Here is a 144,179-nt window from a genome sequence, read left to right as displayed (position 1 = left end):
TAATGCACAATCTATGTAAAGCGCCTTGGATAAAAGCGCTATATAAATGCACCATGTATTTACCATTCATTTTACCATTGTTATTGCACTAATAAAGAATAAAGCAATTTTTTTCCACGGCACACGGCACACCTCTGAGACACAGACCAAAAAGACCAAAATGGTTTATGACCATTACTGAGGATCAATTGTATGAAGCGAAGGTAGAGAATTGGTGAAGTGGTCCTTTAGGTATACTGCTCAAAATGTGAGTGTGATGCTCTGCCAACCGTGCGCTATCTACCCGGAAGTCCATATTTGGTCGCTTGGTGATGTCATGATGATTTGTTCTGATGCTCTTATCCTGCCTGCACTGTGAGGTGGTTCAGATTTCTATCACTGTGGTCGCTTCCTCCAAACAAGCACACTGCTTCCTGCGTTGTCATGGCAATACTGCATGCCCAGTGGTGGGAAAAAGTACTCACATTTTGTTTTGTACTTACTGTAAGTAAAAGCATCAATACTGCAATGCAGACATGCTTAGAAGTCCGGAATTCAAAATGTAGGCTACTTGAGTAAAAGTAAAAATGTATGGGCATCAAAATGTACATAAGCCATTTACACCTGAGGCTGATTAATAAAAAAAAGGTCTTCTAAATCCTAACAGTTTTCTGAAAAACCTACGTTTCTATGTCAGTGGTGCTCAACCTTTTCCATGTCAAGGACCCCTAGAATTATCTGTATTTTGCCGCTGACCCCCCCATCTGAAAATATATATATATATATTTCAAAGTATATATTCAAAGATTTGCGCCACATTTTCACGTTTTTTCAAAAATAGCTGATCTACAAGCTCGTAGCGCGCTTGGTTAAGTAAAAGCATCAATACTGCAATGCAGAAATACTTAGAAGTCCGGAATTCAAAATGTACTTGAGTAAAAGTACAAATGTATATAAGGCCATCAAAATGTACTTAAAGTACCAATAGTATAATGCCTACTCATTGTGCAGCATGCATGTCGATCCCATTTCAAGTTGTCAGATGTATAAAAGATCTTTTGAAAATAGCAGATCTACAAGCTCACAATGCGTCGCGTCGCGGCGGTATGTCAAGGTACAATGTGTGTTACTATGCCATGTCGAGAAGCAGTTGAGGAGCTAAGCCGTGCTGGCAGGCTGGCTCCTGGCTGGCTCCTGGCTGGCTCGCCATACAGCTGTAGCAGTAAATAGGTCACTCTGTTGAGATATTTCCCCAATCACATCATGGTGGATTACTACTGTACCACATGCGACCACACAGACCATCAGGACATTAGATATTTGAAAATTAACCCGAGGGATTTGTTAATAATAAAATGTCTGGCGATGGTGCATCTGATGATAACCACGTAATGAACCTCAGTTATTTATTTGACCAAAACGCTTCTGTTTGGCTCAATAAGCATTATAGTTGATGGTTGGAGTTTGCAAGAATATTCTTCCTTCGATTTTGTTGTCCCCCAATCTAGGGGATACATTTTCAAAAATGTTCAAAGATTAAACCTATAACCTACACTACAGTAACCATATAATCCATATATTCTCAAATCTCAAATCTTTGCTCCTGGGGGGTCCCTGGAACAACATATTTTCAGATGGGGGTCTGCAGCCAAATACAGATAATTCTGGGGCAGGTCCTTGACATGAAAAAGGTTGAGCACCACTGACATAGAAACATAGGTTTTTCAGAAAACTGTTGGGATTTAGAAGCCTTTTAAAAAAAAATCGGCCTCAGGTCTAAAATTTGCAAAGAATGTGAGTACGTTTCCCAGCACTGTTGTCCCATCATCAGATCGTCAAGGTTTTGCGTGCAAATGGTGTGTAAACAGGTCTGGTCCAGCCAGGTCTGAACAGTAGCATCCTGTCCATGATGGCCAGGTGTAGAAGGGAGTCACCGGAGTTGTCGGGTCCTATCTGCATGCTTCCCATGGGAGCCTATCTGGGCCAGATATGGCCGTGCAGGGAGCGCCTTGTTTTGGATTTGTGTTCCCATGATGAGGTACAAGGCTCCATTGTGCCACTTCCATATTCCAATGTACGCCGATTTTCAACTTGAGTCTTGAGCTTGCCTCTTAACGGCGTCCAAAATGCTGATGTCCTCGCAAGTATAGTAATACCGGTACGTACGTGTGTGTGTGTGTGTGTGTGTGTGTGTGCGCGTGTGTGTGCGTGTGTGTGTGTTTGCGTGTGCGTGCGTGTGCATGCTTATACGTGCATGTGCATGCCTCCATAGCTCCGTAGCAGGCTCCACGTGCCTGTGTGTTGAAGCGTACGCACGCACGCACACACACACACACACAGGCTGGACTCATTTAGGACACTGTGTGTGTGTGTGTGTGTGTGTGTGTGTACACTGCATGTTGGACCGCGTCACCGGCAGAAGTGTCGTGGTGACATTGTGTCCGCCGTGGTGTGAACAGCGTTTAAGCCATTTAGACCTGAGGACGATTTTTTACAAATGTCTTTTAAATCCTGACAGTTTATGTTTCTATATGTCAGTGGTTCTCTAACTATGTGATGTCAAGGAGCCCCAACATTGGCTGCCGACCTCCATCTGAATATAATATGTTGTTCCAGGGACCCCCTCAGAAGCAAAGATTTGAGTTATAAACGTTCGCTGTTGATTTGCAACACATTTTCACGATTATTCAAATATAGCAGATCTACAAACACAGAGTGCCGCGCTACGAGCTTGCTATTTTTCAATAGCTATAAAGTATAACATAATGCTTAAAACGCCAAAAGGGGTTCCCGTCCTGAACGGGTTAATCTAAAAAGCCGCCGTCCGCCGTAGGCCCAAGGGCAGCGCGCGGCTGATGATCATCGTCCATGATGAGTCATCAATCACTGTCTGCAGTTTAACGTCCAATCACGGGGACCTTGCCGGTGTCACGTCCAATCCAATTGATGGGAGGATGTGTCATCTTCCTGTTTGCTCACCCTGGCGGAGGGGTGTGGGGGATGTGGGGTTTAAACATTTTTCTCTGTTAACCACTTGAACGCTAGCGCAGTGGCCCTGAAACAGTTTCATTTCAAGGACCCCCATAAGTGTGCACATGGAACCAAATGGACCAGTAAGGGTCCATTTGGGACCCAGAGGGTCCCCAGACCCCCAAGTGATATTATTTTGTTAAAGTACTGTAAGTGTTCAACAGCTCTATTCTGGTACTACTCAATCATTGCTATAGAATGTTTGTTCAGTAACAGTGTTAACACCTTGGATGTCCAAGCCGGAGTTCTCTGTCCAAGTTCAAGGTCATGGTCGTGACCAACACGGAGATTGATAAAAAGTAGCATAGAAATACGGAGATACAATGTTTCTGCCCGCCAGTGACGATTTAGAAGGTACAGCAGATGCTTTTATCCAGAGCGACTGCAAGAATAGACAGCCTGAAAACCCTATTGCAATTAAACAGGGTGAAACAGACCCATGAGTGCAACCAATACAACGACAGCTATTGTTTTCACACACTTGCCGTGAGAAGCATTGTGTGAAGTGAAAACCTCGCCGTACTGTAGTTTGAAAGGTGATTTTCTCAGCTTGAAGGTGGTTTTCTCAGCTTGTTAATTGTATGTGTAATAACATCCAAATAAGCAGTTTAAGTATCAGAAGCTGTAATATCAGTCTCTCTCTCTCTCTCTCTGTCTCTCTCTCTCTCTCTCTCTCTCTCTCTCTCTCTCTCTGTCTCTCTCTCTCTCTCTCTCTCTGTCTCTCTCTCTCTCTCTTCTCTCTCTCTCTCTCTCTCTGTCTCTCTGTCTCTCTGTCTCTCTCTCTCTCTCTCTCTCTGTCTCTCTCAAACAGTTGACAAATGCTGAAATATGTGTGTATTTTACACAAGCAACATTTTGAATCAGGACTTTTACTTGTGACAGAGCATTTCTACACTGTGCCACTTTTACTGAAGTAACCTCGTATCTCAGACGGGCAGATCTGAAATGCTTCTGTGTGACCCTGTACTAGACCCTGTACTAGACCCTGTACTAGACCCTGTACTAGTGACCCTGTACTAGCGCGATCAAGTCGGCGCATTCATTTACGGGGGGAGAAAAAACACAAAAAGACAGCATTTTGTCGTGCCGTGAACGTGCCATGCCAGCCTCCTGGTCGGGCAGCTATGCCGGCCTCCTGGTCGGGCAGCCATGCCAGCCTCCTGGTCGGGCAGCTATGCCAGCGTCCTGGTCGGGCAGCCATGCCAGCCTCCTGGTCGGGCAGCTATGCCAGCCTCCTGGTCGGGCAGCCATGCCAGCCTCCTGGTCGGGCAGCCATGCCAGCCTCCTGGTCGGGCAGCTATGCCAGCGTCCTGGTCGGGCAGCCATGCCAGCCTCCTGGTCGGGCAGCTATGCCAGCCTCCTGGTCGGGCAGCTATGCCAGCCTCCTGGTCGGGCAGCTATGCCAGCGTCCTGGTCGGGCAGCTATGCCAGCCTCCTGGTCGGGCAGCTATGCCAGCCTCCTGGTCGGGCAGCTATGCCAGCCTCCTGGTCGGGCAGCCATGCCAGCCTCCTGGTCGGGCAGCCATGCCAGCCTCCTGGTCGGGCAGCTATGCCAGCCTCCTGGTCGGGCAGCCATGCCAGCCTCCTGGTCGGGCAGCTATGCCAGCCTCCTGGTCGGGCAGCCATGCCAGCCTCCTGGTCGGGCAGCCATGCCAGCCTCCTGGTCGGGCAGCCATGCCAGCCTCCTGGTCGGGCAGCCATGCCAGCCTCCCGGTGGCCCTGGTGGTTTGGCGTCTGGTCTTTTGACTGGCTGGATCTCTGTCTGTCTGGCGGTAAAGGGTGGAAAGTAACCAAGTACATTTACTCAAGTACAATTTTGAGGTATTTGTACTTTACTTTTACTTTACGAATTCCCCGTACTTACTTACTTCTACTCCACTACATCTCAGAGGCAAATATTGCACTTTTACTCCTCTAGAATGATTTGAAAACTTTAGTTACTAGTTACTTTATAGATTTTGATTATTATATACAAAACATACAGTAACCACTTCAGCCCTATATACATTTCGGCCATTTGAAAATAGCCGATCTACAAGCGATGCGATGCATTGTGAGCTTGTAGATCTGCTATTTTCAAAAGATTATTATACATTATTTATACATACATTTTGAAGCCAATGCTTTTGTACTTTTTACTCGAGCACATTTTGCAGTATTGATAGTATTTTTACTCAAAGTAAAAACCTTTTTCCACCACTGCGCCAGGCGGTGGCTCGGTGGCGTCCGGGGACGCGGTGATGGATGAGGACTCCACACGGCGCTGGCTGTCACCCCCCACACACCTTCCAGTAATGGATTTCTAGAAATCATTTTCTTGGCATGACGCTCGAATGTGCAATCTTGAGGGTGTCACGCGTCTGATTTTTCTTTTTTTTGTTACCATATTGCTATCAGTGTGGGAGCCAAGAGATTGAATGGTGTGTGTGTGTGTGTGTGTGTGTGTGTGTGTGTGTGTGTGTGTGTGTGTGTGTGTGTGTGTGTGTGTGTGTGTGTGTGTGTGTGTGTGTGTGTGTGTGTGTGTGTGTGTGTGTGTGGATAGGATATCAGGATATCTAATGGAACATAACCGCCTTAAAGGCTACTAATCACTGGGTGTATTCCTGCACTGCATCTGCATCGAGTGACCTCTGTACATAGAAATGATTGATATTCTGACTTTCAATTGTACATGCATACATTTTGTTTTGATTGTATTGTTCCACTTTTGCTTTGGCAATGTAAGCTTATGTTTTCTCGTGCCCTTTGAATTGTGCGTGGGTGCGTGCGTGCGTGCGTGCGTGCGTGCGTGCGTGCGTGCGTGCGTGCGTGCGTGGTCCTGGGGTGGATATTCTAGGAACATGCCATGAATCTTTACACACCCGCAACCTTATTAAACCTCACATTATTCTGTTGAGCTGAGTCCCCCAGGGCTCTATGCTAGTGTGTTTTCTGTTTTCACGCTACAATATTTTCTGGCGTTCGGTGCCACCTAGATGTCATGACTACCCAAACTAATTTGGCTACTGTGACGCGAGTACGGAATCTCCTTCGGGTTTGAGTAAATGGTCACGCCCCCCCTCGCAACTTTCCCTACTTGCCGGACTCTGGGGGACGAGGATTCACTATTCTGTTCATATCGGGTTGCAACTCGAACAGGGCTGAGTCGGCGGTGTCCCCCATTGCTCAAGATCGCTTGAGGGCCTCCGTTGCGGTACTTTATCGGCCAATACTAGTAGGAGCGGGGCTCCGCACTAGCTACTGTGACTGGTCAGGCGTCGGTTCACACATTGTTTCCGCATTCATTCAGCCCGGCTTCAAAGTTCATTCCGTCAGAAGTGAAGCAAGTTAAAAGTAGCGGCAGTCCGGAAGAGAGACAACACGAGCCAACTTCCAGGAGGTTCTACAAACATCTGAAATCTCCCTCTAATGACCCTTCATAAACACAACCTAGCTGTCGCTAGAAAGGGCAACTGCCTCCATAGCTCCGTCACGAATCCCCCAGAGCACGGGACGATATCCAGGTATTAATTTAGCCCTCTGTGCTACAGGCTTAGAGTGTGCACACTGCTGGGCTCGAGCAAGTCGCCTCCAAAATCACGAGCCGTGGTGGTGAGCGGGGTCAGGCTCACAGCAGGAATTGGCGTGCGTCTGTCTGTCTGTCTGTCTGTCTGTCTGTCTGTCTGTCTGTCTGTCTGTCTGTCTGTCTGTCTGTCTGTCTGTCTGTCTGTCTGTGTCTGTCTGTGTCTGTCTGTGTCTGTCTGTCTGTCGTCTGTGCACCTCTCTCCCTCTGTCTGTCTGTCTCGCTCTCTTGCGCGCTCGCTTTACTACGTAATCACACCAGGTATGATGTGTGACTCCACCTGTCTGCACTACTTGATGGACGGCCTCTTAGAAGGAAAGGAAATGCGATAAATGGAATGAGAGGAGAGGTGCGGGTTGTATGGGAATGAGTGTGTTCTTGGTTCCATCGCTGCATGGCTCTGAGGACACTGGATCCCAATGAGGATTGGATGAAAGTGCTACAGAAATGAGACCATGTATACATTATGCATATGATCATTAATACAAATGGAGAAACATTATGCAAATGCAGATCATGAACAAATTGATATCACCCCCAGGAACCAAAAAAAAGAAGAATAATCAGGTCTCCGCCAGGTCAGGTAGGTTATTGTGGACCAGCAATGTTGATGGAATATTAAAATCTATCGGATTCATCTTGAACACATGACTATAGAGATCATGTGTACTGATTTGCGTGATATTTGGATACAATCTGAAGGAAATATATATTTTTTCTTTTACGTAAGTCGGCCACCTGGTGGCGCTATAAAAGGTAGATGTGGAAAAATGCAGGGCAAAGGTCCAAAGATGGGACTCCCGACCCATTGTTTGGGAAACCCAGATTTATACAGTACCCTTTATACCATTTTGTACCAGACCACCAGCTGTGCTTCTGTGAGTCATTTACTGAAAAGAGGCAGTCACAGAATGCACGCACGCACACACACACGCACACACGCCATCAGGTGTGTGTGACTAACCACGGCTCCGCCAAAACTGATCGAGGATAGAGAGCTTAATAGATCCTCCCCCCCACACGCACACACACACACACACACACACACACACACACACACACACACTCAGGCCATTCCATCTCCCATCTGTCATCCTCCGCTCGGCGGAACAGCCGTGTCGCCTGTCAAACACGCTGCTCATTGATTGCTACTGTAAAGGCGGGTCTCCCACCCCCCGCCCCCCACAGTGTAGAGTTACAAACGCTCCGCGGCCCACCCATCCGTCGCAGCTGTGTTTCTTTTGGGTACAGTGCTCTTTTTGTATTACAGTCAGCTGACTGACCGACTGGCTGACGAACTGACTCCTACCCTATAGTCTCACCCACCCTGAAAGTACTTCAATGTCCAACACCCCAGGGGGTCCTTCAGGGAGGGAGGGTCCCTCGATCCCCCAGCAGAATGACTTAATGTAGCATCAGAATCAGTTTAAGCATGCACTTTAACCCTATAATAATGGACCGAACGGGTCCATTCGTTCCATTTGTAGGCCTACACTCTCAGAGTTAAATTAACAATAATCAATCATTTGGGGGTCCCTGAGATAGAAATGCCATTAAATGGGGGGTCCGTAGACTATGTCAAACTTGGGGTCCTTCCTCTTATGGGGGTCCCTGCAGGCATATCCGCGTACATTTACTTAAGTAGCCTACTGTACTCAAGTACACTTTGAGGTATTTGTACTTTACAATTGAGTATTTCCAATTTGAAATTTCCAATACCTTTTACTTCTACTCCACTACATCTCAGAGCCAAAAATTGTACATTCACACCACTACAATTATTTGAAAACTTTGGAGATTTAAATTTTGATTTGAAAACACATTAACCACTTCAGCCCTATATGCATTTCGGCCATTTGAAAATAGCAGATCTACAAGCTCACAATGCTATTTTCAAAAGATTTTGTACACATTTTGAACTTGTGAAATGGGACATTCTGCAATATGAGTACTTTTACTTTTAGTACTTTAGGTCCATTTTGATGCAGATACTTTTGTACTTTTACTTGAGTACTTTTTGAATACGGGACTTCTACTTGTATCGGAGTACATCTACATTGCAGTATTGATACTTTTATTAAGTACAACATATTTGAGTACCTTTTCCACCACTGGGAAGCTGTAGCAACTGTTTGTAACTTTGAGCGCTATGCTCTGTTGGATAACACTGTAGGGCTGATGGGCCATGGAGCAGTGCATGGTTCCACTGTAGGGCTGATGGGCCATGGAGCAGTGCATGGTTCCACTGTAGGGATGATGGGCCATGGAGCAGTGCATGGTTCCACTGTAGGGCTGATGGGCCATGGAGCAGTGCATGGTTCCACTGTAGGGCTGATGGGCCATGGAGCAGTGCATGGTTCCACTGTAGGGCTGATGGGCCATGGAGCAGTGCATGGTTCCACTGTAGGGATGATGGGCCATGGAGCAGTGCATGGTTCCACTGTAGGGCTGATGGGCCATGGAGCAGTGCATGGTTCCACTGTAGGGCTGATGGGCCATGGAGCAGTGCATGGTTCCACTGTAGGGCTGATGGGCCATGGAGCAGTGCATGGTTCCACTGTAGGGCTGATGGGCCATGGAGCAGTGCATGGTTCCCACATTTTTTCATGTCAAGGACCCCTAAATTCACACTAATTAGCCCCGCAGACCCCCATTTGATGAGATATGCCAGGGACCCCCCATGAGAGAAGACTTTTTACAGCTCTAGCAGTGATTCTCAACCCGTTTAATTTCAAGGACCCCCAGTTTGACGTGCATTAACTCTACGGACCACCATTTAATGGCATTTCTATCTATGGGACCCCCAATTTATAATTGTAAAATCATGAGAGTGTACAAATGGAACCAAATCCATTTGGTTCCAAACTATCATTTAGCTGGGGACCCCCTGGAACTCCCACAAGGACCAATGCCATAGAGACAACATAAAAAAATCACTATCATTTTGAGCTAATACATTGATAATAAATTGATGGGCATGCATCTCACAATAATAATCAATTTTCAATTATTTCTTCGTAAGATTAATACCCTATATTTATTACATATTACAGTGTTACATATTACAGTGTCAGACACAAGTATCACAAATAGCAGATCTGTAAGCTTGAAAAAAACGTGGTGCGAATAAACACGTTTCAAGCTTGCAATTTATTCAATTTGAATCCTGAAAAGTAAAACAGTTTTGGTATCCGCCTGACAGACAGACAGACAGACAGACAGACAGACACGATATCTGTGGCAAAACGATATAAAGTATGACTCATGGCTTTAATTTGAGCGGTCTGGTGCCTGTGTGTTGGTGGCTTAAGAAGCTGTACTGCTGGGCATGCATTGTGTTGTGTTGTTTCTTTCTCAGCCAGGCTTGCTGGCCGCTGAGTGGAGCGGAGGAGGACGAGGAGGAGGAGGAGGAGGAGGAGGAAGAGGAGGCTTGGGTCTGCATCCCGCCGTTGTCCTCGGGTTACCCAGCTGCCTCATGCATTATTGCTGCATGCTGCCTTCATCCATTATGGAGGACCAGCGGGTACAATGCCACACAGCACTCCACCTACTATACCACCACCCACCAGCAGTACAATAACACACTACTACCACCACCCACCACCACAGTACAATAACACACTACTGCACCACCCACCATGCAGTACAATGCCACACTACTGCACCACCCACCACCACAGTACAATAACACACTACTGCACCACCCACCACCACAGTACAATAACACACTACTGCACCACCCACCACCAGCAGTACAATAACACACTACTACCACCACCCACCACCAGCAGTACAATAACACACTACTGCACCACCCACCATGCAGTACAATGCCACACTACTGCACCACCCACCACCAGCAGTACAATAACACACTACTACCACCACCCACCACCAGCAGTACAATAACACACTACTACCACCACCCACCACCACAGTACAATGCCACACTACTGCACCACCCACCACCACAGTACAATGCCACACTACTGCACCACCCACCACCACAGTACAATGCCACACTACTGCACCACCCACCACCACAGTATAATAACACACTACTGCACCACCCACCATGCAGTACAATGCCACACTACTGCACCACCCACCACCAGCAGTACAATAACACACTACTGCACCACCCACCACCACAGTACAATGCCACACTACTGCACCACCCACCACCCACCACCACAGTACAATAACACACTACTGCACCACCCACCACCAGCAGTACAATAACACACTACTGCACCACCCACCACCAGCAGTACAATAACACACTACTACCACCACCCACCACCACAGTACAATGCCACACTACTGCACCACCCACCACCACAGTACAATGCCACACTACTGCACCACCCACCACCACAGTACAATAACACACTACTGCACCACCCACCATGCAGTACAATGCCACACTACTGCACCACCCACCACCACAGTACAATAACACACTACTACCACCACCCACCACCACAATACAATAACACACTACTACCACCACCCACCACCACAATACAATTACACACACTGCTTCCAGTGCCTGTTGTCCCAGCCAACACTACCACCAGCCAACACCAGGGGGTCATTTGGGGCATCGGGCCATGGCAATTGCCACCCCCTAATTCACATTGATTTAACCTTAAGTTTGTTTATTTTATTTGCATTTCGTCCACAACTCTGAGTTGTTTTTCGCAGATTAATCTGACTTTATTGTGGTTTTATTTTATGCTATGTATTAACCACTTTCAACGTGGCATCCCTATTTTGTAAATGATCATCATAGGCAAACCTTTAAAAACATTTTCTCTTTTTCCCCCAAACAAATGGTGACAATAGTTGATCTATAACGCTTGGCGACGTGTCGAGAGCTTCTAGATCCACTATTTTCTCTATTTTAGACTGGAGCTATGGTAAGTGAACTCTACCATGCAGCACCACTTCAATGCATTCCATCACTAATGGCTGCAGTTTCCCCCCCATAGTGCATAGAGTCCTAGACTGTAACATACATGTCTGACCTCTCCCCTGACCTCTCCCCCTTTCCGTAGCCTTACCAGAGATATGTACTACTCCATACTAGCGATGCACACTCTGATCTGATGCCTCTGGTCCTCAGTATGGTGGAGTGTAAACTGCATGTGCATTTGAGTGCAAACAGTAGAAAGTCCTGTTTGCAAAGGTTATAGAACCGAGGCTATGTTGTCCACGTCCGTCATTGTGCATAATGTAAGCCTGCATGTAAACAAAGGAGATAACCGTGCAAGGAGATAACGTCGCAAACACTACGACACAGCAGCCAAAATGTTTACCCACCATGTCCACACAGCAACGCAAAAAATGGCATTCTTAAATATCTTCTCCCTGGCTGGGGTAAATAAATAATAATAATCACACTCGTTTGAAGTGAGGGGCGCCCTGATTATATATATATATATATATATATATATATATATATATATACACACACACGTATAAGCCTACAGAGGCTATAGTACACATCCGAACATGTGCAAATGTTGGAGTGTACATATGAGGTGATCCTTTTGAAACTTCTCAGGGGGATTTTCAAAGGCAATTTGAGTCTGGTCTGTAGGTCGTTCCACGACCAGCAGGGACCAAAGAAAATGAGACAGATATAGAGGCAGACGTCACGGGCACACGCAGACAACAGCGATTCAGCACTGAAAAGCCCCTAACGAACATGATGACGGTGTTGATGACGTTACACCTTAATATTTTGAACCCATTTCTGTGTCATTTTAGATTTTGGCTATATTATAGCATATTGATTGGCTATTCAAAAATAGCAGATCTACAAGCTTGTACGTCGGTACTGTATATCTGCTATTTTTGCAAATGTTGTGCAAGAGGCGTATTATATACAACAGCATGTGGGCAGGTCAACATGGAACAAGCTCTGTTGCAATGAGGAAAATTAAGCAAGACATGCCCAACGCATCTGAAAGGATGAGGCTGCAATCAGCATAAAGGGCATGTCAAGCTAAGGACTCTACTTATATTGAGAATAGTGGCTCTAAGGCCAACTCTTTAGAGCCCAAAAGGAAAGTATAAAGGTGCAGACAAAATTAATAGTCAGCTGCAAACCAATAAAAACATTGCAAACTAGAAAAAGTGCCCTTCTGGGCACAGGTCTCCACCAGGAGGATAGGACTGTGTGAGATGTTTGGCAAAATGTTTAGGAGTAATATAAACATGTTTGCCTTTGATGGCAATTGGATGATTTGAGGCATTTTGTTCCAAAAATGTGTTTTGCAAAAATCAACCTGTTGGTGGCGCTATAACAGGCCAATGTGAAAAGGGTGGGACATATTCCTCAGCCTAGTAAGAAAATGTGTGAAAGATTTCACGTAAATTGCATGCTGCGTTCATGATTTGAGGCTTTTGTTCAAAACGGGGCAATCTTGCAAACTGTGAAAGCCAATTATAGCCAATTAGGATGGAATATGAAATATCGGACAGATCCGACTTGAGCACATGACCATAAGATACTGTGTAACGATTTGTGAGATTTTTGGACAGAATCTGGAGGAGTAATATCAAAAAATGTGTTTTACAAAAGTCGGCCTCCTGGTGGCGCTATAAAAGGCAGATGCGGAAAATGCAGGTCAAAGGTTTGTCCTTGGCCTCTAGGGAGTGTGCATGCAACGTTTCACGCAGATCTGTGCAGTTTTAGGTAAAGAATGTGAAAAGCTGCCTCATGGTGGCGCTATAACAGGCCGTTCTGGAAAATGCGGGGCAGAGGTTCATCGTTGGCATCCAGGGAGTGTGTGTGCAAAGTTTGGCATCGACCAGGTTAACGGTGCCGGAGATTAGCTGGTAACAGACGGACGGAAGGAAGGAAGGACGGACACACACACGGACGGAGTGCAAAACATACTCTCTCCCCATGCCTTCGGCCTGGTGGAGACAATGATAAAAGATACTGCCTATATGATGAGACCATAATATAATAGTAAAACATATATAGTAGGGTACTGCAATTACAGTACAAAATAATGAGGACATAGCATAAGGACAACAAAAATGTCAATAACAACAGTATACACAAAAGTTAAAAGGATAAAACATAAAAAGAAAGAATTAACCCAGAAATGGTTTGACATCAAATTCCTCATTCAGCCCTTGAGGAGCCATAGTGTTGAGTGTATGAATATAAAAAGCTTCACGTTGAAGTAGGAGTCGATTGTGGTCACCACCGCGAGGGGGTCTCAGTCTCTACCTTCTCAATACCCCAGTATTTTAAAGAGGAAATATTGTGCCCCTTTTTTTTTTAAATCCCTTCCTTTTCATTGTATGTATATTTTTGACCAGCACCTGTAGAATTTCTGGAGATGTGCGTGCTTCCTGTTGGATCCTATCTCTGAAGTTTGAGTCTTTTCAGAAAGAGAAAACTGATCCAGAAGACATTTTTAGAATCGGCTTCAGGTCTTAAAAGGATCCCTGGCTAATAAGACAAATATGCCTCAAAATATTATACTATTATACCTCTAAAACTAAAATAAAAACACCTTAAATATTTTATTTCTTTCATAAATAAAGAATCTTTCAGTCAATAGGGACTGCTCCTGTCGCAAGTTGATGATGTCATATGTGCATGTGTGGTCTAGCCCTATGGAATTATAGAATGCATATGCTAATACAAAACAACTTCCTAAAGTTAATATGAGCATCAAAGCAATGTTTAAAATATTTTTTATTAGCACGTGCATTCCATAATTCCATAGGGCTGGACCACACATGAACATATGACATCATCAGCTTGCGACAGGAGCAGTCCCTATTGAGTGAAAGATTCTCTATTTATGAAAGAAATAAAATATTTAAGGTGTTTTTATTTTATTTTTTTGAGTGGTGCAAACCACTCCAACAACTGGCTTTGTTAGTACCCGTGTGTGTTTGTGCCTGTACGGGTGAGCATGGTTGCTATGGTTAGTATGTGACGTCACTGACTACACAATAAATGTGTAGTTGCACCACTCAGTTCACACGGGTGTGATTCTTTTTAGTAATAGAGGGCAAGTATAATGTTTTAAGACATATTTTCTCATTAGCCAGGGATCATTTTAATGGGTTATGTCCTTTACTCCTTTTTTAGTCAATTCATCTTGTCTAAATGATTGTTTCTCCAACTCCCGGCGGTCAACCACATCCATCATAGATACAAGTTTATAACTCCAGCAACTTGTCTATTTTAAGGCAGCACCTCCTGGATATGGCATCGCTCCATCGACGACTCCCAGCATCATGAACCAGTGTTCTGCTCCTAATGATACTGCCGACAGTAACTAAGTACGTACTCAATTTACTCAATTACTGTACTTCAGTACAAACTTGAGGAATTCTTAATTTTACTCGATCATTTTCAAATTTCTATACTCTTAGTGCATTAACATCTCAGAGGCAAATATTGTCTTTTACTTCACTATAATTATTTCAAAACTTTAGTTACTTTGTAGATTATTATACAAAACATGCAATGACCACTTTATCCCTATATATACCGTATGCTTTGGCTATTTGAAAATAAACAATCTACAAGCTCATGAGCTTGTAGATCTAGTCTACAATTTTCAAAAGATTAATACATTTCGATCACATTCTGCATAATGAGTGTGTTTATTTTTGGTACTTAAAGGGACATTTTGATGCCAATACCTTTGTAAATAAATTTGGAATTTGAGACCTTTTCCTTGTATTTATGCATTGCAGTATTGATACCAGTACTTATAAACTAATATTGATGACTTCTTCCACCACTGACTGTGGATGACTTGCAGCCTCATACCAGGACATTCTCCAAAGCTTTTCTTCCTTCCCTTTTATAGGAAAGGAGTGAGTCGCGCGGCAGTGTTCTGGCGAGTGTAGTTTAGCGGCTGCCTCCCCGCGTTTGACAGCCAAGAGGCACTTGTTTGACACTGGGAAGTAAACTGGAAAGAAGCAATGCCTCAATTCCAGCCTGCAGCAAATCAAAAGCCTTGGCCGACGTTTGGACACTGGACCTTGGCTGGAGCGCCGCTGAGAAACACGAGGTCGGCCCGGCGCAGGGAACGTGATATGTTGTTTCACATAATCTGTGTTTATAGTTGAAGGCCCTATCAGTGATATAAACACCAGCAAAGTGGGTAACCGCTAGAGACCTCACCACCAAATATATAAAAATGAAAATAAATAGCTGTGGAGACAGTTTTTATTGTCTCTAGACTCTGTAGGTGATTAACTCAGGGGGGGATCAGGGGGTCACTTGGAGTCCCAAGGCGTGGCAATTGCTATCAGCATTCACATTTAAACGATTCATTTTTTTTACGCATAATATCTTCTCCGCAGTTTTTGGCAGATTAATCTGATTTTAGAGGGCATTGAGGGCATCTCAATCCATGGCATGATTTCTTCTCTGCAACTGTACATGAATCTACCACGTTCAACCTGGCATCACTCTTTACCTTTGCTTTTTTTAAACAAAATATATTTATAGTTTTCACGTCTGCAACGGACGGCTCTTGGTATAGAAGGACTAATGCTGCGTTTGCACTAGCAACCACAAAAAACAGCTACGGAAGCTGATCCCGTGTTTGAAACTGGGCTACTGTAGCCGAAACTAGGCTAGCAGACTTTATCTAGGCTATACAGTGAGTGCCCACTGCCCCAGCTGGGCTACAGTGCCCTGCTCTTTCTAATTAGGCTGACCTCAAAGTGCATCTGTCGGCTTATTTCTGGTAACTGACAGCAGAGGTTGCCAAACGTTTCAGCTCGAGACCCAGAAGAGGAATTCCATGTCTCCCCGCCGCGACCGGGCCCTGTAGATCTGCTATTTCCACCCCTGTAGATCTGCTATTTCCACCACTTCTTAAAGTAGTAGTCAATCCAGATTTGGATTCAGCTCCACAGATCCAAGTGGCCTGTACTGGTGGAAGTGGAAAAAGTGTGTGGTGTGTGGTGTATATATACCTTTTCTGTTTACATAAGACTGCAGGTGAGCCCTGCTGCTGCTGCACTGGCACTTGTGTTTACACCGTTTACACTGGCATGGCTGCTGTCTGCTGTCAAAAGAAACCTTTTATCTCCATAATTTAACTATTTGTGGGGTTTTTGTGTTTTTTTCATAAATGAATGCCCTACTGCCTACTTGAGCATACTACAGTAAAATATATATTCCATCCGTTCATGAGTTGTCCTGACTGAACTGCTAATAAGTACATTTTGATACCAATACTTTTGTACTTTTACTCAGGTACATTTTGAATTCCGGAGTATTTCTTCATTGCAGTATTGATACTTTTACTTAATTAAAAAATATGAGTAGGATACTTTTTCCACCACTGCCAGGTTGGGGAGAGTGATATTTGTCACTTGCACGTGCAGCAGTATCAGCTCACAGCCTCTTCCTGATGACCAAAAAGCCTAATATCTTCTCTGACCAAAGGGGAAATTCCCCATTTAGGCTAGTGGATAAGATATTGACTTTCAACACGGGAGACCTGGGTTCGATTCCCAGGCACTACATAGGTGCTGTGACCCTGTGGGGGGGGGGGGGGGGGGGGGGGGGGGGGGGGGGGGGGGGGGAGTGTAGCAGTAGTAGCTCAGAGCCTGTTGAACCAAAGGCTAACATCTCCACCAGCCATGAATTCCCATGTAGGCTAGTAGTGGTTAAGATGTTGGCGTTCCATTCTGAAGACTAGCTGGGTTCGAATAACGGGCGTTACAAGTAGGCTGGGGTTTGCACCTGTCACTGGGGAGTGTTGGGTGAGAGGAGAATATAGGATGAAGGTGCTACGTTCTCCTGGTGGGGGCTCCTTATTGGCATACAACAGCACTGACAACAACACACAGAAATATGTGTGGGGAGGAATCAATTGGCATAACGACTACAAGGGCTTGTAGATCGTCTATTTTCTCTATTTCTGACAATTGTTTTGACATGATGTGCCCAAAACAGGGATGCCACGTTCTGGTACGAAGTGGCCATGGCCGTTAAAATAGCAAAAGATGGAGTTTATTTGAAAACGGATCACTCTGATCAAGTCATTTATGTGGAAATAAATAAATCAACCTTCAAAATTCATATCTGTGGTGTCCCTTTGACGTGGTGATGACGTTAATCCTCTCTTCTGGGGGTGGTCCCTGGCACAAAATATGTTCAGATGGGGGTCCGCAGCCAAATATCGTTTGGGGTTTGGGTCCTTAATTGGCACAAAAAGGTGTGAGAACCCCTGATCTACCCCAGTTTGACATGTACTAGTCTGAGTGTACCGTACAAATGGAACCAAATGGACCCGGGACCCCACTTTGGGAACCACTGATCTACAGGGCCACCATGTCCTCAGTGTGGCAGTATTTCAGTGAGCTGTGTGTGTGTGTGCGTACGTACAGTACGTACAGTACGTGCGTACGCACGTATGCAGCTCAAAGGACACGTTTTCCCTTCCCCGGCTCGAGAAAACAAAGACCCGTCTGTTTCTATGGTTTCGCACTTACCGGAGATCTGAGTGGAATTTGTACATGGACGAGGCTAACGGACGGACTGCACCCTGGCCTGCACCACACTGCATTTACATGGACGAGGCTAACGGACGGACTGCACCCTGGCCTGCACCACACTGCATTTACATGGACGAGGCTAACGGACGGACTGCACCCTGGCCTGCACCACACTGCATTTACATGGACGAGGCTAACGGACGGACTGCACCCTGGCCTGCAGTGCACCACACTGCATTTACATGGACGAGGCTAACGGACGGACTGCACCCTGGCCTGCAGTGCACCACACTGCATTTACATGGATGAGGCTAACGGACGGACTGCACCCTGGCCTGCAGTGCACCACACTGCATTTACATGGACGAGGCTAACGGACGGACTGCACCCTGGCCTGCAGTGCACCACACTGCATTTACATGGACGAGGCTAACGGACGGACTGCACCCTAGCCTGCACCACACTGCATTTACATGGACGAGGCTAACGGACGGACTGCACCCTGGCCTGCAGTGCACCACACTGCATTTACATGGACGAGGCTAACGGACGGACTGCACCCTGGCCTGCAGTGCACCACACTGCATTTACATGGACGAGGCTAACGGACGGACTGCACCCTGGCCTGCACCACACTGCATTTACATGGACGAGGCTAACGGACGGACTGCACCCTGGCCTGCACCACACTGCATTTACATGGACGAGGCTAACGGACGGACTGCACCCTGGCCTGCAGTGCACCACACTGCATTTACATGGACGAGGCTAACGGACGGACTGCACCCTGGCCTGCAGTGCACCACACTGCATTTACATGGACGAGGCTAACGGACGGACTGCACCCTGGCCTGCAGTGCACCACACTGCATTTACATGGACGAGGCTAACGGACGGACTGCACCCTGGCCTGCAGTGCACCACACTGCATTTACATGGACGAGGCTAACGGACGGACTGCACCCTGGCCTGCACCACACTGCATTTACATGGACGAGGCTAACGGACGGACTGCACCCTGGCCTGCACCACACTGCATTTTAAGTAACCAAGGACAGTGAATAGCCAAACTTCATCGGCCCTGTTTCTCAATTGCACAGAGGCTGTTGTTTCACTTGGTTTTCACTGTTATGGGATCCCTGGGCGAAATGAACACACGTGCGTGCGCAACAAACAAAACAGGAAGTCCACCACCAAACCTCACATTGACCCTTCGGGTGACATTCTGACCCAGAAGAGTCCTTCATGTGAATTGTACATATTGTACTGTACTGTACATTCACGCAAAGGCAGACTGTAACATCAGCATGTTTTATTTTTAATTTTTTTTATGGCCAAAATAAATCGGTCAAAGGGAGGAGGCACCCCGAAATGTCCTCGTTCTTAACCACTTTCACACCTGGCGTCCCGTTTCGAGACAACATGGATGAAAACATGAGAAGAATGCTGAACACATTTTCAAGGGGGGGGGGGGGGGTGTCATGATCCAGCATTGTACGATTCATCTTACAACACAGTATATCGTCTCTGTCTCCTATCATGTTATCCTGTTACTTTTCAGGACTCAAATAAAATGCAAAAATAGCAGATCTACAGGCTCAAAAGAGCTTGTGGATCTGGTACTTTTGATGCATTTGTCACAAAAGCCACCGGATCAATATACTACAGCATTACACAAATGTTCTGTGTGACGCTGTAGTATTATTATGGTCCGGGCGATAATTTACGGGTGGGAAAAAAAAACCCACAAAAAATTTGAATAATAATATGGAGATAGGCGATAGGAGGTTTCTGCCCGACAGCAACGACATAAAGTGTAAGTGTTACAATAGACTTTTACATGTTTTCTTTAAGTTAGCATTAACTGTTTGACACGAGTGGAGAGGGAAGGAGGGGTGAGTCCAGTCCATGTACAGTATTGGCACTCTCCCATACCAAGACATCTTGGTTTTGTCAAAGAGGCTAATTGAAAAGCAGAGAGAGAGAGAGAGAGCGAGAGAGAAAACTCCCATATCTGTTGGGTGAAGTACAACAATGTGCAAATACAGCAGCGAGATTTGTGAGCTGCTGTGACAGGAGAAGGATGTCAAATGGAATACAAGCACCTTAAGGAATACAAATCATTGTGTATACACTTATACCCCACCCCCCTGAATTGAGAGAGAGAGACTTGTGCAGGGTAACTGTATCCATGAGAAGGTGAAACACACACCTCAGGTTTGTGTCACTGGGTTGGTTCAGTGCAGTGACCGCGGCCAGCAGGTCTTGTAGTTCCGTGGTTCCCAAAGTGGGGTCCGGGGACCCCCAGGGGTCCTTGCGGGAGTTCCAGGGGGTCCCCAGCTACATGATAGTTTGGAACCAAATTGACCCTTATGGGTCTGTAACTCTGAGAGTAACGGGTCCATTTGGTTCCATTCCATCAGAGTTAAATTAACTTGGTTAAAATGGTTGAAAATCACTGCTAGAACCGTAAAGATCTTCTCTTATGGGGGTCCTTGGCATATCTTTTCAAGTGGGGGTCCGCGGGCAAATAAGTGTACATTTAGGGGTCCTTGACATGAACAAAGTTTGGGAACCACTGTTGTAGTTTATCAACAGAACACAAGAGAAAAAAAGAAGGGCATGGAATGGATTGACGAAAATCAATCAATCAATCAATCCCAGAAATAGCCTCCTTAGTTATGAGTCAAATGATTTTCTATTAACCACTTTCAACCTGGTATCCATATTTTGTGCTTACCATAGGCGATTTTCTAGCTCACCCTAGCTCCTTTTTTCTTTTCATGTATTATTTATGTATATTGTATAATGTATATTAATATATATTACATATATATAATATATATTACATATATATTACGGTAGGATATCTCCATTATCGGATACACTCTAAAAAGCGTGGAAACATATTTTTTAATTTTAGCTGGCCTGGTTAAACCAACAAATCCATCCGAGCTCCCTTCTTTTCATTTCCCTGCTGTGTTTGAATTCATCCACGCTGGGCTGCTGAGCTAACACGCTCACCATGTCAACCTGTCACACTGACACTCACCTCAGTGGTGAGAAAAGTACTCACGTTTTTATTTTTTTACTTAAGTCAAAGTATCAATATTTTCATGTCAAGGACCCCCAAATTGACACTAATTAGCCCACGCACCCCCATTTGAAAACATATGCCAAGGACCCCCATAAGAGAAGATTTGTATGGCTCTAGCAGTGATTTTCAAGCATTTGATTGTAAAATCAAAGTTAATTTAACTCTTGTTGTACAAATGGATCCAAATAGACCCGTTGGACCACTGCTCAGCCTTGACGATTCAGACGGACACTTAACCTGCACCTTCAACCGGGCCTCCCTCTCCCTATGTTGAGTGTTGACATGTCATGTCATTATAGCCAATTATTTTCAACCATTCTTTTTAAATTCTCAATTTCTTTCTTTATTCTACTGTACAAAATAATACTCTATTGATTAAGGATGATTGGTTTACCCCCCCCCCCTCTCTCTCCCTCTGTCTCAATGAAGAGGATAGGTGTCAGCAGGGGGAGTGATGGGCGGGAGGAGTATAGGACGAAAGCTCTACGTCGTCCTTCTCACTGGCAGGCGAGTTAGTAGTAAGACAATGCACAGCAACAGCGGTGACAATACAGAAATGTGTGTGGGGAGGAATCAATTGGCATAATGGAGAAGTGATATCATATCTCCAATACATTGTAGACATGAGGTTTCTGTGTGGCATGCATGTGTCGGGGGAGGGGTGGCGTGCGGTGGTTTATTGGGCCGCTGAGCTCCATGGCTAAGTGCAGAACTAAACATGGGGAAAACCATGTGTAATTGCTCACCGTTAACCACTAATTTACCAAGAATCATCTTTGCCAACAATGCTTGGCAGCAACCTCTTTAAATACGTTACCCTTTGTATCTTTGATGTTTTCATTCGCCTAGCACTACATCAAGTCCACCCCAGCTTTGTTTTTCTCCTTTCTAGATTACCTAAATAGCAGGATCGTTACAAAACCTTCAGTGACCACTTTAGTCCTATAAGTTATACTATACCGCTAGTCAAAAATAGAGAAGTGCTTGACAAATTTCAGTACTTTTACTCTGGTATGTTATGTGCATGTCAATAACAATGCTTTTGCAAGGTTTTTTTTCCAAGTAAAATTTAGTATGCGGGTATTTTACTTAAGTAGGCCATAAGTAAAGATCAGAGTACTTCTTCCCCCACATGGCAGGTGGTTCTCTCCGCTGCTTTCCAAAATTGATTCAAGACTATTTATGTAGCCTACATTTTATGACATGTAAGTGTTCACTGGCCTGAATGAAGTACACTTTCCAGCTACGGCGCGAGCGAGCGAGCAGGCGGAGTCAAATGTAAACACGGAGGATATCGACGGAAAACAGAACCGTGGAAAACATGTACGGCCAGCACCCAACCACTGCTACACTGTAAAATCAACACTCAGTATTTTACAGTGCACTTCTGCCACCACCACCACCACGTGCGCACGCACGCACGCACGCACGCACGCACGCACGCACGCACGCACGCACGCACGCACGCACGCACGCACGCACGCACGCACGCACACACACACACACACACACACGTACGTTTGTATTACTATATATTATTGTGAGGACGTCAACATTTAAGGACGGTGATTTTTATGAGTGTCCTAAAGCTAAAAGAAAAACAGTAGAATTACAAGCTCACATCGCATCATGTTGTGACGCATTGTGAGCTTGTATATCGGCCATTTTTTAAGTATTTGTCAGTACAATGTTCAGAGGTTGTTGTTTTTTTACTTTAGCGGAATATTTCCAACTTTCAATACTGTTACTTCTACCAATCTACTCCACACTACATCTCTAAGGATTCAGGAACATATTGTACTTTCACTCCACTATTATTTGAAGACTTTAGTTACTAGTTATTATCATTTAGATTTAGATTTGTATTACTAAATATACATTAACCACTTAAGTTCTATATTTCGGCTATTTGAAAATAGCCACTCTACAAACTCTCACACACACACACACACACACACACACACACACACACACACACACACACACACACACACACACACACACACACACACACACACACACACACACACACACAAACACACACGGTTAAACATGTGTATATATATTCCACCCAGTCTGTTTTCCTCCTCACTCTCTCACACCCACACTTTGGGGCTGGGTGGGTCGCTAGCTGTCCTGACAGCGTCTAACCCACAGTGGGCACTTGAGGTGAATTATTGTTTGTGAGTGGAAACTTGGCCATGATAATCTCAGTGCTGCTGCTGCTGGCTCAGGACTGAAGAGAGACCACTGTCTGCTACACCTCCACACGCACGCACGCACGCACGCACGCACGCACGCAGGCACGCACGCACGCACACACGCACACACACATGCACACACATGCACACACGCGCGCACACACAGATACGCACACACATGCACACACACACACACACACACACATACGCACACACAGAGTCACACACGCACACGCGGAGTCACACACGCAGTCTTTGTCTCATCGTCTATTTCCAGTTCACACACTTTTGCTGACTCCTGACCAATTACAATAACTCCTTGTCTGCAACCCCCCCCCCCCCCCCCCCCCCTCTCTCTCCCTCTCTAGCTCTTTCCGCCTCTCCCTTCCCAACAACTCTGGCCTTCATCCTGTGGTGTGTTCAGCTCTCTGTGGCGTTGCATGCTCTCTCTCTCTCTCTCTGGTGTTACATGCTCTCTCTCTCTCTCATCAGTACCTGTAGTAAATTCCAGCAGGCGTTGGAAACACAAACAGTCTCACAGGACGGCGGTGGGCAACCCCTCCCCTCCACCTCTCTGTCTCTCTCTCTCTGTGTGTCTCTGTCTCTCTCTCTCTCTCTGTGTCTCTGTCTCTCTCTCTCATTCTCTCTCTGCCTTTCAACACTCTTTCGGGACGAAGGACCCCTTGGTACAAAATTCTCCACCAGGCCGAAGGCATGGGGAGAGAGTATGTTTTGCACTCCGTCCGTGTGTCTCCGGCACCGTTAACCCGGGCGATGCCAAACTTTGCACACACACTCCCTGGTTGCCAACGATGAACCTCTGCCCCACATTTTCCAGAACGGCCTGTTATAGCGCCACCATGAGGCAGCTTTTCACATTTTTTACCTAAAACTGCACCGATCTGCGTGAAACGCTGCACGCACACTCCCTAGAGGCCAAGGACAAACAGTTGACCTGCATTTTCCGCATCTGCCTTTTATAGCGCCACCAGGAGGCCGACTTTTGTAAAACACATTTTTTGACATTACTCCTCCAGATTCTGTCCAAAAATCTCACAAATCGTTACACACTATCTCTATGGTCATGTGCTCAAGTCGGATCTGTCCGATATTTCATATTCCATCCTAATTGGCTATAATTACCTTTCACAGTTTGCAAGATTGCCCCGTTTTGAACAAAAGCCTCAAATCATGAACGCAGCATGCAATTTACGTGAAATCTTTCACACATTTTCTTACTAGGCTGAGGAATATATCCCACCCTTTTCACATTGGCCTGTTATAGCGCAACCAACAGGTTGATTTTTGCAAAACACATTTTTGGAACAAAATGCCTCAAAAACATGTTTATATTAATCCTAAACATTTTGCCAAACATCTCACACAGTCCTATCCTCCTGGTGGAGACCTGTGCCCAGAAGGGCACTTTTTCTAGTTGATATGTATATTTTGCTATTGGGCCACGGACCCCATCTGAAAATGTTTCGTGCCAGGGAGGCAGAGAAGAATTTATGTCAAAACATTTGTTCCGTTCCAAGGCCAGTGAGTTGATGTGTTTCCTCCAACTGCGCCTTGGTCTCCTCCCAGTATAGGACGTGCCTCGAGGACCTCCCAAGGGAGACGCCCGAGAGGCATCCTAACCAGATGCCCGAACCTAACCAGATGGCTCCTTTCCAGGCGAAGATGCAGCGACTCTACTCCGAGTCTCTCTCGTGTGACTGAACTTCTCACCCTATCTCGTCCGCTTGTATTCGTGACCTTCTTCTTTCGGTCATGAGCCACACTTCATGACCATAGGTAGTAGGAACACACATGACCATAGGTAGTAGGAACACACATGACCATAGGTAGGAGTAGGAACACTTCATGACCATAGGTAGTAGGAACACTTCGTGACCATAGGTAGTAGGAACACTTCATGACCATAGGTAGGAGTAGGAACACTTCATGACCATAGGTAGGAGTAGGAACACTTCATGACCATAGGTAGGAGTAGGAACACTTCATGACCATAGGTAGGAGTAGGAACACTTCATGACCATAGGTAGGAGTATAGGAACACTTCATGACCATAGGTAGGAGTAGGAACACTTCATGACCATAGGTAGGAGTAGGAACACTTCATGACCATAGGTAGTAGGAACACTTCATGACCATAGGTAGGAGTAGGAACACTTCATGACCATAGGTAGGAGTAGGAACACTTCATGACCATAGGTAGTAGGAACACTTCATGACCATAGGTAGGAGTAGGAACACTTCATGAACATAGGTAGGAGTAGGAATACTTCATGACCATAGGTAGGAGTAGGAACACTTCATGACCATAGGTAGGAGTAGGAACACACATGACCATAGGTAGTAGGAACACACATGACCATAGGTAGGAGTAGGAACACTTCATGACCATAGGTAGGAGTAGGAACACTTCATGACCATAGGTAGGAGTAGGAACACTTCATGACCATAGGTAGGAGTAGGAACACTTCATGACCATAGGTAGGAGTAGGAACACACATGACCATAGGTAGTAGGAACACACAGGACCATAGGTAGGAGTAGGAACACTTCATGAACATAGGTAGGAGTAGGAATACTTCATGACCATAGGTAGGAGTAGGAACACTTCATGACCATAGGTAGGAGTAGGAACACACATGACCATAGGTAGTAGGAACACACATGACCATAGGTAGGAGTAGGAACACTTCATGACCATAGGTAGGAGTAGGAACACTTCATGACCATAGGTAGGAGTAGGAACACTTCATGACCATAGGTAGGAGTAGGAACACTTCATGACCATAGGTAGGAGTAGGAACACTTCATGACCATAGGTAGGAGTAGGAACACTTCATGACCATAGGTAGTAGGAACACTTCATGACCATAGGTAGTAGGAACACTTCATGACCATAGGTAGGAGTAGGAACACTTCAAGACCATAGGTAGTAGGAACACACATGACCATAGGTAGTAGGAACACACATGACCATAGGTAGGAGTAGGAACACTTCATGAACCTAGGTAGGAGTAGGAACACTTCATGACCATAGGTAGGAGTAGGAACACTTCATGACCATAGGTAGGAGTAGGAACACTTCATGACCATAGGTAGGAGTAGGAACACTTCATGACCATAGGTAGGAGTAGGAACACACATGACCATAGGTAGTAGGAACACGCATGACCATAGGTAGGAGTAGGAACACTTCATGACCATATGTAGGAGTAGGAACACTTCATGACCATAGGTAGGAGTAGGAACACTTCATGACCATAGGTAGGAGTAGGAACACTTCATGACCATAGGTAGGAGTAGGAACACTTCATGACCATATGTAGGAGTAGGAACACTTCATGACCATAGGTAGGAGTAGGAACGAAGATAGGAACTAATATCCACGCAGTGATAGTAGTATCACTACGCAAGGCTATGCCACCACTGTACAGGACACACTGCAACAACTCCACTGTATACAGGACACACTGCAACAACTCCACTGTACAGGACACACTGCAACAACTCCACTGTACAGGACACACTGCAACAACTCCACTGTACAGGACACACTGCAACAACTCCACTGTACAGGACACACTGCAACAACTCCACTGTACAGGACGCGAGTTTTTTATTCCTATGATGGGAGGGAATTTGGAGCGCTGTGATTGGTTGTCAGTGGAGTAGGAAGCGCTGGGCTGTGTTTTGGACCGCACACAAGTGTTTATGCCTACTAGTACTCTATGACTAGTACTAACCCTATCTCTAACTCTAACCTAAACATAACCGCAAGCAGGGGAGCAACGCACCCCTCACCAACCTTAATCCAAAAACTATTAACGTACCCCTCACCAACCTTAATCCAAAAACTATTAAAAAATCTGCGGTAGTAAAAGATGTGGCGGAGGGGTAAAACGAGCGCTCCTAAACCTGAGCTATCCTAGGAATAAAAAACTAGCGTACAGGACACACTGCAACAACTCCAGACAGGTGTCAGCCACAGTACGCTCAAGGACAGCTTTTTGGGCCCATGACGGCTTGTTGCATCATGGGAGAGGTGGGGGGGGGGGGGGGGGGAGGATTAGTCGTTTCAAGCCCACAGTTGACTGGTAAGGAGTAGCTTAGTCACTCTACTACTAGTGGGACTTTTAGACTGTCTTGTTTCTAACAATTGACCTTCTCACTGCTTTGGGGGGGATTTACAGACAAGGTCACCACTCCAACATGTGTGTGTGTGTGTGTGTGTGTGTGTGTGTGTGTGTGTGTGTGTGTGTGTGTGTGTGTGTGTGTGTGTGTGTGTGTGTGTGTGTGTGTGTGTGTGTGTGTGTGTGCGCGTGCGTGTGCGTGTGCGTGTGCGCAAGTGTACATGTGTATTCAGGACAATAGTCTTCCTCTGGCATCAAATTTAGGAGTTCTATTTCTGTCAGTGCAAACAGGTGGTGGCATTTCCACAAGTGTAGTTCAAATGTACAATGTTGTAGTAGGCAAAACGGAATGCATCTATCAAAAGGATAGAGTTTAAGCACTTAAACCCTAAATAAGTGGGGTACGGAGACCCCCAGGGGTCCTTGGGGGAAGGGGGGGGGGGGGATTCTAGGGACTCCCCAGCTATAAGTACTTTATCACAGCGTCAACAGTCATGCTAACCATTTTACCAATTTTTACAATGGCTATTCAAAAATAGCAGAAGTACAAGCTCACATTCGTGTCTTTTTTCCCCCTTTTTGAGTGGTGTAAACCACTCCTACAACTGGCTTTGTTAGTTTACGTGTCTGTCTGTCTGTTCGTACCAAAAAATGAGCATGGTTGCTACGGTCACCCAGTTCACACGGGTGTGATTTCATTATGTCAGACATTACGTCAGACCACATCAGTCTATATAAGACCTTACACCACTCAGTTCACACGGGTGTGATTTTTTTACATACATGTTCTCTTCTGGGGGTCCCTGGTACGCACAACACATTTGTGAGAGGGGTCCGCAGCCAAACGCGTATCATTTCGGGGGTCCTTGACATGAAAGAGTTTGAGAAGTAGTAGGAACACACATGACCATAGGTAGGAGTAGGAACACTTCATGAACCTAGGTAGGAGTAGGAACACTTCATGACCATAGGTAGGAGTAGGAACACTTCATGACCATAGGTAGGAGTAGGAACACTTCATGACCATAGGTAGGAGTAGGAACACTTCATGACCATAGGTAGGAGTAGGAACACACATGACCATAGGTAGTAGGAACACGCATGACCATAGGTAGGAGTAGGAACACTTCATGACCATATGTAGGAGTAGGAACACTTCATGACCATAGGTAGGAGTAGGAACACTTCATGACCATAGGTAGGAGTAGGAACACTTCATGACCATAGGTAGGAGTAGGAACACTTCATGACCATATGTAGGAGTAGGAACACTTCATGACCATAGGTAGGAGTAGGAACGAAGATAGGAACTAATATCCACGCAGTGATAGTAGTATCACTACGCAAGGCTATGCCACCACTGTACAGGACACACTGCAACAACTCCACTGTATACAGGACACACTGCAACAACTCCACTGTACAGGACACACTGCAACAACTCCACTGTACAGGACACACTGCAACAACTCCACTGTACAGGACACACTGCAACAACTCCACTGTACAGGACACACTGCAACAACTCCACTGTACAGGACGCGAGTTTTTTATTCCTATGATGGGAGGGAATTTGGAGCGCTGTGATTGGTTGTCAGTGGAGTAGGAAGCGCTGGGCTGTGTTTTGGACCGCACACAAGTGTTTATGCCTACTAGTACTCTATGACTAGTACTAACCCTATCTCTAACTCTAACCTAAACATAACCGCAAGCAGGGGAGCAACGCACCCCTCACCAACCTTAATCCAAAAACTATTAACGTACCCCTCACCAACCTTAATCCAAAAACTATTAAAAAATCTGCGGTAGTAAAAGATGTGGCGGAGGGGTAAAACGAGCGCTCCTAAACCTGAGCTATCCTAGGAATAAAAAACTAGCGTACAGGACACACTGCAACAACTCCAGACAGGTGTCAGCCACAGTACGCTCAAGGACAGCTTTTTGGGCCCATGACGGCTTGTTGCATCATGGGAGAGGTGGGGGGGGGGGGGGGGGGGGGGGGGGGGGGAGGATTAGTCGTTTCAAGCCCACAGTTGACTGGTAAGGAGTAGCTTAGTCACTCTACTACTAGTGGGACTTTTAGACTGTCTTGTTTCTAACAATTGACCTTCTCACTGCTTTGGGGGGGCACTCCTACAACTGGCTTTGTTAGTTTACGTGTCTGTCTGTCTGTTCGTACCAAAAAATGAGCATGGTTGCTACGGTCACCCAGTTCACACGGGTGTGATTTCATTATGTCAGACATTACGTCAGACCACATCAGTCTATATAAGACCTTACACCACTCAGTTCACACGGGTGTGATTTTTTTACATACATGTTCTCTTCTGGGGGTCCCTGGTACGCACAACACATTTGTGAGAGGGGTCCGCAGCCAAACGCGTATCATTTCGGGGGTCCTTGACATGAAAGAGTTTGAGAACTTCTGATCAAGTCTCTTTGTCGAAAACGGACGATGTACAAGCTCAGGTGTCTGTGTCTTTGTCAAATCGTCTTGCCCCTGTCAGCAGTGTGTGTGTGTGTGTGTGTGTGTGTGTGTGTGTGTGTGTGTGTGTGTGTGTGTGTGTGTGTGTGTGTGTGTGTGTGTGTGTGTGTGTGTGTGTGTGTGTGTGTGTGTGTGTGTGTGTGTGTGTGTGTGTGTGTGTGTGTGTGTGTGTAATTGGGGCTCATTCGGCACTCTAACCAATGTTTGCACTGTGGAGGATGGCAGGGAAAATGTGATTATAGTGATCACACTAATGACACGTTTGATGGGATGAGAGTTTGTCATTAGGATGTGAAGCACTCATCAATTCTAATATAAACCCATACAGACACTAGTAACTAAGTACTTTTTCTTGAGTACTGTACTGTATTTACTTTTCAGATCTGTACTTCATTATTATTTGTATTTTGGGATACTTTCTATCCACTTCATGTCGAAGACGAATATTGTGCTTTAGACTCCACTATGTGTCTAGGAAGTGAGGGGGTGCATGGTACAGGATGAATGAACCATTTAAAGCAGAACTATGTAACTTTTTTAATTAATAAAATGGAATGGAATAACATTTTTCCAATCTGTATGTTAGAGTATGTTGATACAATATAAACTCATGCAATTGGGGTGGTTGTATTTCCTTGGTCTTCTATTGAGACATTTAGATTTGTGTCAAAGGTCATGTCTCACCTAGACACAGGATCTGACACAGATTTTGACCTGATTAAATTTCTCCCCTGAACAAGCAGACAGGCTTTCAACAGTACAGTAAGTTATGCTAAAGTCCCGGGCGGCTGGCGTAGTGGTCAGGCACCTATAGGCCGCCTGAGGAGACTTGGCTCAGATCATCTGAGCCCATTTGATTTGGCTTAAGGTCCCTGTTGCTGTTTCATTCCCTGAAAATGGACGGTTAAAGCAATTATTGCTGCTATTGTTTAACTTATAACGTAGCACGACAACATTACACTGGCTCTGTCAGCTCGGCTGCACTGGTGACTCACACAGAATACGGTCCGTGTGGAAACAAACACATACCAAACATAACAATCCTATTGTTACATCCTTTTATTTTCTGGAAGGCAATGGCCTAAAAACGGCCATAGACGCTTTTCCAAATGTGATGACCTCATCACATTTGTGATGACAGCTATGGCCGTTTTTAGCCCAAGGAATGTTTTTTGTGCAAAACAAATGCCTGCAAAGGATTCAGAATCATGAAAAAACTATTTCTGTGTAAAAATAACAACTATAGAAATGTTTCTCACCAAAATATTACCCAAAGACAAATATTACTTAACCAATATTTCTCAGGTACAAAATCACTTGTTTTTCTCAAGTCCAAATTTGTGTCAGGTGCAATATTTCACAATGTCCCTTTTTTCCTTTCCTTTTTTTCCGGTCAAATGCCCTTGCTGACGTGGACTCCAGGCAGGGTTCGAACCCACAACCTTCAGCATGAAAGGAACATAGTATAACCGCTTCACTAGTTTTTCCATAAACTGTTTCATGTTGTTGCGGTCCTCACAACAGGACATATTTCTCTGATACGAGGATGTATGGCTGCTGGAGTTGGTTTCGACGGCCACTCAGGCGAGCTCCCACGCCACAAACATGTTCTCTTTTCTCCAAAACATGTAACAATAGTTTCTTTTCTTCCTCTTCAAAGGAGGAAGTCCCCCCACCCCCACGACCCCATGCACACACACACACACACACACACACACACACACACACACACACACACACACACACACACACACACACACACACACGTCTGAGCCAATAATGTGCTGAGCCAGTGGAAAAACCTTGGTCTGTCCGTTCATAAGACAACAAAGTAGCGTAGAAAGATTGCCTGACCGAAGGAAGAAATATTAATACTAAATGTCCACAATGTCCTATATACTGATATGAGCCCGGCCCCTTCTTGTGTAAGCGGCCTCTAAACCAGCAACTTTCCTTCTTGCTTAACATTGCTCAAGGGTCACATGACATGACCATTCCATGGGCATTTAGGCCACGCCACGGTCATGTGATCAGAACATTTGGTTTTGGAAGAATGGTCTGATCATGTGTCTATATGGTTTGTGATGTTTTTTTGTTTTTTTTTAATATGTTTCCATTCAGTGGCAGGGTTTCCATTGTTCACTGTTGCTTGTGTAAATGGCCCTAATCAGGCCACAGCACCGGTCTATATCTCAGAATGTGATAAGATGTGGCTATACAGTTGGAGGCCATCGATATTGTCCTTTTCTTTTTGCTGAGGTTTGCGTGATCTGCGCAAAAGGACAGTTAACCCATTTTGGGCGGGAACCCCTTTTGGTGTTTTAAACATTATGTTATAATTTAGCTATTGAAAAATAGCAGATCTACAAGCTCGTAGCGCGCCACCGAGTGGCGCGCTACGAGCTTGTAGGTCTGCTATTTTTGAAAAATCGTGAAAATATTTATTTCAGAAAACTGGAGGATTTAGAAGGATTTTTTTTAAATGTTGAGGTCAGGCCTAAATGGGTCAAATGATAAGGGACAATATCGGTGGCACCCAACTGTATGTTGTTGCCTTCATGGCGTTAGAAACGGTGGTCACGTTCACACACACACACACACACACACACACACACACACACACACACACACACACACACACACACACACACACACACACACACACACACTTGCTAGACACTCAAAGCTCAACCTATAATTATTTGTCAAGCTATCTCCTTGCAGAGTGTCTAGCGATCGGCCCCCAGTAATTAAAGTTCTATGTTGGGATGAACACGCGCGCATATGCGCACGGCCACAAGTGCCACGCACATGCACGCACGCACGCACACACACACACACACACACACACACACACACACACACACACACACACACACACACAACCCCTACTCTAACTGTATGAAACTTCAGTAAAATCAAATTGGGGAACACCCATCTCGTCCTCCTTTGACAATATTCTTGATGTAGGTCACATTTGAGGACAACTTTTCCGCTTAAATGCGGCCTATGTCAGCCTTGTCAGGAACACGCATGCACGCACGCACGCACAGACACACACACACACACACACACACACACACACACACACACACACACACACAGAAACGCACCTATCTTGTATTTGCCAGATTTTGTTCTAAATGTCTTTACTATGACAACTGTTTATACAGTACAATATGTGCGTGCGTGCGTAACGTACGTGCGTGCATAACGTGCGTGCGTAACGTGCGTGCGTAACGTGTCTGCGTGCGTGCGTGCATAACGTGCATGCGTAACATGCGCTCGTGCGTAACGTGCGTGCGTGTGCATGTTTTTAACACAGAAGTTCCCATAAACTACAGGCAACTTCCTCTTTCTGGGCGGCTTTCGCCGTGGTGGAGAGGTAATGCTCAGTCAGACAGCAGAACCAACACAATGTGCGTACACAAAGACTAATGCCACTTGACATTTGCTGTAGTTCACAAGATGCTCGGGAGCATATGGCCCTGTTTCCACTGAGTAGCTGAGTCAACTGCAACACTTCAGAAAACAGCTCCGGGGGAAAATCATTGCTGCTTTCTCCCATGTCACAACTCCCACCCAAAACCAACCACCGCTCCATGTCATGATTTTCCAAAGATGATGAATAATACTTTTGGCAAGACGTTATATTAAAACAGTAATATCAGAATGTTAAGCATGCTTCGCCTCCCCGGCCCACCCAGAAATCCATGTCAAAGTGTCCCCGAGGAAGACACTTGACCCCTAATTGCCCGCCCCTGTGTGATTAACCACGGCCGAGCGGAGTCCCTCAGGGCGCTCTAGAATGTATTTTCTGTTGTCTGTTATTGTGTGGGGAAAGCTTTCTCTGAAATATAGATTTCCCCACAATCCAGATGCTGGGGTGTAAGTGGTTAATAACAACAATAATACAAAAATAACGTCAACCAGCAAAGCATCTATTTCTTTATTTTAGCATTGACTATTAAACATTAGCGCTGCAAGCTTGTACATTTGCTATTGTCTACTGAGTTAGAAGGCATTCGTACAGTAGATCTGGTCTTAATGGGTTAAACCCTATATTTCGTTGTCCCTCAGGGGTCTCTACTACACCCCCTCCTTTTTCCGCCTGCACCAAATATCTTCACCGCAAATAGTAGAAACATGTTGTTGTGAGCTTGTAAATCTGCTATTTTCACTGAATGTTCACCGCCGAATAGGGACGCTAGAGAGTTGCGGTTAAGCCCTAAGAATGTAGTTCCTGGTTGAAAGTAAGTAAGTAGCCTTGCCGAGCCATGAGGCCCATAGGGCAGGAGCCTATCTCCCGTTTCTGTAGCGTGAGGCAGCTTGATGTACAAGTACACCCCCTGGACTTGACGCTAGTATGTCACAGGGACTTACCCCCAATCCAACCCTTGATGCTGAGTGTCAAGCAGGGAGGCATTCGGTCCCATTTTTGGAGTCTTTGGTATGACCCGGCCGGGGATTGAACCCCGACCTCCCAGGGCGGACACTCTAACCACAAGGCCACTGAGCTGGTTGAAAGTGGTTCATGTAAAATACTGCAGTGCATACGCATTCAAAGTGTTGATATTTGCTTTATCCGGTGTGTTCATCATATCCTGATATTTGTTCTACTGTGCTCTATCTCCACTAACAGACATGTGTGGCTTTGTTTGTGTCTGACGCAGCCGGTATGAGAGGCAAAAGCTTCACCAATGCTCCCTTACAACGACCGTGAAGTCATTAATGAATTGTCTCCATTAACCAGTCAAAGGAGCAGACGTTCTCCAGATCGTGGTATGTTTGGACGGAGCTGTGAAGCTCTGCCTCATGTGGCGGGCTCCTCTGACTCGCCCGAGCCGGCGCTCTCAAAGTCTTTAAACGGATTCAACCACAGATTAAGCGAGCTCAACTGAACAAACACGTGTGCGGTGAAATTCAAATTAATTGTCGTCTGTCATACATGGATAAACAATGCGGAGGGCAGACATTAGTCTCTTGCGCTGGTCAAATATTGCCATGGAAAAACACACAGAACATAACATGGGATTCTGCACCATGGAATTATCCTCTTATTTTATTTACCCGCCCCAACTTTTAATGAACAAGGGTTCGTTAAAGGTTCAAACAAATAATGACTCTCTGGGGTGGCCTGATGGCTCGGCCAATTAGCTGACAGACCGACGGGACCACATGCTCCTTGCGAGTCGCGAGGCCCCGAGATTGAATCCGACTCCCCGTCGTGTCTCTCACATGTCGCACTTCTCGCTGAGCTTGGTTTCCTAGCCTCTCTAGTCTCTACACTGTACTGGCTAAAGCAATAAGCGCACCAAGTGCTGTGTTAAGCCCTATTTATTTATTTATTTTGCCAGGTTGAAAGTGGTTAAGCTAACTCACACTTACTTAGTGTACTCTAAAGCTCTGTTCACATTACAGTTTTGTGCAAAACAGCTTGACGCTAAGCACTTTACTTTATTTGTTTATTTTGACTGGATAAAGCATATTAATGGACATTACAAATAAATGCAATGTAAATACACCGGATTTAGCAAAGATGCTAATTTTCATCTGCAGTCCCCACACAAAACATAACAACGAAACAGGCACGCAGTAAAGCACAATGCACTACGAGACAAAGCATAAAAACATACAAGAAACCAAGTACAAGGTATAAAGTGCATCCTACAGTATATGCTTTAGCAGCTCTCTTCCCATGCGTGTATGATGGTGTATGTGATCTATCTGATCTCTGGGGGAAAGGGAATAGCTTTTACAGGTTCACCCAGCTGCTGGCTGCTTAGATTGTTACGATGAGCACATGTAGGGGGAGCTCTTATGGATCCCAGCGTCTTGCTCAGGGACACTTTGACACGTACTAGGTGAGCCACGGGTTGAATCGGTGACCTCCCACCCAGATAGCGTCTATACCCATTCAGCTCTCCAAAGGAAATGAATAACATGTTTTATTATTGGACAACACATGCACTGATGATGGATCACAAAAATCTGTGATGTACCAATGAATCTATGATCACATGAATCTGGAATCGATCTCATGAATCTGGGATGATATGAATCTGGGATGATAACATGAATCTGGGATGATGTGAATCTGGGATGATAACATGAATCTGGGATGATATGAATCTGGGATGATAACATGAATCTGGGATGATATGAATCTGGGATGATAACTTGAATCTGGGATGATATGAATCTGGGATGATATGAATCTGGGATGATAACTTGAATCTGGGATGATATGAATCTGGGATGATAACTTGAATCTGGGATGATATGAATCTGGGATGATATGAATCTGGAATCGATCTCATGAATCTGGGATGATATGAATCTGGGATGATAACTTGAATCTGGGATGATATGAATCTGGAATGATATGAATCTGGAATCGATCTCATGAATCTGGGATGATATGAATCTGGGATGATATGAATCTGGGTCCTGGGATGATATGAATCTGGGATGATAACATGAATCTGGCAGTTATGTAAGGAGAGTGACAAAGACGGACTGATAAGCAAAACATTTAGTAAAATAATAATCATAATAATAAACTAGAAAGGTCGCAATTTTAAAAAATTGCAAAGTGTGGTTGCAACAGCCGCTTACATAGGCCCCTCCCACTAACGTTGCTAGCCAATTACAATTTAAAGTCACACCTGTGATCATGTGTAAGTAATTCAGGGATTTATGCCCCCAAAAATCATGTTTTTGCGAGAAATGGTTAAAGTTTTCGCATTTGCGGAATGGATGGAATGGAATTGGAATTGCTTTTGGCTTTTGGTTGATTAAACCACCCCGGACATGTGATTCAAATTTGGGATGGATTGGACATTCCGTTCGTGATTTATGGCATTTTTTGTGATATAGGCCCCTCCTACTAACTTCGGACGACGATTACGGCCGAACGATACGCACTACCAAAATTCTGCCGATGGTGTTTTAATCAGATAGGTCCAGAGATCATGTGTGCTGATTTTTGTGAGATTTGGACAAAATCTGTAGAAGGAGCAAAAAGTGTGTTTCGGATAAAATTCTAAATGGCGGAAAATCTATCATGACGCAAATGGGCGTGGCCTATATGGGGAGATGCGTCATGACCCAAGGAAGCCAGGGAAAATATTTAGATTTTACGACCTACTGTTCAAGAGTTATAAGCCAAAACGTAAAGTGGGCTGTTATAGCGCCACCATGAGGCCGACCGATAACATTATACGTTGATTAATTTTAGTAATTATTATGAACCTACCCTCCAAGTTTTGTAACTATAGTGCTTACAGTCTCTGAGGAAAAAATACTTGAATGTGAGAAAATGAGAAAAATCGCATTTTCCCATTCATGTCAATGGGGAAATTTAATTCACTAATAAATTAATATCAATTAAACTATACAACATTTCTCTTAAAAAAAATCACACCCGTGTGAACTGAGTGGTGTAAGGTCTTATATAGCCTGATCAGCTGTGGTCTGACGTAATGTCTGACGTAATGAAATCACACCCGGGTGAACTGGGTGACCGTAGCAACCATGCTCATTTTTTACGAACAGACAGACAGACAGACACGTAAACTAACAAAGCCAGTCGTAGGAGTGGTTTACACTACTCAAAAATACAAGCACATCCTTCCCGATGAAGCTGGTCAATTTGACATATGGCTCAAGTGCGTACAGTCAAAACTGTGGGAGGAGTAGCACATAAAAAAAAGACTACTCCAGTAAAATAAAGAAAGAAAGAATAAAGTGTTCCAATTACAATAGTCTGGTTGCCCTTAGGGCAACCACACTAATGAACAGACCGAGGGATGGAAGAGGAGAGGTGGAAAGCATCAGGGTTAGGATCTGCTCTGTCTTTGGGCAGCACAGGGTTTGAAGTCCCTGCGGATGAGACGTGTGTTGAGTGCTCGCCAGCCACAGCTCAGCTGAGGCGTGTCAATCTGACATGGGAGCTGACCTCGAGAGGCGGCAGTTCGTAGCTACAGTGGAGTCAGTGCTGCTACAGTACGGGGCCTATAGACATGCACACTCACAGCACAACAGGAAAAGGCCCTGTATGGAGTCTACACAAGAATGTTGCGAATGCCACTTGGGTGGACCACATCAGAAATGTGGACCTTATTGGGACCAGAGAGAGAATTAAGGAACACGCTGAACTGGTAGCAAACTGACACTGTGGGCAGTATTATGCGTGTCTTAAGTACCAGGTCTTATGACTTAACTTAAGACCTGGAGGCGTGGTCAATGCTGTTTGGCCACTCAGAATAGCCAAATGGCATTGATCACGCCTCCAGGTCTTAAGTTAAGTAATAAGACCTGGTACTTAATACACGCATAATACTGCCCTGTGGGTCCCCAGATGATTTCCTTAATGAGCAACACTGTTTTCTCACTCAACCCACAGTAAACAAACCAACATACAGTATACAGGGTATCTCTGCATATTTCTAAAATGACAATTTAAGGACTTCAAATGTTTTTAAATACCTCTTAAAAGAAATGAAAAATGAAAAATAAGACCATTACTGCGTCAAAGGTAATTAACAAACTATACAAAAAAAAGAAAAGAAACATTGGCGAAATTGTCAAATTGTGAAAACAGTCGATCCACATGCTCACGGCTGTTCTCACAATATTTATCTGTGGAACTCCTACTCTTCCAAGTGCTTGTCAGGGGTCCCCAGTTCACATGTGGAAGTTAATCTCTCATGCCAGACCTTCTCTTCCACACACAATCTCTGAATGCTACAGAGTCTGCAATTCTTACAATTTACAATTTAGGCATTTAGCAGATGGTCTTAATCCAGAGCGACTTCTTAATATAAAAGGTGGGTAGGCCTATAGTGTGTGTGTGTGCATGCGTGTCTGTGTGCGTGTGTGCATGCGTGTCTGTGTGCGTGTGTGCATGCGTGTCTGTGTGCGTGTGTGTGCGTGCGTGTGTGTGTGTGTGTGATTTTCGGAGCTTCAGCAGTACAGGCTGTTGGGCGCCCACTGGCCTAGTGGTCCAGGTGCATGCCACATATAGGCTCTGGCCTGACAGCGTGTCACGTGTTCGAGTCCCGTTCATGATGACCTTTGCTGCATGTCTCCCTTCGTCTCTCTCCTGTCAATCTTCATTTGATACTATCAATGAAGGCAAAAAAGCCAAAAACAAATCTTAAAAAAAAGAAGTACAGGCTGTTCAGGTCACACACACACGTTTATTTTGTGTGATTAATTCGCATTCATTTAAAATAACCGCTAATGTCACAATGCGGTGTGAGTTTGCAGATGATACTCCCTCAGAATAGGGATCAAGTAAATGAAATCACACATTCACAGTCAGGTGAATGTCCTCAGCTGATCTGAGGACCTCGTACAATCACAGTCAGGTGAATGTCCTCAGCTGCTCTGAGGACCTCGTACAATCACAGTCAGGTGAATGTCCTCAGCTGCTCTGAGGACCTCGTACAATCACAGTCAGGTGAATGTCCTCAGCTGCTCTGAGGACCTCGTACATTCACAGTCAGGTGAATGTCCTCAGCTGCTCTGAGGACCTCGTACATTCACAGTCAGGTGAATGTCCTCAGCTGCTCTGAGGACATTCACAGTCAGGTGAATGTCCTCAGCTGCTCTGAGGACATTCACAGTCAGGTGAAGGTCCTCAGCTGCTCTGAGGACCTCGTACATTCACAGTCAGGTGAAGGTCCTCAGCTGCTCTGAGGACCTCGTACAGTCAGGTGAAGGTCCTCAGCTGCTCTGAGGACCTCGTACATTCACAGTCAGGTGAAGGTCCTCAGCTGCTCTGAGGACCTCGTACAATTCCTGGATCTCCTGTTGAAGAAGACCCAGAGTGATGAGCTGGGGTTCAAAGTTCATCGTCTGGCTGCAGATTGACTGACAGACATGTGAAGAGGTTTAGGGAGGTCACTGGAGGTCATACACATCTCCTGTAAAGGAACCATGGACATTCCGGATGCTTGTTTCGATAGGAGCGGCTTGGTCAATATCGGTCAAACTTCATACTAAAAATCACACCCGTGTGAACTGAGTGGTGTAAGGTCTTATATAGACTGATCAACTGTGGTCTGACGTAATGTCTGACGTAATGAAATCACACCCGTGTGAACTGGGTGACCATAGCAACCGTGCTCATTTTTTTAGCACAGACAGACAGACAGACAGACAGACAGACAGACAGACAGACACGTAAACTAACAAAGCCAGTTGTAGGAGTGGTTTACACCACTCAAAAATATATCTATCTATGCCTGCCTGCCCATGCCTGCCTGCCTGCCTGCCTGCCTGCCTGCCTGCCTGTCTGCCTGCCTGCCTGCCTGCCTGCCTGCCTGCCTGCCTGCCTGTATGTCTGTCTGTCAGTTATACCTCCCCGAGTTCCATCTTTCTTCTCTTTTTTCTCCTTGATGTCGACGTGACTCTGAAGTTCAGATTGCACTAACTTTGAATTTGCACACATGGCTTTGTTAGCACATTAAACGACTCCCCTGTTTGCAAGTCTCAAGAGGCAGAACTTAAGACTCATGGTTGCCGTGCAGTCGGAGCTGCCGTTGCGTTAATGATAAATCCCATTATGTCGAGACAGCAAGTATATTACACTGTGGTTTAAACCCAAGTGGGGCTGTTTTCTGTGTATCATCTACCACCACACGTGTCCCTTCCCTCATCCATTCCATTGTAACGCCACACTATTGCAGGAACATTGCAGCACCTCACTCTTTTTACAGTTTTATGGTTATGGTTCAAACCATACATACAGGTGATAGTTTGGATTTTATGTACAAAATGAGCCCTTTGTGCACTTTAAATTAATTGTTTTGGAATTACTACTGTTTGCCGACTGTTTGTTTGTTTCATGCGGCCGGGTGTCGGGAGGATGTCCATGACATTGTGTAAAGGCCATTCACTTCATGCACATAATCAGAATCCAATCTTCTGTGCTAGATTGTATCTCCTGTTGTAGAAACTACCATCTTAACCTCTTATAAGCAGCCGAGTCATATCATGGATCAATACATACAGGGTAAAAGTAACAGATCAATAAAAACACTTTGGCCTCCCAGTCTCTGTACAAGCATTAGTTGCAATGGTGGACAGTAAAAAAAAACTGCTGTAATTACTTGAGTAATGTACTTGTAATTTTTTTTATTTATGTACTTCACTGTATGTATTGTTTTGGATACTTTCACATTTCAAAGACAAACTTCTACAGTACTTGTATTCACCACTTAAGCCCTATTTATATCGCGTTTTTAGAAAATCTTTGATTTTGATATATGTTTGGGCTTTTTTTTGGGGGGGGGGGGGGGGGGTCTACATTTGCATATACAATTGCACTGATAATTAAAAGAAAATGTATCAAAAAATAGGAATTTAAATTGACAAGGCAGATCATTGAGAACTTCATCAGAACAGAGCTCTGATGAAGGCTGCAAAGCCGAAACGCGTAAGCGTTCCTTTTTGGTGTGTGCCAATAAAAAAATGGAAATGTGAGTACTTTGTCCGTTTGTTTAATTTTTGGATGTGCTACCTTTTTGGATTTTTTTTAAAATTCCTATTTTTTGATGTATATTGGATTTGGGTTTGGCACTCCACTGAAAACCATTGCTGATGCGCAACCTCTTTTTCTCATTTAAAAGAAAATGTACTTTTCAATTTTGGATAGGCCTATTTTTTGTAGGCTACTTTTGAATAATTATGTTTTTTTTTAAAGCAAGTAGGCTACCGCAGTAGGCTGCTTGTCTTGAACTCAAGAAGTACAAAACTTGTAATGGAGTAATATTTGACCTATACTTTGACGTTGAGTATTTTGTCCATCACTGAAGTAGAAGAGAAGAAAAAACAGTATGTTTCTGCTTAGAATAAAAAGCATAGCATGGTCGATTCATTGCCATGTGAGAGGCATTTGTGTAGAGCAGCAGTGTGTGTATGTGCGCGCGTGCGTTCGTGCGTGTGTGTGTGTGAGAGAGAGAGAGAGAGAGAGAGAGAGAGAGACTGCCAACACAGGACTGCTGCAAGAATCACAAAGAATACGGGCATTGAGTCTGGAGAGAGAGAGAGAGAGAGAGAGAGAGAGAGAGAGAGAAGCGCTACGTCATGGAAAGAGTGACGTCAGGTTTGATTAGGCGCCGAGGGAAGACTAGTGTTGTGTAGGGTGGACTTCATATTCCACACACGCAGTGCAACAACAAAATGATGCACTGTCGAACCGACTGAGGTGTCTTTATTAGCAGCCTGTAGGCTGTGTATCATATGAGAGGGGGAGAGGTTGATCTCTGAATAAACCCCTTATATTATAAAGTGCGACAGGGGAGAAGAGGGAGAGTATGAGAGAGAGAGCGAGAGAGAGGGTCATGACGTAACCGTTTCCACAGGCGACTGATATGTTGGCTAAGCCAATGGGGATCTACACCAGGGTCCGTTGGCGTGTGGTAGCTTTTGCCTTCGATTTGCCAGCGCAAGGCACCTTTTTAACTATAGGCCCTGATTTAAAAAAATGCACAATAATAATGATGATGATGATAATAAAAAGCCATGCAATCTTTGATATTCAAAATAGACTCAGTGACAGTGTACCATAAGATATTTAAGAGAGCACTCCAATGCAATAGGAATGAAAAAAGTCAATAGGGATATCTAGTGGTTTGATTGATAGATTGAAAACAGTTTGCAGAATTACAGTACATTACAAGCACAAACTCAATACAAAGGCTGTTAACTGTGAGTGGACGAACCAATTAAGCATTACACTTGTTTACAACAGGGTCCACCATGTTCAATTCATCAAAACATTTAGAGACGTACAAATAGACACTTCTATATAGACAAAGAACAGAACAGGAATTCATCATAATGGAGGTAAAAAGGGAAAAGAAACATATACAGTGAGGGGAAAAGGGGGGGGTAACTGAAGATGTTGGACTTTCACGCGGGAGACCTGAGTTCGAATCCCGGGCTTTACATTGGTGCCGTGACCCGGATTGGGTTTCCCCATGGGAGGAGGTCAAAAGTGGGTTGAGTGTCAGTGCAGAAAAAAACCCAGGAAGAGGAACCCTGCAACAAGCGGCTTTTTGCCGCGCCTTGACGCCCAAGTGTGCTTACACCCAGAAGCAGAGTGGCTCAGAGCCACTGCATACAGACAGTCACGAAGATGCCAAAAGCCGCGACCGGCAGGCGTATCTTCCAGGTTTTTAGACAGCTTTTAGACAGCTGGTGGATGGAAATGAAGCTCCACCCATGCAGCAATTTGCAGCGTCTGCAAAGAGTTTCCGGTTGTCTGGCCGACGCTGCAAGTTTCCGCGTGGGTGGAGCTTCATTTCCATCCACCAGCTGTCTAAAAACCCGGAAGAGACACCTGACGCTCGCAGCTTTTGGCATCTTCGTGACTCCACTGTCTGGAAGCACCCAGCCTCTGCCTGATGGCCTCAAAAGTCTTATATCTCCCCCAGTCTATAGGGATATCCCTTTGGTCTAGTGGTTAAGATGTTGGACTTTCACACACACACGGGATATCTGAGTTCGAGTCCCGGGCGTTACATCTTTTCACATGGTTTATTTACCTCTGAAGGACAGGCCACAGATCAGTTAGGCTTACATATCTTATATTTGGGGGAATTCTTGACATGAAAATGTTTGAAAGGGGGGTAGGCTGCTATGCTACGTGGTTCTCAAAGTGGGGTCAGGTGATCCACAGCTGGGTCGTTGGGGGATTTCAGTTCCAGGGGGATCCCCAGCTTATTGAATGCTAACACTCTGAGTGCAATCTATTTGTGCACTCCCAGAGTTATTCTGTCCTGTGGCCTTAAAGGAGTAGTAGTAGTAGTAGGTGTTTTCAATTAATCTATCATGGTTAAAATGGAGTTTGAAATTACAATGGGTTTGTATGGGGCAGCTAAAATGAGCTGAATACTGTATCAAGCAACTTAAAAAGTTGTGGGGTGTTCACAAAACCCTGAGTAGATGATGAAATGACACAAAAAGTTTTTTCACCCAGTGCCAATTATCTAATGTAATCCTGGGCACTACACGTCCTCTGCCAACCTGGGGGGGCAGCGGACATACCTCATGCCCCCTTCTATGCATGAGGAGTCCAAGCTGCTTCTTTTCACCTGACAGGCGGACATAGCACAGCAGACAGACCTCATGCTCCCTTCTATGCATGAGGAGTCCAAGCTGCTTCTTTTCACCTAGGGAACAAACTTTTGGGGAACAAACTTTTGGGTAAACTGTCTATGATTATCATTTTTTTTGACAGGACAGATAGCCTACTGTCTCGCAGCATGGTAAAAGCTACCCTATGCGGCCCGGCTGCCCATCCTCCCTGACGGCGGAGCATCACATGTCCCCTCGCGGTGTTGTGACAGCGCGGCTGGGCGGGGTCTCTTTTCACCTCACATCGGGGCAGAGAGACTAGTCCTTACTGGAGAGGAGAGAGAGACCGAGGGGGAGAGAGAGAGAGGGGTGAAAGAGTGAAAGACTGGAAAGAAAGGAGAGAGACCTAAAGAAAGAAAGAAAGGAAAAAGAAGGAGAATCCCCTGGGGGTTTGGTTTATTATTTCAGAGAAACGGAGTAAGTATTTTTTTTATTTTTTTGTGTGTGAACCATGTCTTTATCTGTGCATTTCAGAATGTTGGAGTGGTTGGTTGAGTCGGTTTTTGCGACACGACGGTTGTTTGGGGGGTGAGAGAAGAGTTCAGCGGTTTGCATGTGTTTCTCCTCGGGGTCGGTCGGTTAGTTAGCAAAAGCTAGCCGCGGTTAGCTTCACGTAAAACACAAAAAACACCCCACTTGACTGACTGGACCTGGGACCCCCAGGCAGCGCCGTCCTCCTATGCTGGTGTGGAGGGGGGCGAACATTTGGCGAAAAATAGCAGCTCTACAAGATCACGGTGGGTCGCATTGCGACGCGTCGTGAGCTTGTAGACTGGGGTTGGTTTTTTTGGGGGGGAGTGGGTGTTTGGTGTAGAGGGAAATACTACAGGGTAAGTAATATAGGTTGAAGTGCTTACACACACACACACACACACACACACACACACACACACACACACACACACACACACACACACACACACACACACACACACACGAGACAGACAGACCCCCGCATAGACTGACATTGATTTATTTGGGGGGGGGGGGGGGTGCTTCTTGTTTTCTACATCCTGGAGGTGAAAGACTGTCTGGGTAGGGGCCCCTGGGGGCCTCGTCGTCCCATTGCTATGTTGTCAGACACATTCACCGTTACTGGCAACCGGTACCAGGACCAGTACAGTACTGTGCCAGTAAGAAGTTGCCGGACTTGACAGTTGATTCTGAAGCCCCCCCCCCCCCAACACCCTTTCTGTTGTTGCACAGACTGGGTTGTTTCTTTGGCGAATGCTATCTATATCGGCGATATTGTGCAGACAGTGGACACCCGTTGGAGGTTGAATGTGTTAAAATGAAGTTCAATGTCACTGATCAGTTGAATGAAACCCATGCCACTCATCAATTAGCTCTAATTAGCCTAATTAGAGCTCTGTGAGCTTGTAGATCTTATCTTATCTTTTTGTCAAGTGACACCCTCCTGTGGTGGAGCCTACATAAATGCATAAATGTAAATGCCCCTCCATTTGTGCATGAGGTGGGTGGGAGTTAATATGAACTTCCGAGACCACAAATGAATGAATGCTGACAAAATACCAGTTCACATAATACCCGCAACAATCTGAAACCATGTGAGCAATGAATGTAATGAGCTGAAGTACGTATAACATTTATTCAATACTAGTTTTCCCATTTAAATACATTGCACATGTATTTTTTATATAACATACTACAACCCTGGTCCCTGACTGTTTTCACATACGGTATGATATGATGGTCAGACATGTCACCATATTCCACCTCGAAATGTAATGAAAACCACTTTCCGAAGTCCCCGAAGACCTTTGTGTACCAACAGCCATTCAATGGAATCGGTTCTGTAAGCAATCATACTATTGGTGCTGCTTGTTGTGACGTCACCCATTCCTGGCAAATATACAAATTTAATGTGTGACAGTGTGCACACACAGGAGATGACGTATGCGCGCACGGTGGAATGCCGAATGGTTGGGTCACTGGCTACCAGCGAGTGACGCTTGTCTTGAAAAAGCAGCATCACCAATGCCTGATGTGGTGGGGCTGAACTTTTGTAATATTACAGCAGTTGGTTGAATTTGTTAATTGAATGATTCCTCGGCCATTAAACAAGCAGCCCCACTCGTAGTAGATTTAGCAACAGCACTTACTTTTTAATTTGTTGTCTTTTGCACAAATGAGCTACCGCTGGCTTATCGTGTAAGTAAACCTGCGCTCCCAGTATATCCATAGTGGTTTGTGTGGGAGTATAACACTTGATCTTACACGTGCTTAGTTTCCAATGGAACCCTGGATGCCATCTGTATTATAAAAATGCACTTGACACGACCACCAGTCAGTCATAGCAAGTGTTGCCAAATCTACCAAAACCTTTTAAAGGTCACTTAATGAGAATGCAATGAATTAATATATACAGCCTACACAGCCAGTGAAAGCTACTAGCTTGTATATTATTGACACTAGCATATATACATACTACAGACATTGAACATTACTTGCTCATAAGTTAATACCCTGGGGGTTTTGCTGTTGGCGAAATCTCCCTGCCATGAATCTATTCAGTTGACAAGAAAATCAGTTAAGATAATGTCAGTCTCTTAAGCCAGCAAACTCTGTATTGTATCTCTCTGAGGTCAGCTATAATGCTGTGTCTGCCTTATCAAAGTCACTACTTGACTAATCTGTTTTAACAGGCAAGTTGGCATGTTCGTTAGTTCTTCTGGTACTGCAACATGGAAAGTATACTCAATAGTGGTGCAGTGCTGATACGTTCCACTCCAATTCCCCCCACATAGTATTAATACATTTTCCTAAACAAGCAAACCATGTGCTATCGATCCAACGTGATAGGGCTAGACGGTCCATTACATCGCTCCCCTCTTTCACTAACGCTATTACCTGCAAAGCTTCCATGTTGGCGTGAATGCAGTCACCGAGCACCGAAGGGATCATCCTTATCCAATTAAATGGCACCCAGCTTGTTGCACTGCCCGGCTGCTTTGTCTCTCTGTAATCACTTATGAGCTTTGAGATAATTAATGCTGTCCCGTCCTGTCACTTTAATAAAATGCGTCTCTTGTCCGATAGTTTCAGTCTACTGCGTTGAAAAGTAATTTGGATGTACCTGGTGTGGGTCAAACTGAGTTGAATTAAAACGGCATTATAGTTTTTACTGGCTAGCTGTGGCGATCAGATAAGAAAACGTCACTATCAATTAATTATGTATTGATCATGCTATTACTATGATACAATCATGTAGTAAAAACACAAGCAGCAATTACCACTTATCCATACATGATTAAGCTGTTTCACATTAAATACAAATTGTAGTATTTAAGAATCTTTTTTTTTGTGTGTGACTGTGATAGAAATCGATCACAATTCTGAAAAAAAGCTATTTTGTGAATATCATGTGAAATGAAATTGTAGTATTTAAGATAATCTTTTTTTTGTGTGTGACTGTGATAGAAATCGATCACAATTCTGAAAAAAAAGCTATTTTGTGAATATCATGTGAGAATGATTCTTGAAGTTTAGGCAATTCTCACTGATATTGGATGGACGGTGTTGTTTTCTACATTATTGTGTTTAATGATTCACTCAAACCCAACAGTAACACAATCTATGGCTGCATCTGAGGCCTTTGAACCCAAACTGTCACTGTCACTCAACCAACCAGGTTAGCACAGGTGACAGAATACCAGATACCCTTTCCTTTCCTGATACTTACTGTACGTAAATGTTTGAGCTTCATGTAGGCCATGGCATAATCGCCTGGTCACAATTATTTGAGCTAATTGCAATATTTTCTGCTTTAACCGTTCCCATTCAATCTAGATGAAGTTTACAGAGATGTCATAGTTCCAACATTATTTCCACGTTGTTCACAGCTTTTTAGCCACTTTTAACATGGCGTCTCTATTTTGGACCTTTATGGCAAAGAATGACAACATTTTGGACAACAATTGCGAAAATGGCAGATCTACAATACAAGCTATTAACATAACTTGTTAGCTTCACGCCTCACATTGCGACTGTACCGGTCATTATCATTTCTTTAGATATTTACATTATTTCATTTATCATATCTTCCCTGTGCATTGTTTGTCTAGCAAGGCAAACTGAAATGACAGTTATAATGTTTTGCAATGCACAGCTTCTCATTTGTGTTTGCTGTTATTTTGTCGTTCTGTACTGTATTTGTTTTTACTTTTTATCTGGCTCGAAAGGAAGCTCATAACTTGTCCTTCTGGCTTTCTTGTAAGTTGTATGTCTTAGAAGCAAGCAAGATATTCTGACCTATGTGGTTAGTGTGGTTCAGCTGGTTGCTCTTGTCCTAATTAAATTGGTAGACTGTAACGCCACCCTTAAGAGAATATCACTAGGGTTTCACTGTTTAGTGCACTGCATTTAAGCTTCATTACACTTGCTTAAGAGTACTTGTTTTCTATTAACCTAATATTCTATAGGGCGCTCGGCTGGTGCCGGGGAAAAGTATGTGTCCATCACCGTGTAGTCTAGCGGTTCGAATCCGCAGTGGTGCATCCGATTTGGCCGAGCTAGTATACGAACACAATTGGCCGTGTTCGGGAGAGGGAAGCCGTGCGGGGATGGGGATCGCTTTATGTAGTCTTCTACGGGCTGGCGTGGCACGGCTGTCACCGGGGAATTCTGAACGAGAGGAGCAGGACGCAGGTATATAGTCCTCCCGGTGGGGGCTCCTCATTGGCAGTGCTACAGTAGGTGAGCCAGTTGGGTACAACACCAGTGGCAACACAAATGTGCGGCGATGAATTAATTGGCAAAATCACTAAACTAGGGCCTAGTACACCGCCCTACGCCATGGCGTCGCAATGGGTCCCTAACGCCAAATCGAATGGGTTCAGATCTGAGGCATCAGGCAAGTCTCCGTTTTAAAGCCTATCCTGGACGGGAGTCTCCAGACATAAAAACAGATAAATGACTAAACTGGGAGAAAAAAGGGAGAAAAAAAATGTTTGCCTACTCAAAAAAAGGGTTAAATCAATCACTGTTCCTTCACATGGTATCTACATTGAGACTCGACTTTATTCTGTACAGCGTGAGGCATGCTCTTAACAGGCAGTGAAAAGCTTGTCAACTCTTCCTGACTCATCATACCCAGTCCCCTCCCGACCCAGATGTTTAACAGGTCCATTAATTTCACTTTCATGCTCCACTCCTCAATCAATTAAATGTAGGCTGTGCCCCATGTACCAGACATTTGTGACATAATATATTAAAGTTGATTGTTATAATACATCTAATTAGATGGGAATAACTTCTAATCAGCCCATGCAACCGTCAGTCAATGCTCAGCTGTAACCGAGTAAGCTCCTTTGTAGCAGAAGTATTGTTTATGTAAGGAGCAAGCAGCCATTGTGGGTTATTAATCTAAGGTGACATTCAAGCCATGTAAACTATCATTGAAATGCTAAATATAGTCTGCTGCTATACTATTGAGCACATTGTAATGATGGCACTATTTTCTCGCATTGGGTGTATTACATGTATATTTCTGTCTTTGCACTGCAAAAGGCAAAGGTTATTTCGCTCAGTGGTTTGAGGACAGCAGGTCTGAGTCATGCCTCACTCCCCAATTTAGCCCATTGAACCCAAAATGGCAGCTAAGATCCGAGAGCAGTTAAGGTTAATTTGCCGTTTCAGAACACACTGCTATCATTATAGATTCACGCAGAGCTTGGTAGACATGTGCATATGCGATACATGGTTGAGTATCATATAGTCTGTGGCTAAGTGATTAGTAAGGCAGTAGAATTTTACGTTGCTCTGGGTTAACATGAGCAATTTGTTGTTAAGACATTCATACTTGGTTTTCAAGTAAGTAAGTACTTATGACAAAACATCAAGTTGTCATTTTAGCTCAGCCAACAAGGCTAGCAATGCTGGCAGTCATTCTTAACCATTTCCAACTGTGCGTCCCTATTTTGGGCATGTCATTAAAGAAAATAGTTTAAAAGGATATATTCTTGTCCAGCTTTGAGGGTAAACGCAAACATTGAAGACAAATGTGCGTAAACACAAACATTGAAGACAAATGTGCGTAAACACAAAAATGTAAGACAAAAGTGAGGACACGATTGGGTGGGAGATGTGCCATTGGTTGAGAATGAAATGATGTATGATGATAAGAGCGCCCCTCACTTCACACGGGTGTGATTTTTAATTATAGGATACATTTTCTAATTGCGTCCCAAGCGCTTAATGGAAGATGGTTCTCTGGAATGGAAAGTCTTTATTCTGTGATCCAGCCAATCATGCGAGTGTTGACATTCTTTAAATATTGTCAGATCAACAAAAGCACTTGCAATTTGTATTCAGACATACCCATCTAAAAGCACAATGGGGCAGTAGATCAGTTTTGTCTGAAAACATAACAAATCCAGGTGGTTCTTCGATGTATCCTTATTACAGTGCTTTGATGAATGCTCAATTCTGATTGGTCAAATGTGGTGGTCTGGAGTCTGTAGGAGAACGGATGGGGGTTCAACAATTAACAAAAGGTGTGTGTGTGTGTGTGTGTGTGTGTGTGTGTGTGTGTGTGTGTGTGTGTGTGTGTGTGTGTGTGTGTGTGTGTGTGTGTGTGTGTGTGTGTGTGCGTGTGCGTGTGCGTGTGCGTGCGCGTGCGTGCGTGCGTGCGCGCGTGCGTGCGTGCGCGCATGCGCGCGTGGCTGGATGCGTGCGTCAGACACTAACAATCTGTTTCAATGTCACCTATAATTACATGCCCATAATAGGAATGCTATGGTTGAACGTGGCACATATTTTTGTCACTTTATAAAACAAAATGTATTGGGGTCTCAGTGATGCAAGTTAAACATTATATTTTATTTTTTTGCTAATTCCTCATGACTCATACAATTTGATCTGAAACAGTGCTCTAAAATGTAGAGCACTGTTTAGAGTCTAAATGGAGTCTAAATGGTCATGATGCTATTGCAGTAGTAGCGGGGGGCAGGGGGGCACAGCAAGGTCACAGAGGGGTTCAGCCAATGGCTGGCAGGTCAGCAGAACCCAGGCCACAGTGTCCAGTGTTACGGATGACAAAAAGAACCCAGAGGACTGAAAGCAATCATTGATTTTAATTCAAGAGAAACTTTTTTTTTTCATTTTTCATTTTTTGAAAAAACAATTACAAACTAAATGTAGGAAACCAAAAATAAAGGGACCCAGAAAAATGTGTCCGCGACCCAAAAAAGGGTTGTGACCGGAGTGTTTGGAAACCAGTGTTCTAGAACAGTGGTTCCCAAACCTTTTCATGTCAAGGACCCCCAAATTGACACTACTTAGTACTTAGCCTGCGGAACCCCATTTGAAAATAATGTGCCAGGGACCCCCATAAGAGGGGGGGGGGGAGGCACTCTATGTTGGTTTCCCAAGTTGCACTTGGGCACACAGGAAATATGATTTGTTTTTATGTTATTTAAATTTGGGAATAAGAGGAATGAGATTATATTGTGGTACGTGTAGTGTTGTATCATGGTGTTCATTTAGTGATTTGTGTTCATGTGTGCCCAACATAGGTGAACATTGTCTGATACTGATGTGTAAAAAGATAAATAATAATGAGAGATGTCAGACTGATATCGGTCAGGCTCTACTTACAAGTTACTACTGACAGTAAAAGGGCATTATCACCGCTGAATAAAAGGAAGCCTGTTGCATTCTTATTAATGCTTTCATAAAGTTCCACTTTGTCACTCCGTGGTACTAAAAAAAACACCATTGTAATCTCTTCTTTAGATGCGCCCGCCACGTCTTTCTAGAAATGAGTCACGAACCTCAGTCAGAAGTGTGCCTTTAGAGAGGGTGACATGACACCCCTGCTCGGACTGCTGTATGTGCTATGCGTCCTGTCCGTATGAATTGGCAGGGTGACAGTGGCTGAGAGAGCTATGTAGAGGTTCCCAGCCTCTGGTGTGAAGTAGTCCCCTCTCAGAGCTACATGCCAGACTTTTGCACAAGGAGTCCTGGGTGCCTCTCTGCATGTACCCTCTCCACATTTACACGGTCTGACCCACTTCAGAGGCGGCCAGTGTTTGAGGGGGAGGGGGCAAGTCTAGGGGAAGCTAAAAATACTGCCCGCCACACACACACACACACACACACACACACACACACACACACACACACACACACACACCCCTCCGGCAGCTCCAATGTAGAGGGATCCCTGGAATCGCTATCCTTGACTTCCATCGTGTTGTTGGCACATAGTAGCACACAAAGTGCCAGAGGGTTTCCTAGATTGGGGACATAACTGAGACATAGGGTAGGACATGGCTAAGATGTCCACCTTTTGTCATCTTTGTAAACCTCTCTCTGCTCTCTGTTTCCCCTCAGCCCTTGTTTTGGGTGGTTCTTCTGCCTGTTCTCTGGCTGTGGCAGAGAATGTCTCATTTTGGTACTAGTCTCTGACTCTCTGGTGTTTTTCGGTACCCCCCTCTCTCTATATCTGCGTTAACAGTTGCTGCGGTGTGCAAAGAGTTAAACACAACCCCCTCTCTGTCATTGTTCGACCCGTACAGACGCCAGCTGTTGGCTCGGAGATCCAATCACAATGATTTTCCACTTGTTGTGACATGTGACCTGTTCCGCAACCCGAAACTGTCACCGCAGAGCAAATGTTGGCACTACACCTTCATCTTGGCGATGCCGCTCATGGGGGCGGGGTGAGGGTGGGGTGTGTGTGTATATGTGTGTGTGTGGGGTGGGGGGGGAGGCAGGACAGGAACCTGCTTTCTTTGCTTTAAGTCACTTGTAACCTATACCTAGAATTCAGGACAACTCAATTATCGCAGGTGTTTGGTGTTCTGGCAGAAATGGTTCTCGAAGTTGGATCCGGGGACCTTTGGGGCAGTGGTCTTTGAGGGGGTCCCAGGGAGAACACTTGAGCCCTATTTCATTTTTCGGCATTTCGAAAATAGACAATCTTTTCAAATGGGGATCTTGAGCCAAATACCTCTTTGAGAATCACTGGTTTAGATAAGGAACACGGCATTCAGAACATGTTGCGACAAATTCACTCCACTGAATCGACGGGAATTGTCGGCGTTAAGTCGGAATCGTAAAGCATGTTTGTACGAAAATAGCCGATCTGCAACAGTACAAGCTGTGTGCAATTGTGTGCAATGCATCACGACCTGTTGGGGGAGATTGTAGATCGGCTATTTTAGGCACGCAACACTGGCGCGCAACCAGCTATAACTCAAAGCATTAGTCACACCAGAGCACAATCGGAGACAAACGGGTGTCTTTCAGCCCATTCTGACATTTACAGTCTAAAAGTAGTTCAAGTTCCATTTCAGCTTCAGTAAAAGTTTCACTTTTTTTCTTTCTTTTTTTTTTTTTTAACACATCTGATTATCATAAGAAAACACCATGTGAAATGTCTTGTTGGTGGAGACCTCGGCATGCATTAAAGGCCTCACCCTAAACTTGTGGCCAGCGCAAGAGGTATTTCCCCCCTTCTCAATTGGCTTCCCTGCCACCTCAGAAATGCACCCAACCCTGCAATTATGTAGTGTAATGAATAATAAATCCTGTCGCTTTTTCCGTGGCAGATGGCCTCCAAAATACAGTTTCAGCATGTGACAGAATAGTTTCCAAGAATCTCAACGGAATAAGGCTGTGAGCGTTTGTTCGCTAAGTCTAGCTGGAGGTAGTGTATAAAGGACTGCATTGTTTTGTTTCCCCCCCACTCGTGTTGCATCTGTTGCAGTTAAAAGTCAGTGCAGTGAGTAGTATTTGATGTTCAGGGTAAGGGCTGTCGCCGTAATGACATTTTAGTTGATGATTAATGGTCTTACAGATCATGGTGCTTAATGATTTAATTGTTTTGGCATTGAACATTGACCATTTTTAACACGGATAATTGTGATTAGCTCAAATACAAACACAATTCAATCAGTAATCGCAATTATTTGTGGGACAATTAATCGTCAACTTGAATTTGTAATCGTGACAGCAATACACGCGAAATAAGATCTGCAGCGATTGATTTAATTTGATTAATTGAATAATCCACACACACACAGTCACACACACACACACACACACACACACAGTTGCACATGTGCATGCATATTCCCAGTAGGCTGAGGAAGAAATGCCACTTGACAGTTTTCAAATCGGCGTCATGGTGGCGCTACAACAGGCCAAGTCATGACACACACACACACACACACACACACACACACACACACACACACACATATTTATATTACTCCCAAACATCACACACACTCCTATCCTCCTGGTGGAGACCTGTGCCCAGAAGGGCACTTTTTCTAGTTCGCTTTGATTTGATTGAGTTTATTCCAAGTATTTTTTTTTATAATCTACTAAATTGATTCCTTATTAACTGTTTGCGGCCCTTATTACTCAATTTTCTCCGACCCTTGAACGCAGGGTGGCAAACGCTCCTCTGACCTCGCAGCCCCCGTCGTTGAAGGAATCAGCCTTACCATGTTAGGCTGATTACAGCTCTCATTAGAATGGACTCTCCTCTCTGTGCAGAGCACCGCGGTGCGGATCCCCCCTGATGCCTCAGATAAGTCTTAATTAGATTAAACGGGAGGCTTTTCCTGAGGTAATCAGTCAGCTGGCCCCGGCTCACCACCATGAGGTAGGCTTAACGGTACGAGAGGAACTACCGTCCCGTGTGCACTCGCAGTTAGGGTTGGGACCTGGACCCGGTTCTTTTTACTCGCAGTTAGGGTTGGGACCCGGACCCGGTTCTTTTTCAGACCCGGCTCCGAGATTCAAGAACCGGGATCGATTCCAACGTATTTTGGATTTTTTTTAATCACACTGTCAAGAGCTGGCTATGTGGACTTGACATCTGCTATGCAATAGAGGGTATGCACATACATAAAGTGAGCGGCAAATCGAGTGGCAAAGTGAGTTTAACGTCATTTAACATAATTTAATGCAATCGGATAGGACTTTTCTGTTTTTAGATGTATGGGCTGTCAAGGCCAGAAATATTTTTTTGCCACTCAGTAGGCGTTCCCGCAAAACTTCCGGGTATGATGATGTCACACGCGCATACCCTCTATTACAATAGCGGTGGTTCTCAAACGTTTTGATTTCACTCTGAGAGTGTACAAATCGTTAAAATCCAAAAGGCTTCCAACCCTATACTCGCAGTGTCAGACTATGTGTTGTTGGAGAGGTCTTCTCTGTGGTTTGTCAGTGGCGGAGAGAGGCTGGAGGATTGCATACGTCTGTAGGCCCGATCGGCTTCCGTTCTACTATAGTGCCTCGTCCAAAAGTCAATCTGCTATCAAAAGTAGCAGATCCACAAGCTCGTTCTGCTACATTTGCTATTTTTGAATTTGAACCCTGAAAAGTAACAGTTTTGGACATATGAGATTTCCAAGCCGCAGGAACACTATTCATTTTAAGGAACCCCCCAAATGTATTTATTTAGCCATGATTAGACTCCCATCTGAAATAATTTTGTGCCAAGAATCAAGATACAAGATTTGTGTTAAAACGTTTCAAAAATACTCCAAATGTTATCTTTTTAAATATATACAGCATATATTCGCTATATATATATATTGCGAATCTTGCGATAGCCAAATTGTAATATCCTGCCTTGTGTAAAGTGGTTAAACAGATTCTGATGCTATTTTATATTGGCTCATTTTGCTGCCGGGGACCAGCATGGAAGCCACTCACTGAAGGACCCGGATCCCACTTTGAGAACTACAGCGATAGTGAAGGAAATGAACCGCTATATCCTATTATTCAGACTGAGCTACTGTACTATTATGACTGACTGGCAGTTGGAATGTTAAGTCGGTAAGTCGTGATGACCCTCCTCCGAGCATCTCAAAGCTAACCTAATACGAGATGTTGGCATTAATGTGCTGCGGCTGAATGAGTCTGTGTGATATTGTGCTCTAATCCATGTGAAAAGAAGAGGACGGCTGCCTTGAGTTTATACATAGAATGATTGGTTTCCCTCTTTCTTTTTTTTAATTGAGATTCTTTCCCTCACTCAATTTGCAGGTAGTGTGTGTGGGTAATGATGTTACAAGCCTTTCCAGTCCACTGGTATGTCATGCTGTTGAAACGCCACACGCAATATCCTCAGACAAAAGAACAGATCACAATAGGCTATAGAAACATAGTAGCCTTGGATGTCATTACAATTTCCGTGTGTGTGACTGTGTGCAACTGTGTGTGCGACTCACTGTGCGTGTGTGTGCGCGCGACAGAGTCTACTGCTGAAAATCCCTCATACATCTATGTAGAAGTTACACACGTCTCCGTGAGTGTGTACCTTGATAACCGACCGACCGAGCAGCTTCATATTCAGCGGGTGTATCGGTGCCGAGGGGACTGTGAAGTGGGTTGGATGACAGCGGTTCTCCGCACACAGGCGCCACGTGCCACTATTGCAATGCAAAGTCATTATGTGTTGAGAACCGATGTCCGTTGCTCCGCAAATGACGCCGTGTGAATGACGGGGTACTTCTTCGTGTCACCAAGTACAAGGTGTCAGTCACCAATTATTACATAATCGCCTAATTGCAATTATCTGAGATAATCGCAATTATTTGAGATAATCGCAATTATTTTTTGCATAATCGTCAATCTTTGACCATTTAAATGTTGAAAAATGTCCATACATTTACTGTACTGTACTGTACTGTACTGTACTGTACTGTACTGTACTGTACTGTACTGTACTGTACTGTACTGTACTGTACTGTACTGTACTGTACTGTACTCCTCCCTGGCGTGTGTGTCTGTGTTATGCTGAGCAACAGTGACACTTGGTGGTGAACAAACGCTATAACGCTATTTTCCACGCTCGGACACAGCCAGGGACACAGGGACAGACGGACCCAGCCACACACTTAGCTGTCTATAGGCAGCGGTGCACACAAGCGGTGCGCCAGTGCGCATGCGTAGTCAAAACGTTTGCTGCACGGTACATCAAAGGCATGCGAGGCGCATTTGCACACCAACAGCTGAGATACAGGAATTTAGAGAATGCTGACAGGCATTCAAAAGGAACTCAAATGAGATGTTAACGTCCTGTAAGTAGACTAACTAGTAGACCAACTAGTGTTGACTAATCATTACCAGTAGCTCTTATTTTGATGAGGAAGTCAGAGGAGAGGAAGTCTGTTTCAGTTGTAAACAACAAGCTACGATGACAACGGAAAGGGAAAGTTATGTTGAGCTCAGCTGTAAACCACGTTAGCGACCATAATATGAAAACTATCTGTCACTTAAACAATGTAGGTTACACACGCTGGAATTAAACATGGATGAGTAATTCATTGTCTCCACCAGGCCGAAGGCATGGGGAGAGAGTATGTTTTGCACTCCGTCCGTGTGTGTGTGTCCGTCCGTCCGTCCTTCCGTCCGTCCGTTACCAGCTAATCTCCGGCACCGTTAACCCGGTCGATGCCAAACTTTGCACACACACTCCCTGGATGCCAACGATGAACCTCTGCCCCGCATTTTCCAGAACGGCCTGTTCTAGCGCCACCATGAGGCAGCTTTTCACATTGTTTACCTAAAACTGCACCGATCTGCGTGAAACGTTGCATGCACACTCCCTAGAGGCCAAGGACAAACCTTTGACCTGCATTTTCCACATCTGCCTTTTATAGCGCCACCAGGAGGCCGAATTTTGTAAAACACATTTTTGGATATTACTCCTCCAGATTCTGTCCAAAAATCGTTACACAGTATCTCTATGGTCATGTGCTTAAGTCGGATCTGTCCGATATTTCATATTCCATCCTAATTGGCTTTAATTGGCTTTCACAGTTTGCAAGATTGCCCCGTTTTGAACAAAAGCCTCAAATCATGAACGTAGCATGCAATTTACGTCAAATCTTTCACACATTTTCTTACTAGGCTGAGGAATATATCCCACCCTTTTCACATTGGCCTGTTATAGTGCCACCAACAGGTTGATTTTTGCAAAACACATTTTTGGAACAAAATGCCTCAAATCATCCAATTGCCATCAAAGGCAAACATATTACTTATTTATATTACTCCTAAACATTTTGCCAAACATCTCACACAGTCCTATCCTCCTGGTGGAGACCTGTGCCCACTTTTTCTAGTTCATTGTATAATGTGTTGGACGTTTGTGGTTGTGCTAGTGATAAACGGACAGCTGCTGCTAGTGGGATCCTCCTACAAATACACTGTCTGTGACTAGGTGTACTACTGTGTAGCGTTGCATCTGCCCGTGTAAATGCAGCATAACGTTGTGGCACGATACGAACGTCCGTTCAACCACCCCCCCCCCCTGCTGTGTGCACCAAACTACATGGCCAGGTGCTCCTTTGAGTACTAGCCCAAAATAATAATGTGCACCCCTGTCTATAGGAGTGGTTGCACCACTCAAAAATTGCAGATGTCCATGGTGTCTTGGAGGTCGGAGACGAGTCTAGTCAATTTGTTGTTGACGTCTTCTTTGAGGTCTGCCATATCTTTGCACACTCGTTCAGAAAGAGTCTCTTTAAAGTCCTCCAGCTCCTTCCTAACTTCGGTCCGCATGGCTTTGATAACGGCGTGTATCGCGTCCATACTTGCACTAGTCACATTTCACTTAACCCATTCAGGACGGGAACCCTTAGCTATTGAAAAATAGTAGATCTACAAGCTCATAGCGAGCTACGAGCTTGTAGATTTGTCCTCAGGTCTAAAAGGGTTAAACCCAATATTATATTGGGTTTAAGTGAAATGTGACTAGTATACTGTATACTTAGTTGACTGGGGTGCCTCAGGGCACTATGCTAGAACGGACCCCTACATCCGAACCCCCCCTTTATACCAAATCTCTAGCACACAATTTGTCGCAAGTAACGGGACTCATTGTGAGCTTGCCGAACTATTTTGTAATGGATGTTCTTCTGGAGAATGGGGATGCCAGCCCAGGGTTCCATCATGCCATTCATTCCTGGGTGCATTTCTGTCCCCCGCTCCGTTACGCTCCGTGTGACCGGGGGAAGTGGCACGGGATTCACAACAAGGTCATTCACCAATTCAAGTATAGACGTGGATTCTAGTTCTCAGTCGCCACGACTGATTTCAGTCATTTGGATTCCATAGAAGTCGGCGTGTCTTACCGTGTCTACGGAGGCATGTCCCGTGGAGAAAGTAGCCCATCTGCAAGTTCTCATTATGTCTACGATGCATTGAGAGCTTGGAGATAAAATGTAAAAAAGCAAATTGGAGCATTCGAAGTGGTCAAACTAGCAATTATGTTCAGAAGCATCTTCCATAAAACCCTAATATATTTTATATTTCATATAAAAGGAAAGGCTAAAGCCTCAATCTGTGATATCTGGTTAACCTGGTTGGCTGTACAGTATGTAGAACAGCAGGAACAATAACTAAAATATCATAATTTTACATCATAACTATGTTAATTGTTTAGGAAACGGAGCGTGTGTGTGTCCTTAAGTATAGACCAGACGGGACCAGACGTATTTTTAAATTCTGCTGTCTGCCTGTTCCCCAGTTAAAAACATCCAAGAGTTGCTCCTTTTCCCACGCTGCTCGTCAACGCAGACGAGCCATGTTTTTGCGCTCAAGAGTTGTGTATCATGTAGCCCTCGTAGCCTCTCGCCCCGTGACCCCCAGGACCCCCGGGGTTCATCTGTACCGTTTATAGACAGGGATGCAGTCTGTCTGACATGCACCACCACCACTTGTTCACTAGATCGCCACGATTATTATCACACCGTTAACATTTAACCGCTTGAACCCCCAGCATCCATATTAGCCAACAATAGCCGATCTGCAAGCTCACAGCAAGTGTGATTATCATTATGTTAGACAGCCTACATACGGATCCGACGTGCACGCGCGCACACTTATTACTCATTATTACTCAAAATGAGCCAAAATCCGGTGTTTGGAAGGTGATTATTCCCTGTTCTTACATCGTGTGGACCAAAACAACTCCTGCGGGTTTGACTGGCACTGGCCTCACAGTCCCGCCTAGTGTAACGGGAGGCCATGTGTGAAAAATGGCAGATTCACAAGGTTGTAATGCAATGCATATCTATTGTTTCTGAACATTTTTGAAAAGGCACGACACCTTTTCAGATGGGGATCCGTGCCCACATACGTATTTATTTATTAACATTTTGTGAACCACTGGTCTACAATATAGAGTTGTATGTAACTATCAGAAGTTGTCCCATATCAGTCTCCTTAAGTGCTTAACGTGTTTTATACGTGCAATAAAACTTGTTTCTGTGGTTTCAGACACTAATTTAGTCTCCCTTCTGTTTTCCTCTGTCTTTCAGATCCTCGGCCGCGTGTGCGCGAGCGTGTGTGTGTGCGTGCGTGTGTGTTTATGCGCGCACGCGTGTGTGTGTGTGTGCGTGCGCGTGCGTGTGTGTGTGTGTGTGTGTGCATGCGCGGCGGCGGTGGCGGCGACGTTCGTTTCATTCCCTGGCTCCGTGGATGATCCTCAAGTCAACATGAAAGAATAAGGAATTGGTCTGTCTGTCTGAGAGGAGGAAATGGCTTTCTTTGATCTGTACCAGCCGCGCTACCTGGTGTCTGCCTGCCTCTGAAGGCCTCCCAGCCCATCGGAAGCCGTTTATGGGAACTACAACCATCGCGGCGGCCGCTCTCTCTCGGATTTAAGTTTTTATTTTTATTTTTTCTTCCCAGGACGCCGTTTTCCGTTTTTTTTTCTTTTTTTTGCCGAAGCGGCGGCGTCAGTCGCTGCGGCAGCGGAGCAGCGACAAGGCGGACGACGGCGAGCGAAAAACAAAATGGCGAACAACTCGTACAGCGGCGTGAAGAACTCCACGATGGATTCCAACAACCACGCGGCGGATTTTGGCGTGACGCTCAAAGACCTGCGCTCGCTCATGGAGCTGCGAGGCCCCGAGGGCCTGGGCAAAATCGGGGAGTCTTACGGGGATGTTCGGGGACTCTGCAACCGCTTGAAAACGTCCCCCACAGATGGTAGAGTACACACACTCTTTTCTCTTTGCAAGGCTTCATTCACACTCTAGAACACTCTAATTTCAGTGGAACACACACACACACACACACACACACACACACACACACACACACACAGGTGTTTTTACTGGTGGCTTTGGGTGCTGTTGGGATGGAGTCAAGCAGTGCTTATCAACATTTCCAAATTGATTAAACCACTGAATTAAACTTCTCAGTCAGACTGATTTCAGTCATTTGGATTCCATGTCAAACTTTTCCTAAAAAGATGATGGCATCGTGGGTGGCACTTTGTGAGCTTGTAGATCTGCTTTGTTTTTTTGTTTTGGGGGTGTACAACCCAAATATTGAATGGGGTTTATATCCCAAAACCCATGTGGGCTGGTAAAGTCAGGCCACGTACAGTAATTATATATATTAAAGTTATTGTGAGATTAAAGATACTTTTGAATTGATCACATATCGCAGATTGGGATTAGTTGGGACCGAACAAAACATTTCTGTCGTGAGATCTACAGTATCTATCCATATTTTTGTCTTTCTTTTCTTCGAATCCATGTGTGGGGATGCAGACGTGGGGGCCTAAACACATAGTTTGAGAGGCCTGTCATTGGGGCCTGTCATCCACCTTACCTTGACATCACCGCCTTGGAAAGCTCATATGCCAGACAGGTGGCGCTGACCCTGGCCCAGTCCTGCTCTATTTCTGGGGCCTGTGGATATGTCCCTCGCGTTCAGCCCCCCTCCTCCCTCCTCTCTCTCTCTCTCTCTCTCTCTCTCTCTCTCTCTCTCTCTCTCTCTCTCCCCCCCTTTTCACCTCTGTGTGTGTGTGTGTGTGTGTGTGTGTGTGTGTGTGTGTGTGTTTGAAATGAATTACTATACGTGTAAGGACCAAACGGAAAGTATGGTAGACTTTTGCAACATGCAACTACCGTACTTGCAAGTTGCAAAAGGGTTACATAATAGAGCGACTATATGCATTGATGTGGTCTGGCCTGGCCTTTATACTTGGTCACACAAACTGGAAAATACTCGATCTACAACCTCACGTGTCGCGATCTGCCATTTTTCGGCGTAAGGTAAAAAAAAAGAAAATAGCCCAAAATGTTTCAAAAAGGCATTCATGACAAGCGTCATCTAAATGTTGATGTCCTCATAAGTATAGTAATACGTGTGTGTTTGTGTGTGTGTGTGTGTGTGTTTGAATTACTATAAGTGTAAGGACCAAACGGAAAGTATGGTAGACTTTTGCAACAAGCAACTACCGTACTTGCAAGTTGCAAAAGTGTTACATGTTGCAAAAGGAAGAAAAGGGGGAAAAATAGACTGACTATATGCATTGATGTGGTCTGCCCTTGATACTTGGTCACACAAACTGGAAAATACTCGATCTACAACCTCACGTGTCGCGATCTGCTATTTTTCGGCGTACCGTAAAACAAAAAGAAAATAGCCCAAAATGTTTCAAAATGGCATTCATGACAACCGTCATCTAAATGTTGATGTCCTCACAAGTATAGTAATACGTGTGTGTGTGTGCGTGTGTGCGCGTGCATGCGTGCGCGCTGCAGACAGACCAGCTGTCTGCCTGGGCACAGAACCAGGCAGGCAGGCAGGTCAACGTTCCCACATGTGGGGACAAATCAGGAAGGGTGTAAATGCTGGCTGGCATAACGACTCGAACAAGAGGGCCGGGTCGAAGACGACGGCGCGATGAGCTCATCTGTGGAATAGAGTCGTGCTGCAGTGTGTTCACTGTGTGTTGGCAGCAGCGGCGTGGGTTGGGTTGGGTTGGGTTGGGTTGGTTGGTTGGTTGGTTGGTGCTGCTCGCTGTGTGCAAATGGAGGTATGATGAGATTGTGATCGTAGAAGATGAACCATGAGTTGTTGCTGTTTTTCTGCGTTATGTTGACGGTATCAGTGGTTCTCAAACAAACATTTTCTTGTCAAGGAGCCCCAAATTGATATTTATTTGGCTGTGGACCCGCCCCCATCTGAAACGGTTCTGTGCCAAAATCGACATTTTCCAACATTTTCCTGCCATTTCGAAAATAGCCGATGTACAGGCTTGTAGTGCTCTATGTCTAATTTCAGCTAAAGGGATGCTAGGGTTCAAGTGGTTAATGTTAAAAACGAAACAATAAAGGTTGACTTAACTGTGGTCTGTGTGCAAGGCCCTTGATATTGTCTATAGGGCACGGGCTGCCCCGTGACACTTTCACAGACAGTCTCGCACAACAATTCGGTGGTCCCCCTGTAGTAGCTCTGAGGACCCCCCCAGGGGTCCCATACCCCCTGTTGAAGACCCCTGTCGTAGATGATGCATGGCAACGAAAAAAAACGAAAACGTATTGTGACAACGCTTTGTGACCGACTCTGCGCCCTTCTCCTAACACCTCGTGCTCTATATGTGTTGACACCTTTCCTTGTCAGCGAACAGATGGCACTCGGCCAAGTGGGTTGGAAAAAGCAAAGCGGCCCGTCAGCACCTCAGCTAGACAGCAGAGCCGTTCCAAATCCCCCTTCTCTCTGTCTCTCCTTTTGGTTGGCAGTTATTAGCGGATAGTATTGTTATGCAGTTATAGTATCATTTCTCTTTTTGTGAGTTTGTCTCTTTCCCTCTCTCTGCCTCATGTGACCTTAATTGAACCTTTTGGGGGATTTGATCCCAGATTAAAACAGCTCCGCGCACAGTGCCGCGCACGCATGCACGCACACGCGCACACAGAGACACACACAGAGCGTGGCAGCAGCATCAGAACTAGTTCAATGTGTCCCTGCGAGTAACGTATGAAATGTTTGCAACAATCAAATGGAATGTAACGACAATCAACCATATTTGGTTGACCCCCTTGACCTCAAAAGGAAATAATTTTGGACCAATCTCTGTATGGCGTCGACGTAGAGAAATTGCTGAATATGATTTTGCAAGCTCAGTTGAAAAGCGTGTTGTCTAAACATGCACGCGTTAGAGTCGGTGTCAAGTGGTTGAAATGGCAAACACGGTCTTCTCATATTTGGAGCATGAATGAGATCGGATGTCTCAGATTTGTGGCTGTACAGTGTACAGTACTTGTCCTCCTGCACACTTTTTTCTCTCCCTCCCTCTGAAGTGTGGGGCTATAGGCCAGCCCTACCAGCAGTAGCACATCTGGCAAATGTTTAGGTCAGGGCTGGGCAACTTTGACAATGGAGAGGGCCACAATATGTCCACACTCACCCCAAAGGGCCACATTGCATGGTAGTGTTGTAGCAAAAATAGCCGATCTACAAGCTCAAAACGCGTCGCAGCGCGACGCGTTTTGAGCTTGTAGATCGGCTATTTTTGCTATCATTTGAATTGAAATCCTTGATTATTTTTTAATTGGAATCCTGAAAAGCAAAAGCCTTTAATTATTGTTATGTTAACTTCATGAACTAAATACAAATAAAATTGGACGTAAAAAAATGGGGGAGGACACACAGCAATACCAGTATCTGACATTAACCTGAGGGCCACATTAAGTGAAGGTGGGGGCCGCATGTGGCCCCCGGGCCGCCAGTTGCCCACCCCTGGTTTAGGTCAACATTTCAGAATGGGCATGCAGTTTTACTCTGGAAGGTTAATCGAATACATGTATTGGCCTTTTGTTACAGTAATAGTAATTCAGTGAAAGGCTAAGGGATGCATATATTTGAAGCACGTTTAAGATGGTTAAACTACTTTCCAATGAATAACTTATTGCATACTTTGCTACTGCATTTAGTAGCTCAGCCTCAGATTGTGGGAGAACATTTTTGTCTCCACCAGGCCGAAGGCATGGGGAGAGAGTATGTTTTGCACTCCGTCCGTGTGTGTGTCCGTCCGTCCGTGTGTGTGTCCTTCCGTCCGTCTGTGTACAGCTAATCTCCGGCACCGTTAACCCGGCCGATGCCAAACTTTGCACACACACTCCCTGGATGCCAACGATGAACCTCTGCCCCACATTTTCCAGAACGGCCAGTTATAGCGCCACCATGAGGCAGCTTTTCACATTTTTGACCTACAACTGCACCGATCTGCGTGAAACGTTGCATGCACACTCCCTAGAGGCCAAGGACAAACCTTTGACCTGCATTTTCCGCATCTGCCTTTTATAGCGCCACCAGGAGGCCGACTTTTGTAAAACACATTTTTTGATATTACTCCTCCAGATTCTGTCCAAAAATCTCACAAATCGTTACACAGTATCTCTATGGTCATGTGCTCAAGTTGGATCTGTCCGATATTTCATATTCCATCCTAATTGGCTATAATTGGCTTTCACAGTTTGCAAGATTGCCCCGTTTTGAACAATAGCCTCAAATCATGAACGCAGCATGCAATTTACGTGAAATCTTTCACACTTTTTCTTACTAGGCTGAGGAATATATCCCACCCTTTTCACATTGGCCTGTTATAGCGCCACCAACAGGTTGATTTTTGCACAACAAATTTTTGGAACAAAATGCCTCAAATCATCAAAAAAAAAAAAAAACATCCTCCTAAACATCCTTGCCAAACATCACACACACTCCTATCCTCCTGGTGGAGACCTGTGCCCGGAAGGGCACTTTTTCTAGTTTTATTTTATTTTTCCAGTGAGTTTACAGTGGTGTGTATTGAAGAACCACAGGATTCAAAGGCCAGTGATTCTCAACCTGTGGTACGTCATGTACCGTACTACTTGAGCCCCCCTCTGGTGGTACACAGAGGAGTCGCCAAAAAAAGACAGCACACCTAGCCGTTAATAGAAGATTTGAGAACAGATTAATCACATTAGAATAGAAATCAGTTGTGCTGATTTAGTGATTAGACTGAGTTTTGTCAGAGCAGCAGCATTATTGGCATTGGAATGGAACAAAAAAAAAAATGTCCCCCTTGTGTTAACTGTGCATAGCTGAATAGGATGGGGCAGGTATACGCTCCTGTATTGTAACACCAGTTATTATGGTGGTACTGTACTTGGAGCGACACATACAGTATTTTCTGAGGTGGTACTTCGGTATAAAAAGGTTGAGAACCAATGGCTAAACCTTATCTTTTGTTAACATGCCTGTAAAAAGGAAAGTTTGAGCCCTTTAGGCAGCTGCCCACAGCTGCCTACAACTTGCTGTTTATTACATAGTCATACTGCCTCCAGCCCAGCCCAGTTGTTAGCATGTGCATAGCATAGATAAGCTAGGCTATAGGCTTGTTTCCCCTCTCAGTGGGGGGGGGGGGGGCTTTCCACTTGGTACGCAGCCACCCAGGTTTTTGCCACTTGCCGCTTTCGGTCGGCTCATTCGCCACTGGCCTGGGAAATTAAGCTGTCTTTTAAGATTAGCGGAGCTCGACAATCGAAAAGGGATTTCTAATTAGGTGGTCGGCCATTGCTCTAACCCCTTAATCCAATCCTCTGCTAATCCGTCAACCATTTCCAAATTTGTACCCCATCCCCCTCCCCTGGAAGTTTGACTTGACTTTCCTGGTGAAACTGTGCAAGTTGTACCTCAGTTGTTTGCTCAGGCTGAAGCCCTACCGATGGAGGATCCTGATTTTGGAGAGTCACTACATTGTATTTTACTGATTAATGTTCTGATATTTTGTCGAAGAGAAAACTTTGACAAAATATGATTTAAATGTAATAAAAACATACATTTGATTTAAGAACATTGAACTTAATAAGCCAAAAAAAGAAGAAAAAAAATCATTGATAAACAAGAGAAAAATGGAAAACCTTTGAAAAGTTTACAAAATTCAGTTATGTCCTCAAAGTGGGGTCCAGGGACTCTTATGGTTCCTTGAGGGGGTTGTAATGTAAATATGTAGGCCTAAATGTAATCGAAAAAATTGAGAACCTTTCGAACCCCCCCTCCCAAATGACCATCCGAGCAGCTATCAGCTGCATGAAGCTGCAACTTAATGTCCCTTATTTTTTTAGGTCTTCCTCCCATCTTTATAACGAGGAACTCATAAAAATAGGGACAAGGCTGCTGTTGTGTTCATCAATATTATCGACCGTGTCGCCATAATTCCCCACTTGCACATATTCCCGGTTTGATTGCCATTTCAGTTTAGTCAAATATTTAGGTTCCAGCATATTGATTCATCCAATCAATCGTGGGGCTGTCTGGGGCACTTCCGGCAGTTTTGCCTGTTATGCAGTCAGGCATCTAACACAGTGGTTTTCAAACCTTTTCATATAAAGATCTATTGTTTATTCTGCATTTGAGCCACGGACCACCATTTGATGAGATTTAATCTCTCAGACCCAAACTGGTCCAGTATTCCATGCTGTATTGATGTGCTAACTATAGGAGAGATAACAAGAAAACGTTGCTCTAAATGAGAATTCTTCTACATTCTGTAATTGTGTAGACTTCTCGTAAATTAAGTAATGCAGCTGTTTAACAATAATTCAACTCTTGAGAGCTTAAAATGAAACCAAATGGACAACATCGGTACGGCAAATAACATGCAGCCCCATGTGCACCGATTTCTAACCACTCACTTTAATGTAATTATAGAGGGGAAAAAAACTGAGCGATGAGTTGCGAGCTTGTCATTTTGAATAGGGCTTAAAGCAACTCCTTGCAACAAAACGTTTTTTTTTTTGCAACTGCCATCGGGCATAATGGTTGCATGGTGCTGCATGGTGCAATCATTGATGTGGAGCACACACACACACACACACACACACACACACACACACACACACACACACACACACACACACACACACACACTTTGGCTATCCGGTCCCTGGTACAAAATATTGTTCGGCCAAATACATATCATTTTGGGGGAGTTTTTCAGAAAACCTATGGGATTTCAAACCACAGGTCTTAATGGGTTAAGTAAACCCATTGTAAAACGGATTGTCTTTTCAGAACAGTTCACTGGGGATTTCTCCTCAGACAGTCACATGGCTGCTTTCACACAGAGAGAGAATATTGCCTTCGACCCTGACAGGGAAAAATATATTTCAAATCAACAGCCTCTCTCCTCTCGTCTGTTGATCGATTGTGAGGAAGCGGGGATGGTTTTGAAATTGCTCGTCATCTAAGTCAAGGATTTCTCTTTAATTTTCTGGAGTTATAGGATGTCGAGTGTGAGCTGTCTGTGTCTTTGAACGCAAGAGAAAGGAGAACGGCTGCTGTACAGTATTTCTTAGGACAGTCAGTCAGTGTTCAAAATGCATGGTATTAAAGTTCTCAGTCGCCACGACCGATTTCACTCATTTTGATTCCATGCATATTTGGCCGCGGACCCCCATCTGAAAATGTAACCTGAAAATGGCAGATCAAAATACAAGAGCTTGAAGATCTGCAATTTTCAGTGCAGTACATGACAATTAAATACAAATCAGGTGTAATGCTTGCTTATCATAAACCAGTAGTTCCCAAAGTGGGGTCCGGGGACCCCCAGGGGTCCTTGAGGGAGGGACCCTTATGGGTCTGTAACAAATGGAACGAAAGGGACACTAACGGGTCCATTTGCTTCTATTTGTACACTCTTTGTACACAATCAATGTTAAATTAACATTGATTTTACAATATAAATTGGGGGTCCCAGAGATAGAAATGCCATTCAATGGGGGTATGTAGACTAATGCATGTCAAACTGGGTCGTCCTTGAAATTAAACAGGCTGAGAATCACTGCTAGAGCCGTAAAAATCTTCTCTCATGGGGGTCCTTGGCATATCTTTTCTAATGGGGGTCTGCGGGCTAATTAGTGTCAATTTGGGGGTCCTTGTCATGAAAAAGTTTGGGAACCACTGTCCTAACCCATGTGGCTGGAAATGTCAAACCTAGAGTAATAATCCTGTTTCAACAAGTCACAGATTGAGGACTTGCTGGGCCTGACCAACATTTTGCAGTCGTGAGAGTTTTAGTTTTTGCTTTAATCCATGCAAATGTCTGGTAGTGAGAGTCCACCAGCGAGTACACACACACACACACACACACACACACACACACACACACACACACACACACACACACACACACACACACAGGGCTTACCTTGACCCCCGGCCCTGGTGGCTGAAGTGACAGTCCTGCTCTCTGACAGGTCAGCCGGGGACAAGTGTCCAACTTAAACGGTTAATGATTAGCCGCTTGACTCCACAGGGACTCGACGATGGTGCTGAAATGATTTGAGGGTAGAGAGAGCAGCGAGCGCTATAGCTTATTCTATAATACATCCAATTAATTTGGCACTTTATTAAGGGAACTAGTTGAAAGGCAAAATACTAAGCAAAGTAATACTAAGACAATTCTAGAACCCGACAGATGCATGTCGTTACTGTCGGGTGAGAAACCTTGGATGTCCAAACGGTTACCTTTTTTATTATTTTAAAACCATTTTAAAATGGTGAAAATAGCTGATCTACAAGCTTGCGACACGCCACATTGTGAGCTTGTAGATCAACTATTTTCACCAGATTTGTGCGACACTTTGTGTGATGAAGTAGGGCCTTCATTTACAAAAAAAGAAAAAACACCAGATTTTAAAAATGGAGATACAAGTTTTCCACCCCATATCGTCTGTGTCGGGGTTGAAACCTCAAATGTCAAACTGTTTCTGGATTCTAATTAAAAAATTGATTTTGTTTGTCGTTGTGGTATGATTAAGTAGTGGCATTCATTTATGACAAAAAAAAACCCACACACACAAAGTTACGATATGGAGATAAAAGGTTTCTAACAATATATTGGTTTTGCTGAGATATTGCCCATTATTTGACTTTTCTGACAATGTACTGCAATGGATCTCAAACCTTTTCGTGCCAAGGACCCCCAAATTATATATATAGATATAGATATATATAGATAGATATAGATAGATATAGATATAGATATAGATATAGATATAGATATGTGTATGTATGAAAAGGTTTTGTGCCAGGGAGGGAGGGACCCCCAGAAGAGAAGATTTGTGTTTTTACCCCTGGGGGGTCCCCCACTTTGAGAATCGATGCACTAGGCTAGAGATACAAATGGCAAGGGTCCAGGGGCCGGTTGATAAAATGACAACATTAATGATACTTGATAACTTCTCTATTTTATTTGCTTTATTTCCGCATAATGCAGTGGTTTTCAACCTTTTTCACATCAAGGCCCATTATGTATTCAGCATTTGACGCCCACGGACCTCCATTTGATGAGATTTTGCCTTGTAGACCCAGAACTAAAGAAGGTTATTATCTTTGGATAAAATCAATTCCATGCTGTATTGCTGTTGTCACCATTAGCAGAGATAACAGGCAAATGTTGATCAAAATAACAATTCCTCTACATTCTCTAATTGTAGACTTGATGTTAAGACAATAATTTAACTCTTAAGAGCATAAAATTAAACCAATTGGACATGTAAGGGTCCATTTGGTTTCATTTTACACAAGAGTTAGACTTCTGATAAGGGTCCATTTGGTTACCAACTCTCCATAATTTAGCTGGGGACCACCTGGAACCCGGACCACTGGTTGAGAACCACTGCAGTAACAGGATCTCCAGCTTTTTAGTAAACATATAATTCTGACACGAAAAGGTTTGAGCACCACTGATATAGAAACACAGGTTATTTTTCTCTATAGGATAGGATTTAAGAAGACATTTGTAGAATCGGGTCCACAGCAGGTCTTAACGGGCTATGGCGTCCTGGCTGCGTCACGGCCCTCCATTTATGACTCACGCGCTGCCTCCGACCGGCCTGTCATCTCGCATTTTCTTCTCTGTCATTCCCCCCCCCGTCACTCTTCACCGTGAAATAACACGTAGGAAATTGGAAATGCCTCCTCACGAAAAAGCAGAACGCTTTTTTTCTCTCTCTCTCTCTCTCCAACGCTAAGCCCATGCATAAGTGGCATTAAAGTCCAGTATTAAAAAAAAATAACTATTTTTTTATTGCGGGGGTGGCAGTGCGTCGTGTACCGGCGATGGTGACTCATCGCCGGCACACAGTGCCATCAAACCAGACCAAGGCTTCTTTTTTCTGCCTTCTCTCTCTCTCTCTCTCTCCGCTCCCCCGGCTGTCTCTCACCATGTGCTTTCATCCTCTCCACGCCTCTAATGAAAAGACGCTGACAGCTAATACCCCCCTTAAAAATGTTCCACCTTATTTTCCCGTTGGATTAGTGCGATAAAAGCAAAGTGACAGAGAGACTATCAACTGTGCCGTTGTTGCCGTCATTGGAAGGACAAACGAGAGGATGGGCTAGAGCCCTGACCGATGCCCCATTTTTGGTTTCTGCGTCTGATGCCAATCCAATTTCGGAGAGTCGGCCACCAATTACCGTTTTTTTTTTTACATATGTTTTATTCAAAAAGTAATTATTTGTTATATATTGGAAATGTTTGGAAATAAATCTTCTCTTCTGGGGGGTCCCTGGCACAAAACACGTCACGCGCACACGCGCACATTCTGCACCACTTAGTTTGCACAGGTGCAATATTTTTTTTGGGGCGCTTGATTGGTACAGTAGGTACCCACGGCCACTTGTAGCTGCAATGTATCCGTTGGACAAAGGGAATGGGTGACGACAGGTAAAATGATCTTCAAGGACAGGAAAGCAAAGCAATTTACTGTAGTACACAGCTGAGAAAGCCTGCTGGTCTAAGGATGGTCAGAAATAGAGTGGAGAGACATCACGACCTGTTGCTTCCATCTGAGCAAATACACCACACAATTGTTGACTTTGACAGCTGATATAGTTTTAGTCAGTCTTACAATTTAATTTAATTTAGTTTTTTAGTTTTAGTCTAGTTTTAGTTGCCTACATATCATAAGATTATAGTAGATAATGTTAAACTGTGTGTAGACTGTTAAATCAACAGTTGGTTTTGTCGCCTAAAATGTATTTTGGCAGTCCTCGATGGTGTCGTAATGATTGATTTTACACTTGGTTGCGTGCTAAAATAGACGATCTGATGAACCAGAGTGTTTGTTCGGTAACAGGGGTCTCTCCAGCCCGTTTTTTGCTTTTCGGGAGAGAGAACTCATACAGGATGCACAATAAACAAGTGAAGTTGTAAGAGATGACATAATTAAATGAGCAGTGAGCACATACAATTGGTACTGGTCTACTGGGTAGAATTGAAGCTGATCAATTATCTCTGCTAGGTTCTCTTCCTCGATTGGATGAAATTGGTATCCCAACTGAAAATGTGTTTTGTATTTACTAAACTAAACTACTAAAGCTGGAGTGTCAGTGTGGAATGTGGAGACCACTATTTTAATTCTATCAAATTAAACCCATTCATTGATTTTCAATACTTTCATATTATCTTCAGAGATTGTGTTGGATTCACGGTAATGTGCATTTTCAGTTAACCAGTGAATACTTAGAAAACGTGTACTTGGTCTGCTCTGTTTTCACCCCACTACACCAAACCTCTCTGCAGAATATAGCCAATCTACAAGCTCACAACGCCTCTCGCCGCCAGCTTGTGGATCGGCTAATGTTTCCCTCAGAAAAGTGATGCTTGGGTTCAAGTGTCTAATATAAAAAACAGTTTGTATCACAGAAAACATTTGGCGGACCCCCTGTAGTAACTACAGAGAGAGGGACCCCTGTTGAAGAGCCCTGATCTAGGCTATTACACAGTCTGCAAGGCTCCACAGAGCGCTGACGACGAATGTTGAGAGAGACATATTGTGTTGATCTGTCCAGAAGCCCCAACGAAAGCAGGCTTGTTGTCCAGAACCTAATATATCCACCGACATAATATCCAAGGACCGACTCCCACAACATTCTAGATTCTACGATAACGTTACGTCACGTAAAACGGGTTGAGGCACACCTCTTGATCACAAAGCCACATTCCTCAAACGTCCGTATTCACCCACTAGCTACCTACCCACCCACCCACTATTCACCCACTAGCTAGCTACCCACCTACTATTCACCCACTAGCTACCTACCCACAGGTATTCACCCACTAGCTACCTACCCACCCACCGACCCACTATTCACCCACTAGCTACCTACCCACAGGTATTCACCCACTAGCTACCTACCCACAGGTATTCACCCACTAGCTACCTACCCACAGGTATTCACCCACTAGCTACCTACCCACAGGTATTCACCCACTAGCTACCTACCCACAGGTATTCACCCACTAGCTACCTACCCACCCACTATTCACCCACTAGCTACCTACCCACAGGTATTCACCCACTATCTACCTACCCACAGGTATTCACCCACTAGCTACCTACCCACTAGCTACCTACCCACACTAGCTACCTACCCACACTAGCTACCTACCCACTAGCTACCTACCCACACTAGCTACCTACCCACAGGTATTCACCCACTAGCCTACCCACTAGCTACCTACCCGCACTAGCTACCTACCCACTAGCTACCTATCCACACTAGCTACCTACCCACTAGCTACCTACCCACACTAGCTACCTACCCACAGGTATTCACCCACTATCTACTTACCCACAGGTATTCACCCACTAGCTACCTACCCACAGGTATTCACCCACTATCTACCTACCCACAGGTATTCACCCACTAGCTACCTACCCACAGGTATTCACCCACTAGCTACCTACCCACTAGCTACCTACCCACACTAGCTACCTACCCACACTAGCTACCTACCCACACTAGCTACCTACCCACTAGCTACCTACCCACACTAGCTACCTACCCACAGGTATTCACCCACTAGCCTACCCACTAGCTACCTACCCGCACTAGCTACCTACCCACTAGCTACCTATCCACACTAGCTACCTACCCACTAGCTACCTACCCACACTAGCTACCTACCCACAGGTATTCACCCACTAGCCTACCCACTAGCTACCTACCCGCACTAGCTACCTACCCACTAGCTACCTATCCACACTAGCTACCTACCCACTAGCTACCTATCCACACTAGCTACCTACCCACAGGTATTCACCCACTAGAAGGGAGCCCAGGAAACGAGTTGGGTTGGGTACCTTCAAATTGACCCAATTCTCTCCTCCTCACCCCTTTTTCAACTCAACTCGAACCCGCGACACGCTGGATTACCAGCCTAAGTGCCTGGACCGCTCGGCCGCACCAGGCCTAATATGTGTTTAGATATTTTAGTCATGGCGCCATGTTCATGGCCAAAATGTGTCATGAAAATGTGGTCTCACTTCCTTCCTGGACTGCAAGTCACACCTCCACGCAGCCTCCCCCCTCTCCACAAGGAGCTAGGGGAAGTGCACCAAAGCATTATGGACATTGTAGGAATTCAGCAATCCAGTCAAACCTTAGTCAAACACACAGACTACAAATACTATTAACATTGAGTGACTGCATATTTCAAAAGTTTAATTTTTTTTGATAATTTTATACATTTTGAAACAAGCAAATCTAAGAAATTCCATGAATTAAAAATAAATCACACCCGTGTGAACTGAGTGGTGTAAGGTCTTATATAGACTGATCAGCTGTGGTCTGACGTAATGTCTGACGTAATGAAATCACACCCGTGTGAACTGGGTGACCATAGCAACCATGCTCATTTTTTGGTACGAACAGACACGTAAACTAACAAAGCTGAAATCACACCTGTGTGAACTGGGTGACCCTAGCAACCATGCTCATTTTTTGGTACGGACAGACACGTAAACTAACAAAGCCAGTTGTAGGAGTGGTTTACACCACTCAAAAATATGAATAAAACATTATATTAATATTTTCACTAGTTTTCTCTCGTTTGGGTCTCGACCTGAAAAGTTTGGGAACCACTGCTCTAGTATATCTCTCATACATATTTCACTTATCCTTTTAAAGCTCACTAGGAGAATCACAGAAGCCAGTTTGAGTCTGGTCTGTATAGGGACGCTAGGGTTCAAGTAGTTATTTTTATGTCGTACTGTGAACGTTTACTTTTAATGTAATCTTACACTCGTATCTTCCACAATAACCACTGTTTCAATAACATGTTTTTTTTTTTTCTCTAACCACTTCTTGTATGAATGTCCCCCCCTCCCTGCCCTGTACCGGAAATGCATTTATTTATGCATTTATAATCGGTTTCTGCCAGCATTGTGTGTTCCAATCTTCCAAAACATCCTCGGTGAGGAATGTGATAAGCGCTGCCTGTTTCGACAAATAAATTGGCACCGTGTAGTTTAACCCATTGAATCCGGGAAAAGCATATGTGTCACTTTAGCTATACTGTATAATTGTATCTATCGATCTCATAGTCAGGTGTCAAAAGTAGTTAATATAGCGTTTTAACCACTCGTTTTAACCGCTATTTCATACTATGGCTATTCAAAAGTAGCGGATATACTCATAGCTTGTAGATCTGCTAATTTGGAAAAATTGTAAATTTGTGCTGCTGCAAATCTTTGAATACAACACATATGATGGGTATTGTACAGTATACTAGGGTAGGGTATGCATTCCCGATAACCATTGTTCCCAACTTGCATCGTTCCCAAGTAGGCCAGTGCCCGACGGGCACAGGTCTAGTTTTTTTAAAGCGAACATTATTAACACAAACGTTTTCTTCTGGGGGTCCCTGAAACTAAATATTATGAGATGTTGGGGTCGGTGGCCAAATGCATATAATTCAGCGGGTCCTTGACACACGTTTGAGCACCACTGATAATAACATACATTTTTAGGATGTTAGGATTTAGAAAAACATTTTTTAGAATCGGCCTCGGGTCTTGTGTTAAGAAGACTCGGACTGTAAAACTTTGTCTTGTCAATCAGCATATCTCCCACATCCGTGGTAATGGTCTTTTTCTCAGCGTTGACGTCCTCTCCCATATCGCTGTAATTGCCAATTGGTTTCCGTGACCTCCGCCACTGGCGGCGGTCGCTTGACAGATTCTCTCAGCACAGAGACAAGTGGTAGGGAGGTAGGGACGGGGACGGGGGAGATAATGGTCTTTTCCCAGCAGGTGAGAGCGGGACACATCTCTTCTTTCTCTCTTTCTCTCTCTCTCTCTCTCTCGCTCTCTCTCTCTCTCTCTCTCTGTCTCTGCTCTCACATGACCTCCACACACGTACACAGATTACCCACATGTGATGTTACCTTCGTCATTGCCCCTACGGACTGTGTGTGTGTCTCTCCCTTCAGCCATTCTTTGGTCTTCAAGGTCCAATTTCCCAATTAACCACTTAAAGGTCCTTGCAGACTGGTGCCGCAAAAAATCCGAAAAATGCAGCAGTCTGCAGGGACCTTAGGCCTATTTATTTGAAATATTATAGACTATCTACAAACTTTTTTTCCCATACTTAATTACAGTACAGGTGCGTAGGAGGAGAGAAATTAGCCTGGCTCCAGCCCTGAATCGCTACCATTAAAAAAATAGGTCCTGGCGATTCACGTCTGGTGACTGCGACGGTGGCGTCGGTCTCGATCGTAAATCTGATCGCAGCAGCTGATTGGCTATCAGCCCCGTCACTCGACAGCGTCAAACAACAAACATGGCTGCCCTCACTGCGGTGACTCGCGAGTCGCGACCGTATCAATCTGGCTATTAAATCGACCTATGATTTTTTTTTTAACCATTAAAAACACATTGGGACTGTGTCTCTTTTACAAGTGGGAAACTGGCAACTGATAAATAGTTACTTTACAGTTTACATGCTAGTAGCGCTCGGTGGCTGTTTGTTTGTTTAGCAACCAGGTTAGCCATAGCCACATGATTTACAACAACGTCATCTGCTTTCCTCTACTATTCTGATCTGTTGGTATGAACCAATCGCCGAAGACTGTCGCTTTGACAACGCCCATTCCAGAAACTGCTGCCGTGGGGAGGGCTTTCAGTCTGAATAATTAAGTGAAACGAAATGAAAATTCAGACTTGAGTCTCAGCTAGGAGAGAATAGCCATGCAGACAGTGTTTTCACTGTCTGGAAACCTCATATGTCCCAAAACTGTTACTTTTCAGGATTCAAATTCAAAGATACCACTAGTAGCAGATCTACAAGCTTGTAGAGCTGCTACTTTTGATACTTTTGGGTGACGCTGTGGTATGATCAACTAGGGCATCGGTTTTCAACCTTTTTCATATTGAGGCCACGCAGCCACGGACCTAACTTGACTCCGCCAGATGGGGCAGCAGTACACTGGGTTCCCCCCCCAGGTTACCACCGACCACCATTTGATGAGATTTAGCCTAGACCCAAAACTAAATAATATTTTGTTGTCGTTGGATAAGATTTTGTCCACAATTCCATGTTGTATTGATGTGGTACCATATAGGAGAGATGACAGGATAACGATCAAAATAACAACAATTATTTTACATTCTCTAATTGTGTAGACTTCTTGTAAATGAAGTAATGCAGATGTTTTACAATCAAGAGTTGAAGATCAAATTAGGGTCCATTCGGTTACCAACTTCCCATCATTTAGCTGTGGAGTGGAGACCACCTGGAACCTCCTCAAGGACCACTGGTTGAGAACCACTGAACTAGGGCGTTAATTTGTGAGAAAACAGTTACAATATGGAGATAAGAGGTTTCTGCCAGACTAGACGGCAACGATATACATTTTCACCTAGAATCCATTGCCCAAAATTGGGATACCAGGTTGTATGTAGTAAAGACACAGCTGCCCCCTGCCATCGAGTACAATCTCTCTGATCTCCAGTAGTTCCAATCTTCATTAGTCTAAAGACCCCCCTCCCACACACACACACACACACACACACACACACACACACACACACACATGTGTGCACCTGTCCGCAGCAGTTTTACACGTGCACTCTTCTCCCCTGGCCCCCGTTTCTGGCCGCTTGCCTCTGCACAGCTCTCTCTCTCTCTCTCTCTCTCTCTCTCTCTCTCTCTCTCTCTCTCTCTCACACACGTGGTCCATTGGCATGAATAGGAATGAAAAGCTGTTGCGCATCGTCAAATGTGTGAAGGCACGTTTGAATGTACTGCCTTGAATGCAGAGGCATTTGAATGAGCCATTGCGGTATGTGCTCTCTCTGTCTCTCTCTCTCCCTCTTTGTCTCTCTCTCTCCTCTCCTCTCTGTCACTTTCTCTCTCTCTCTCTCTCTCTCTCTCTCTCTCTCTCTCTCTCTCTCTCTCTCTCTCTCTCTCTCTCTCTCTGTCCACATGGATGAGCGCGTCCCCAGGCAGGAATGTGTGAATGATGGTATAATGGAGTCTAAATGTGACGCTGCGTCTCCATGTGATTGGCCGCCTTTTCCTGTGAAAATGACCTTTCATCTCAAAACCTTTATCGGCACATATACTCCCTAACGACATGAATCCCTATTCCGGAGGCTCTGCGAAAGAAAAAATAAAACAGCTCTAGGTCTAAGAGCCCGTTGTCATCGGTTATGTTTTACACAAAAGTATAAATCGCCAATCGCCATTATTGTTATTGTTATTATTGTTGTTATTATCCTATTAGGTCAGCAATGTTCTGCCTGTCTACACTGGTCGCTTGTAGGGATGGAGCTCGTTATTTTGTATTGATTATGAGCACCTTATCGATCCAGGCTTTTAGAGCCCACTATTGAGCCTATTCTAATATTTTGTGTTATGACGTGAGACGACAAATTCTGGACAGAACTGGTATCTTTTCTTATTTGCCAGTTGTGAGTGACTTGAGTTTGTGGCTGACCACCATCTAAAATGATGAATACTAATACTCTGTAGTCTGTAACCAGTAAGACGCCTGAGGGCGAGAAGCCCTGAAGGGCGAGGTCGAGGCTGAAACAGAGCTACAAGAGGTGGCTGGTGCGGGAGATGCTGCTGCTCTCTGTTCAGGAGGGGCAGGCTCGCGGCTGAGACTCTAGCGGTGGCCGCCGCTGGCGTTCCCTGGCCAGACGGCGGCGCCGCTCGTCGGCAGTGTGGAGGTCGCGCTGCTGGGGCAGATCGGCGTGGGCACGCATCCGCTTGGGTGATGGCAGACTGCTGGGCGAGTGCTGTCGCTTTGGCATGGGATCAACTTTGACCAAAAAATGCACAATGAAAAACGGGTATGGCCAGGTTCATGGCCATATATAGCGTGTCTTGAGTGTAGAGGGTTTGATGATGTCAGGCTGACATATGCATGACCATATATGGTGGTCGCATTTACTCTCTAGTCTCTTCAGCTTTTTATAAACAGAAAATGCATATTTATTTAATTTGAACAGGGCCTTCAAATTCAGTACTTTTCTAACGGACAGTCAAGGCAAATTACCTTTTTACCCTTGGAATATAATATTGAAGAAACTGGTTAATTTGTGTACTTTCACTTTAAAAAGCGCAATTTCCCCGTTTGTTGTTTTATACCGGGTCTCAATGCATTTGTTATGGAGTTTGTAATGGTGGGCTTGGGTTTCGAGCTCATCCCTAGATTGATTGATTTCTTTTCTTTTCGTGCCAAGCACACAAAGTTCCCAAAATCCCAACCCTCACGGGTTTAGAAGACACAACTTTACGATCACAGCATGTTTGCATTCACATACCGGGTAACACATTCCATTACAGCACGGAATCCTACAGACTGTTCCGTCTCCTCTCCCAAGTTTGCCATATACACATTTGCCAGAACAAAAACCTCCTTTCCTGAAACACAGAAATGCCTAAACGCTCCCTCCCTCCCTCCCTCCCTCCCTCCCTCCCTCCCTGTCTGTCTGTCTGTCTGTCTGTCTGTCTGTCTGTCTGTCTGTCTGTCTGTCTGTCTGTCTGTCTGTCTGTCTGTCTTACCAACAGCTGCAATACCGCTGGGTGACCTAAAGTGGCACAGCTGAGCAGCCTAAAAGGGCCATTCACACTATAACTGCAGCCAGCCAACAGTGCTGTTGAGTAGCCTGCACCGCTCAGTTCATTTTATTTTATTTTGTATTAACAAATACCTCTCTTATATCATCATATAAGTTAATTTCACCAAGTTCACAAAACCGACTCTCTTCCTCTCCTCAGAGCTAATGGTAATATTATCTGGTTATTGTTGCCCTGCTCACGAGCATGGCTGCAATACTGATGAGCTTTGGGGATGTTGTTTGTTCTAGCTGCCTGGTGACAGGCTCGCTGACCTTTTTGGTTGGAGGCCATTTTATGAGACATGTCCACAGTCTCCACAGCTCCCCACCCCACACACACATAACCCTCAGCCCCCCCCACCGTTCACCAATGGTTCTCAAACTCCCCCCCCCCCCCCCCCCCCCCCCCCCCCCCACACTTTTACAAATATACGCTTTTTTAATAGCCACCGTATGAACTGACATAGTGGTTAAAATGAGTGTGGTGCTACTTTTGCTGGAGACCCCCTGGAACCCTCTCCCAAGGACCCCACAGGGGGTCGCCGGATCCCCACTTTTTTGAGGACCAATTGTCTACAGACACGACTGCAATCCCGACAGCACTTCGAGTGTTTGATAAGTGTCTGACATCAAGGGTATAATTTGCAGTTAACCCATTCAGGCCTGACGTCGAAATTTAAAAAAAAAAGTTTTCTAAATCATGACAATTTTCGGAAAGAAAAAGGCACATTTTAACGATTTTTCAAAAATAGCAGACCTACAAGTTCATAGCGCGCCACTCGGTGGCGCGCTATGAGCTTGTAGATCTGCTATTTTTCAATAGCTAAATTATAACATAATGTTTAAAACACCAAAAGGGGTTCCCGCCCAAAATGGGTTAATGGTTAATGTGGTTAAACGCTAACGTGACATGGATGCGTTCCAGGTCTCAATGGATTAAAACATTAAGAAGAATGCCAAAACGTGACTCATGAATAGATGTTGTCCTGTCCCTCTCTGCCTCCCCCTCCAGGTCTAAGCGGGCAGCCCACGGACATTGAGAAGCGGAAAACGGTGTTCGGGGAGAATCTAATACCTCCAAAGAAGCCAAAGACGTTTCTCCAGTTAGTGTGGGAAGCACTTCAAGACGTAACGCTGATTATCCTCGAGGTGGCAGCCATAGTTTCATTAGGCCTTTCTTTTTATAAACCTCCAGATGCCGAAAGAGAAAGTAAGCAAACAAGCTGTCATGCCTTCTGTCATTGATGTTGTGATCTGTTGTTATTATTATAGTGCAGTGATTTTCAACCCTTTCCATATCATTATTTATTCATTGAGCCACGGACCACCATTTGATGAGATTTAGCCTCTCTTAACTTAAGAATATTTTGTCCAATTCTGTATTGATGTGGTACCATAGGAGAGATAACGGCAAATTATTGTCTCCACCAGGCCGAAGGCATGGGGAGAGAGTATGTTTTGCACTCCGTCCGTGTGTCCGTCCGTCCTTCCGTCCGTCCGTTATCAGCTAATCTCCGGCACTGTTGGCCCGATCCATGCCAAACTGTGCACACACACTCCCTGGATGCCAACGACGAACCTCTGCCCCAAATATTCCTCAACGGCCTGTTATAGCGCCACCATGAGGCCGATTTAGGCAAAACACATTTCTGTAGATAACTCATACACATTTTATCCATACATCACACAATTCGGTATACACTATCTCCATAGTCATGTGATCAACACGGATCTGCACAATTTCCCATCTTCCATCCTGATTGGCTAAGATTGGCTTCCAAAGCTCACATGATTGGTCCGTTTCAAACAAAATGCCACAAATCACAAACAGTGTCCAATTTCCATTAAATTATACACACACATTTCCACTAGGCCGAGGACGACATGCCGCTATTTTCCCCCCCAAATCAGCCTCATGGTGGCGCTATAACAGGCCAATTTCAGTTTTTACCTATAACTGCATCGATCTGTATACAACTTATGTATGCGCACTCCCTAGAGGCCATGGAAAAACATTTTCCCTGCATCCCTCCACATCTGCCGGTTATAGCGCCACCATGAGGCCGATTTCTGCAAAACACATTGTTTGATTTCATCCAAATCTCACGCAAATCGGTACACATGATCTCTGTAGTCATGTGATCAAGACGAGCCTGTTGGATTTCTCAGATTCTACTTAGCTAAGATTAGCTAAGATTGCCTTCCAAAGTTTTAACGAGTGGCCCGTTTTGTACAAAATGCCTGCTCATGTCCTGCTCATCCAGAATTCTATCCTCAGAGATGCTATGAGTGATCTGGCTCTGCATTTCCTCAACAAAATGAAGAAAATTGTTGCAAGAAACAAACAAAGAAACATGTTTATATTACTCCTAAACATTTTGCCAAACATCACACACTCCTATCTCCTGGTGGAGACCTGTGCCCAGAAGGGCACTTTTTCTAGTTCTACATTCTTTTTTTGTTGTTGCAATTGTGTAGACTTCTTGTAAATTAACTTAAATAATGCAGATGTTTAACAATAATTTAACTCTTGAGAGCGTAAAGTTAAACCAAACAGACTCTCCATCATCCTTCAAGGACCACTGGTTGAAAACCACTGCTGTAGTGTGTTGGGTTGATATTATTTGTAGGTACTGTATATGCTGCGATCAAGATTTTTCGATTCCGATCCGATAACCGATATGTCAGCATCGATAACGATACCGATCCAGCGCATATTTAAGTCTCTCTATGCAGTGTATTGCTGCTGCGTGCTGGCTAGCTGCCTGCGACGAGCAAAGACTGTTATGATCACATGGCCTCTGCATGCTGATGGAGCCGACTGCTGGAATAGAGTGCTTGGATCGGTCATTTTCGCAGCCAAAGGTTTTTTTGGCTGATAACGAGCCGATATCCGATCTGAAGATCAGATCGTTTCTCATTTGAAAACACCTGCATAGTCAGCTTTTTTTTCCCCCTCTTTTTTTCCTATGTGTTTCCCACGGAAACGTATCTTTTAAAACCAATCACAACACTCGTTTCATTCACGGAGAATGTAAACGGATCTATAAAGCCTCAACGAAATGTCCTTGGCTGGTTCTTCTGCCGTTTTTTCCGATGCTGGTATTGGTATCGGAACAACCCTAACTCCAAGTGGCAACATAATAGCAGAAATGCCTGTGGTATGGCCTGGACCGGGCTGCACCTGACAGCGCGTCGCAGGTTCGACTCCTGATTCCGACGACCTTTGCTGCGCGAGTGCGTGTCATTCCCCATCTCTCTATCGCCCCATTTCCTGTCGGACTACTGTATCTATCAATATAGGCAGAAAAAAACCCCCAAAACATCTCAACACATAAACGGCCAATGACGTCCCCATTCGTCATTTCAGGTTTTTCATTCATTATGTTAGATTGCGCTCTTCGCCAACGTATGAATGGCTCTGGGTTGCTAGGAGACAGATTTAAAACCAGAAGTGAATATGCTACATGAGCTTGTAGATCTGCTATTTTTCAGCAGCTAAAGTTTAAAATCATGGTTAAAACTAAGCTAAGGTGACACAGATGTGTTCCAGGTCTTCCCGGTGAAAGAAAGAAAATAGCGGCGTTACGTGTGAAAATGGCCCCGCCGATGCTTCCTTCTATTAACTCTGATTTCTTTCTCCAGACTGTGGAAAGGCGGCGGGCGGGGGCCTGGAGGACGAGGGCGAGTCGGACGCGGGCTGGATCGAGGGAGCGGCCATCCTCCTGTCGGTGGTGTGCGTGGTGCTGGTGACCGCCTTCAACGACTGGAGCAAGGAGAAGCAGTTCCGTGGCCTCCAGAGTCGCATCGAGCAGGAGCAGAAGTTCACCGTGGTCCGCGCCGGACAGGTCATCCAGATCCCCGTCGCCGAAATCGTGGTCGGCGACATTGCACAAGTTAAATATGGTGAGAGACGTCGTCGTTGAACAAATGCCTTCCAAATGAGTAGTTCTCGCACTTTAGAAAAATGCTCAAAAATAAAAGTGACGCGCTGGGAACCACTTGAACTCCAGCATCCAAGGGAACTAACATTAGCCAAACATAGCAGATCTACAAGCTCACAACAAGTCGCAATACAACGCGTTCTGAGCTTGTAGCTCAACTATTTTTGGTTAAGAGATTTTGTGCAGAGTGAAAAAAAGTCCCAAGTCTAGTAAGTGGTTAAAACTTGCAGCGTCTAGACATCAAGATGACATGGCTGGTTTTCTCTGTACATGATATCCAAAAAATGACAGTCATGTCGTGCGTATTTATTTGCGTGTGTGCGTGTTTTCTTTAGGTGACCTCCTACCCACCGACGGCGTCCTCATCCAAGGGAACGATCTAAAGATAGATGAGAGCTCTCTCACTGGGGAGTCGGACCACGTCAAGAAGAACCAGGAGAAAGACCCCATGCTGCTGTCAGGTGAGTCAGCATACAGTAGTTAACAGTGTTGTTGTCATAGATTTTCTTGTAATTATCATGGTTATCATAGATTTATTGTTATTATAGCTAATCGTCACAATCATTTCCATGTTGAAAAATGTTCCTACATTTTCCCAAAATAGCAGACATTCCCTCAATTTCTTTTTCTTTCATTTTTTTTTTTTTTTTTTTTTACATTTTCAGTCATTTCTTTGTACATTGAAGTTATTTGTCATATCTGCCCCGTGCAGTTTTTTATTACAAAGCCTATAAGGCAAACGGAAATTGAACTTGCATGCGGATTGTTCCGATGGTCAAAACGCCAAAAACACAATGTAATCGTTAATCGCAATTAATTTGTGTGACAACTAATCGTCAACTTACATTTTGTAATGGCGAGAGCCCTAATCATAGCTATTGTTGTTGTCGGTGGAATGTGGAAGTTTCTTCCCTCGGAAATGTATTGAAACCGTTGTGGTTGTCGTTGCTAACATAATTAATTTCCACCTCATAACATTCCCCAGATGCTGTGCATTCTGACATCATGGCCTCTAACCATACGCCTTAATTAATATTCATCTCTCTATCTGTCTCTGACTCTCTCTCTCTCTCTCTCCTCTCTCTCTCTCTCTCTCTCTCTGTCTCTGACTCTCTCTCTCTTCTCTCTCTCTCTCTCTCTCTCTCTCTCTCTCTCTCTCTCTCCTCTCTGACTCTCTCTCTCTCTCTCTCTCTCTATCTGTCTCTCTGTCTCTGACTCTCTCTTTCTCTCTCTCTCCTCTCTCTCTCTGACTCTCTGACTCTCTCTCTCTTTCTCTCTCTCTCTCCTCTCTCTCTCTCTCTCTCTCTCTCTCTCTCTGTCTCTCTGACTCTCTCTCTGTCTCTGTCTGTCACTATGTCTCTGTCTATCTTATCTCACTGCTGCAACTATGGTTTTACAAAAAAAATCTATTATTCTATCTATTCCAAAATCTTTTTCAGTTTTTCAACCAAGCCGATCAGTCTAATTAAACGCTTAAAGGAGTAGTTCACCCCCCCAAAAAATTACTTTTTATATATTTTTTTATCCAAAAGACTGACTGAAACTAAATCAAACATTGCTGTCAAAATGAACACTGTTGTCAATGGATGGTCGTTCATATATTCCCTGCAAAGCCCCGCTGATATCTAGGGCTCAGTATTGTTTCATAATGTATGTTTTTTACTTGATGTTTGTTTCTTGACTCTTTCCTCTTATTCCCCGCGCCTCTGCTGTGTTTCATCCTCACTGCTGTTGCTATGCAGTGGTGGAAAAAATACTTGCGTGTTTTACTTGAGTAAAAGTATCAATGGCTGCAATGTAGAAATATACCGTTACAATTAAAAGTCCGGAATTCAAAATGTACTAGTTTTACTTAGTAAAAGTACAAAAGTATTGGTACTTTTTACGCACAATGTCTCATTTCAAGTTTTCAAATGTATACAAATATTTTGAAAATTGCGATGCGACGCATTGTGAGCTTGTAGATATGCTATTTTTAAATGGCCTACATACAGTATATACAGTGGTTAATGTATGATTATTTTTTATATAATAATCTACAATGTAACTACATTTTTCAAATAAATGTAGTGGAGTAAACGACTACAATATTTGGATCCGAGATGTACTGTACTGGAGTGGAAGTAAAAGTACTGGAAATACTCAAGTAAAGTGCAAATGCCTCAAAGTTGTATGCAAGTACAGTACTTAAGTAAATGTACCTCGTTACTTTCCACCCCTGTTGCTATGACGCCTGAATTGTCCTCCCACGGGGATCAATAAAGGTTTATCTTGCCTCACCTTGTAGCTACTATACTTGTGAGGACCAAACGTCCCCATAAGTACAATAGAATAGAGCACCAAAGTCTGACGTCAATATCGCTAGAGGGCACTATTCCACGGGTTCGTGTATCGTTTTATTTGTATTATAATCCCCATAGGGTGATCTTAGATCGCCGGCTCATATAAGAACTATGAAAAATAAACATCAACCTGGCCGTTTCACTCATATGGATATGAAGAGTCAACTGACTGCGAGGAAAAAAATCTATTGTTACTGCTGAAGAATTAGTTATTTTCGCTAGAAACAGACTGTATCAAATACAAGTGACTGACTGTCATAAACGATACAGAGTTGCCTCCCTGACTATCGCCGAGACAGTTTGTTTATTTTTGGACCACAATTCTTATATTTGACGATGTTCAGATGGCTCAATGTTATTCTCAGGGCCAGAGCCCGGACAGAGGCCTTTTGTGGTGGTTCTGGACAACCGTGGGTCCGACCGACTTGACACCAGGCACTGCACTCCTTGTGGGGGTGTGGAACACGTGTGTCGAATTTGAAGTCGGTGGGGCGAACGGTTCTCGAGTTACGTGGATTACACACGTACGGTACAGTACAGAGACGTGGTGCATTTAGACTAGATTATTATGATGGTGATATGGTGAATATTTTTCGACTTCAGTCTTTATGGTAAAAAATACTATATATTTTTTTTAATTGCATTCTTAAAATCTGTTGTCCCCACAAGTATAGAATACAAACCTGTGTGTGCGTGCGTTCGCAGAGCGTTCCTGCTTGTTTTGTCTCCAATCCTGTTTTTATGAAAGCCAATTGATCCTTTGATCAAACGGATTTCCTCTCCTCCACTGCTCCTCTCCCTGAGGACCGAGAGGAGAGGAGAGCTTTGTTTGTTTCACCTCCCCAGCTTTCTGCTAGCACCTCCAACAGGGAGACATCACTGTGTGTGTGTGTGTGTGTGTGTGTGTGTGTGTGTGTGTGTGTGTGTGTGTGTGTGTGTGTGTGTGTGTGTGTGTGTGTGTGTGTGTGTGTGTGTGTGTGTGTGTGTGTGTGTGTGTGTGTGTGTGTGTGTGTGTGTGTGTGTGTGTGTGTGTGTGTGTGTGTGTGTGTGTGTGTGTGTGTGTGTGTGTGTGTGTGTGTGTGTGTGTGTGTGTGTGTGTGTGTGTGTGTGTGTGTGTGTGTCATGGCAGCAGTATTGCTGTATCATCTCCCTGAGCTCTCACCATCCTCCCCTCCTACACTCCCCTCATCCTTTCCTCCCTGAAGGATGGAGGGAGGAAAGAACAGCATCCTCTCATTAAGGCAGACATGCTAGTCTCCTGACCTCCCTGTATCTTCCCTTCAGTCTCTCACCTCCTCAACCAGCTGTCACTGCCACGGCATCACTCCGATGGGGATGTTGGGCACAGATCCCGTACCGATTTATTTTTGAGCAGGCAAATTCCAGTATTGATCGATTGATTTTAGCTATGAGCGCTATGTTAAAAAGGAGAAACACAAGTACAATACGTTCACTCAAATCACACGTCAACAATAAAGTCAGCGATTTATTTCCATTGTTGTTTTTGGTCTCGTAAAAACAGACATAATGACAAAGAACAGACATTGATCCCTAAGCCGTTTTAACAGCATAGATAAATAAATTAAACGCATAACCGCACTATAAATACATGAACGTATGGCTGTGATATATAAACATGGGAGCACCACCAACCTCTCTGCTATAAATTATGGAGCATCAAATGTATTGAATGTTTTGCCTCCAACACTCTATTATTGCTAATGGCACGAGTGTAGTTATTGTTTCACATGCATTTTCTTTTTAATGTCAATGCATTGCTGTGTTGAACTTTTCCAAAAGTTTCTCGGAAAGGTTTTCAAGTTAATACTTTTGATTGATTCAACATTTAATTAAAAACCCACATACGTTCACTTGCAATCTGTTTCTTGGTTTACCTATGATCCTAGATTACCGATTTTATGCATTTGATTTATTTCCTCATGCTTACTGTACGTCGCTCTAGATTGAGAGCTTTGAGAGATTTGCCATAATGCTGACATAATGAAGTGACATTATTCCAGTACAGTGTGTCAGCCCTTCGGTCGCCCGTCGCCTTAAGGCGTCTTACTGGTGTCTAAATTGTAAAGTGTCCCTTAAATATCGGAAATAGCTGAGGTTTTCATATCCACCGAAATTAAACCATAAGCCCCTCCCCCTGTCTGCAGGAACCCACGTAATGGAGGGCTCGGGGAAAATGGTGGTCACCGCCGTGGGCGTCAACTCTCAGAGCGGAATCATCTTCACGTTGCTGGGGACCGCCGATGACGACGACGACGAGGAGGAGGAGGAGAAGAAGAAGAAGAAGAAGGAGGAGAAGAAGAAACAGAAGAAGAGTAAGTGGAAAGTTCATCCCTCGTCTAACGAATGAATACAGATCGGGAGTAAAAAAAAAACTTAATCGGGACATCCCTGGTATCAATATTCTATCCATATCATTATATTAGACTGGATATTGTCTGTGATTTGCGATATTGTACTATTGTGATATGGCATAAGTGTTCTATAAAAATATTAATATCGGATCGGGGAAAAGTCGCTATCGGGAAGATACTAAAAATTAAATGATCGGAATCGGATCGGGAGCAGAAACAGTATGTAATCGGAATATCCCTACATTGAATGGTGGGAAAGAGAAGTTAATGTCAATCCATTGCTGTGTTGAACTTAGACATTTTCCAAAAGTTTCTGGCGGAGCACAGCAGAAGTGGTCAGAGTTCAGGGCTGAGCTCAGACGGTAGCACCTGCACTTATTTGTGGAGGCCGAAGGAATCTGGTGAATGCAGAGTTATTTCAGGGCTGTTTTACATGAAGAGGATACCGTGGCAGCTATGTGTGTCATCTTACCCATTCACTGGATGTTTAGGAGCTAATTTTGGATACTAAAGATTGTATGCCATACCGTACTATGCAATGAGCCTGTTATTGGTATGGATGGATTGTGGCCGCACTCTAAATTGTGGTTGCGATTGTGATGTCGAGGTGTTTACCTTTTTTAAAAGTTAGAATTAAATTCCTACATAAACCACAGTGTTGGTTTGCCAAGGTTGCCTCAAAAGAAGTTAAAGGGTCAGTTAAGTGATATTTTTCGATTAAAACAAAAGGTATTTTGTTAAAACGTTTAAGCTCTATATTCTAATCTTTGCTATAGACTACTACTAAAGAAAACATTGCATGGATGCACCTGGGACGTATCCTCAGTGATCTCAAGGTCAGACTCATCGGGTCTCTCGAACATCATACCCCTCACTCAGGTGACCCAGCCGGGATGATCAAGTCCCGACTTACGTCCCAGTAGCTACCCTCGATCAGTCCCATTAGGGCAAGACCAAGGCCACACAATCCGTTGCTCCGGAACTACCCTGCCGGGACTGGGAGAACCAGATTCTGGCGCATGGAGGGACTAGGCTCTGTGGGTTGACTCCTGTCCAGGTCCCTCCTACGTCTCACCAGGTCCACTCCTGCTCTCACCAGGCCCAGGACCTGTGCGTTGCACCAGACTCCCAGCACCAGACACTTCATTCATTCACACTAGAGTTTGTTCATTAACAGGGGGGTCTCCCCTGACTCTTTTAATAAACAAAAATTACATTTTCAGGTGGGTTGCCAAATTTCAATCAGGAGAGATTACCCATTTATCAGCTTAAATTTTAGCTTAAATTTCATACTGTTGCACTTCCAATTGCTGCTCATTTATTTGTGTCGTCAAGTCCAATTTCTCTTGTTCACCCTGCATCCTGTGTGAGTTCTCTCTCTTGATTGGATGCCACTGATTACAGCAGGATGAGCCTCTTTATTATTGGTATGGATGGTAGCAGCTAATGATGAAAGTGGCTGCAGCCGCTGATGACGAGGTGTTGACCTTTTTGAAAGTTAAAATCAAAGTCCTATATCGTGAGCCATTCTTTTTATTTGCATGCCATAACACCACAAGTGTTTGTTTGCCAATGTTGCCTCCTTTTGTTTTAACAAATCAAAGTGATGATAAATTTACATGAGTGGAAAACATGAGGATTGTAATTAGAACTACTGACCACCAGTGCTCCATGGCATAATTGCGGCAAAATCTTGACTTTTAATTATTTTATTGCTGGCTAGCAGTTAGCATTTATGAAGTTCCCAATGCCACCATACGTGTTCACTTTAAGAGTCGGAGTTTGCCCCCCCCCCCCCCCACACACACTCACTACACACACTTTAGTATCATTGGCACAAGCACACACTGTTTACCTTTCGTCAGAAGCTTTTACATGGCGGGAGCGTCGCGGTACAATGGCACAAATTAAATCCGAAATTTGGATGGCAGAAGATCCACCAAGTGATCTTCTGCCATCTCTCCTGGATTCCGACTTATGGACGTTTGAAAATCCTCCTTTCAACTGCTTTAAACGGTGATTATATTTTCCGTCCCAGAGCTGGAGCGGTGGGGCGTTGCCATAGCAACCGGACCAATGTTAAAAGCTGTCGCGGGGCTCAACCATTATTTACACGGGAGTATACGTTGGGGTCCGTATACGGACCTGGCTTATAAGGTCCGCTAGCATCCTCTAGTGGCAGGTCCATATATATATATATACGGACTTGGCAAAAAAATAATTAAGGGTGCGCACGCACACATCATCATGGCAGATCTACAGGCTCACAACGGAGTCGGGTGTAGTGGTATACCGCGAGGATTCGATTGTTTGAAATATGCTAGTGGTTAAGCAAGAACCACTGCTGTAGTAGACCACCAATGACTGACTGTGTTTCTCTCCACATCATGTGTTCTTCACAGTCAAGAAACAGGAGGGATCTGTGGAAAACCGCAAGAAAGGTGAGTTTCATCTTCTGTGCATGTGTGGTTGTATTGACATGCACACACACACACACACACACACACACACACACACACACACACACACACACACACACACAGACAGACAAAGGCATGCTTAATTAACTCTGGGCTTAGCGCTTTACCTTGATCTCTTGGCCGTGGGTTAATAGCGTCTCCTTCTGCCGTTTTAACAGCACTGGAAGTTGGTTAAAGTCTCCCACGATGACTTTGTAAAGAGCTTCCGTAGTTAAAGTGAAATGGAAGATAATGACATGTTTAAATAATTTAATTATTTAAATTCTTTAATAAATACTGTGTGTGTGTGTGTGTGTGTGTGTGTGTGTGTGTGTGTGTGTGTGTGTGTGTGTGTGTGTGTGTGTGTGTGTGTGTGTGTGTGTGTGTGTGTGTGTGTGTGTGTGTGTGTGTGTGTGTGTGTGTGTGTGTGTGTGTGTGTGTGTGTGTGTGTGTGTGTGTGTGTGTGTGTGTGTGTGTGTGTGTGTGTGTGTGTGTGTGTGTGTACTGTATATGTATATATATATACACCCCTAATACATAGGGACATATTTAGGGCATAATTACTGCGTTTCTTTATGCAGTCAATTTCTAATCAAAGCGGCAGTTTTCACTCAAAAGTGACCATGTGCTGATGTACAACGCTGCAGGATCAACCAGATATTAAGACACACACACACCTGTGCTCCTCCCTGGTGGCGTTCACTGATCTCTGCTCTCTCTCTGCGTTTCTCCTCTGGCTCATCCAGCTCTGATCAGCAGGTGCTGTTTGAATCCAACAGTTACGTTGATTATAGACTGGTGGCGAGAAGGAGATTAAGGCCAAAGTGCACTGCATTCCTGGGGTCACAGCATCTGCTTCTTATTAATGCATTAATTCTTGTTCCATTGATGTCCCCGACTCCCCGGTATGAATGATTCGGAGACAGCTGTAAATCACACTAGTCATTCCAACAGCGATGAAACTATGTGACACACGTGTGTGCGTGTGCTGACCAGTGACCACAGCTCTCTGGAGTTGACTCCTTCTACCTACCGTAGCCGCGGCAGAAATGGAACAGTATAATAATCCTTTAACCCGAATGTCAGAACAGGCCGTCCTGTCTTGTCCCTCACAAAGGGCATTATGCTATTCATGCATAGGGGAACAACATGGATTTGTACCGAAAATGAATGGTAAATGGTGCATTTTGTGTAGTTCCCCCAAATTAATATGTATTTGGCCACAGACCCCCATCTGAAAATGTTTTTTGACAGTGACCCCCAGGAGAGATTCTTTTTTTTTTTTTAATGTAAAAAATAGCAGATGTACTGTACAAACTCGAGCTTGTATATCTGCTATGCTTGAATAGCCAACATATAAGTCGGGGATATTCATCTGGCGGCGAAAGAGTAAAAAAAAGTGAAATAATTTTAATATTTCTTTCCAAAAATATTCATTCCTTCATTCATTCATTCATTCAATGTTGGGGGGCTAGTGAATTATGGTGTGTCTGATGTGTATGGTGTGAGCTTACCATAATCAAAGTAATGTTTAAGCATATTCCATCATATAGCCATTTGAAATATTTTAGTTTACTAAATATAAGATTGTAGTCGACTAAATCTACAGTTGATCTAGTCGACTTTTATTTATCTCGGCGTGCCTTGATAGCGTCGTAATGCCTGACGGGTTGTGAACTTGTATTTCAAGTCAAACACACATCAATTCGGAAGTCCTTGACATGAAAAAGGTTTGAGAACCACTGGCGTGGCGTTTCTCCGGCGGAGCTAGACTTCCAGCATGCTCAGCATTCTGGAGCGACCTGCTGGGACTTGCTGCTCAAGTCATTGTGCGGCCGTGTGCAGACAAATGGCTCTGGGCTAAAATCCAATCAAACCTGTTCTCTGGCTGCAGTGTCCTGTTTGCAAAGAGACCTAATCACAACTTGTGCAAACTTTAGTGCCTACCTGAATGTGCAACGTGGAATAATTTATTCCGTCGAACCGGGTTCTAGTTGTCCACGCCACGGGCCAGGCTAGGAGGAGAGCACGGCAGATTCTTGGGTGGGAGTAGCTGCTTATGGGTCTTGTTGCTAAGCGACTGTTTAAAAAAAAGTGTAGTGCTTAAGTTCTCAGTGCCTGTCGGGGAGTGCATCAGACAACATTTACATTTCAACTAGAAATAGATGCTTGCTGCTGATGTTGTGATGCAACCCTGTGTTTCTGCTGAGTTGAGGATGGGAGGTTTATTTAACCCCTTAACTCTTTGACTCCAACATTGATTCAGATGCTACTGTAGGTTCTTAGTTTCCTTATGATTCTTGATGACTATTTTTATGTATTTGGTGTATTACCATGTGGTGTTCTTGCTTACTGTAAATTGCACTGGACTAAGAGCGTCTGCTAAATGCCTAAATTGTAACTGCCTCCGGATGCAGCACAGACTTTTATTTTGAAGACCCCAAAATGAACTGGAAGCAAAATCACCTAAAGCTAATGTGGCTACTCGCTACGTTTTTTTTTGTTTGTTTGTTTTTTGCGACCGCAGGTCACATTTACTATGAAATCGTACATTTTTTTCCGTCACTCAAAATCCCCATACATGGGAAAGCCCCCATATATGGTGCCCAGGTCTCGTGACATCATCAGGGATAGAGATGTCGCAATTAGTCTACTTGCCAGCCCATAGAGCCCCATTGTGAACCCGGACAACCTGGAAGTTAGAAATGTCGAGGCTGGCAAGTAGACTAGACGAATCCACAGAGCACTGCCCTGTAGTTGTCATCAATATTGGCCAGCAACTCTACATCTGATCTTAAACCTCAAACCCTTAGATCTCCATATAAGGAATTATGTCAGAACCTGTTCTGACATTCCATTGTGTTGATCCTTCCCCATCCATCCTTCCTCTTCGATGTCTCCCTTTTGACTGATACCTGTCCATTTAAACTCTAGACGGGCCTGCCCCAAAGTTAATAGTGCAGCCGTGCCCGGCAGCCGGCAAAAACTAGAGTTCTCAAGGCCCGAAAATTAAGGCCAATTAATTTCATGTTGATCTGACCCCCATGCCAATTGCCAGCGCTCGCCCAGTAGTCTGCTGTCAACGAGGCGGTTGCATGCACTTCTCGCCCTTAGGCGTCTTACTGGTTTAAGAAGACATCAGTAGCGTTAATATTGTAACAGCGAGGTAGCAACGATTTAGTATGAGCTACTAACATCAAGGTTCTGTTCAAACACCTCAATCTGAGACTCAATTCCGAGGAAAAAAGGTTTTTAAGTTACAATGGTGGTGGACGCGGGGAGGACTGGGGGGGGGGGTCATTTCATTGGCGGACCAAAGCGGAGCCGACCGTGGCCTAGCGACGGAGACGCTGCTAGACGATCAGAGAGACCCGAGAGAGGAAGGCTGAATGAAAGGTTGAATGATGAATGCATGTTGTGCACGTCGTCTTGGCTCTGTTTAAACTTAAACGTACGTACCAGTGTGACGTGTGCCCAACAGTGCTTAATTTAACTCTTGAGTTTAATATTCAGTACACGAATTGACTGTAGTGTACGGTACTGTGTCCTTTCTTGTTTAAAAAAATGTTTGGAAGCCAGGTTAAGAGATTTTCAATAAAATCACGTTTTTTCAATCAAGTAGTTTGAATAGCCGTAACAATGATCACCTGTTCCTCCTCCTCTTCTCCTGCAGCCAAAGCCCAGGACGGTGCAGCCATGGAGATGCAGCCTCTGAACGACGAAGGGGCTGAAGCAGCCGAGAAGAAGAACATGAACAAGAAGGAGAAGTCTGTGCTCCAGGGCAAGCTGACCAAACTGGCCGTCCAGATCGGCAAAGCAGGTGACGTGCGTTTAATTTAGACCACTGGTTCCCAAACACTGGCTGAGTCGGGAGCCACGATTGGGTCGCGTACCGATTTTTATGGGTCCCTTTATTTATTTTTTGTTTCCTATATTTTGTTTTTAACCCATTTAGGACTGAGGCCGATTCTAAAAACTCTTCTAAAGCCTGACCTAGTTCAAATATTTCAAACCTCAACAGGGATACCCGTCCAGAAGAGTTAAAACACCAAAAGGGGTTCCCGCCCTGAATGGATTAATTAGTACTATTTCAAAACTTTTTAAAGAATTATAAGCAAAATTTCCAGATATTTTCCCCCAGTAATTTCACGAAGAAATCAACGAAAACTCGAGAAAACGTTTCGATCTATTTGATCTTCATCAGGTCAAAAAAAAAGAAGATTAAACTAAAAAGTTTGGTAACCACTGTTTTAGACAGACCACTGTTCCCAAACGTTTTGGCTCCAGACCCAAATCGAAGCTATTATTTATTTATTTATTATTATTATTTATGGCATTTCAACATGACTCTCCACCCACCCATCCCCTCTCTCCAGGTCTGATCATGTCGGCCATCACCGTCCTCATCCTGGTGGCGCGCTTCGCCTTGGACACCTTCTGGATCCAGAACCTGCCCTGGGTGAAGGAGTGCACGCCCATCTACGTCCAGTTCTTTGTCAAGTTCTTCATCATCGGCGTGACGGTGCTGGTGGTGGCCGTGCCAGAGGGGCTGCCCCTGGCCGTCACCATCTCCCTGGCTTACTCTGTCAAGGTAAACATCCGGTGCTTTTAGTTCGCCGTGCTAGAGACCGTACAGTACCTACTGTAATCTACCACAGGGGTTCTCAACCCGTGGGTCGCGACCCCTCGGGGGGTCGCCAAATTATTTTAGGGGGTCCCCAAATTATTTTCAAAAAAAAAAAAAAAATCACGATTTTTCAAAAATAGCAGACCTACAAGCTCGTAGCGCGCCACTCGGTGGCGCGCTATGAGCTTGTAGATCTGCTATTTTTAAATAGCTAAATTATAACAATGCTTAAAACACAAAGGGGTTCCCGCCCAAAATGGTTTAAGGTTATTGTAGCAGTCAATTTATATTGGGGGTCGGGAGGGGGCGGGGCGGGGGTCCCGAGACGTTGCCAAAGCATTTTCGGGGGTCCCCGGCCAAAAACGTTGAGAACCCCTGATCTACCAAGTCGTCTGGAGTCGGGTGGAGACATTGGGCTTTATTTTCGTCCACGCTAAAACCCCTTATTCATAAACTTCTGTGTCTTTTTTTTCCATTTTGAAAAACGTTTTTGAATAGTTCAACTAGCCGATCGACATTGACACGTTGTGAGCTTCTAGCAGCAAATCTGCAGTACAAGCTCCAAACTTGTTTGAACTGGTGGATCTACTGCTTTTTATGCTTTTGTGTGACACTGTAATATGATCAAGTTGGACATTAATTTGCGAAAAGTATTCACACTGGCACATAGCCAAAGATTCACACTGAGATTGTAAACATAAAAAACACTCCCTTAAGATACACGATAAGACAAACTCTGCAAATCAGTTTTTGTTGCTATGACTCATTCTGAAACCGTTTCTTTGTTTTCTCATGTTGATGATGCTTGTTCTTCATCTGTAAAAAAATAAATAAATAAAAAGCAGATCTACCAGCTCACCGCTAAAGCTTGTAGATACTACCATTATCCCGCGGAAGAGATTTGGTGTAGAACGAAATCCAAGAAGGGTCTAGTATAGACCAACTTGAGTATATTGGGTTTGAAGTGGTTAATGTCAATTCAACATTAGTTTCATCTCCTCTGAGACCGTTATTTAGCCGCTTCAGTTATCTACTGCAACGTCCCTGTAATGGTTTTTGTCTCGCAGTGAATCTTTGATCCGAACTGGGCTTATCACCGCTAACCAGCTTACACTTTAGCCTATTAGCGCTAGCCGGTTAAGCTGCTACCGTGTTAGCTAGGCCGTCATCCTCTCTACTGGGCCTGGTGGCTAACAGGATTGTGTCCCATGTCAAGGAGCTCATTGCTGTTTGCCTTCAAACACAAGTGGTGTAATGCAGTGGTTCTCAAACTTTTTTCACGTTAAGGAACCCCCAAATTGACACATTAGTCTGTGGACCCCCATTTGAAAAAAAAGAAAAGAAAAATACAGCAGGGAAGAGTTGTTCAACTAATTGCAGTGATTCTCAACCATTTGAACTTCAAGGACCCCCCCATCTTGATATGCGTTAGGCCACGCGACCCCATTTCATACCATTTTGATCTCTGGGACCCCCAATCTACACTGTAGTATCATCAGTGTTCATTTAACTCAGAGAGTGTACAAATGGAACCAATGGACCCTAACAGGTTAAGGTTCCATTTGTACACTCTGGATTAGAGACGCATAACGATCCATTTGGCTCCTAATCATAGGGACCCCCTGGAATCCCCCCCAAGGACCCCTTTGAGAACCACTGGTGTTATGTGTGCTTTTAAAGGGGGACAGATATGGGACAACTCCAGATATTTGCATACTAGTCCATGTCAATTGATCTTTAAAAAAAAATGATATGGAAAGGACTTTAAATATTACAAGTTCTACACAACTCCTGAACAATCAGCTTGTCTGGGTATAAAGATTCATGACATGAGTGGATGATGAAGTTGTACATACTGTATTGACTTTACTTACTGTAGCATACTATTGGCCTATAAATGTACATTGTAAATGCCCTGGCATTCAAAACCAGTTCTACTTGGCAATGCTCTGGAAGTCACTCCAGGACTTCCAGAGCATTGCCAAGTAGAACTGGTTTTGAATGCCAGGGCATTTACATGTTGACAGTGTAATTAAATGTACAATGGATGATACAAGTATTGTTGTATTTGTTTATGGGGATTTTGGGGGTGGACTTCTTCCATTCCTGACATCATAAAACCTTATTTGGATGATTTCTGAATGTTGTGGGCAGGATGGGTTTAGCTGCTCAAACGCCTAATTCCAAAATTGATTTGTAACACATGAGAATGACAAATTATAACATTAGTTATAGTTTTTATTTTATTTTAATTCCAGCATTTAAAATGACAGTTGCCTTATGGGATTAATAAAAATCATCATACGAGTCACACAAGACTAAGAGGCTAGAGAAAGGGATTCAGTACAAAAATATAAAGCTTCAGATTTCCAGCAATGACGTATGAATCGAAACGAACGAAGCATTTCAAGGCCCAACAACTCTTCTCCTTGTCTTCCTACGTCCTGCAGAAAATGATGAAAGACAACAATCTGGTGCGTCACCTGGACGCCTGCGAAACCATGGGCAACGCCACGGCCATCTGCTCGGACAAGACGGGCACGCTCACCCAGAACCGCATGGCCGTGGTGCAGGCCTTCCTCGCCGACAAACACTACCGCAAGGTCCCGGACCCGGGGAGCATCCCCACCGCCATCATAGACATACTGGTCCTGGGCATCGGGGTCAACTGCGCCTATACTACTAAGATCATGGTAGGTGTTAGAAAAACACTGTGCCTACACTAACTTTATGGCAGGTTTTAGAAAAACACTGCCTACACTAACTTTATGGCAGGTGTTAGAAAAACATTGCGCCTACACTACTAAGTTTATGGTAGGTGTTAGAAAAACACTGCCTACACTAACTTTATGGCAGGTGTTAGAAAAACATTGCGCCTACACTACTAAGTTTATGGTAGGTGTTAGAAAAACACTGCCTACACTAACTTTATGGCAGGTGTTAGAAAAACACTGTCTACACTAACTTTATGGCAGGTGTTAGAAAAACACTGTGCCTACACTAACTTTATGGCAGGTGTTAGAAAAACACTGTGCCTACACTAACTTTATGGCAGGTGTTAGAAAAACACTGTGCCTACACTAACTTTATGGCAGGTGTTAGAAAAACACTGTGCCTACACTACTAACTTTATGGCAGGTGTTAGAAAAACACTGTGCCTACACTACTAACTTTATGGCAGGTGTTAGAAAAACACTGTGCCTACACTACTAACTTTATGGCAGGTGTTAGAAAAACACTGCGCCTACACTACTAACTTTATGGCAAGTGTTAGAAAAACACTGTGCCTACACTACTAACTTTATGGCAGGTGTTAGAAAAACACTGTGCCTACACTACTAACTTTATGGCAGGTGTTAGAAAAACACTGCGCCTACACTACTAACTTTATGGCAGGTGTTACAAAAACACTGTGCCTACACTACTAACTTTATGGCAGGTGTTAGAAAAACACTGCGCCTACACTACTAACTTTATGGCAGGTGTTAGAAAAACACTGTGCCTACACTACTAACTTTATGGTAGGTAACTAGGTATTAGTCAAGCCCCCAGAACGGCTGGCCCACGTTGAAGCCGCCGAGCCTACTGGTCAAAGCTGGAACTGCAGGCGGACCCGTGCATGTAGTGCGAGGAAACCCCGCCAACCAAAGGTTGGTGGTCAAATGCGGAAGTAGAAGCGTTCTTCCAGGTGCTTCAAAACTCCACTGAGCAACTTCCATTGAAATGAATAGTGGGGGCCGGGGCTGACGCTCCGGTCGGCCCTCTATCCTTTATAACTCTATGGTATTAGTGGGGGGCTAGAACGGGGCAATGGGGTTGCAACGGTTAATCAAACTACTACCACTCTTAGCCAGTTCTCCATAAAAGTCAGAGGTTCTTTACTCTGGAATTCACACATACTTATTGCCAACTCCTCATCTTCACTCTGTAACTTTAAACATAGATTGAGGGCCAGCCTCTTGAAGCAACCCTCTCCAATTGATTCTAACGTAATGTAGCTTTATTGTGCATACTCGGACACAGACAGACATGCATGTACACTTAGGCACACTCAGGCTTGCGCGTGCGTGCGTGCGTGCATGCGCGCGCGCGCGTGCGTGCGTGCGTGCATGCGCGCGCACACACACACACACACACACACACACACACACACACACACACACACACACACACACACACACACACACACACACACACACACACACACACACACACACACACACACACTTCACAAGTGTAAATAATGTATTTGTTTTTGTTATTTTCCATACCTATGTTTGATTACTTTGTCTCCTTACTATTTGTATATTATCTTTGGTGAGAACCACATATAAGCCCTCCATGGGTTTCTTTTCTCACCTGCACATACTTCTCTTTTATTGATGTTCCTTTTTTGTACTGTTTTATTGTGTGAAATAAACTAAAATCTATGCAGTAGAGTAATTAAATCGTGGTGGATATAATCATTGTTTGCTACTGCCTGGGATAAGTGTCCAAATAGATATAAGTGTAGTCAAAGTCCATGAGCTATTTACAGGTATAAAGCAAAGCTAGAAACCATCTCACCGACTTCTTGCAAACCTTTGCATTTTCACTTCTCTCTTTTTGTTTCCCTTTCCTACTATTGTTCCCTTTTTCCCTGCTTCCTTCCTACCCCACAGTCTCCAGAGAAGGAAGGCGGTCTGCCGCGGCAGGTGGGCAACAAGACCGAGTGTGCCTTGCTGGGCTTCGCCAATAACCTGAAGAGAGACTACCAGGTAGGGCTGCCACTATCCGTCTTAGACAGCATTCTATCCATGACTTTCTTTTGATTTATTGAGAAACGTGTATATAGATATAGATTAGATATAAATCAATTAACCACTTAAAGGAGAATTCCATGCTAGAAGGCTTTCTTACCTTTATTTGTAGTTGTTACGTCCCCACCAAAGAGGTCCAGGTGTTATTTTGTGCAAAAGCGCATTATTGGCTGTTTCCCCTACCATAAGCCCTCAATGAATTGAATTGAATTGCATTGAATTGAATGGGGCATTGGGGTGTGTGTTCGCTTATTTCCATCAATCAAAAATCTTTTTGTATATATCCTCTCTTCATAATGTAAATAGTATCCCAAGCGGCACACTTTACTACTTATTTCGATAGAAATAAGCGAATTAGTAATTAACTGTTGCAAACCCCCCTACTTCCCGCTGCCCACCAGGCTATCCGCAACGAGATCCCAGAGGAGAAGCTGTACAAGGTGTACACCTTCAACTCTTGTCGCAAGTCCATGAGCACGGTGCTGAAGAACGCTGATGGCAGCTACCGCATGTTCAGCAAGGGAGCCTCTGAGATCCTGCTGAAGAAGTGAGGAAACCTTTCATTTCATCTTTTATGTATTTCATTTTTGGTTTTAATTTTTACATGTTCAGCAAGGGAGCCTCCGAGATCCTGCTGAAGTAGTGAGGAAACCTTTAATTTATTTTCATCTTTATTTAGTTCATTTATGGTTTTACATGTTCAGCAAGGGAGCCTCCGAAATCCTGAAGAAGTGAGCAAACCTTGCATCACATCATGTGGCATAGGGTTAGGGCCCTCGCGGGTGGTGCAGTGGCTAAAGTGACTGCCCACCACCGCGGAGGTCGTGGGTTCAAATCCACCGCTTTGTCTACAGTACACAAACACAATTGGCCCGTGTTCGGGGGAGGGGAGGGTGATATCCTACAGGCTGGGGCGGCACCTGTAGCGTTGGGCGGGAGGAGTAGGCTCTGTCAAGAGGATGCCACAGCAGTGACAACACACACAAATGTGTGTTGGGAGGAAACATCATTTGTGGCCAACAAGACTGGCATAACATCTAAACTGGGGAGAAATTGTGGGGAGAATTATTGTTCCCTGCCTGGGTGTCAGTCACACACATACTCATCATTTATGTGTTTAGACCTGGTGTAACCTATACATTGTTTAACCTTAAATCTCATATAGCTACACATTTTTGGAAAAAGTTTTATATATTGACCTTTTAATGACATGCACACGCAATTATTGGGACGCCATTTTTACAATGTAAAACACAAAAAGCAAAAAGGTAGTCATTTCGGGACAGTCAAGCTGATAAGCTGTCAGTAATTGTTGTGGCCGTCGAGGCTTCAAAGCAAATGACGCGTGGAACGGCTTAAGAAGCTAAGCAGAGGTTGAAGTGCGTCCCACCCAAGCCCCTTACTTAATAAAAAAAAAAACGAGCACAGAGAAAATGATCCAGTAACAACTCTCAGTAATCCTCTTAACACGTAAATAGAGACCAGGCTGCCTGTCTAACTTACTGACTAAATTATTTAACCTTTTTTTTGGGGGGGGGGGGGGGGGGGGGGGGGGGGGCACAAAAACCTTTTCATATGGGATGGGGGTCCACAGACATTACATTACATTACATTACATTACATTACAGTCATTTAGCAGACGCTTTTATCCAAAGCGACTTACAATAAGTGTATTCAACATAGGTAGGGAACAAAAACTACTAATCACCAGAAGTCTTTAGTGCATTTTCTGCAAAAACAAGCAACCAAGAGTATACCTAGCGCTAAGGTAAAAGTGCAATATATCAGCTACCAATTTCCTTAACCGGATGAGACAAAATAGCTAAATCAAATGAGCATGAGCTAAAACAATTAAGTGTATCGACTAAACAAGATCCAATAAACAATACAACAATAGAAAACAAACGTTCGTACAACTAGTTAACAACAAGTAGGTCAGGCAGAGAGGAAGGGTAGTGTTTCCTGAAGAGGTGGGTTTTCAACCTGCGGCGAAATATGGGCAGTGACTCTGCTGTCCTAACATCAGTGGGGAGTTCATTCCACCACTGTGGGGCCAGAACAGAAAAGAGTCGTGACCGTGTGGATCGGCCAGAAGGACCCTTGAGTGACGAGGCAATCAGTCGCCCCGAGGTGGCAGACCGAAGTGGTCGGGCAGGGGTGTAGGCATCGACCATAGCCCGGAGATAGGAAGGAGCTGTTCCTTTCACTGCCCTATAGGCTAACACCAGGGTTTTGAACTGGATGCGGGCCGCTACGGGGAGCCAGTGTAGAGAACGGAGAAGGATGGTTGTGTGGGAGAACTTGGGGCGGTTGAACACCAGACGAGCCGCAGCTTTCTGAACAAGCTCCAGAGGTCTGATGGCAGATGCCGGAGCACCAGCAAGGAGGGAGTTGCAGTAGTCCAGGCGGGAGATGACGAGAGCCTGGATGAGCACCTGGGCTGCCTTCTCCGTGAGGAAGGGGCGAATCCTCCTGATGTTGTAGAGGAGGAATCTGCAGGACCTTGTCACTGATGCGATGTTTGCCGAGAACGTCAGTTGATCGTCCAGGGTCACACCCAGATTTTTCGCAGTCCGAGTTGAGGTCACCACAGCATTATCAATGGTGATGGCCATGTCTCGGTGCGGACAGCCCTTCCCCGGGAGGAACATCAGCTCGGTCTTGTCCAGGTTGAGCTTCAGGTGGTTTGTCGACATCCACGCCGAGATGTCAGCCAGACAAGCAGCAATGCGTGCCTCCACTTGGGTATCAGAGGGGGGGAATGAGAGGATCAGCTGGGTGTCATCGGCATAGCAGTGGTAGGAAAAGCCATGGGAGTGGATGACAGCACCCAGAGATGTAGTGTAGAGAGAGAAAAGAAGAGGACCCAGAACCGAGCCTTGGGGAACCCCAGTTGTGAGCCCGTGTGGTTCTGACACAGACCCTCTCAGCATCACCTGGTAGGAGCGACCCGTCAGGTAGGATGCAAACAGGGAGAGTGCAGAGCCTGAGACACCCATCCCCTCGAGGGTGGAGAGGAGGATCTGATGGTTCACCGTGTCGAACGCTGCAGACAGGTCCAGGAGTATCAGGACGGAGGAGAGAGAGTTCGCTCTAGCGGCATGGAGCGACTCCGTCACTGCCAGCAGGGCAGTCTCTGTCGAGTGACCCACTTTGAAACCAGACTGGTTGGAGTCCAGGAGGTTGTTCTGGTGGAGATAGGAGGACAGTTGTTTAAAGACAGCACGTTCGAGAGTTTTAGATAGGAAGGATAGAAGGGAAACCGGTCTGTAGTTCTTGATCTCAGAGGGGTCAAGTGCCGGTTTCTTCAGGAGGGGGGTGACTCTGGCAGTCTTGAAAGTAGAGGGAAAGTAGCCAGATGTCAGAGAGGTGTTAATAAGGTGGGTTAAGAAGGGAAGAAGTTCAGGTGCAATAGACTGCAACAGAGTGGTTGGGACCGGGTCCAGAGAGCATGAGGTGGGGCGACTAGAGGTAACAAGGAGAAGGACCTCGTTAGGGGAGAGGGGAGAGAAGTGGGATAGAGAGGGGATGGGGGGGGGAAGAGGAGTAGATGAAGGTAGAGAGGGGGGGGTGGCAGGCAGACGGGTGTGGGCAGTGCGCAGGGCACCAGCCGGGGGAGGAGGGAAGGAGGATCGGATATCGTTCACCTTCTTGTCAAAGAAGTTGGCGAAATCGTCAGGGAGGAGGGACGAGGAGGGAGGAGGGGGTGGTGGTTGTAGGAGAGAGGAGAAAGTTTCAAAGAGTTTTTTAGGGTTGGAAGCAGAAGCCTGAATTTTAGTGCAGAAAAAAGCAGCTTTAGCAGCTGATAGAGAGGAGGAAAAAGTAGAAATGAGAGATTGGAAGGTGAGAAGGTCCTCCGGGAGGTTGCCCTTTCTCCATTTGCGCTCAGCCGCTCTCAGGCTCCGTCTCTCAGTCCGCACTGAGTCCGACAACCAGGGGGCAGGTGGAGTTTGGCGTGCAGGCCTGGTGGTGAGGGGACAGAGATGGTCGAGAGAAGAGGATAGAGTAGAGAAAAGAAGATCTGTGGCGGTATCAGGGGATAGAAGAGCAAAGGATTCAGGGGCAGGGAGAGCAGAGAGAACAGAAGAGGAAAGATCAGTGGAGGAAAGTGAGCGAAGATTGTGACGTGAGGAAATCATGTGGGTAGGGAGGGGCTGTGAGGGGGGAGAGGAGAGAGAGAGAGAGTAGGACATGAAGTAGTGATCAGAGAGTTTCTTACCCTTTTCACTGGAAAGAGGAGTGACAGACAGGTTAGCAATAGAGCAGCCTCTGGTGAAGATCAGGTCCAGTTGGTTGCCCGCCTCATGGGTAGGAGGAGATGGGGAAAGAACTAGGTCAAAGGCGGCGAGAAACGAAAGTAGTGGGTCTAGCTGCTTCTCAGTCGGGAGGTTGAAGTCACCCAGAAGGATGAATCCAGAGCCATCGACAGGGAAGTGGGAGACTAGATGGTCCAGCTCCTCCAGGAAGCCACCAGCAGGGCCCGGTGGGCGATAAACAGCTGCAATGGTGAGCTTGACTGGATGAGAAACAGTGACCACATGAAATTCAAATGAGGTAGGAGAGAATAGTGACAGTGAAACAGGGGAGTATTTCCATTTTCTGGAAATGAGCAGACCAACCCCACCACCTGTCCGCACGGCTCTGGGAGTGTGAGAGAAAGCGTACACATCTGACAGAGCCGCGGGCGTAGCAGTGTTTTCTGGTCTGATCCAGGTCTCAGTCAGAGCAAGAAAGTTAAGGGAGAGCAAGGATGCGTAAGCTGAGATGAAAGCAGATTTGCCTTCCACCACAGCCGAGTGGCAAGTCCAAAGCCCTCCCGTTACCACTTGCTCGACGTGAGTTGAAAGAGTAGGATAGATGAGATTAGTTGTGCCGCGACATCTGGGTGTAACCCAGTGTTTGTGCGACCGCCAGGAAGAAGAGAGGACAGGAATAGGAAGAAAACACATTGTAGATCACTAAACATATACTACAATACACTACTATATCTATCACACTACTATATATGTCACTAATCAATGCTACAGCTTGTCGTTCAGTGACGAAGTCGGACTTTGACAAAGTCGCCTGTCGCCTTTGTTCGCCTGGCCTTCGTTTGCTGGACGCCGCTTAACAGCTGACGCTTTCACCTGGTGGTATAAGGCCAATCCAACTGATTGCTAATCGTCTGCCAGGAGTGCTGGCTAAAGCACTCACTTCACACTTCCCAAGGAAATCAAGTGGCCTATACTACTTATCAAGTGGCCTATCACAGGGTGAAACTAATTAAACTAGTCTACTAGCCTACTGTTTCAACACAAACAATACAACTATAAACTACTGACTACTACACAAGCTAATAATATACTACTAATACAAAAGCACTTAGAGTTACACTAACAGCAGTTTGCTAAAATACAGAATAATGCTACTTACTCAACTAGACAGGTCAGGAGGTCTGTTCACTTCAAATGTTGGTTATACATTGGTTGGTTGGTTATACATATCAATTTGGGGGTCCTTGACATGAAAAAGTTTGATAACTACTGGTGTACACCATTATGTCCTGAAAGAATACCGCTCACGTACTTGAAGCCTTGGAGGAATTCTTTTTTTTTGCATTCCTGATCGACTATTCCAATATTTGACGATTAACCTACCTTATATAACCATATAAGGTTAAGGTAGGACTTATAAACTCTCACAGTGTAATCCAAGGAGGACTGCTCTGAGGAGATTTATTTTCTGGTTTATATAGAAACTAAATGGCGAGAATAGAAGAGGAAACGCAGTCAGAATTGAGGATTTTCTCAAGGAGTAGGCCTGTCACAATTACTACATACTGTAAAATACTAGACATCTAAAACCTCACAACACACGTCGTGAGCTTTTAGATGTCTAGTATTTTACAGTATGTACTATGAGAAAATCCTCAATTCTGACTGTTTCCTCTTCCTGTGGATGTCCCGTCTCCCTCCCTCCTCCCAGGTGCTACAAGATCATGACGGCCAGCGGGGAGTGCAAGGTGTTCCGGCCGCGCGACAGGGACGACATGGTGAAGAAGGTGATCGAGCCCATGGCATCGGAGGGCCTGAGGACCATCTGCATGGCGTACCGGGACTTCCCCGTGTCGGAGGGCGAGCCCGACTGGGACAACGAGAACGACATCCTGTCCGGGCTCACCTGCCTCTGTGTGGTCGGCATCGAGGACCCGGTCCGACCGGAGGTGAGTCGTAGCGGGTGGACAGAACGCAGCCGAAGAATCCCCTTCTTCTTCCTGTGACATTTAGGTGACTCTGATGCAGTGTTAGGGCCTGTACTCACGAGGACGATTTCGGTGTTTCTCGGGCAAGTAATTAGCCGATCTGCCCTTTTTGTCACACGGAGACGGCGTTTTGGGGGACTTTAACGGCTAATTTTGAAACTACCTTCCAGAGTGGGAAAGTTTGGAGACGCGACTTTCACGTCTCCGTGTGTACAGCGAATGCCGCCTAATTTGCTGAAACGTTGATGTCATAGTCCCCTCGCCCCCTCCAAACTAACTAGTGTTAATGGTTTATTTCACCATAACCACTTACATATAAGTATCACAGCTATTTTATATTTGCACATAATGTCTATAAATCTCTTCTCCAAAAATAGCCGATCTGCAGCCCGCATGCACGAGCTTGTAGAGGAGCTATTTTTGGAGAACAGATATAAATTATGGTGATTACCAATCCGGAAAGACAAGAAAAAAAAACGGATCTTCTACATTATTGTTACTATTAAATGGTGTAGTGTAGAATAGATTAGTATATTAGGCTATACAAGATAGGCAGCACAGCCACCGCACATTCCTCTCAGGCAGGTCTGACTGCGCAGTGCACAGTGCAAAGCATGCATGGACCTCATCAAAGTGCTTCTCTTCTTGGGTGGAAATTAAACATTCTTTGTGTAACTTCAAAACGGCTTTGCATTGAGAGACCACAGGTAGGATAAACACATTGTTTACTGTCCATATTCCTCTATAAACGGCCTGTTTTCACTGTTTCCAATTGCTCTTTTTTTATACTTTTGTAGGCTATAGCCTATGTGCAATGATTAGCGCTATGCTGCCAGCAGGTGTAATCAATCTATAAACGAATTATCTGACATTCAGAGGTGTTGCGCACCAGCGAATATATATTCAATCTCCAAAGTCAAACTCATAAATTCACAATGTACCATGCCGCTCCTCGTTGTGAGCTGTAGGCTATGATGATCTGAGAGAGAGAGAGAGAGAGAGAGAGAGCGCACCACTTCTCTCGAGCGAGAGAAGGGGTGCGTGCGCGCTCTCTCTCTCTCTCTCTCTGAATGTGTGAATCACTTACTTTGTGCGTGCTGCTCGTTTTCAGAAGAATTAATCCAAGGTTTGTCATATTATGATTTAAAGTAGGCATCAACTTTAGCTGGTAAATCAGTGTGTGTGCAGAGTGAGAAGCATCACTGCTCTGCTCTGCTGATTAAATTGATATGACCTAGATAGCCTATGTCATATGCGCATCTGAGATAATTAGTTATTTGGCAACACCTGTGTGCAATACCAATAGTATAATTTATAAAATGCTTTCATATTGCCTTAGAATAAGCTTTTTCTTTATTTTTGGGTGGCCATCTACAGGCCGGCAATATATGTACTACAGCTGTATCTTGAAAACGAAGCAGTTTACCGGTCTCGTCTAGACCCGTACATAATTAACATAACCGCAATGTAGACGCAGTAAAGCTTTATATCGTTCACAAAACTTAGGCGGGGAACAGCCCGCGACGTCCTCGTGAGTACAGGCCCTTAATCTCCTCGAGTCAAATCCTGGTCTCTAAACTACCTCCCCCTGGTCAGCTGGGGTGCCTGATAGAGGGGAAAGGAACTGGTTGGAATAACGTGTTCCTTCCACGCGCTACGTCCGGCTGGGGAAACTCCCCCCTGTCAGGTGAAAAGAAGCAGCTAGGACTCCTCATGCATAGAAGGAAGCATGAGGTCAGTCCGCTGCCCCCCCCCCCCCAGGTTGGCAGAGGAAGTGTAGCGCCCAGGCTTACATTCGATAATTGACACTGGGTGGAAAAAATGGGTTGCAAAATCGTGGGATAAAAATGTAAAATTAAAAAAAAAAAAAAGAAATCTTGTCAAGTCTAAAACTATGACGACTACAAATGTTTGTCGACTACTGTTTTTCACTGATGAAAACTAAATGACTAGTGGAGAAGAGATCTAGAGATCAATACAAGCCATTTTATGCTTGGTCAATCTACAATGTGTGAGCCGGTGAGAACTTTGTCCCCAAATAACTGGCACTATCTCTGCCCTGTACCTTGAGCAAGGCACTGACCCTAAAAATTGTCCAGGGTGCCGCTGACTGACCCTGTGCTCTGATTTTTCAAAAGTAGCAGATCTACAAGTTCATAGATAAAGTGGTATTAACACATTTTGTGCCCAAGACGTCTGTGGACGTCTTGGGTATTACCGCACGTGCATAGCCCAAGACGTCTGTGGACGTCAAAAAGTATATATATATATATATATTTTTTTTTATTATTTTTTTTTTATTTAAAAAAATCACAAAAATCAAAACAATTTCTTTTTTTTTTATACGTGGTGCCAAAGTTTGTGTTTTCGCCATTGAGAATGCATTTGGCGTTTGAAATGTTTTATAGTTTCTGAGTTATTTAATTTAAAGTAAAAAGTTCCAGCATGTGTCTCCACAGTCAGCTGAATTATAAAAAATGTGAATGGATTTTCTAGGTGAAAGTGATTTTGGGCAGTTTTGCGTGGGCTCTCAATGTGTTAACATCAATATTTATGGTACAATCCATATCGACTCGTCTTGATGCTGTATCTACTGTACAGCTATCTGCTGTCCGTGGCCACGATTACATCAGGCTACCTGGCATTTGCTGAAGTCAAGATTTACAGCTATTTTGCTGTAAACACAAGAGAACAAGGGCAATGCCACGGCCTATGACATCACAGGCGTTAAATTACAAGTACGCAAGTCCCAACTTCGAAGGTTTTCAAAGACACAGAAATGATTGCTCATAATACAGTAACCCCGAACCTAACAAACACCTTTTGATAAATATACAAGATAATGACTTATGTAGGGTGAAAACATGTCCTGTCCAAAATGGTTACTTTTCAGGATTCAAATTCAAAAATGGCAAATGATCAAGTTCATTTACAAAAAAGAAAAGATATATACGGTATATGAAAGAATATGGACACTTAGACTTTTTGAAAAACTAATTTAATTAAGACATGCTGATAATGACTTCCCATTTGGCCTGGTTGAAAGTTGGTTGAAACGTGCTCCGCTTCCTCTCTCCAGGTCCCGGACGCCATCAAGATGTGCCAGCGGGCGGGCATCACGGTGCGCATGGTGACCGGGGACAACATCAACACGGCCAGGGCCATCGCCACCAAATGTGGCATCCTGCTGCCCGGAGACGACTTCATATGTCTGGAGGGCAAAGACTTCAACCGCAGGATACGTAACGAGAAGGGAGAGGTGGGTGGCAGGAAGATTCAGAAAGGACTAGACTGGCCCAGCCAGTGTGATTTCTGGTATAGATGGGGCAGTTAAATTAACATTGATTTTACAATATAAATTGGGGTCCCAGAGATAGAAATGCCATTAAATGTAGCCTGGATCCAGCCCAAAGACCCCGCCCACTCTCTGAGTGGACTGCATCTCTTGGTCTGGTGTTGCACTGTGAACCTATAATTTCTTCGGTAGAAAAATTTATTATCCAATGAGAATCGGTGGTGGGGGGGTGGGTCTAACGAACAACCAATCGGCGCCGAGTCCCGTTTTCAGCGTCATCACGCAGCGCAACACACAGAGGGTTGAGGGAAATTCTAATCCCCTCCCCCTTGAAATCGCTCAGACAGGAGACAATGTCAGACTGAAGCTTCAAGAAAGCTACAGTCTGATAATCAGGCTACATTAAATGGGGGTCTGTAGACTAATATGCATGTCAAACTGGGGGTCCTTGAAATTACACAGGGTGAGAATCACTGCTAGAGCCGTACAAATCTTCTCTTATGGGGGTCTCTGGCAAATCTCTTCAAATGGGGGTCCGCAGGCTAATTTGTGTCAATTTGGGGGTCCTTGACAAGAAAAAGTTTGGTAACCACTGGTGTAGGAAACAATTATTCAATCACAACGAATTGTCCCCAGAGGGTTCATGTGGTTATAGGAAAACTCATTGTACACTGTACAGTACATTGATATGGAGTCGGTCTAATAACGTTTGTCGTGTTTTCTTAGATCGAACAGGAGCGCATTGACAAGATCTGGCCCAAGCTACGAGTCCTGGCCCGTTCCTCTCCTACAGACAAGCACACACTAGTCAAAGGTACACGTTAATTTCCCCCCCTTGCCCAATTAAAGTGTTCTCACTGTGTGTTTATGGATCATTTGACCTACGGCCTTCCTCCCAGTGGTGGAAAGTAACTACGAATGAAGTACATTCATTTGAATTACTATATTTTTTACAATTTTGAGGTTTTTGTACTTTTTGTACTTATACATTTCGGCCATTTGAAAATAGCCGATCTACAACCTCACAATGAAAACTCGAAATGAGACTTTCTGCATATAGCAGACTTTTACTTTTGGTACTTTTTGATGCCAATATTTTGAAAATGTGAGTACTTTGTTTGTTCCACCACTGCTTCCTTGGTCCTGCAGGTATCATCGACAGCACCGTGTTGGAACAGAGGCAGGTGGTGGCCGTGACGGGGGACGGCACCAACGACGGACCCGCCCTGAAGAAGGCAGACGTGGGCTTCGCCATGGTTGGTGGTCTGCTTTCACTGCACCGCTCAACTTCAATGACATACATACAGTTGGGTGCCACCGCTATTGTCCCTTATCATTTGACCCATTTAGGCCTGACCTCAATTTAAAAAAAATCCTTCTAAATCCTCCAGTTTTCTGAAATAAATATTTTCACGATTTAAAAATAAATAGCAGACCTACAAGCTAGCATAGCGCGCCGAGTGGCGCGCTATGAGCTTGTAGCTTGTAGCTATTTTTCAATAGCTAAATTATAACATAATGTTTAAAACACCAAAAGGGGTTCCCGCCCAAAATGGGTTAACTGTCTTTTTGCGCAGATCACGCAAACCTCAGCAAAAAGAAAAGGACAATATCAATGGCCTCCAACTGTACTGTATTTAAGTGATTACAGTGATTGTCACACAAATAATTGTGATTTGTGAATATTGGAACATTACTATTTGTATTTCTGTTTGCCTTTTAAGCTTCGTAATCACACATTGCACAGGGCAGATATGAAAATATACAAAAATGGACTGCGCCATCTTGATTTGCGCATGCACCCCCACACGCGTGCGTGCGCACGCACGCACGCTTTCAGTCGCTTTTATCTCAAATTCCCCGTCCCAGGTGGCATTTCTGGTCAAAACAACGCTTATTGCACGGAGCATAGCGGTCGCTGTAATGGCGCCGGCCTGTACTTCTCATCAGCTAGTGAGCGATCAACACCTAACCCGACCACACACACACACACACACACCATTCAGTCAACACCCGGTTCCAGTCGCGGTGTTTTGGATCTTCAAAATAAGGGTTGAACGGGGGGATATCCTGGCACCAAACGGTTAATAATAGTTTTTGGTATTTTTTGAGTGGTGTAAACCACTCCTACAACTGGCTTTGTTGTGCAGAAAAAATGAGCATGGTTGCTATGTTCACCCTGTTCACCCGGGTATGATTTCCTACACCTGGCTTTGTTAGTGCAGAAAAAATTAGCATGGTTGCTATGTTCACCCTGTTCACCCGGTGTGATTTCATTACGTCAGACATGATTTCATTACGTCAGACAGGCCTTACACCACTCAGTTCACACTGGTGTGATTTTTTCTCTACAAAATAGCGGAAATAGTTGGTCTACAAGCTTATAGATCAACTATTTCTGCTATTTTTGAAAAATGTATGGACATTTTTCAACATGGGAACGATTGACGATTATGCAAAAATAATTGTGATTATCTAAAATAAGTTTTTTAAGTTACTTGATTAAATTATTTAGACATTTGTTATTCATTTGATCAGACACCCTTCCTATATAATCCCATTGTAACTCCAAACTCCATTGTAACCATGTTAGTCATTGAAAACCCACGTCCGGAGTTCTGGTGACTGATATCGTCCCTCTCATGCGTGAGGTGGGCTGTGTTCCAAATTCCAAATTACTTTTGTATATACATAATAGTTTTAGTCCTATCTAGTGATACATAATATGTGGGCCGTGTATTCTCAGCAGGGCATCACCGACGTGGCCAAAGAGGACTCTGTGTTATTCTTCAGTTCACTTAAAAATAATATGTGTTATGTCAATTCTAGTTTTCGTAATTTTCTTAGTCTTAAGTTAACTGTACACACTAACCCTGTTCTTCTCCGCAGGGCATCGCCGGCACCGACGTGGCCAAAGAGGCCTCGGACATCATCCTGACCGACGACAACTTCTCCAGCATCGTCAAGGCCGTCATGTGGGGCAGGAACGTGTACGACAGCATCTCCAAGTTCCTCCAGTTTCAGCTCACCGTCAACGTGGTGGCCGTCATCGTAGCCTTCTCTGGAGCCTGCATCACCCAGGTTAGATCACTGGAGCCTGCATCACCCATCTTAGATCACTAGAGCCTTCATCACCCAGGTTAGATCACTGGAGCCTGCATCACCCAGGTTAGATCACTAGAGCCTTCATCACCCATCTTAGATCACTGGAGCCTGCATCACCCAGGTTAGATCACTAGAGCCTTCATCACCCATCTTAGATCACTGGAGCCTGCATCACCCAGGTTAGATCACTGGAGCCTGCATCACCCAGGTTAGATCACTGGAGCCTGCATCACCCAGGTTAGATCACTGGAGCCTGCATCACCCAGGTTAGATCACTGGAGCCTGCATCACCCAGGTTAGATCACTGGAGCCTGCATCACCCAGGTTAGATCACTGGAGCCTGCATCACCCAGGTTAGATCACTGGAGCCTGCATCACCCAGGTTAGATCACTGGAGCCTGCATCACCCAGGTTAGATCACTGGAGCCTGCATCACCCATCTTAGATCACTGGAGCCTGCATCACCCAGGTTAGATCACTGGAGCCTGCATCACCTGCAGGTTAGATCACTGGAGCCTGCATCACCCATCTTAGATCACTGGAGCCTGCATCACCCAGGTTAGATCACTGGAGCCTGCATCACCCATCTTAGATCACTAGAGCCTTCATCACCCAGGTTAGATCACTGGAGCCTACATCACCCAGGTTAGATCACTGGAGCCTGCATCACCCATCTTAGATCACTGGAGCCTGCATCACCCAGGTTAGATCACTGGAGCCTGCATCACCCAGGTTAGATCAGGAAGATTAGCTGCGCTACTGAATCTTCGTCAGCAGGGTCATTCAGAACGTGTATACATACATCATTGATAGTGGGGAATGAAAACACAGGTGCACCACAGGAAGAGTAGGTCTGAGGGCGGACCAAACAGGCCAACATCCTGTTTCTATTGGGGGCTGCCCAAGGTATATGAAAAAGAAGGTAAAGACACCAACGTCATTTTCGGCTTTTTCGCTATCATGCAATTCCAGACGGCAGATTCGTCGCACCATGGGAGTCAAACTACAGTACACACGTTTTGTTTAAGAAGTAGTGAAAATAGCATATGTACCAGCTCACGACGCGGTGCAAAGCGACACGTTTTGAGCTTGTAGATCTGCTATTTTCACTAGTTCGGGTCCCAGGCAAACGTCTAATTTCTCTTATGGGTCTTTGGGCTTTTGGTAACCACTGGGTTAGATAGATCCTCTTCACTCAAACCTTACCGGTTGTTGTGTGGTTTGTCACGACAGCTTCTGAAAATGCCCTGGATCCCATTTGAGCCGTTAGTGGTCGTGTTTCAATCCCTGCAGACTTGCCCAGAGGCTTTGCTTTGAGCCACTGAGGTTGTTCGGGCCAAATGCATAATAATTTGGGGGTCCTTGACATGACAAGGTTTTTTGGCCCGAACATCTAGTTCTTCAAATGTTTTTATTGTTGTTGTTTTTTTGCGAATATATCAACAATAATACAGACATAAAGCCACAGGACTACACGTAATCACACATTACATTAACCCAATTTGACCTGTTATACCTTTCAATTCGGGAGACACCTCTGTGTCTCATTAGTTGTTGCTATACATGTACAGGTAGCCACACACACACACATACACACACACACACACACACTCACACTCACACTCACACACACACACACACACACACACACACACACACACACACACATTTTTATATATATTTATGCATTTTAAGGTTTTCAGAAACATTAGGCATTTTTTGAATCAGCCTCAGATCTAAATAAAATCTAAACAAAATATTGTTTTTAAAAGGAAAAACTAACAAAAAAGAGAATCAAATATTGTCGTGACTCGTGTTATTGTAAAGTGTGATCACAAATTAATGCATTTGTCCGCAGAACCCCATCTGAAAATTTGTGCCAGAGATCACCACAATATTCATGTTCTGACAATATTTCAACATGTTTTTTTTTGTTTTTTTTACACTTTTCTTTGCATTGCACTGATTATTTTTGTTTGTTTATGGAGACACCGTAATCTGGTGTTATTGTTTTTCTGCATAGTGCAGGATGGTTGTATATGTGTATACTTTAGTTTACTTACTTACTTTACTGTTGCTCTTTATTGGTGGTGTTTGCATTTGGATTACTGCATCTTACACTGTACATGCCAAAAAAAATGGCTTCCCCTCTTGAAAGGTAAAAAACCCCAAAAGGGGTTCCCGTCCTTGATGGGTTAAATGCCCTCGTATACCTGACCAACTACTTCTCCAAAGCGAGAACACTAGAGGGAGTGACAACGATCTGGCACTACCCAAAATAGAACAAACATGGGAAAATCCTCATTCTTCTACTCTGCCACAGTGCCACCAAAATGTGGAATGCACTGACACCATCCATTAAAAGATGTGAATCACTGGGTTTCTTTCTAAACTGGCCTGAAAAACATCTATCAGGAGAACCACAAGGGGAGGTGCATGCATGTTCCGTAGAAAGGAGGTGTCATTCGCTGCCACCACTTCTCCCTTTTCTCCTTAAAACAAGACATAATTGTGTCTTGTTTTGTATCTGTTGATGACATGTATTATTGTGTAAATTTGTTATGCCATGTTGATGAATTGAATACGTAGGCTCACAATGGATCAATGTTTTATCCTTTTAGCCTTAGTGTCTTATTCTGTATCTGTAACTTTGCAGTCTGGGAACCCATGGAGTGCAGCTCAGAATGTGTTCTTGAGAGATTTAACTTTGTAACTGCTGTGCTGCCTCGCAGGATCGATAAAGGTCTACGTGGGTTAAAGTTGTCAGTCGCCACGACTGATTTCAGTCTCTTGGATTCCATGGAAGCATGTTGCACGGTGAAAATAGCCTATTTCCGGTTATTTTAAGATTAGAGCATTTGAAGGGGTTATACTAGCAATATATTCAGAAACATCTTCCATAAAACCCTTATTGGTCTTGGATATTTCATTAAAGGTTAAAGCCACCAATCTTGTACGAACTATTTTACTAAAACATTGTCCGTGAGAAAGGGGTGCGAAACATTTGCCAAGGTGTTATCTATTCAGATTCCCCTGAATAGATAACACCGAATAGATATGAAAAGATCAGGAAAGCGTGAAGAGTGGAATGGAACATCTGTATGTTAGGACTCGGCCATTATACACTGTTCTTCCGTCGCAAGATTTTTTCCTCTTTTTTAAAAAGAAAATCCTCGCGTGTCTCTCTCTCTCCAGGACTCTCCGTTGAAAGCGGTGCAGATGCTGTGGGTCAACCTGATCATGGACACGTTTGCGTCGCTGGCCCTGGCCACCGAGCCCCCCACGGAGGCCCTGCTGCTCCGCCGGCCCTACGGCCGCAACAAGCCGCTCATCTCCCGCACCATGATGAAGAACATCCTGGGACAGGCCGTCTACCAGCTCATCGTCATCTTCACGCTGCTCTTCGCCGGTAAGAGACGCCGGTGGAAAGCAGTGGCTTTTCAATCAACCAGTGGTCCTTGAGGGGGTTCCATGTGGTCCCCCCAGCTAAATGACAGAGAGTTGGTAATCAAATGGACCCTAATAGATCTTTAACTCTTGCGGGCGTCAAATGAAACCCGTACGGGTCCATTTGGTTTCATTTTACACTCGCAATAGTTAAGTTATTGTTAACACTTACATTTGCCGGGGTTATTTTTCTGAATAAAGGAGCAGATTGGCAGATTTTACTCTGAAAAGCCTCCGATTTCCATTTCCCCCCAAAACCGGGAGGTGAAATCTTCCATTACTACCTCTCACATCTCATCTCTCTCTAGAAGCGTTTATATTCCAAACGAGATGCTTGGTTAAGTCAGAAATGAGGAGAGGACAGAACAACAAATTATGACAGGCAATTCCTGCTGTCAAAATATGACCAAAAAACACTTTGTTTGAAATAGACACTCATGCTTTCCAAGGTGTGATTTGGGGTCCTAAGGATGAATACAAAATGAATCAACATCTTAAAACCAAAATGTTGAATTGTGGGTTTGAGCTCACATGCCTTTTTGATGTAAATCAAAAGGGGGGGGGGGGATTTACAATTTCGCACTAACCTGCCGTATATATTTGGGCCATTCGAAAATAGTAGATATACATTGCGACACAATTGAGCTTGTAGATCGGCTATTTAAAATAATAATAATAATACATTTGTGAAACATTTCTAACTTCTGAAATAGAACAATGACTATTTTTACTTTGGGGACTTTTAGTATATTTTGAATACGGGACTTCTACAGCAGTGGTTCCCAAAGTGCGGTCCGGGGACCCCCAGGGGTCCTTGAGGGAGTTCCAGGGGGTCCCCAGCTAAATGATAGTTAGGAACCAAATGGTCCCTTATGGGTCTGTAACTCAGAGAGTGTACAAATGTAACCAAATGGACCCTTATGGGTCTGTAACTCAGAGAGTGTACAAATGTAACCAAATGGTCCCTTATGGGTCTGTAACTCAGAGAGTGTACAAATGTAACCAAATGGACCCTTATGGGTCTGTAACTCAGAGAGTTACATTTACTTTGATTTTACAATCTATAGTGCATTGGGGTCCCAGAGATAGAAATGGGGGACCGTAGCCTAATTCAGGTCAAACCGGCGGTCCTTGAAATTAAAGTGGTTGAGAATCACTGTTAGAGCTGTAAACTCTTCTCTTATGCAGGTCCTTGGCATATCTTTTCTATTGGGGGTCTGCGGGCCACCAGGGGTCCTTGAGGGAGTTCCAGGGGGTCCTCCAGCTAAATGATAGTTTTGAACCAAATGGACCCTTATGGGTCGGTAACTTCCATTTGTACACTCAACATTTGTACACTCAACAGAGTTAAATGTGACTAAATTTGACTGAGAGACTACCATTGGATTCTTTGGAATTTTCGTTTTTTCATGTCCTATGAAAGCAGGGAATCATGGCTTCAAATGGACATATTGATTGTTCAGTTTGGCCCACCAGTTTTGGAGATATGGCTTATAATGTCTTGCAGAAAACAACAAGTTGAGAAAACAGGCTTGAAAGGTTCACTTTTGTGGTCTCTTACATTACACCTAGCTACATGTTTGGGCATTTATTTCATATTTACATGCCGATTTCAGCTCTGACACTTATTTCAGACATGCTCTAGTATGTGAAGAGTCTGCCTGTGCTATTAACTCATTTTGAAAAAAGAAAATAAAAAAAGTTTTTCTCCTTTGGTGAAAAGCTGTAATGTGCGCGATGGCAGTCTCTCAGTCAAATCTGGTCACAAATCAACATTGATATTACAATATAAATTGGGGGTCCCAACAATAATTACTTGGTGTCAATTTGGGGGTCCTTGACATGAAACGGTTTGGGAACCACTGCTCTACAGAGTATATCTAGATTGCAGTATTGATTATTATCACCAGTTTTAGTATTTTCCAAAGAAACAGCCTGTTGGCCGCAGGCAGCCGTGACCTTTCAAAAGCCTGCCCACACAAACGCATGCACGCACACACGTGCGCGGCGCGGCCGCGCGCATGTACTCAAATACCAGTGCTACTGTACATATTAGTTCAAACAATGTGCATGTAGTTTTATTTTATTCCAACTATAGCCCATCCATCTGATCAGTAATCACGGCAGATATTCGACTGCTGTGTTAACCCATTTTGACCTGAGATCAGATTCTAAAAATGTCTTCTAAATCCTGACAGTTTTCTGAAAAAGCCATGTTTCTATGTCAGTCGTTCTTCGATTTAAAAAAAATAGCAGACCTACAAGCTCGTAGCGCGCCACTCGGTGGCGCGCTATGAGCTTGTAGATCTGCTATTTTTTCAATAGCTATATTATAACATAATGCTAACACCAAAAGGGGTTTCCGCCCAGAATGGGTTAAAGGAACAGATGGGGTGTGTGTGCGCCGCATGCATTTTTAGATTCATGTTTGCTTAAATGGTCAATTATTCGATTGTGTTGCAGCTTGGACCAATGGTGCTAATGTTAGTATACGTTATGTTCCTATTAATCTGTGTCACTGTGAAAAGTAATTCATGGTTTTAAAGAAACCATTACCGTGACATTTTTGGTTTACACAATATATATATGTTATCTTATCAAAAAACCTTAAGTGTTTTGTCAATTATTTGGGGGCCCACATGGCAATATCCTCCCGTCCTGCCAGTGGACCGCGGCCCACAGGTTGGGAATGGTGGAGATCTCCTCTCAGTGAGATAACCATTTATGTGTGGAGTCACATTGCCCTCTACTGGCAACATTGGTGTACTACTGCTCTTGTGCATAAAGTTTGATATTTGTTTTACTGATTTTGCCTTTCATTACTATTACTAATGATGAATGTTAAAGGTAGTGTAAGTGATATTTTTGGTTAAAACAAAACATTTTTTGTTAAAAGGTAAATGTTAAAGGTTTGTTCAGTAACAGAGGTCTCTGTGGCTCTTTAATGAACAGAAAATACATTTAAGCCAATCAGGAGAGGTAGCTAATTATGAGCTTAATTTTTATAGTTTTCAAATTCCATTTTTTTTCTGCTCATTTCTTTGTGTCATCACTTACAATTCCACTTGTTTAATCTGTATCCTGACTGCGTTCTCTATCCTGATTGGATAAAATTGTTATCCCAGTGTTTCATTTACGGTTTCTGAAACAAGCAATGAGTACTATCACAATACAGAGCTTTTAAAAACTTATTTTAACCAAAGAAATACAGAAAAGAAAAAAGAGAAAAAATATATGTGTATGTATGTAAAAAAGTCAGAAATCATAATAAAAAATAAAAATATAAAAGTGTTATCTAAAACAGGGGTTTTCAACAGGTGGTCTGTGGACCACTGGTGGTCCCTGCTGGAGTCATACAAATCTTCTATATATTTTCAAATGGGGGTCCGCGGGCTATGACATGAAAAGGTTTGGGTACCACTGATCTAAAAGATAATAATAATCTCTGTTTTGTCCCTGTCCCGCAGGCGAGAGGATATTCGACATCGACAGTGGGCGTGATGCGCCGCTCCACGCGCCGCCCTCGGAGCACTACACCATTGTGTTCAACACCTTCGTCCTGATGCAGCTCTTCAACGAGATCAACGCGCGCAAGATCCACGGCGAGAGGAACGTCTTCGAGGGCATCTTCAACAACATGATCTTCTGCTCCATCGTCTTCGGCACCTTCATCATCCAGGTAAAAAAGATATTCCTAAACTCTGCAGTAAATTTAAATCAACCCATTTAGACCTGAGAAGAGATGTCCTTCTAAATACTAACAGTTTTCTGAAAACCTATATGTTTCTCTGTCAGTGGTTCCCCACACTATTTCATATCAAGGACTCCCAGAATTATATATATTTGGCCACAGACCCCCATTTCTAAATATGTTGTTCCAGAGACCCCCCAGAAGCAAATATTTGAGTTAGAAATGTTCGCTGTGAAAGAATGTAATTTATATTCAAAGATTTGCACCACATTTTCACGATTAAAAAAAAAAAAAAACCAGATCTACTTGCTCGTAGCATGGCACTCGGTCCCGTGCTATGAGCTTGTAGATCTGCTATTTTTCAACAGCTAAAGTTTAAAATAAAGGTTCAAGTGGTTAAAAGCTATAAGATGACACAGATGCGTCCTCAGATCTAAATGGGTTTTAATGTAGTTGTTTTTTTGTTTTTTCTTTCTTTGTAGTTTTCCAAAAAATCTCTGCGTGCTCACAAGCTTGTAGATTGGGTATTAAATATTAAAACACCAGGTGTTATCACTGGTTTTAGTCGTTTCCAAAGAACCAGCCAGTTGGCCGCAGCTGTGTCACCACGCTGCTGTGACCTTTCAGAAGCCAGCTGACACACACAAAGTACTCCTTGTATAGAATACTCTGGTCAAATACTCTGGTCAAATATCACTAAAAGTCAAATTTGTACTTACAAATTTGTAAAAAAAAAGTACATTTATTTTTAATGTCAATGCATTGATGCATGAATATTTCCCCCCCCCCCCCCCCCCCCCCCCCCCCCCCCCCCTTTTTTCACTATGAAACATGGCTTACGTAGTTAATTCACAATCTACTGTTTATCCTTTGTAGACATGTAGTGGAGTGAAAAGTACAATACAACCGTCTTTGAAACATGGAGTGGAGTGAAAGTCACGAGTATCCAAACAATACAAAAACGTGTGTATAAAGCGCAGATACTAAAAAGGAAAAGTATTTCCTAACACTTATTTTGCCCAAGCCGTCCCGTCGTCCCCACACGTCGTCCCCACACGTCTTTATAATTACACCTGTTTTTTTTATGGTATAAAACCAGATTGCTAAAATCCATTTTTTGTCAGTGGCCGTTGCTAGGCAACGCCTTGCTCAGAGCTCCCGGACATGATTTGCGCATGCGCTAGATAAAGTGGTCCAAATGATTGTGATGCTATATTAACACATTTTGCTGGGGACCCTCTCGAACCACTTGAGTGGGAGGTGTAAGTGACATTGTTTAAATACGTGTTAATAAGCTAGAGCTATATTACAATAGCTATCATTGCTACAGAGTGTTTTAGGCCGGTCTTGATTCTTGTTTGTTCACTTCTCCCCCAGCTCTCTAGCAAACAGAAAACAAATCATATTGGGCACTTTCATCCAAACAGGATTTTTTTCAGTTTATTAAAGGGCTTGAGACAGAGAGACCTCTGTTACTGAACAAACACTAGCAATGATGAATCAACATAGCGAACATATCGTCAGCTTGTAGAATGGCTACGTTCGCAATTTGTGTGTTTGCCTAATAAATGACATGCCCACAATAAGAATGACATGCCCACAATAAGAATGACATGCACACAATAAGAATGGGCATGTTGGAAGTGGTCGGCGGTAAATGAGTATTAACTGTCCACATTGGGTTTTTCTGCCCCTCCAGTTCGTCATCGTACAGTGGGGAGGGAAACCTTTCAGCTGCGTGGCTCTGCCCGTGGACCAGTGGCTGTGGTGCACGTTCCTGGGGTTCGGCAGTCTACTGTGGGGCCAGGTGAGTGTTTGAAATGGGCACTCTTATAGGCGCTATGCACAGCAGCCATATTGGAAAGAAATCGGGCGTCTTCCTTACTTCACAGGTCTTGCCAGTAATAAATTGGTCAAACAGAGGCAGGGTGCTGATATTTTGCATGTTGGCTCACTGAAAACACAAGTGGGTTCAAATTCTGAATGATACAATTCTTGGTACAGCCCCTGATCACCAGGTGGGGCTGGTAGCCAATTTATCCACACCTTTGTACCTTTTGGTATATAAAGATGCAGTTTCCGGTTTCTTGTACTCATTTGAAAAAAGACTGCAAGGTGAAAACGTCGTATTGCTGCTGCGAATACAATTGGTAAAAGTGAGTTGCGAGACCCCCACTTGTTTTTCATGATTCTGTTTTCGCAGTATTGCTCACTACCACTAAATGGAACAGAGCCTTAATTAGTGTCATTTATAAGACCTGTGAAATGGTTCAATTCTTTCCAATATGACTGCTGTCCAGAGCCTAATGTAGCAGTTTGAGACCACCAGTATGGGAGACTGCTGTCCAGAGCCTAATGTAGCAGTGTGAGACCACCAGTATGGGAGACTGCTGTCCAGAGCCTATTGTAGCAGTGTGAGACCACCAGTATGGGAGACTGCTGTCCAGAGCCTAATGTAGCAGTTTGAGACCACCAGTATGGGAGACTGCTGTCCAGAGCCTATTGTAGCAGTTTGAGACCACCAGTATGGGAGACTGCTGTCCAGAGCCTAATGTAGCAGTTTGAGACCACCAGTATGGGAGACTGCTGTCCAGAGCCTATTGTAGCAGTGTGAGACCACCAGTATGGGAGACCGCACCACAGTTTCCTGGTGCTCTGTTCTGCCCAGAGATGTGTGATTTGCGACAGTGATTTATAATGCAAGACATAACATTTTCATGTCAAGGACCTTGACCCTAACAACTTGTAATAATCATGAAATGACAGAACGCTGTTTCGTCATTTAATTTTTTAAATGATAATGTATTCTACCAATACCTATAGAACACAATTGCAGGGGAGCCGGACTGGGCGGGTTATAATAGGCACTGCACACACTCCTACGGGCTGGAGCAGCACCTGTCAGCAGGGAGTGTTACTGTTGGGCGGGAAGCGTAGAACAAAGGGTCTACATCAGGGGTGCCCAAAAGGTAGATCGTGATCTACCAGTAGATCACAAAGGCTGTGCAGGTAGATCACGTGACATGGCCCTAAAAATGTGTGTGTGCGTGTGTGTGACGCAATGGCTGATAAAAACACTATACTTTTGCTCAAGTGCTGGGAGTTGAGTACTTTATGCACCACTGCTCTCCAGGTGATCTCGTCCATCCCCACCAATCGTCTGAAGTTCCTGAAGACGGCGGGCCACGGCACCCAGAAGTCGGAGATCCCCGACGAGGAGCTGGAAGACATGGAGGAAATGGAGGAGATCGACCACGCCGAGCGAGAGCTCCGCCGTGGGCAGATCCTCTGGTTCCGAGGACTTAACCGCATCCAGACCCAGGTAATGCTGTCCAGAGACCCCCCCCCCTCACTTCCCCCCAAAGCACCACATCAAACTCTACCCCAGCACAGCATCAAACTCCACCCCAGCACAGCATCAAACTCCACCCCAGCACAGCATCAAACTCCACCCCAGCACAGCATCAAACTCCAGCACAGCACAGCATCAAACTCAAGCCAGGGAATCCAAGCCATAAACTCAAACTTACTATTGCTCATCCAGCATACAAATGTATTGTTTGCTCTCTGTCTCTCTTTCTCTTTCAGTCTCTTGCTCTCGGCATGTCCCTTGAGAAAGATCTAAAAACAATCGAAAAGCTTTTTTTCTCCAATCGTTGTCTGTTCTCTGTTCTCTGCTTTCAATCTGAATCTGCAATCTCTGTTGCAAAGACCTTTTCTGTCTCGGATCTGAATCTGTCTGCTTTCTAAAAACAAATCCCAGTAAAACCAAAGTGAACGTTTGGAAAGGTTTTGTAATGATGACGAGGTGCCAGCTACTGGCTGTCTTAAGGTTGGTACACTGACACCATTAGAAGAACACAAGGAACAAAAGGTGGAAGTGAGTTCAGACTGCGGGGGACTTTAAAGTGCCTTTACCCCCCCCCCCCCCCCCCCCCCCCCTCTTTTAACTACTATTCCGGAACCCCATCTCTTAAATTATTTTTTTTCCCTCCTATGATTACTGTTGCCTTTGCTTTATTTCTCTCTCTCCTCTTGCTGTGTGTATGTTTTGTTGACTTTTTTTTCTCCTTCTCCTTTGATTTCTATTAGGGCTGCAACTATCGTTTATATTCTTAGAGATGATTCTATCAATTTGTTTTTATTTATCAAATCGAATCGTATTTTTTAGTGGTGCACGATTCTGAAATTAGGACCGATATCCGATCTCCGATTATTTGGATTATCTGCCGATATTATACGGATTATGCTGCATTCAAACATTAGAAATACACAAAACAAAAGCGACGGAGCCATTGATGGTCACATTATTTTTGCGTCATCAATATCTGTGAAAATAATCTGGATTATTTTGAGACTGATCCGATACCGATATGGCATTTATATGGCCGATATGCTACCGATTATATAGTGCATTTTTAATAAAATATTTTAATTGACTAATCAATTCAGTCAATTTTATCTCGATTTTACCGGCTCTTACCTCGATCGTCACCAGGCAGCGGATCTCTTCAGCGTCTGTGACGTCATCGTTATTTTCCATCCACGGGTCCCCATCTAGCGCTAATCCAAAAAGCTATTTGTATTGGAATTGAGCTCAGATTGAGTTGATCATACAAAACATCCATGGTTTTGGAGGTCAATAAAATAAATTGGTGACCGCACTGGACAGTTTCAGCTGTTGGGATCACAACACATAGATCTAAGGTGCACCCGAAATGTGTCTGTGTTCCCGCAAGTGCGTCAATTTCGGTGGTTCCGCTTCTTAAAGGAGCCGTGCGGGCTGAGGCCAATAGCGCCATCTAGTGGTCAGCAGGGAAAGTGTTAAGCACTGTTTTGTGCTTTGTCGCACAGCGGTGTCGCGCAAAAACACACAACACGGACGATCCGCAAGCTGACAACGTGTTGACCACTTTTGAACTCCTAGTTTTCTGAATTCATTAGCATTTTTAGACATCTTTGAAGAAAGAAAAGACTTTCTAAAACGTTTCCCCCTTTTACGTTTTATTATTTAATAAGGGGGAGGCGTCATAATATAAGGCGTCCTGTGGCACTGAGTGAGTTAAATGGATTTGATCGATTACCCGTTGCACACCCCTACTCTCTTTGATTTCTATTTGTGTGGGCGTTTCCTCGTCCTTCCTCCCTTCCTGTCTCGCTGTCTTGGTTTTTTGCAGATGGATGTTGTGAGTGCGTTCCAGAGTGGAACCTCCTTTTCAGGGAGGCGGCAGGCCTCCTCCAACTCCAGCCAACAGCAGCACGATGTAACCAATGTTTCTAGCCCTTCACATGTAGCCTTTACTACTACTACTACCACTACTACCACTACTAACACTACTAACACTACTACTCCTCCTCCTACCGACACAGCTTCTGTCACTGTGAGTGTGTGCTCTCCTCTGTCTAGTGCATGGTGACATCAAGGTCAAGCTATGCTTTGGGCGGGAGACAAGTGGTGAGCGACACCACACGACTTTGTCTCGCCGTGTGACTCGCCACAAAAGAAAATACATTAAAAATAGAAGGAAGTGGATGACTTGATTGATTGAAAAATGTACATTTGCACAGTACATGCATTACTGTAAAAGGCTATGCACAACAGCCATATTGGAAAGAAATTCCAAAATTCCTCACTTCCTTAAGTGTTACCAATGATACTAATGAAGGTTCTGTTCAAACCGGGTCAGGGTGCTGCCATTGTGCATGTTGGCTCACTGGAAACACACTGCTCACTGGAAACACACTGCTACACCAGTGGGTCTCAAATTGGGGTCCAGGGACCCTCATGCTTCCTTGTGGGGGTTCCAAATGGCCCTTAGGTCCATTTGGTTCCATTTGTACACTCTCAGAGTTGTAGGTGTCCTTGAAATTACAAAAGTTTGAGATCCACTGTGCTACACTAAATGGAACAGAGCCTTCAAGTTCCAATGACACGCCCCGGAAAATATAATTATGATACTGCACATCATGTGGTCTCACTGAAAACAGTCTGATCATTTGGATGGCATATTTGCGTTTGTACTAGCTAAATACGGCATTAAAAAATATTATTTTCTTGCAATCTTGCAATTGAGGTTGACGTGTTTTTTTTGGGGGGGGGGACCGTTGCATAATCGCATATATCGCACTCGAGTCCCATGGTCACCTCTGGTCACCAAGACCCGTGTCCCCACTGTCCGAGCACTCAGTCCCATGCCCGTGGTCCCCTCTGGTCACAGAGACCCGTGTCCCCACTGTCAGAGCACTCAGTCCCATGCCCGTGGTCCCCTCTGGTCACAGAGACCCGTGTCCCCACTGTCAGAGCACTCAGTCCCATGCCCGTGGTCCCCTCTGGTCACAGAGACCCGTGTCCCCACTGTCAGAGCACTCAGTCCCATGCCCGTGGTCCCCTCTGGTCACAGAGACCCGTGTCCCCACTGTCAGCACTCAGTCCCATGCCCGTGGTCCCCTCTGGTCACAGAGACCCGTGTCCCCACTGTCAGAGCACTCAGTCCCATGCCCGTGGTCCCCTCTGGTCACAGAGACCCGTGTCCCCACTGTCAGAGCACTCAGTCCCATGCCCGTGGTCCCCTCTGGTCACAGAGACCCGTGTCCCCACTGTCAGAGCACTCAGTCCCATGCCCGTGGTCCCCTCTGGTCACAGAGACCCGTGTCCCCACTGTCAGAGCACTCAGTCCCATGCCCGTGGTCCCCTCTGGTCACAGAGACCCGTGTCCCCACTGTCAGAGCACTCAGTCCCATGCCCGTGGTCCCCTCTGGTCACAGAGACCCGTGTCCCCACTGTCAGAGCACTCAGTCCCATGCCCGTGGTCCCCTCTGGTCACAGAGACCCGTGTCCCCACTGTCAGAGCACTCAGTCCCATGCCCGTGGTCCCCTCTGGTCACAGAGACCCGTGTCCCCACTGTCAGAGCACTCAGTCCCATGCCCGTGGTCCCCTCTGGTCACAGAGACCCGTGTCCCCACTGTCCGAGCACTCAGTCCCATGCCCGTGGTCCCCTCTGGTCACAGAGACCCGTGTCCCCACTGTCAGAGCACTCAGTCCCATGCCCGTGGTCCCCTCTGGTCACAGAGACCCGTGTCCCCACTGTCAGAGCACTCAGTCCCATGCCCGTGGTCCCCTCTGGTCACAGAGACCCGTGTCCCCACTGTCAGAGCACTCAGTCCCATGCCCGTGGTCCCCTCTGGTCACAGAGACCCGTGTCCCCACTTTCAGAGCACTCAGCGTGGACTGTCTGCTCTGTCCTTTCGTTCCGCCCCTCCAGCTGCAGCTGTGAAGTGCCAGTCAAACAATTTTGAGTTGAGTTGAAAAATAAACCTTCAAAATGAGAACTCCAGCCGAAGCCGCGGATAGGGTTCATTATGCGGAAAGGGGAAAAGAGAGCGGAAGTTGGCACAACCAAAAACACAGCGACGATGGTGCATGTCTACTCTTCTAGTGTTTGTTAGTTGTTGACTTCTCGTCTTCTTCCTTCTGCTCTGAGTCTGACTGAGTCTGAATGGGGGTGTGTCAGTTCACGTGAAAATAGCAGACATACAAGTTCACAACGCGGTGCCCTGCAATATGTTGTGATTGTGTAGATTTGATATTTTCAACGCATGACACCATCGTATGACGAATATGGAATAGACTAGACTGTGGTCTCATCAGCAGCAGCCACCAGCGCGTTCCACCAGCCAGTCAAACTCAACTTTGGCTCAAGACTAGCCTACGTTTTATACTGTCGTAGATGTATTTTATCGTTTCTGACATTTCAGAATCGATAAAATAATGTCTACGAGAGTTTAAATCTTAGGCTTGCTCACGACGACCAGACAAGAAATGCGCATTTCTCCCGTAAATCTCCTCTGTTTGAGGTGAGAATACTGTCTCAGCCCCCCGGGACACCCATAGCGTAGCGTTTCTCATAAATTCAATGAATAAGCATGAACAAACTATTTCACACAAACAATGTTGGTAAAACTAACATGTTTGAGGGGAAATATAAATTGTATATGCACACATTTAGAAATAAAATACATTTTCATGTAAAGTCACTTCCTTGTTTAGTGGTGCGAGGCTGAGTGAGCCAAGGGGAGACAGAGAAGACAGGGGGGGAATGTTTATCTGCTGCGTGACGTCATCAATATTAGCTAATCAAATTTCAACACGACATTCCCTCTTTAATTAGTTTAATTGGTAATCCATGTGAAGTACCGGTAAGTAAGGAATTTCCAATTAAGCTGCTGTGCACAGCAGGCCTTAATGCTTGCAGGTAACCCATTCCATAACTGAAACGTTGGTCTCATGCGGTCCACATGATTTCCATGATGTTTTGGCATCACTTCCGCTGTGCGACGCTTCATTCGGCACAAAGCATGAATTGACCTTTATATAGACCTCAGTTCTGTCCCTCTTTCTAACATCTTCCTCTTCCACTCTTTGTCTTCTTCTTCGCCTAACGTTGACACGTTGCTCATACTCCTCCTAATGTCACCTTATTTTTTTACTTCCACTAAAAAACACACAGCAACAAATCACATCTCCCATGTTGCTTGGTTAACAACCGCAGTATTATCAATGTACTTGTACTGTCTGTAACCAAGGGTTTTTTATCTATGTCTCATCATGTCGTTCTGTTCTGCTTCTGCTTTGGTCAGTAATAGAAAGGTGGTACAAATAGGGCTGTCACGATTAGGACATGTTACGCCATGATTACTGTCACACGAAATTATGAATAGAAATTGTATTTCTGCTTGGCTTTTAGGCTTTGAAGTTGCACAAGGGCAGACATAACAAATATAAATATACAACGAAATGACTTTCAATAAAATAGTAGTAGAACTAGCCGATCTGCAAGCTGCTATTTCCACTATTTTTGAAAATGTTATATTAAATATTATGAAAATTATTAAACATGGAAACTATTATGACGATTATGCAAAATGCTTGTGATTATCTCAAATAATTGCTATTAGGTGATTATGTAATACAGTGGTTCCCAAAGTGGGGTCCGGGGACCCCCAGGGGTCCTTGAGGGAGTTCCAGGGGGTCCCAGCTGAGAGTGATACAAATTTGTACACTCTCAGAGTTAAATTAACATTGATTTTACAATATAAATTAGGGTCTCAGTAAGATTTAAAATAAATGCCATTAAATGGGGCTCCGTAGACTAATGCATGTCAAACTGGGGGTCCTTGAAACCTTTAAATTTAACGGGTTTAGAATCACTGCTAGAGCCGTAAAAATCTTCTCTTATCGGGGTCCCTGGCATACCTTTTTCACATGGGGGTCCGTGGGCTAATTAGTGTCAATTTGGGGGTCCTTGACATGAAAATGTTTGGGAACCACTGATGTAATAATTGTGACAGACCTAGAACCAACTACCTAGTGAGGGGAGTGTATTATTATTCTTATTGGTATCATTATTGGTATCAACACCAGGTTTGTGTGTTGCTGCCTCAGTCTGCGCTCTGCCCTTCTAGCGCCCCTTTGTGGCTATCATGTTTGTCGCAGCTTTCTAGATCCTCTAGCCGGGTAAATATTTTGAGTATATGCCCATGGTCACACGAGTACAAAATCCAAAGAAATGTCAACCGCAAAAACACCCGGCAAAGAGTCAGGGGGTGTCTTGTACTGTACTGTACTGTACTATACGCCAACAGCGCTGCAACAATAACCACCTTTCCCCTCTCTCTCTGCTGTTGCTTGTTTCTGTCTCTCACACACAGGGGGAGGGGGGGGGGGGGGGCTTTACCAAGTGGAACATTCTCAGACTGTTTGTAAGAAGGAGGGCGCTCTGGCTGTGAAGTCCTTTAGTCTATTCTAAGGTGGACAACCGTGTGTGTGTGTGTGTGTGTGTGTGTGTGTGTGTGTGTGTGTGTGTGTGCGCGCGCGTGTGTGTGTGCGTGTGTGCGTGTGCGTTCGCGCGGGTACCGTGTCACAGCGTACACACGTGTACAAAACATTCAAATGCAATGTGGAATGGTCCGCTTGTATTCAGTGCAGTATATTGTGGTGATCCCCGGCTTAGACTAAGAGCTTCCGCTTTACTGTTTCCCTTTCAAGAGTGTGTGTGTGTGTGTGTGTGTGTGTGTGCGTGTGTGCGTGCGTGAACTCAACAGGCCTCTCTTTCAGAGGTTCAGAGGCGGGCTATCTGACCCACCGTGTTTTTTTTTAATGTGTAACAGATGTCTTGCAGACATTTGAAGGAATAAAAAATGACCCTCTGCCTGAATGTGATGATTGTGTAGCGTTTGCAGAGCGATGCATTAACAGCAGATCCAGGCTGCTCATCTCTGCAAAAATAAATGTGGCAAATTGTCCAAGGAACAACTTGTAGCAAAGAAAATGCAATGCATGTATCCATCATGCTCTAATACAGCGGTTCTCAAAGTGGGGTCCAGGGACCTCCAGGGGTCATTGGGAGGGGTGCCAGGAAGTCCCCAGCAAAATGTGTTAATACACATCACAATCTATCCACTTTTATCCATTATACGTTGGCTATTCAAAAATAGCAATCATGTTGAATATTTTTGTTATCATTATTATTTATTTGATAACACAAATCTTCTCTTCTTGGGGTCCCTGGCACAAAACCTCTTCAGATGGGAGTGCCAAATATCCCTTTGGGGGTACTTGGCATGAAGACGTTTGAGAACCACTGCTCTAGTCTAATAGGCTGTGTCTGATAACCTGTTGTCTTCACACTAAACATGAACCACTTCCTTTCAGGTGCTCCGACGGTGAGATGATTAGTATTCAGGAACTGGAAAGTGTGATACAGTTGTGTTGAACCTGGGCTGGGCAGTATTAGAATTAATTATAATGTATCTATCAATGATGATTTAACTCTGGATATGGTCTGGGATTATATACAGCTCCATCTCAAATAATTAGAATATTCTGCAAAAGTTCATTTTGTTTTCCGTAATATAATTTAAAAAGTGAAACTTTTATATATTCTCTATTCATTGCGCATGAAGTGAAATATAACCTTTTTTGAGTGGTGCAACCACTCCCATTACGGAGCTATGTGTCTGTGTTCCTGGCTGGCTGGCTGCCTGGGTCCGTCAGAGTACGAAAATAGCGTTTGGTTGGTTTTCACAACCAAGTGTCACTGTTGCGCAGCCTAACACACACACGCCCCCTGGGCGCGTTCCTGGGGGTCTGGATGTTCCGGGGACCCCCACATGGTAACTCTGTCATTTCTCTACCGTTTCGGAAGCGGGGCGGCTCACTGGAACCGGCCTGGCCCCCAGGGTGCGTTCCTGGGGGTCTGGATGTTCCGGGGACCCCCACATGGTAACTCCGGCAGCTCCGGGGACCCCCCGCACAGAGTTGCACCACTCACTTCACACGGGTGTGATTTTTTTGTTTTAATCTTGATGATTATGGCATACAGCTCATGAAAATCTAAAAATCCTATCTCAAAATATTAGAATATTTTACAAGACGACTAAAAAAATGTTTTAATCCAGAAATGTCGACCATCTGAAAAGTGCATTAATGTATGCAGTCAGTACTGCAGTCAGTCAGTCTGGGCTACTTTTCAGCAAATGATTTCAATGATGATGAAAACATCACACTGGCGTCAACACAGCCATCTATCAGGATATTTTAGAACACTGATTTTCCTTTCCAGCTCGATTTGGCACCTTCCCACAGAGCAAAACTACTAGTAACTGGTGTACTGACCAATGACCATGGTGCTTAACTGACCAACCAACTGGCCAAACCCATGGAGAATCTAGGTTGTATTGTCAAGAGGAAGGTCTTAGACATAAGACTCAACAATACAAATTAACTTACGGCTGTTATCAATGCAAACCTGGGCTTTCATAACACCTCAACAGTGCCCCATTGATTAAATTATTTGTTCAAAAGTAGCCCAGACCAAGTATTGACTGCAGACATAGTCTGGATTAAACATTTCTGGATTAAAATTAGTAAAATATTCTAATATTTTGAGATAGGATTTTTAGATTTTCATGAGCTGTATGCCATAATCATCAAGATTAAAACAAAAAAAGGTTTTAAATATTTCACTTTATGCGCAAAGAATTAAGAATATATATGAAAATTTCACTTTTTGAATTATATTACAGAAGAAAATAAACTTTTGCCGTTAATACGGCTGAGTGCTGTGTTTTCCAAGTTCTAATCGCTTTATTTTATACTTTCAAATATGATTGTCCAAAATGTTGAACATATGTGCTATTTTTGTAATTTTTGCAAATGATAGAGGGTATGCGCGTGACATCATCATCATACCCGGAAGTTATGCAGGAACACCTACTGAGTGGCAAAAAACTACTTTCTGGCCTTGACAGCCCTCACATCCAAACAGAAATGTCCTATTTGATTGCATTAAATTACGTTAGCTAACATTAAACTCACATTGCAACTCACTTTGCCACTTGATTTGCCACTCACTTTATGCATACGCATACCCTCTATAGAAAAGAACATGTATTATATAGAGGTATTTGCTCAAACATATTGTGATGTCTGATTTTTGTCCATATTGCCCAGCCCTGTACTCTGTTTGAGCTCTATTTGTCACCAGAACATGTCCGACAATCCAACTGTTGAGCAGAAAATGAGATGAATAACACCACTGACTTCATACAATATTCCTCCTTTAGATTCTGTGAAATGTGATATGGGCTATACTCAAAGGTTTACTACTGTTGAACACAAGGTAGTTTGGCGCTCTGCATGGGTTCAAGTCTCTAGTCTCGTTTGTGAGAGGTCTTTCCTCTTTTTGTGCCGTTTTCCCCAACACACACACACGTATTCCACAGCTTGTAGAGGTTCTGCTTGGCTGCTGCAGCGTCTTGTTGTTTATTTGATATCCACAAACATAATCAATAACTGACTACCTCCCTCCCCTGTCCCCATCTACTGTATCTATGTCTGTCTGTCTCTCTCTCTGTCTGTCTCTGTCTGTCTGTCTGTCTGTCTCTCACTCTCTCTTTCTCTCTCTCTCTCTCTCTCTCTGAGCATGACCAACAACAATAACCTTTGTGTCCAGCGTCTGTCCTCCACTGTTTTGGATCTGTTCCCATTTAAACGAACATCTCACAAGTGTCTCAGTTCCCTTTTGCATTTTGAATAACAGGCCTTTATCAAATCCTTTGGTCCATTCATTTATTCATTCATGTATGTACTACTACACTACTTCTTCCCTAAACAAAAACATGTATCTACTGCATTTGGACTTGTCAATGGTTCTCCATGGGGTTTTGCACCATCGTGCCATTGAGTTTTGTGTGCTAAGCCCCACGGTAAGGCCAACACAGACTCTGTGGAACGTTTAACAGCAACAAGCATCTGGACTGACTGGGAGTTGTACTACTAGACACCACTGCATACTTGCACGTCCTAAGAGTTTTGAACCCACCCCTCCTTACAAAAGTGTTTTTTTGTTTTTGGGTCCCCAATCCCATCCCCTTGTCCCCACTTACTATCGTCCCTAATAAAACCCTCAAGTCTTACATTTTTGTATGTGGTGTTCGCTATTTAAAATGCAATAATAATAATAAAATGTTGCGTTGTTCTGTTAGTAAAACGACGCTGACTTTACGTTGCCCCGTTCTCCCTCCCTCCCCCCCTCATGCAGATCCGGGTGGTGAATGCATTCCGTAGCTCCGTCTCCCTCTACGAGGGCCTGGAGAAGCCCGAGTCTCGCAGCTCCATCCACAACTTCATGACCCACCCGGAGTTCCGCATCGAGGACTCGGAGCCCAGCATCCCGCTCATCGACGACACCGACGCCGAGGACGACGCCCCCACCAAGCGCAACTCCACGCCGCGTGATGGTGACGTCACCAGGTCCACCCCGCCCTCCCCCGTCACCACCACCACCACCGTCCCCGCGTCCCCGACCCCACCACCCGCCGATGACACAGCCCCTCCTCCCCCTCCCTCTCCTCCTCCTCCTCCTCCCCCAGCCACCACCCCCCCTCCGACTGCCGCACCCGAGGCCGAGTCTCCCGCGGCACCCCTGCTGAACCCCGCCTCCTCCTCCTCCTCGCCCAATCAGAACAATAACGCTGTGGACAGCGGGAACCACCTCCTGCTCCTGCCGGAGGTCAAGTCTCTGAGCCCCTCGTCGGCACCGGAGAGCCCCCTACACAGCCTGGAAACCTCTCTCTGATAACCCCCGCCCTCAAGCCTGGGGGGGCTCACCTTTTAGACAAAACGGCTACAGAGGAGAGGAGGGAGAAAAGACAGTGGAGGGGTGGTTGGGGAGAGAGAGAGAGAGAGAGAGGAGTCTGAACTGGACTAATACAACAGCAGACATTCATAAGAATGTACGGTTTGGTGTGGATGCTTGTTTTCTTTTTTTTGTTTTCTTAAAAAACCCTCTGCGACAGGAGGACTCGCCTCCCCCCCGCCCCCCCTACCCCCTCCTTGATAACTTTTTCATTTTTCTCGGTCAGCGAGGGGTGATTATAAACTCAGATTGGAAGTGACCTGTTTCTTTTTTTTTCTTTTTTTTTTCTTTTGTTATATTATTAATATTATTATTATTTTAATAGAGGAGGGGGAGCCCTTCCTTGTGGCTTGAAGATCGGCTGTAAGAATTTTGGAAGAAACTTAGCTTCTCTTTATCTGAATGGTGTTGTATATTTATCTCTTTGGCCCTGATGCTCATTCAAAAACTTATTTCTGCTCCATTGGCTGTTAATATTTTGAATTATTTATGTTTTTTGGAAAAAGCAGGTCTGTTTACAAAGTTTGTAGATACTTTTTTTTTCTGTTTGTAGGCAAAAGAGCTTCCTGACGTATGATGCAGAAAACGGAACAGAGTACAAATTGAATGAGAGGATTTATTTCAGATACTGCTGTATTTTCAGGAAAAAAAGGGTGTTTCTATTGAAACTTAAACTATTTTTTTGCCTGCAAGTTTTATTTGTTATATATTTGTAGATAAATAGAACCTTCTAGCCAAACAGATAAACACTAAGGCTTGTGTAGAAGAGAAAAAGACAGGACCTCTGTCCATTCACACTTCATTATGAAATACTCAACATTATTTTAACAGGGTTCTGTGTTCAGAAGATGCTCTCAGGAGTTCGGGCTTCTATTTTCATCGGTTCATTCATCCATCTGTTCGATTGGTGATGTTCGAAAGGTTCACTTTGTTAAAGGGAGTTCATTGCATTAAACATCACTTATTTTCTTCTTTTTTTAACTTCAGTCCCTGCCAATGTACAATATTATCATTTGTTTACTCAGGCATAGAAAATTATTTAAAGAAAGGACATTTATTAATTAAGAGAGAACCTTTTAACTTCAAACTTTTTGTCTTTTAGGTAGTTAAAACTGTCGTCTTGGTCAAACAGCAAGTGGATTATTTTCATATTTCATTCAATCTTTTTTGAGATTTCTCTTTAGGGAAAACTTCATTTTTATTTTTTCTCCTTGGAGTTCTGGTTTGTTGACATTTCAAAAATCAAAAACACACGAAAAAAAAAGTTTGTATTTTTCTTCATCTTTGTCCATAAAACTCCTTTCACCATCATGAATAAATAAAATGACTTGTTTGTAGAATATTTTTGACACCTGATGTACTGGAAAAAAACACTAAAAGATTTGATTGGACACGCTGCATTTCTTTACTTTTTTTTTTTTTTTTTTTCAAGAATAAAAGTCTAGGCTCACACTGGTATCTGTACAGGGTACTTTTATTTCATAACGTCCCTTGGGAAAACATTTTGATACAAACCACACAATTGTACCTTTGTATTTTTATGACAACTTTCATCCTACTGAACCATTTTGGGAGATTTATCTCAAAGTCTATTATCTAGGGGTAGGGTGGACGTTTTGCGCACTATTCAACGTAGGCACTTGAACCCCTGCGTCCCTATTCTGGGGCCGATCGTTTGTCGAAAATATCCGATCGCGTAGATTGGCAATTTTTTTGACAAAGGTATATTAGTATAGTGCAAAGACAGAAGGCGAACCTATCTCCTATAGCATAGAGCCCTGTGGTATGCCAGTCAAAAAAAGTACGGGGTTTAAGTGTTTAAAAAACAAAACGTGTGTGTGATTTTCTTCTCAGGGTGCGAATGGTTTGAAAGGCTTGTTTGTAGAAACAAAATAACACATTTCTTTTCCTAATTGGTTGCAAAGTATTTTGTTAGTCGTACAGGGATGCTCTGCTTAATACCCTGACAACGCACTCATTTGAAGGGAAGGGCTTAAGGGCAGTGATTCTCAACCTCGTGAATTTCAAGAACCCCAAACTCCATATGCATTATAATTTTTTTATTTATTTATATTTAATCTCTGGAACCCGAATTTACACTGCAAAACTCCTCGGTGTTCATTTAGCTCTGTGAGTGTGCAAAAGGAACCCTCAAGAGTTACAGACCTGTGAGGGTACAATTTGGTTCCCAGTATCAATCTCAGAACCACTGGTTTAGGGGAGCGGACAAGGGCAGAAAACTGACATGGAATGAGTTCATTCATAAGTTATAACATTTGTCTATTATTTAAATTTTAGGGGGGGGGGGTTGTGTTTTACAGATGAAAAAAGCAGCTTGATATTGCAAATACAAATGGAAAAATGGGAACGGAAAAAAGGAGTTTGTTCTGTAGCTTCTTCCTGTAACGGGAATGAATGTTTATCCATCTGTTCTATGGATTTTTTTTTTTTTTTATCTTTTAACATTTGGAAATAATAAGTACTTCATGTCTGTTTATCTTGAGCAATTTAAATGGTTATCGTGATTGGATTTACATTTGAAACTTGTCGAGTAATGTGTATGGTTTTTAAAAATAAAAAATGTATTTAGCCTAAATGCAGGGTTTTATTCATTTTATCATTCATTTGGTCCGGTTGAAATTGTATTAATGCATTACAATGCGGGGGTCGTGTCCAAAACGATCTTGGTAAACTAAAACGGTTGGTTCTCACAATCAAGGACCCCCAAATTGACACAATTGGCTTGCGGAGCCCCATCTGAAAAGATGTGCCAGGGAGGACCCTGATAAGAGATTGGTGGGTTTATCCGCTCATTTTGCTAGGAACCCCCTGGAATCTCCTCAAGGACCCCTAAGGGTCCCTGGACCCCACTTTGAAAACAACTGAGCTAAAACTAATATAATCTTAACCACAGGTTTGTTCCAAATTAAGGATCCCTATAATTGGAAACTTAGTTCTGTGGAAATATAAACACACAGCACAAAACGTTTGGAAATTTGTGTTTGGTCGATTATGATTATTAGGATTATTATTACTAGTCGTTACCCATTATGTGATTTAATAGATCATGATGTATGTATTTTGAGGTGTAATCAGTCTGGTCTCAGAGGCACTTGCCCCATCCAGCAGCAAGTATAGTACAGGAAGGGTGCAATTCGGCCGAACGATTACAGACTATCAAAACTCTGAAAAATATTTTTTTATTTACGGTTCAAGAGTTATAAGGCAAAAGGTGAAGTGGGCTGTTATAGCACCACATATTGTTAAATTGAAAAAAGGGCCTTGTTAAGACCTCCATAATATAATGGTCAATGCCTGTGTGGAAGTTAGGAGTTAGGAGCAGCGACAGTGCTTCAAACATTCAGACAGACATTCCCTTAATTATATGTTAGATGATGAAGAAGGTGATGATGATCTTCTTTTTTTTTCCTTTCAGCTTTTCCCTTCAGGGGTCGCCAGCTCGCCACAGTGAATCATCTGCCTCCATCTTACCCTGCCCTCCCTCTGCCTCCTCTTCTCTCATACCAACTAACTTGTCCTCTTTCACTACATCCATAAATCTTCTCTTTTGTCTTCCTCTAGTCCAAACCATCCCAGCCTGGCCTCTCTGGCTTTATCTCCAAAACATCTGACATGCGCTCTGATGTACTCGTTCCTGATCCTATGCATCCCTGTTACTCCCAGAGAGAACCTCAACATTTTAGTCTCTGCTACCTCCAGCTCTGCTTCCTGTTTTTTCATCAGTGCGACTGTCTCTAAACCATACAACATAGCACCGTTTTGTACACAATCACTTTCATTCTTGCTGATATACTTTCCTATCATACATCACACCTGACCCTTTTCTCCACCCATTCCAAACTGCTTGCACTCATTTCTTCACCTCTTTTCCACTCTCCATATTGCTCTGAAATGTTGACCCTACGTACTTAACGTCCTCCACCTTCTTCACGTCTACTCCCTGTAACCTCACTGTTCCACTTAGGTTCCTCTCATTCACAGACATGTATTCTGTCTTGAATATAAGAATTACAGTAATTAAGAGGTAATTATTGAAGCCAATTCGTTGTCATCCTGATCAAGAGAAGCCTTGACAAAAATGTGCAAGGCGTCACTGACCCAGCAGGGGGCAGACTTGTTCAACAGGAGATGACAAGGGCACCGAAAGAGAGAAAGAATGGGAGCAGCTGCTCAAGCCGCTCAAGCCTGCAGAGCCATAGAGTTTTACAGCTAGCAGGATTGTAATCGTTTCATAGAGCCAATATATTGTGGATTGTGGACAACTGTCCACTTACAAGTACAAGTTAACCAATTATTGTATTGGTGCTGCAGCGTCTCTGCATGCATGACTCCAAAGTGCGGAGCAGGATTTCCCCTAGCTTAGCCTTAACAAGATATTATGACCGATGGTGACCGATCTTAATATTGATCCAATGCTAGATTCCCCCAGAGACAAGAAAGAGTGAAAGAGCTAGCTCAGATGACTGTCAAACTAAAGTAGGCTACACATTGAAATACAAACTATATTGTGTATTTAGGCTATTGTATTTATTTAGTTGTTTCTCTATTTATAACATTGTGAACTTTGTAATAATGCATACATTTTAGATTTGTGTGTGATGTGGTGATGTGTCACGTGACAGTACAGTAGAGAATAATCCTTTGCATCCTTAGTTTGCATCAGGCAACCAATCATCTTCCTTCGGAGGCGTTGCCAAGGGAAAAACACTGCTACGCCTCGTTACACCAACAATCGCAACCTATCGAATTATGTGACTCCAGAGGTCACTATGTTGACAGATTGACTAAACCATGAAATCAAAGGTTTTTTTTAGTATTATGTGATGTAGGCTGAAGTCTCATTTAGCATTTTGAAACGTTTTTTTAACTTGACTGAATACATTAATTACATACATCAATTCTGATTAATTGAATAAGAAGGACCCCAATGTAATAATAATAAATAATAATTTATAGCCTACTACTAGGCTATATGGAATCGCGCCTCGTGACTTCATGGAGACACTAAACTTTAGTGTCTCCGTGAAGTCATAAAGGCTCATACATAGTCTGGATTTTCGGTGGTGGGGTGACCACCGAACTACAACATGACGTCACAAGCCGCGGTGAAGAGCAAACCACCGCCACCGCTCCAGCCCTTCCCTCTGTTTTTACTCACCACCGCTCAACGTTATTTCAGCTCCGGTGGTCAGCTCACCACCGGAGCGGTGGTCACCTCACCACCGAAAATCCAGACTATGAATAGGCCTTTAGATGTCCATATATGGATCTGACTTCGTGACATCTCGTGACATCAAGTGACATCATGGGGACCCTTAAGCGTTATTCATAGTCTGGATTTTCGGTGGTGAGGTGACCACCGAACTACAACATGACGCCACGAGCCGCGGTGAAGAGCAAACCACCGCCACCGCCCCAGCCCTTCTCTCTGTTTTTACTCACGCTGCTCAACGTTATGGTCACCTCACCACCGAAGATCCAGACTATGAATGAGCCTTATGATCTCCATATATGGTTGTCAGTCGAAAAGAGTAAAGCTGGAGACATACAACAGTGACAATCAAGTGGACACCACATGTGGAAATCTGACCAGTGGCTAGAAGTGCCGGCGAAGAATAGAGTTCTCAACAGGGTCGAAAATTAAGGTCTGGCCCTACCTGGGCCCTAATGGGTTGGCCCAAGGCGGCCCCGCCTGGCCTTACTAATTACTAATAATTAGCACACATGTACGCCCTTCCCGGCCCGAAAACGTTAACAAAAATCCATATATGTGAAAAAAGAAAAGAAAACGAAAGGTCCATATTTGGGCATATATGGGATTCCCTAATACAATCTCTGTAATGCCCATATATGGAGATCCCTGATGTCAATCATGTCATCAATAGTAAGCCCATATGAATGAATGAATGAATGAATGAATGAGTAGTAGTAGTAATTGGCAATTACTACTACTACTACTACTACTACTACTACTACTACTACTACTCATTCATTCATTCATTATTATACTGCAATTACTAATTGCAGTATAATAACAACTTATTGCCAGCCCATAGAGCCCAATTGAACTTCACGGGTATTTTGAGTACCCTTTTGTTAAAAGTGTTGATTATGGGTCCCACCAGCATGTATAGAAACTGCCAGATGGTAACTTGCATATGTTGAGCAATTTTCATAATGGCACAATATGTGACCATATAACAACTACGAGAAAAAAATAATCTAAATTTCATCCTTGGGCTAAAAATGGCCATAGCTGTCATCACAAATGTGATGAGGTCAGCACATTTGGGCAAGTGGCTATATGGCCGTTTTTTTTAGCCCAAGGAGTGTTTTTTGTGCAAAAACTAATGCTTGGAATGGAATCAGTATCTTGGCCAGAATTTTGGCCTTATGCAATATAGATTGCAATGGTATGGTCACATATTATGCCAATTATGAAAATTGCTCAACATGCAAGTTAGCATCCCGCAGTTTCCCATACTCAACATTTCTAACATAAAACTTTAGGGTACTCAAAACGCCAGGGTTCGCTGCCCTGGCAAGTGGACAAACTTAAAACAGGGCCACTTGCCTTTATTGGATGAAACGATTACAGTGTGCAGCAGCATATGGAAACAGTTTGTGTGCGTGCTATGGCGCAATGTAGGCCTACTGTATGTGTGCGTGCAAATTACCGGATACTGTAGGCGGGATATAGAAGAAGAATGGATATTGAATAGTAAATCAAATAGAACACAGGCCAGGACGACGTTACACATTTCGATAGGACAACACGTTTGCGTGTAACAACGGAAACAGCAGCAGGAGGATGTAGCGGCGGCCGAGGTTCTTTGACATCACATTCACATTCACAACCATCACACACAGGAATTCCTCTTTTTTTTGCTCTCTCTCTCTCTCTCTCTCTGTCTCTCTCTCTCGTCTCTTGCTTCCGATGCTGTTATTATAATAACATCATGCATGATCTGGTTGGGACCGGTTCGGCATGGATCCGCGTGGTCTTATAACATAGGACTACTAGAGAGGGGTTCGGCGGAGGTTCTAAAACATGTCCAGTATCCTCGACGCGGCGTCCCGGGTGAAATGGGACCGGACCGCCGTGGCCAAGAGAGCCGTGCTCCTGGCCGCCGCCGCGGCCGGCGCCAGAGCCCTGTACCCGGTCATCTACAGACACATCCACCGCAGGAGAACCGGAGGTCCGGGGGAGAAGAACGGATCCGCCGCCGGTCTGGTGGTCGTCAAACCCCGCAGCGCCGAGGAGGAGGACGCATCGACCACCAGTCAGCAGAAGTAATAGACCTGTCACAATTATTATTTACATAATGTTATTATCGTCTAATCGCAATTATTTGAGATAATCGTAATTTTTGCATAAATAGTCATAATCGTCATAATCATTTATTACCATGTCAAAACGTACACCGTGTACGTTTTGATCTTGTAGATCTGCTTCCACTATTTTTGAAAAAATACATTAATAGTGGAATTTGCCGAGTGGAAATAGAAGATCTACAAGCTTAATACGTGTATGGTACACGTATTAAGCTTGTAGATCTTCTATTCCCACTCGGCTGTATTTTTTCAAAGTATAAAAGTAATTAAATTATGTATATTATTTGTCATAGGCCTATCTGACTCGTGCAAAGCCAAAAATAAATTACCGGTACATTGTATTCACAAGTTCCAAGTTTAACACAATCAAATCGTTAATCGCAATTATTTGTGTGACAATTAATCGCCAACTTACGTACTTGTTGTAATCGTGTGTGACAGCCCTGCTGCGGCGCAGAAGAGATCCACGTCCCTTGAGGTGAACGCCGAGTTCTTCCATCAGATGCTGGAGCTGCTCAGGATCCTGTTCCCGCGGCTAGTGTCCAAGGAGCTGGCCCTGCTGTCGCTGCACTCCGTGGCGCTGGTCTCGCGGACCTTCCTGTCCATCTACGTGGCCAGCCTGGATGGCAAGATCGTCAAGACCATCGTGGAGAAGCGGCCGCGGCGCTTCGTGATGCAGCTGGTCAAGTGGCTGCTCATCGCCATCCCGGCCACCTTCGTCAACAGCGCCATCCGCTTCCTAGAGGGCAAGCTGGCGCTCGCCTTCAGGACGCGCCTGGTCGACCACGCCTACCGCACCTACTTCACCGACCTCACGTACTATAAGGTAAAAACTATAAGTTATTACTGTAAGGTTTCCCCAAACATTTCAGGCCACGACCCCCCCAAATGAACAAAATAATCATAATTTGAACTGGGGACCTCAGGGGGCATGCGTTAGTCTGACATCCCGTTAGTCTGACTGCGTGGCCGCGTGCGGTCAGTGTTGGGGTAACCGTTAGGGTTAGTATGGGGCTTTATGGTCGGAATATTGGGTAGTCGGATTTATGGGTGTCGGACTACTATTGGGACGTCGGCAGCGATGGCTCCAGAAAATTGTGACCCCCCCCTACCCTGACAACCACTTGGAATTGTAGGCATTAGCCTTTACATTCAGCGTGACTCGGTTCCACAGATTGTGAAAACGCTTTGCACTGCAGATGTTCACAATGTTTGCCACTTTCTTACGTAATATTTGCCCAGTTTGGTATTTAAAAGGTCTTGAAAGTCATTCAATTGTCACTTTAGAATGTGCAGATAACGGAACCTGTATACATTTGTACTGGATTTTGGTTTTGTTTACTGTTGATTAAAACAAACAATGTTGCACAAAAGCTAATCATCTGGGGAATCCCCCCCCAAAACAACATATTTGGGGCGGCCCCTGGGTCCGACCCCCAGTCTGGGAACCAGTGAACCACTGAGTTACAGTTCATTTCCTCTACTGCAGCGGTCCCCAAACGTTTTTTGGCCGCGCACCGGCTGTTACCTCCTGACCTAGCTGACGCACCCCCCAACGCTCAGTCTCGTTGTATTTGGCAGAAAAGTATTTTTTTTTATATGATTATGGCAAATAATCACAGAATGTTACTGCACTGAGAGACACACAGCTGCTGTTCAAGGTTCAAGGTTTCTTTATTTTTGTCTCCCGAAGGAAAAATTTGTCTTGGGCACCAAGGAACCGCCGTGCAGCATACAGATACAATACAATACAATACAATACAATACAATACACAATACAAGACAATAATGGTACACAGTGATGCGTACAACATTTAAATACCACACACACCAACATACCTAGTGCAAAGAGGAGAAGAACATCATTACCTCAATACTCCCACAGCTGCTCTATACATCTCCTTACAACAGTGTTTTACCAGATTTTGCCGTTTTACAACACTATAAAACCCAAGAAAGCCTATGGATTGTTTGCATTGGGGTCCTACATATTCAAATCATCAGAACATTTACTGATATGTTGTACTCCACTACATTTAATCTCATTACCAAGACGCCAAGATATGGCGTCTCCGTTGCGACTTAGCTTTTCCTCCCCGGGTTGGAGGGGCTGGATGGAGCACCACAGCTTGTGATTGGGTAGTGGGGTAGGGAGCGCTCCGCTTTGTTCATTATAGGGGGGGGGGGGGGGGCGAGTATTTACTATTCTGTGTCTTATCAGGTTGCAACTCGAACAGGGCTGAGTCGGCTCAAGCAAACTTTAGCCACGTGAGACACCACCGAGCAAGCTAAAGCGAGCGAGTTGCCGTGTCGAACGTTGCGACGGCACGCCTCCATCGCAGGGCGAAAGCCCCACCCACCCAGGGAGGAAAAGCTTAGTTCTGTCAGCATTCAATAAAAATATATACCAGCTCGAAGCGTGTCGGCCCGTTAGAC

At 44.4% G+C, this 144,179-nt stretch overlaps 2 protein-coding genes across 6 annotated transcripts in view; both read left to right on the top strand.

The window, feature by feature from the left end:
• The first annotated feature begins 44,404 nt into the window (after nt 1-44,404).
• Nucleotides 44,405-136,983, top strand: atp2b1a (ATPase plasma membrane Ca2+ transporting 1a). 3 transcript variants are annotated; one of them, XM_079494839.1, is made up of 23 exons: nt 44,405-44,578; nt 60,478-61,150; nt 80,876-81,073; nt 83,509-83,769; nt 84,143-84,268; nt 88,315-88,482; nt 90,924-90,962; nt 94,654-94,800; nt 95,357-95,571; nt 98,058-98,300; nt 100,269-100,364; nt 100,808-100,953; nt 106,374-106,611; nt 109,730-109,909; nt 110,672-110,759; nt 111,095-111,201; nt 112,835-113,026; nt 116,246-116,459; nt 119,965-120,176; nt 121,888-121,995; nt 123,322-123,510; nt 125,366-125,452; nt 133,791-136,983. In XM_079494839.1, exons 2-23 carry the CDS (start codon nt 60,955-60,957, stop codon nt 134,325-134,327), a joined length of 3,987 nt encoding a protein of 1,328 aa, XP_079350965.1. In that variant the 5' UTR covers nt 44,405-44,578; nt 60,478-60,954; the 3' UTR covers nt 134,328-136,983. The 3 variants fall into 3 exon arrangements, with proteins under 3 accessions (XP_079350965.1, XP_079350966.1, XP_079350967.1); XM_079494841.1 differs by lacking the exon at nt 125,366-125,452 and adding an exon at nt 132,814-132,869 and having other exon boundaries at nt 44,406-44,578; nt 133,791-133,868; XM_079494840.1 differs by lacking the exon at nt 125,366-125,452.
• A 4,223-nt stretch (nt 136,984-141,206) lies between these two features.
• The window catches only part of LOC306916550 (ATP-binding cassette sub-family D member 2-like), a 26,653-nt gene continuing 23,680 nt past the window's right edge, over nt 141,207-144,179 (top strand). For 2 of the 3 annotated variants that reach the window (XM_079494450.1, XM_079494451.1), the window contains exons 1-2: nt 141,207-141,701; nt 142,185-142,569. In XM_079494450.1, coding sequence (XP_079350576.1) covers nt 141,460-141,701; nt 142,185-142,569 — 627 coding nt within the window. In that variant the 5' untranslated portion in view covers nt 141,207-141,459. The remainder of the gene's footprint in view (nt 141,702-142,184; nt 142,570-144,179) is intronic. The other variant, XM_079494452.1, reaches the window with a different exon arrangement.

This window comes from Electrona antarctica, assembly GCF_951216825.1.
Source record: "Electrona antarctica genome assembly, chromosome: 23".
Classification (NCBI taxonomy): domain Eukaryota; kingdom Metazoa; phylum Chordata; class Actinopteri; order Myctophiformes; family Myctophidae; genus Electrona; species Electrona antarctica.
This window is presented reverse-complemented; position numbering and strand designations above follow the sequence as displayed.

Bases quoted from the DNA above. Each gene is read 5' to 3' on its own strand.
- atp2b1a (XM_079494839.1), top strand. From the start codon at position 60,955: ATGGCGAACAACTCGTACAGCGGCGTGAAGAACTCCACGATGGATTCC. The intron at 95,572-98,057 runs GTAAACATCCGG...TACGTCCTGCAG, and splicing joins CCCTGGCTTACTCTGTCAAG to AAAATGATGAAAGACAACAA. The intron at 125,453-133,790 runs GTAACCAATGTT...CCCCTCATGCAG, and splicing joins CCAGCCAACAGCAGCACGAT to ATCCGGGTGGTGAATGCATT.